The sequence below is a fragment of the Lactuca virosa genome, chromosome 1 (genome assembly GCF_052849685.1).
Source record: "Lactuca virosa cultivar CGN04683 chromosome 1, Lactuca_virosa_CGN04683_v6, whole genome shotgun sequence".
NCBI classification, from domain to species: domain Eukaryota; kingdom Viridiplantae; phylum Streptophyta; class Magnoliopsida; order Asterales; family Asteraceae; genus Lactuca; species Lactuca virosa.
The window spans coordinates 231,012,643-231,156,821 of NC_136426.1; positions in this window are offsets into that span (position 1 = coordinate 231,012,643).

Genomic DNA, 144,179 nt, shown 5'->3' on the forward strand with positions numbered 1-144,179 from the left:
GAAAGGTGATAGTTTACGCATCCAGACAATTGAAGACGCATGAAGTAAATTACACCACCCATGATCTCGAGCTAGGAGCTATGGTCTTTGCCCTAAAGATTTGGAGGCACTACCTCTACGGTACAAAGTGCACCATCTTCACGGATCAAAAAAGTCTCCAGCACATTCTGAACCAAAAGGAGTTGAACATGAGGCAGCGAAGGTGGGTTGAGCTGCTAAATGATTACGAATGCGAGATCAAGTACCACCTATGCAAGGCTAACGTGGTAGTCGATGCCCTGAGCAGGAAAGAATAATCAGGTCGCCGGGTGAAGACATTATCGATAACCATCCACTCCCACCTAACATCACAGATCAAGGGAGCCCAATCAGAGGCAATAAAGCCAGAGAATGCCGCACATGACACACTGCATGGGATGGATAAAAACCTTGAAACCAAAGAGGACAGAGCTTACTACTTCATGAATAGAATCTGGGTCCCAAAATTTAGGGGACTCAGAGAGTTAATCATGAACGAGGCTCATAAAATGCGATATTCCATTCATCCAGGTTCGGATAAAATGTACATGGTCATTAAGCAACATTATTGGTGGCCAAATATGAAGGCAGAGATCGCCACTTATGTGGGAAAGTGTCTCATTTGCGCCAAAGTGAAAATGGAGTATCAGAAGCCCTCGGGGTTATTACAATAGCCAGTGATACCCGAGTGAAAATGGGAAAGGATTACCATGGACTTCATAACCAAATTACCTAAGACAGCGGACGAATTGGATGCTATCTGGGTGATTGTCGATAGGTTAACCAAATCCGCCCATTTCCTGCCAACAAAAGAATCGTACAAGATGGAAAGATTAACATGAATCTATCTAAAAGAGATCGTGAGACTTCATGGAGTGCCAGTATCTATTATCTCGGATCAGGATAGTATATTTACTTCACGATTTTGGCAATCGCTCTAGAAGGCAATGGGAACACAAGTAGACATGAGCACTGCTTACCACCCTCAAACTGATGCCCAGAACAAACAAACCATCCAGACCCTTGAAGACATGCTCCGAGCCTGTGTGATCGATTTTGGCAAATCATGGGATACCCACTTTCCCTTTATTGAATTCTTGTATAATAACAACCATCACACGAGTATAAGGGTTACTCCTTTCGAGGCTTTGTATGGTCGCAAATGCAGATCGCCTCTCTGCTGGGCTGAGGTAGGTGACACCCAGCTGGTTAAAGGGCAATCACCAAGCAACACACTTACAGGACCAGAGTGATGGGTTTTGAGCATTCTAACACTTCCTAAGTGTACATGCAACCCTAATAACCTTGGATCTATGTTTGTCTAATTATCATGCAAAGTTGAATTCCAAGGTTATATTCCTATCTAGCATACATGGGGAACATTTTTAACTTGAATGAAAGATAGAATAACTTACCTTGTTGTTGATTATGATCCTTGAAACCTTGTGAGCCTAGCACCCCAAGTGTGATGCCTCAAATGCTTCACACAACACCAAATGCAAAGGAGTAAACTTTGAGAGAATCTTACACTTGCAAAATCGGCTCTACCCTTCTTGTTTCTTAGTGTCGCCGATTTTGGGGAGAACACCTTGGTTTATATAGTGTGTTGCATTAGGTAAACCCTAATGTAACATGACTCTTCATTTCATGATCCATGGGTTAACTCCATGGAGCATCCATGGAGCATCCTATGGGTGGAACCCAACTTGATAATCCATGGAGCCTCTTAGCCCACTATATAAGATATGGAAGATTTACATAATCTACCCATATATTTAATTAGTTATCTTTTGATCACTTAATTAATTCTAAATTAATTCTTGATCAAACTAATTAAATAATATTATTAATATATTAGAACTTATAATATATTAATAAACCATAAGTGTTATTTCTCTCATTTTAGTTTATCCAATTGCGTGGTGCCATGCAACCCAAATGGACCATGTCGGGTCGGGTCAAGTACATACCAGGAATAGTTATGGACTTAGACACCTTATCCAACAGTCTCCCACTTGGATAAGTCTAATAACTATAACTGCAATACTTCAGGAACCGATTGGCAATCGTAGCTCTTTCAAGGTCTCTCGGAACTGAGAAGATGATGATACGCCATTTAAGACAAGTGATCATATAATCCTCTGTTCTAGATATCAGCCGGACAAATACATGGAACAATGTCTTACTTATTGTCCAGCAGTTTGTTTCCCGATTTCCGATTTGTTTGACAAAGAACTTAATTGAACACATCAACTTAGTTCTGACCGGGCCCGGTACATAGGTCAAAACAAAATCATCGAGGGGCCCAGATATCAGCTTCTAATCCAAGAAGGAACAGATAAACTTCGACTCATATGTTTGTTCTACTACTCATTGAATTATACATAAGAGCACATTTTATAACATCGAGTTACCAATGCGTTTTCGTACAATAAATGCATAATCAACTCATAAGTAACAAATCATATCTCTAGGTTTGAAGACTTATATGATATTACCGTCTCACGATCACTCGAGATAAATTCCATGAAGTGATTCCAGTGAGCGTGGGTTGAGTCCAATGCTCAGAACTTATGAGCACTCATGAGTGTTGTAGCCATGTCCAACAACTTAGACTTCTGCAACCAATCATGACAGTCTTGATTCATACCTACTTCTGACATATGACCGACTGTGGAGGTTCGAATAATATGATATACCAAACATAATTATTCTGGAAGTCAAAACATGCAAAAGAAATATAGTAAACGATCGACAAGAGATAGCAACAGTTTACTCATAAATAAAACACCTTTTATTCATCATCTAATGTCAATTACACTTTACAAATTTCAAGGTTATCTAACTACTAAATCTAATATCATCCTTCAGCCCTATGCTCCGAGCATGCTGGAGATGCTTAACCCGAGTAAGTCCCTTCGTGAGGGGATCTGCTGGATTCTCATCCGATGATATCCTCTTTGCCACGAGGAGTCCTTCTTCTATTCGATGTCTGATGAAATGGTATTTTCTGTCGATGTGTCTGGATCTCCAATGATCCCTTGGTTCCTTGGCTAAGGCAACTACACTTTCACTATCACAGAAAATTTCCATTGGCTCTTTAATAGCTGGTACAACTCCAAGGTCTCCAATGAAGTTCTTCAGCCATATCGCCTCCTTTGCTGCCTCGCTAGCTGCTATATACTCTGATTCGCAAGTTGAATCAGCCACTGTCTCTTTCTTGGAACTCTTCCAAGAAATTGCTCCTCCGTTTAAGGTGAAGACCCAGCCTGACTGAGAGCGGAAATTATCCCTAACAGTCTGAAAGCTAGCATCACTATACCCTACAACTCTCAAGTCTTCACTCCCACCGAGGGTAAGGACCCAGTCCTTAGTCCTCCGTAGGTACTTGAGGATATTCTTTACCGCAGTCCAGTGTGCCTTGCCAGGGTTCCCCTGATACCTGCTAACCATGCTCAAAGCAAAGGCTACATCAGGTCGAGTACACGTCATAGCATACATGATCGATCCTACAGCCGAAGCATAAGGTATTCGACTCATTTCTGCTATCTCAGCCTCAGTACTAGGGCTTTGTGTCTTACTTAATCTGGCGTTACTCTGGATGGGTAACTCTCCTTTCTTGGAGTCCTGCATGCCGAATCTCTTCAGCACCTTATCCAAGTAGGTACTCTGACTAAGTCCAATTAGTCTTTTACTCCGGTCTCTCAAGATCCTTATCCCCAGAATATAGGCAGCTTCTCCTAGGTCTTTCATAGAGAAACACTTCCCAAGCCAGGACTTAACTTCCTGCAGAGTTGGGATGTCATTTCCTATGAGTAGTATGTCATCCACATACAATACCAAAAAGCTAACTATACTCCCACTAGCCTTGACATATACACAAGATTCATCTTCACTCCTAGAGAAGCCAAATTCTTTGACTTTCTTATCAAAGCAAAGATTCCATCTGCGAGGTGCTTGCTTTAACCCATAAATGGATTTATCAAGCTTACACACTCTATTAGGGTACTCTATATTGACAAAACCCCCTGGCTGACTCATGTAAACATCCTCAGCCAACTTTCCATTAAGGAAAGCGGTTTTGACATCCATTTGCCATATTTCATAGTCATGAAATGCAGCTATGGCAATAGAACCCTAATAGACTTAATCTTGGCCACTGGAGAAAAGGTCTCATCATAATCAACTCCCAGAGTTTGTGAGAAACCCTTTGCAACCAGTCGTGCCTTATAAGTGTGTACATTACCATCCATGTCGGTCTTCTTCTTGAAGATCCATTTGCACCCTACAGTCTTACGACCTGGTACATTCTCAACCAAGTTCCAAACTTGATTGTCATACATGGACTGTATCTCGCTGTCCATTGCCTCTTTCCACTTGGCTGACTCAGGGCCTGCCATGGCTTCCGCGTAACTATTAGGTTCATCCAGACCTATCAGTGTCTCATCACTGATAAGTGTATCACCTTCCGCAGTAATACGGAATCCATAGTAATGCTCAGGTGCATTCCTAACCCTTGTGGAACGCCTCAGAGGTACAGACTTGTCAATTGGCTCAACAGGAGTTTCCTCCTCAAGTTGAGTGCTACTGTTTGAAGTTCCTACACCACTTGACTCTTGAATTTATTCAAGGTCAACTTGCCTCCCACTGTCTCCTTGGCTTATGAACTCTCTCTCTCGAAAGAAAGCCCTCCTAGATACAAAGACCACATTCTCACTAGGTCTGTAGAAGAGGTAACCAAAGGATTTCTGTGGGTAGCCGATGAAAATACACCTCTCACTTCGAGGTTCGAGCTTATCATGAGTCTCGCGTCTCACGAAAGCCTCGCAACCCCAAATCTTAATGTGGTCTAGTTTGGGTACTTTACCAGTCCACATCTCATGAGGAGTTTTGGCAACTTTCTTTGTGGGAAATAGATTAAGGATATAGGCGGCAGTCTCTAAGGAATACCCCCAAAATGAGATTGGTAGCGAAGCTCGACTCATCATGGAACGAACCATATCCAACAAGGTTCGATTACGCCTCTCAGCTACACCATTCAACTGCGGTGTCCTGGGAGGTGTCAATTGTGAGACAATCCCACATTCCCTAAGATAGTCGAGGAACTCTGAACTAAGATACTCACAACCTCGATCGGATCGAAGCATCTTAATGTTCCTACCCAGTTGATTCTCGACTTCCTGTTTAAACTCTTTAAACCTCTCAAAAGTCTCTGACTTATGCTTGATTAAGTAGACATATCCATATCTACTGTAATCATCAGTAAAAGTCAAATAATAACTATTAGCATCCCTTGTGGCATGTTTGAAGGGACCACACACATCCGTGTGTATAAGATCCAACAAACCTTCACCCCTCTCACAAGAACCTGTGAAGGGTGACTTTGTCATTTTTCCAAGTAAGCATGATTCGCAACTATCATCTGACTTTAGGTCAAATGACTCCAATACTCCATCCTTTTGGAGTTGGCCTATGCATTTCTTGCTTATATGTCCAAGACGACAATGCCATAATGATGCTTTATCCAAGTTATTATCATTAACAGAATCAATACACAATATATTATTTCCTAAGTTATCAACCACAGATACAGTTTCATACACACCATCACAAGGTAATGCTTTAAAATAAAGAACATTATTAAAGAAAGCATTAATCGAACCAACTTCATTATCAAATGAAAAGGTGAAACCTTGTTTATACAATGCATGAAAGGAAAAAATATTTCTTGCCATTTCTGGCGAATAACAACATTTATTCAAATCTAAACTAAACCCACTACTTAGCAATAAAGTATAAACTCCAATCTTGGTGACAGGTAAAGCTTTCCTATTCCCCATGATTAAGTTTATTCTTCCATGCTCCACATTCTCACTTCTTATTAGTCCCTGCAAATCAGAACAGATATGAATACCACAACCAGTATCAAGGACCCAAGAGTTAAAATGGGATGAGTTATTAGATAAGATAGTGTAAATACCTGCATGGTTGGGTTTAACTTTCCCATCCTTCACATCTTGCTGGTACTTTGGGTAGTTCCGCTTCCAATGTGACTTTTCATGGCAATAGAAGCATCCAGCCTCTTTAGGGTCAGAAGAAGGAGTGACGAAACCTTTCTTGGTTCCACTTGAAGAAGAGCCATCAAGGGTCCTAGCCTTGGTACCCTTCGAAGAGCTCTTCCTCTTCTTCCCTCGACCTTTCCCGATTGCCAAAACCGGGGCGGAGTTTGGAGTAGGAGTGTTAACAACCGACTTACCCTTAAGACCTGTTTCTACGGTCTTGAGGAGTCCCTGAAGTTTGCTGAGTGTGACCTCTTCCTTATTCATGTGATATGTCATGCAGAATTGATCATAGCACGATGGTAAGGAGTGCAAAATGATATCTATTGCAAGCTCATCAGGGAAGTTCACATTAAGCTTCAGCAACCGATCCACATACCTTTGCATTTTCTGCATGTGGCTCGTGACGGATTCCCCGTCCTTCATCATGGTTGTTATGATAGAGCATATGATTTCATACCTCCCTTGTCGTGCACTTTGATGGTATCTTTCCATCAGATATTGGTGCATTTCAAAAGGGTAGAAGTCTTCATAGGACTTTTAGAGTTCCGCTGTCATGGTGGCCAACATGATGCATGCCACTTTTGTAGCATCCCTTTCATGTGCCCGGAAGTCAGCGATCTCCTGGGGAGTTGCAGTGGTCTCATCAATCTCCTTAAGCTCCTTGTTAAAGACATATTCTTTGTCCTCGTAGCGGGTAATCATCCTGATGTTTCTGATCCATTCATTGAAGTTGGATCCATCAAAAGTGACTTTCCCACACAAGTTCATAAGGGTAAAGGAGCCATTAGGATTAGAGCCAGAAGCAGCATTGTTTGAAGACATCTGAAAGAAGATAACAAGATTAGTTTAGATATTAAGAGAGTCCTTAATAAAAGACCCAAATGTAATATTAAGGCTAGGATCCAATCACAATATATTATAACTTAGAAGAGGTATACCGTAATCCAAGCTATAACATATTTGAAAGGTAGGTGAATGACGATTCACCAATTTCCACCATAAAAAACGAAATATAGATATTAGGTTTTTAATTGGTTCTTAGAAATTCCTAGATTCTTTTGAGATTCAATGAACTTTTCAAAGGCATGTTTCAATCTCGAGTGTGCCCTCTAAGTTTTGTGACTGGGATACCGAGGATCACAAAACGAGGTGTGAAGTAACTATGCAAATCACTTGATACACTCAATGTTTATTACTCAATCGATGTGCCGGTTAACCACACGAGCTCCACCGACCTATAATAAACTTTAAGTCACCCTTTACCTACCTTGTTAAGTCCAAGTTAGTGTGCCGGTTAACCACACGAGCTCCACTAACGACTTAAACAAAGTGTAAAGTGTAATTTCATGGATTAGCACCTTATTCACATTTTCCTAAAGTAACTAAGATTGGGAATTTAATAAAAGCATTTAGTTACTTTATAATATTCATCATACTTTTAATGAGAATTTATAAGTCCTTGTCCTACCCGTTCGGCTAACAACCCTCCACCGATCAAGGAAGCGGTGGGTGAGAGTGGACACCCATTAAGTTGCCATTTTATAGGCAACAACCTTATACCCCCCTTATAGACCGGCTTCGTGAATGAGGCGTACTAGCGGTAAGACGACTTGATCTTATACATATATATATATATATATTAGTAACTTATAATATTATAAAGTATAAGGGTTGAATTTTAACTTTTAAAATTCTAAGGGTTGGAACTAAAGTTTTAATCAAGACTTTACTTGTTCCAAAACTTGAGGGCAAGTTTTGTAAACTTCCAAAACTTTTCATTTCTTATAACTTATGAATTAATTGAGTAATAAAAATGAAGACTGTTTATTTTTATAACTCTTGTGTTCTTTTAATGGCTTTAATAAAAGTGAGACTTTTGGTTTTCCATAACTTGATAACAAGTTATGGACTCCATTAAAACACATTATGATCATGAATTAAACTACCATGAAGGTTACAAACAATTCCTATGATCATCTAATCTTCATAAGTTCAAGAACATGAATATGAACACTTTCAAGAATAAAAAATTACACTTAAAAAAACTTGTAATTTTGATAATTGCCATTGTAAATGGATTAGCATAAACATTACACCATCTAAAACAAGTTTTAAAACACCAAAACAGTTTAGGGTAATGTTTCTACTCCATTTCCAGCAACAAATGTCGAAATTCTGAAAAATTGCAGCCTCTACTCGTCGAGTGCAAGAACAGACTCGACGAGTAACTTGCACAAAAAAAACAACAAAAAAACCTGGCTCTGATACCACTGATGGGTTTTGAGCATTCTAACACTTCCTAAGTGTACATGCAACCCTAATAACCTTGGATCTATGTTTGTCTAATTATCATGCAAAGTTGAATTCCAAGGTTATATTCCTATCTAGCATACATGGGGAACATTTTTAACTTGAATGAAAGATAGAATAACTTACCTTGTTGTTGATTATGATCCTTGAAACCTTGTGAGCCTCGCACCCCAAGTGTGATGCCTCAAATGCTTCACACAACACCAAATGCAAAGGAGTAAACTTTGAGAGAATCTTACACTTGCAAAATCGGCTCTAGCCCTCTTGTTTCTTAGTGTCGCCGATTTTGGGGAGAACACCTTGGTTTATATAGTGTGTTGCATTAGGTAAACCCTAATGTAACATGACTCTTCATTTCATGATCCATGGGTTAACTCCATGGAGCATCCATGGAGCATCCTATGGGTGGAACCCAACTTGATAATCCATGGAGCCTCTTAGCCCACTATATAAGATATGGAAGATTTACATAATCTACCCATATATTTAATTAGTTATCTTTTGATCACTTAATTAATTCTAAATTAATTCTTGATCAAACTAATTAAATAATATTATTAATATATTAGAACTTATAATATATTAATAAACCATAAGTGTTATTTCTCTCATTTTAGTTTATCCAATTGCATGGTGCCATGCAACCCAAATGGACCATGTCGGGTCGGGTCAAGTACATACCAGGAATAGTTATGGACTTAGACACCTTATCCAACACAGAGATCATTCGAGAAACGACTGAGAAGATAATCCAAATCTAAGCCTGACTCCAAGCATCGCGAGACATACAAAAGAGTTATGCTGACAAACGACGAAAGCCTCTGGAATTCCAAATCGGAGATCGGGTACTATTAAAGGTCTCTCCTTGGAAAGGGATGATCCGTTTTGGGAAACGGGGAAAACTAAATCTGCGATACATCAGACCATTCAAGATTCTTGCCCGAATTGGTCCGGTAGCATATAAGCTGCAGCTACCTGCGGAGCTCAGCAAAGTACACCACGTATTCCACGTCTCAAATTTGAAAAAGTGCTTATCAGATGAAACCCTCATCATTCCTCTGGAAGAGATCAAAATAAATGAGAATCTCCTGTTCTTCGAAGAAGCAGTTGAGATAATGGACAGATAAGTGAAGCGTACGAAGCAGAGTCGCATTCCGATTGTGAAGGTTCGATGGAACGCTAAGTGTGGACCGGAATTGAGATGGGAACACGAAGACCAGATGAAACAGAAGTACCCTCACTTATTCTCTCGTTCATAGTTCTATCTTTCAAAATAATTTCGGGACAAAATTCCCTCTAACGGGGGGATGATGTCACAACTGGCATTTTTGGCTAGGAAATTTTGTATTCATGTAATCAACTCTTGTATAACTTGTAATCTAAGTTGATGTCATGTACTATGCTTATTCAAAATCAACCACTTGAATAAAAACTCATGAGTGAAGTTCAAAACCAAATTCAATGCACCTCATATACTCAACTATAGGTTTAAAACCTTAATATCCCAGTTCAAACTCATAATGGACCATGATCCCCTTATTGGGCCTAATGGGCCAATAAACTCCTAACTTGGTCAGTATGGGCTAATAATCCTTATATGGGCCCTAGTTAGACACATATTCATTAAATAATAGCATTTTGGGCCATAAAACTTCTCATGGGCCTTATTGGGCCTAAAATGTCCCACTTCATTCTCATAGGCCTTTATGGGTCATGAACAAATCTCTTGAACAATGTTGGGCCGTAAACCCAAATTTCTTTACCAAGTTGGGCCGTAAACCTCATTCCTTCACCACCTTTGGGCCGTAAACCCATAAGAAGGGCCCAATGGGCCGAAAACCTTCATATTGGGCCTAAAATTTAGAATATGTTCCATATAGGCCCAAACACTTCTCCTCATTTCCTTACTCCTCATTCACGGCCCACACACAAAAAAACAAGAAAAAGATGGGATTAATTAGGGTGTGACACCTCAACATTGCAAGATGGATCTCCATGCAAAAACACAACATATATCTAGGATTGTCTGATGTATCCATGCAACCATCACATCTCACTTCTCTCTTCTCTTCCTCTTCTTCTTATTCACGGCCAAAGCCACCTCCCACCACCTCTCTTCATCCAAACTTCTTCAAACATTCTCCTTCTTTAGCATAAGAATTCCTCCATTCTTTTTCAAAGAAAAACATGAGGAGGTGTGGATTTACAACAAGTTCTCACCAAAGTTCATCACTTTTGGGTAAGTTACTTCACCATTAAGTTGAATAAATCCATTTTATTTCTAGATCTTCCTCAAAACATCACAAATCTCGTGTTATTACTCCTAGAGACATCATATTTTCGATGATCCTTTCAAGAAGCTTCTAGGGCCGAGATCTCATCCATCCTTCACCCAAAAAGCAAAATCTTCAATGAAAAGTGAGTTCATACCCCCTATTTTCGGTTTTTACTATGTTTTGGGGGAGAATACAAGTTGTTTTGTGTAGATCTATGTGTGTATGCATGATTTTGTGTGTTTTTCATGATATATGTGTGATTATGTGTTATAAACTCCATGAACTTGAAGATCTACTAAAATATGATGATATCTGTAGAACATAACACTCATTTCAACTTATTATGCAATGAAAAGGTTTAAAAATACATCAAAGTTACTTATAACTAAGAAATTTGCATAAGAGGGCCAAAAATGACAAAATAGCCAAAAATGAGGTATTTTTATGTAACTCACAGTTTTAAGGACCAAAAAGAATGTATTTTGATAAATATAAATCTTTATGGTATTTGTGATCTTAAAAAGGGCTAGGAGTGTAAAAGTTCATAAATGGGCTTCTTTTGGGCTTTTACGAATTTTTGGGCCAAGTTTGTAAATTTTTGGACTTTTGTGGGCCTAAATGTCATCTTCAACAAAGTTGTGCCAAAAATATAAATTTTTATAAGAGTAACAAAAAAATGTGAGTTTATTTAAACTTGGGACAAACGATGAATTTATTTATAAATGGGCCGAAAATGCACATTTTCATGAAACCCAGCCAAAAGTAATATTTTTTACAAAAGTGGGTTAAAAATATTATTTCTACTTAAAACTAGTATTAAATGCAAATTTTGTCCTTAAAGGACCTAAATTGTCATTTTTACCAAAAATGTGCCACAATTGTAAATTTTCGGTTTTTAGGACAAAAAATGACCTTTTGCAAAAAGGTGAGCTTTTATGTCACTTTCGTAAACAACATAGCTTAAATAACCAACGTACCAAACCACAGATTGATTTCGGTATTCACGTCCTTATTAGGCCTGCCAATAATATACATGTTAAATGGGCCTTAGTTGTCCTTTTACATGTATATTGGGTCGGGATATATATTCTCATTCCTTTTGAGCCTGAAAATAATTTACATGCTTAGTGGGCCTTAGTTGTCCACTTACATGTTTATTGGGCCTGGAATATACCTTATATGTTTTTCTTTTTCGCGTAAATTCGATTAAGGATCTAGTGAGACGTGTTGGTTGACACCTATTGAGTGTACAATCGTAGCCTATAGTTATAACCAGAGTGTCCTGAAGGGAGGGCGGGAGATTGTGTATAGATCTATACGGGGGTGACATCCCACACCTGAGCTGTTCGCTACAGTTAGACTAGGCCAGTCTAGGGTGACAAAAACCTTACCTTATTCCGTCGGCGTCCGAAAAAAAACCATGACAGGCGAAATTGTCATTATCTAGTATGGTTATAGCGACTCGCTTAGAGGAATTAACATTATAAAATTTACGGGAAACCATATTTTTTATGATAACACGGTAACATTTTCGCACTGGTACTCAACAAGTGGTGTTGAGTTTCGAGCATTCTCATAAACAGGCAACATCGGGTTGTCTGGGGTCATTCTCTTTATATTCTCGCAAACAATAACACACATGCATTAATACAAGATGGGACACAAACATTTCAAACTGGTTTTCAGAAAATATCGGATTTTCTGGTATTTACAAAGCGATACAAAACATTTTACTCAAACATGCTTATGAACTCACCAACATTTTTATGTTGACCTTTTTAAATTAACTTGTATTCTCAGGAAATCGTTGAGCAGGTTGGTCAGCAAGATTACATGGATATTTTGTTATGTTTTGTTTTCATCATACTTGAATACTTTGGCATGTAATATTGAAATACAAAATTTGATGTAAACCAATGACAGTTGTAATATTACATGTGTGATGATGATGATGATGTTATGTTTCAATTATATACTCTGTGACGATACTACAAGGAGGAAGTCACCCAAGCCCTCGGACGTTTCCGCCGTCTGGTTCGGGGGTGTGACAAAAATTATACCATCGGATTTTGCAATGAAAATAGATGAAACAGTCTGATGAGAGATGTTTCAGACAGATGTGGTGTGTACACTTGACTTTTCTCGAGTGGGACTGACCACTTTCCTTTGTTCTACATGATTTGAAGGATTTGAAAGTCTCTTAAGGATCTTAGTAGGAGTGAAAGAGTTTTGACTACGGTTTGAGGAAAGTGAATTTCGAGATACACTCTTTTTGGAGTTCTCTAGGAATCTGGAATTTTGTCTTAATTGAGCTTCCTTTTTAAAAGCAGTTTTGGCTTCTTGTTTAGGACTAATAACATATTTTCGGTTCAAAAAAGGTTTCTTTCTTTGGTCAAATGTTAACTTGGAAGTTTGACCATTTGAAGGATTGCAAACTTTGACTTGTTGGGTACCAAGGTTGTGGTGGAGATTACTAAAGAGTTTGATTCACAAGAATCAGAGGAGACATGACTTGTGGTTTCACAGTTATCATCTAAGGGTGCCCATGCAAACTCAGAAGTAACATGTTCAGTTGTCACTAGACGAATTTCCTCAACAACACAATTGTTAGGAGGATTGTGTTTTGTAACATGGTCTATACAATTTGAAACACTATGGTGAAATTTTGTGGTCCGATTCAGGTCCAGGTTTGTCAGAGGCGGAAGTAGCGTGGAATCAGGACACTTGACAACTATGGGCTTAAACTCAGGAATTAAAGAAGCAAACTGTTCAGAAGTCTCAGGAAGGGGTGATAAAGGAGAAACAGGAGTATCTGAATGTTTACGATTTGGAACATCTCCCATAAAAGTCAGGTTTTGTAACTCCTTCAAGCGACTAACTATTGGTTTTGGAAATTCACTTCCGAGACCAGGAGATTTAGACCAAGGATGATGAAAATTATGTGTCATCCTTTTATTTGCTTCCAGCAAGTCAATAGAATTATGAAAAGCATCAATTTTGGCATTAAGACGTTATTATCTGAAATCAAAACATTTGTTTCTGAATTAGTGATTTCACATTTGTCTTTGAGAATGATACATTCATTTGGATACATTACAAGTTCACGCTCTAAAGACTCTATTTTTAATTTCTTATCCTAGAAACGTAACCTAAGACGACTCAATTCACAGTCATTCTTCTCACTGGCTTCTATGGCAGATTCATAGGCTCTAAAGATGGTGTTCATATATGTATGGATCTGGGTCAGATAAGATTCACAAAGACTCATATCAAAATTATTATCAGTAATCATAGTTGTCATCTGCTGAACAATGCTTCGACCTGGTGGATCGCTGGTGGCCATGTAGCAGTAGTTTGGTTCAGCAACATTTTTTACATCTTAATCTTCTGAACCTGAGGACCAATAGCCTTCAGCACACTCAATGGTTTGTCTTGCCATCGAACACATGTTTCTTCCATCAATCATATCATCATGATCTCCGGATAACCAATATCCTTCCACATCTGTAGACACAGTTGTGACAAATGCCTTCTCACTTTCAGCCAATTCTTGTGCTTTTCGGGCATAGTTAGCCGAATCTTTGATTTTTGGTTTTTGCGGAATATCAACCAAAAAATCTTTTGCAAAATGATTTGCATGTCCACACTTATGACACACAATTTTGGATTTGTGTGTTTCCGGAATCTGCTGAGGTTCAGGAGTGGAATTGGGTTTAGAGATGTTAGGTTTATAGGCCGATGGGTTTTTGTAGGTGGTTTGTTGTTGCGGAGCAGGGTATGATTGAGGATTGTTTTGATGTGGAACGTGAAAGCGATTGTGATAAGGTTTATAAGAAGGATTAAATGGACGTTTGTATTTCATAGAGAGTAATGCGAACTCCTACTGAAAACATAGTTTGGAGTCCATGGCTTCGGAATCGAGAGCACCATCATAGTTTTGAGTGGATATAATAGGTAAGGAGGATTGAACAGGTGGAACAACGGGTTTAATAAGGTCCGAGATAGATGGGTTCGGAACAGATGGGTCAAAAGAACTGACCAGAGCAAGAGGGCCTCCGGAGAGTTCTCTTAACGTCTGAGCAACGTTTGATTCATGACCTTGCAGTTCATCAAATAGTTGGTAGAGCTTCAACTTCTTCAGAGATCCATTGCTTTGAAGACAGGACTTCACATTTCCCCATCCTTTACCAAGGCTATTTATGAACTTGAGATTGTACTCCGAAGGAGTTCGGACAATCCCATGAGCAGACATATTGTTGACTACAATTCGGTATCGGTTGGAGGCTGAGGCAACTGATTCACCAGGAGTTGTTGTAAATGTGTCAAACTCGTTTACAACAGATGTCAGATGCTTGTCTTTCATATTTTCAGAACCTTCGATCAAGTCTTGAAGAGTTTCCCAAATCTCTTTGGCAGATTTACATAGCTTGATGTGTTCAAAGAGAGATGGTGGAACACCAATTACCATTTCAGAGAATGCCACTTGATCGGCATGTAGCTTCTCAATGTCGTCAGTAGTGAGAGGAGCTGGGCGTTGTTCATCTTGACCCATGAGTTGAGCAGCAGCATCTCTAACTGTTGTTCTAACTGGAACATGAGGACCTTCTTTGACGGATTTCCAGATAGCTTCACCTTTCTCTTTAGCCAGTAAAAATCTTTCCATTCTAACTTTCCAATGATCATATTCTTTCAAATAAGTAGCAGTGGGGCACGAGTAGGGCAACCCAGGGTATTTTCTTTTTGCATTGAATACATTTGTTGAGGATTAGAAGCAGCCACTGAAGTTAAGATATCTTTAAGCAAAAGTGCTATATAGAAGAACTTTTATCCTGAACACAAAAATGGTTGAAATACCAAGGTAGTTTTAAACCAACTATAATCTGATCTTATGGATTAAAAGGACAACCACTCAAGCTCTAATACCAAGTGTGAAAACAAGGATGATCTAATGCGCAGGGACAAGGTTTGAAAACTCAATCCTTGAATGAACACTTAAGATCAATGTCTGCTTATTAAAAGGTATTCCAGTCAAGTCTGGTAAAACCAGTCAAGTCTGAGTTAATTCATTCAACAAAGTGTTCAAGACATAAATGAAGAGAGAAGATAATGATCAAGGTAAAGATAATAAATGAAGAACAAGAAGAATGTTTGAGAGAATAACTAGAAAGATGAAGTAACTAGAATATTGCTATATTTGAGTGAATGATCTGTAGTTTGATTTAACATTGAAAACTCCTATAAATAGAAGAACAAGGTATATGGTACCAACTGATTACATACATAGGACTGGATAAAAGAGTTACATCTGACACTCTGAATATCCATGTTTAACAAAAGAAACTAAGTCCTCTGAAATGTTAAATCAAGCTAAACGAAAATAATAATAAATGCACAAAGACAAAACATTGATTCGGATAGACAAACATTCCAGACATATAGTCCATTTCGGAATGCCTTCACTGATCTTCTCATCCGGAGCATATTTTCAAGCCCGGACTCTAAAGTAATTCCGGAGCACATCTTCAATTCCGGACACCAACTAATTCATTTTGGAATTCTGACTGACTTCGGATTGGGATTGCTAGAGGTTCAATTTCAAGTTCCAACAATAAGTGCGTATTCCTCCTTTCTGAGTTCGCAATCAGAGGGATCAGACTCTGAACCTTCTTCTTCTACAACTTTCTTGCCTTTTTCTCCAGGGCCAACGAACCCATACGAGAAACTATCTTTGCTTCCTTTGCCACATCATCCTCGTGGTACCTAAGAATCCCTACTAGCTTTGCCAAGGTGTAACTTTTAAACTATTCGTGTGCTTTAACAGTTGACACCACTGTTTTCCATTATGACTTCAAGCCGTTCATGAACGTGACCTTTTGTTCAATCAGTTCACGTCCTATCTTATGTCTTACCATCCTGCTCAATAGATGGTTGCATCGGTTGAATTTTTGGTCCAGTTTTTCCTCAAGCTTCTGGACAAAGGCTCCAAATTCTGACAGAAGTAGTGTCTGAATAGAATGCTCAAGATCAGCATCACTCGAGTAGAGTTCTTTCAGCATGCCCCATATATCTTTCGTTGTATCGCAGGAACTCAGCAGACGAAATGTGTCTGGAGGCAAAGTAAACCTAATAATGATCATTGCCTTGACATTACTGATTAAGTTTTCTCTTTCGTCCTATCGAACGTCTCTTACTTGGAGAAGAAGATTGTTGTAGTTAGCTTGAGTTTTAATAAGTCTTCTTCTACCTGTATGTTCGAACGTCTGCATAGTCATCGCTTGCCACATCAAAGAACCATTATCTTCAATACCTTGGACATAATGTTCAATATACAACGCCTAAACTTCATAGTCTTGAAGGAAGAGAATGGGGATCCTAGTAGTGGATTGTAAGTCCCCAAATCTGGAACCAACTAGTGATCAAAGACAAGAACAAGCTAAAATCAAAGAGAATAACAAGGAGTAGAAGCAAAAATGAACCAAATTGCACACGTTTATATTCAACCGTAAACGTCACGTACAATGGAACACACACATACAACCGTTAACTGTTCTGACGAGACTGATATATATATATATATATATATATATATATATATATATATATATATATATATATATATATATATATATATATATATATATATATATATATATATATATATATATATATATATATATGGAACAGTGAACCGTAAACAGTTCACGGCCGCAAACAACCTTGCAGCCACAAACACCAACTGAATCGTAAACACCTTGTTTACGGTTCACCCAACCGTAAACACCCTAAATACCCATACAAAACTAATAAGACCTATACAGATGGATGCCTAGCCCAAACCAACAAAATATGACCTAACAGTCTCCCCCTTGGATTGAGGCTAGCATGAGTTCAATCCTTTTCTATGACCAACACGTCTGACCTTCCCATCGCCCCTAGCCACATCTTCTTCTCATTGATTTCTGCGATCATGCTAGTAAATTCTTTAGCAGCAGTCTCAAAAATATCTTGCTTGCATATGATATGATGTTGAGCCAAAGTGTTTATGTCCTGATTACCAAATTGTACCAAATCCCTTTTGTCAACTATACGATAAACACCATCTGGGAATTTGATGACAGCAGAAGCTGTGGCTTCATTAAAAACCTAGTATTCCATTTTGCGCAGCGATCCATCACATAAATTCTTAACAATAGGAATCTCTGCCATCTGCTTAGTAGGGGGCCACATAACATTGTTGAAGCTCTTGTTGGTCTTAGGATCTAAAACATCTTTGGCTCTTTTCAAGAAGCAATAGACAGTTTTCATCCCATTAAATTTCCTCTTAATTTGATTCTCCAAGAAGAGTTTGAAATCAGTTCCACGAGGATCATTGGCTGGGTTGGAGAATGGAGTTTCAGAAAGCTCAGTGAGGTCCACCTTTGTCAAAGATGAAAAATCATTCTTGTGGTTGTAGTACTCCACGTTACCGCTCTTTCGCTTCACCAGCCAACAATTTAATCTGTCATGAAAACCTAACATAACAATTCCTGATTGATCACCATATTTATCTCTGAACCGCTTCTTTCCGATATCAGTCACAGTCAGTTGGGGCTGGTGTCCACGAACATTTTTATCTGAGTTTTTCATGAAGAGCCACCTCCCATTCTTTTGTGAAGATACCTGATTCTGAGCTAGTTTGAGAGTCACTCTTGGATTGGCTTAAGCATGTTCATTCTCAAAACGGTCCACAATTGTTGTGGTTCTGACTGGTGAAGGAATAACAAAAGGATCTTGTTGAGATGTATTGGCCGGGGAACTTTGAGAAGTCTCTACTGCACTTGGTTCTTCGACAATTGTTTTGAATTTGTCGTCAAATTCTGCTATCATTTTGTTCTTCAGGCCGAAGTAACCAGCGCTCAAAGCTCCAAGGTTGAGCTGCAAGTCAGAGATCAGTTTTCATTTTTGAGAATTTTCTTCTTCAAGCCCAGAAACTCAAATGTCGAGATTTCCAATCAAAACATCTTTTTCAATGAGTCTTTGATTTAGAACACCTATCTCTTCCTTGAGCTCAGAAATTGATGGGTCCACTCCCCTTGAACTTCCTACACCAATAGATATCCCTTTGCCTCGGGGTGAAGGGTCTGAATCTTGTTGGGTCAAAAACCTTGCAAGCCTCTCGGAGGCAGCGTCATGCGCAGGTTGTGGTGGAGGGGAACCCCCAGGATCTGAAGAGCTCCCGACTTCACAATAAGATCGAACAAGACTTGGACCATCTTTCATAACTTGACTTTCTTCTAGGGTCAGTTCGGTTGGTGCAGCAGTAGAAATGGATTGTTGGATTTGCGGAGCTTGTTCCCTGATCAGCACTCCCAGCCTCGGATCAGATTTTCTCCTTTTGATTGGAGGCTGGGAGGCTAGTGTCAAAATAAGATCACATTCAGATGGCAAAAGAGGCTGGAGTAGCAACTGAAAGGGGAGTAATCCTTCTGGTTGAATCCAAATTCGTTGAAGTGTCGACTATTTGATCAGAAGTTGGAGGCGTCACTTTGACAACATTAGTAACTCCCTCTGTCTCCGTTGCAGGTTGTACAACATCATGGACATTATCAAAGAACGTATTAAGTTCCTCAGCACTTAGCCTGAAATCATTATTCTGCTCGAAGTCGAAGTTTAAGTTGTCATCATCAAGTCCAAGCATACCACCCCCCAGATTCATCACATCTTCATCCTTATCATCATCACTCACATCATCATCATCCACCTACACATCAGTCATTTGTACATGTTCCTCGGCAACAATATCAACCGGAGAAACTTGGTCTTCTTCGCGTTCAGAAGCTGTAATCACATCATCTTCATTATCTTCATGGTCAGAAAGAGTGACATTATCTGAGGAATTTTCTGACTCGGATGCTTCATTGATCTCTGCAAACTGCCTAAATTTGTGCAGAAGTTACTTTCCTTGAAACACAAACTTTCCCTTGCGATTTTGCTTCATAAGACCAAAAGTGTTCACCCCCAGAGATTAAAAATCCAGAGTCTCACCACTTCTTTCCAAGTCTTGATATTTTATGTCAAAGATCATTTGGAGAAATCTTGGATACATCAAGAACTTATCATTCATCTTTCCTTCTAAATTGCTCTTCATTTCGTTCAATACAAATCTTCAAAAGTTGAATTCAAGATCCATAGCAAGAGCAGCAATAGCACCAGTATTCAGTAAGGAAATCTCATCAACACCAGATTTCCTCCCGGAGATACAAATCACGAATGAGTGAGCAAGGAAACGCCAGTATGGTGGCAACAGCTTCTTTATTGTGGGTGGGAATACTCTTTCATAACCCATCTTTCCAATAATCTCCTCAGTCTGTTCCATAGATATTTCAGTTTGAAACCCTGGCTGATCCTTGATTTGAAGCACTTCGCGAATCATTTGTTAAGATATTAGAATCTTTATTCTGTGGATGACTGATTCAACTGTGTCTTCACCATCTTCTCTTTTCTGCACAGAGGCTTTGTTCCAGAATTGCTTTATCAAGACTTGACAGATGATAGGATTTGTCCTGTAGGCATGTGCAAGACAGCATCTCTTGAGTCCATGAACCATGGACTTGAATTCTTGGCGTGTTGCTGGAGGATCAATCAAGAAAGCAGCTATGTTGTGGTTGTCAGAAAAGTTTAAGTCTACCATTTGATCTGCACCAAGCAAGCCAAGTGAGAAAACTAATAATTTAATCAATTAAAATTAAGTTTTCTCATTTATCAATTGTCACACCCCGTTAACGCGGAAACACGAAGGCTGACAGGCTAAGGTCTCGTAAGACAAGGTACATAGGATTACCAACCATAATCATTGAGAATTTTAAGTTTACATCATGTTCGAAGCAAAATTACATTTTAGTTCCCTAGTACAAAGTCTAATACATAACAAAAGAAACATCAGGTGCAAATTCTTGTTGATGTCTAATTTAGATCACTGACCGTTCCCTGAAAAGCATGCAAAAACGAGGGTCAACTATAAAATAGTTGGTGAGTTCACAGGTTTATATAGGTACATCATTTCAGTAAGAAAATATAGATTTGTTCACAAAAGTTCAAGCTCAAAATGAGTGTTGAATGCCAAAGCACTCCGTTCACAACCAAGCCTAACGACCGTTCTTGCCCCATTCCATCATGTCCATGGTTTCCATGATGTCAGTTCACAGCAATATGCACTCACGGTTCTGAGTGTGTGGGGGCCGTCTACCCCAAATAGCGCTGTCCATAAGACCGTCGGCTCGAAATACGAGTTAATAGGTTGTAGTTCGGTTCTCGGGGACTTAACATACAAAGTTCATAACAAATTCATATCACAAAGTTCATATCAAGAGTTCATCGTATAAAGTTCATAGCACAAGTTCATAACAGAAAGTTCATAAAAGAGTATCGTTCCAAGTTCATCAAGTTCATAAAACAATATCGTTCCAAGTTCATTAAGTTCATAAAACCATACCGTTCCAAGTTCATTAAGTTTATAAAACAAGATCATTCCAAGTTCATTAAGTTCATAAAACAAGATCATTCCAAGTTCATTAATATAGTACGGATAGCTCATAAAACAGTAGCATGCTTTCCACCCCAAAACATGAAAACAGTAAAAAGGGGGCTGTGAATACTCACTAGGGAGAGTTTGCGGTTTGAGCTTCGCGGTTCGGTGTTGTAGAGATCGATTTCTACTAGTGCCCTATGGAACAAATAGTTTCCAGGGAGATACAATTCACTAATCCATTATCTAATAACTAGCTATCCAACTAGTGGTGTCGTAAAAGTGCCCAAAGTGTGTACGATTCATTATCGGTATTATCGAATTCAAGGTGCCTTGTGTTCAAAAATCTATAAAGGCATGAAATTAACTCCAAAAATTGTAAAACTTTACATTCTGGTTCTAACAGAGGGTATTAGTGTCCAGATATTTTATAGACATTTTTGAAGGTCATTTGTTATTTATTTGCAATTTGAGTCTAAATAATAAGAAAAATTCAAAGTAAATAGTAAACAGTTGCAAAAATTCACAAATTAATTTCCACATGTTCTAATAATGTTTCTAAAGCTGGGAAAAATATTGGTTTGTGGATTTGATTTATAAAACCCAGTTTTGTAAATTCATGCTCTAATACAATTATTATTTTGAATAAAATACCAAACAGTGACCAAATTGTATGAAAATTGAGGTGGCATCCTTACTTAGTACAGAAATCAGTTATTTAATTTTTCAAATTTTTATCTCATTTGTAAGTATTTATTTTTAGTTTTTGACCATTAAATTCTTATTTTTGTAGAAAAATAAAGAATTTGTTCTAGCACTTTGGGTTTCACAGAACATCACTTGAAGATATTAACTTATATAAAACAATTTTCCTGAAAATTATTTCGGAACGAAATGGGGGCATTCAACCCCAACAAGTTTAGAAATGTTGCACCAACTAGGGCATGAGTTCCAAATGTAGCTGGAAGTTCAACAATTTTTGTAGAAAATTCTATAATGTTTTTGTTCATGATATTTTATGTATTCTGAGGTAATTGTGTTGAGTTACTAAAATAATTTTATCCAGCTTTATTTTTCGGTTTAAGGCCTTTGATCATGTAATGAAATACTAGTGATCACAGAAAACGTGCTGATGGTGCAACTGTTTTGTAAAAATTGCTTAAAATCGAAATCTTAATGTTGTACACTAAGACTAATTGGGTGCGAAACTTAACTCAAAGTACTATGTCTCAGAAAACGAATCTCATGATTTCGTTGAGAAATGTGTGAGTTATGACCTTTTAAAGTCGAGTAAACAAATCTGACAGAATGTTGAAGGCTAAAACTCATGAAAACATAGTTCAAATTCCTATTTTACCGAATGATATGGGTTTATTTTGCATAGATTGAAATATAAAAACATTATATTAAAGATATTTTGTAGAAATACTTGTTTCTAACCATTTGACCTTACATGCAACCAAGCTAGATGAGACTAAACTTTTGAAAAATTGGTTTTTGGTGTTAGATAAGGCTTGCATGTGCTCACCTTTGCTCTTGCCTTTGGTTTGATCATGGATCATCACCATTTACAGAACATGCAACTTGTTTTTGGTGGTGATCTACAAACATCAAGATCAAACAAAGGTTATTTCCAAGAACATGCCTTTGAAATCGGAAATTAGAAGGAGAAAGTGACTAGAACTTGTAAATTTTGTTATGGATCTTCAAGAGATGTATGATAAACACTTACCCTTTGATATGAAGCTTCAAGAACACCCAAAAAAGTGCTGAAAATTCCTGGTTGAGGGCCTGATTTTTAGAGAGAGAAAGTGAGGTTTCTAGAGAGAAGGAAGAGAGAAATTGAGATTCTGTCTCTCTGGATAGACCATTTCTCTCGTCATCTCTTTGGGTCTATACGTCATTAAAATCGGCCATAAACCTCCAGAAATGTTGCTTAACATCTGAAAAATGAATTGGAAAAATCTCTCCCACAGAAAACGCTTCTAAGGTCGGTTTTGCCCTCTCACATTGTCATGTAAAATCTGACCTCGGGATTTTGCATAAATGAGTAATAATGAGTGAGAGAGAGAGAGAGAGAAGGAATGGAAGAGTCTATGAACGAATTTTGGGAGGAGAGAAGGGATTAGAGGCTTGTTCAAAAGTGGTAAACTTTATAAATATGGCCCCATTTCAAATTTTATAAAAATTATCTTTAGTTTTTATAAAAGTTCTAGATATATTATATAAACTTCCAAGAGTTTATTTCTTGGTTTTCATTCAAGTACGTTTTTTTGAAATAATTTCATAGACTTGCATTTTAATTTATAATTGTAGGAATTAATTATTTTGTGATTTAAATTTCTAAAAAAAAATCAAATATATAGTTCATGTAAACGGAATAAGGGTTCATAGCATACCCTTGAGTTGTGATCTACCGAACATAGTTTTGTGTTTAGACTTAAGGTTGAACTTTGGCACTTTACCACATACTTGGTTCATTCACATGTAAATGTGATTGTTCCACACAAGCTAATGTACACTAATTGTTCCGAAGGATCTATTAGGTCGCGAACCTAGTTCAACTTGTAACTCTAAAGAAAAGTTAAGTGCACACAATGAAATGACAAGGTTCTAGATGAGTCCTAACCTGAGATTTGACGGTTGTCACAGTCTCCCCCAGTTGTGGGAATTTCGTCCCGAAATTCAACTGGCGGTACCATTGGTTCATACGTAGAACATAGTTGAGGATATTTGTTCTTCATGAAATCCTCACGTTCCCATGTAACTCATGTATGTGCTTAGAATTCCAATGAACTTTCACAATTGGGATTCTAATTTGTTTAAGTTGCTTAACTTCTCGATTGATGATTTCTATGGGTTCATCCATGAATTTTAGGCGATTATTAATTTGGAGGTCCCCGAGTAGTACGTTCATGGATTCCTCCGCCAAGCACTTTTTGAGGTTCGACACATGGAATATGTCGTGTATCCCACTAAGTTCTTCTGGTATCTTGAGCTTATATATTAATGGGTCGATCATTTCAATAATCTGGAAGGGTCCTACATAGCGAGGAATTAGTTTTCCTCTTTTTCCAAGCGTACAATTCTTTTCCCTGGCGGTACTTTTAAGAGTACCTTATCTCCCAGTTGAAATACCAAGGGTTTCTATGCTTGTCAACATAGCTCTTCTTACGATCACAAACACATTCCAGTCTATCATGTATTATCATGATTTTATTGGTGGTTTCTTGAACTATATCAAGCCTCATTAATTGGTATCGCCAATTTCCAGCCAACAAGGTGGTGATCCACACTTAAGCCCATACAATGCTTCGTAGGGGAGCACATTTAACACTGACGTGATAGTTGTTGTTATAGGAAAACTCAAATAACCGTAATTGGGTGTTCCAACTACCTCCTAAACCAATCATATGGGCTTGGAGCATGTTTTCCAAAGTGTGGATAGTTCATTCGCTTCTCCACATCTGAGGATGGTAGGTAGTACATATGTTTAATCGTGTACAAAGGCTTTCTAAAGTGACTACCATATTTGTGACACAAGGAGACTCCCTATCCAAAATAATGGAAATAGGTACTCCATGACGTACTATGATCTCATCTATGTAAATCTAGGAAAGATTTTCCATTCGGTAATATTCTTAAATGGGAAGGAAGTGTGTAGATTATGCCAATAGATCCACCTCTATCCAAATCGGATCGTTTCCTTTAGCAGTCCTTGTCAAACTCCATTAAAATAAAGTATATCTACCATCCTGGTGGTTTGAATACCTCATATGAATCGCAAAAGGATCGGCACCATCTGGACCAACAAGCACTTAGAGTCCTAAAATAATTAATGGGGAAGGATGTGAATACATCCTTGCCAGTATGGAGAAAAGCCACAATTTTATATGAGCATTGTCCAAAATGCTTGAAACATCCTCTACTGGAAACATGGTGCACTTGATTCGTTGGCTATGAAACATGAATGTGAAAGGATAGCTTTGTGACGATTCGTGAGAATAAACACAACTCATTTACCTCAAGACTGGCATGTGTTGCCATTGGGCTAGAAAATGTAGTCTTGTTATTGCCACTATTATCATTTACTTGATAGTTTGTCCAGTACTGAGGCAATAGTTAGCAGCTCCATTAGGGTTGGATAGCTAAATATTTACAGCATTCAAGATTGGATCCTTGATAAGGACATGTATAGATAGAGTTCCAAGGGAAACATCCAAGTCGAGAGGAGATGTTTAATGAACAATGGGAAAGACATCTTATGTTGGAGCTCTAACGATGACCAAAGCTTCTAATGTAAGAGTACGAAAGAGGTGAATGTTGCAAACAATTCTCATGATGATGCTCTTATTTACTATAGTAATGTCTCAATAGAATTGTAATTAATAGGAAATGGGGTGTCGTTTCCTTCTAGTCATTCCGTTAGTTCCATAAAGAATCCAAAGAACTACAATGTGATAGTTTGAGTAGCACACAATATGAGCTAAGGTATCATTCTCATTGGGGATGCGGTCCCCAAAGCATCCTTTGGTACAAATTTAGAACTTGCAGGAAGTCAAGTTCTTTCCAGTCCTTAAGAGAGTGTCGATAAAGGTATACGAACTTGACGGTGAGGGTCACCAAGCTATTTATGGTGGTTAGCCATGAAAAGAAACATAAAGAAATTTAGTGTTTTCTAGAGATCATAAACAAGGTACGCTCTATATGGAGGAAAATTCTAGTTCTAAAGTATGTGATAATGACGAAGTTGATCATAATGGATGGAGTAATAATACCTTACAACATAGAGAGAATGAGTCGTAATAGGTTGATAAGGATGCAAGAACATCAATGGAAGTAAAAACCTATAGTTTGACATGAACGATGCTAGAAATTTCATAAGGAAGTTAATTAAGTTGCTCTTAAAATCGAAAAGTGAGTATCTTGAAAATAACCCAAGGTATGATACTATGTTTTGCTTGCCACAAGGAAAATTACATCGAGGGAAAGAAATAACAGGCTTGGGTTAAAAAGTTAAATGTACAATGTCCAAAAATTCGTGTTCATCGATCAAAATTTAAACTTGACTTATAAAGATACTCCGAAAATGAGATAACATACACTTCACATGTCAATTAAAATTAGTTAAGATCATAGTGGTGGTAATTCTATGAAAAAAAAATATCAAAGTTTTTAATTTTTTTTTCTAGTTTTGGAAACTTTCATGATCTATAATAGGAAAAGCGGCATAAATGACTGAAATAAGAGATGTTTTGACCCTATGGAATGTTCAGGGCCTGAATTTGAGCTTCCCAATCAAATGACTGAGCTACCACCGCCAAATTTGCAGTCTCGTTGTTCGCAACAGCTCCCCTGTTATTTCCAACCGACACCATTGTTCTTTCATGATTTAACCTTCTATCAGGCTTCGGACAATCACGAGCAAAGTGACCTGGCTCGTGATAGATAAAGCACCTCAACTTTCCTTTGTTGAATCCAACCTTCTTCTCTGCATTCATCCCCCAATTATTCTTTCCAGTTTTCTTTACAAATTGCTTGGCCCTAAACACTGCCATGGCAATCTGCCAGGTAATATCCATTTCCTCAACGTCTTTAGGGTGAATCTGTTCAAGATCAGCAAACGAAATATGAGGAGGTTATTCGCCAGCCACAAAGGCATTGTAGCAATTCACCAAGCCAGAGGCTAGGGCCATATTCTCTTCGGCTTCTTTGGGAGCAAAGGTGGTAACAGGAGTTTTTGAGGAAGAAGTTGCATTTGGATAAGGCATGGATGGTGGAACAACATGGGATGGTGGTTGTTGAACAGCAAAAGCTTGATTTTTTGGAGTGGTAAAGGATGAAAAGGCATTGTTTGAAGAAATCCCAAGACTTGCAGTAGAATAGGAGTTCACATGGTTGATTTCTCTTTGCTTGTCATCAAGATCACAGGCTTTATTGATTGCCATTGTTTCTGCAAGACTGAGTCGGTTGAGATCCTTTCTCTTCTTGATAACGGAGACATTCATGTCCCATGATTTTGGGAGAGAGTTAAGCAGTTTCTTGTTAAACACCCTAAATACCCATACAAAGACTAATCAGACCTATACAGATGGATGCCTAGCCCAAACCAACAAAATATGACCTAACAGATGTGTAAACTAGAAATGAGATTAGGGTGTAATAAAGATCAAGAACCAACGTCAACAATCGATCAAAACGATGAAAACGTCTAGAATAGATCCTATAAAAGCGGATAAACCCTAATAACACTTCAACAGAAGAGTTGCATATGATTTACACAATCTCCTGCTCTGACACCAATTGTTAGAATACAATATTGTAGATCGATAGAATCTAAAGAGGTATATGAATCAAGACAAGAACACAATGATCGAATATGTGCTGAATGATTAAAATTCACTGCCTTAGAAGATCTCGGCAAAGAACTTCTACTGTAAAGGAAGTTTATGGTTGGGTTCCTTCGATACTAATCAAGGTGCATGCATGCATTATAAATAGTTTAACCCTAGCACATTAATATCGGGAGGACAGGCCCAACCCATTACAAAAGATTAATTAAAATGATACAATACAATTATTGACACAACACAAAATAACCCAACAGGATCTTGATATGAACCTGTTTAGGGCTGCCACTCTTCCTATTAGTCTTTGAATATCTTTTGTCGAGGACGGTGATCTTAGATCGAGGATGACCTTGATTTTCTCTGGGCTTGCTTCAATTCCCCTTTTGGTCACCATGTATCCAAGGAACTTACATGATTTCATTCCAAAGTAAACTTATTAACGAGTAGTGGTTCACCATCAATTCATTTAATATGGTACAAGACATAAATGGTAAGAAGATAATAGCATAAGAGATGGTTAACAAATTAATAGTTAAAAAGAGGAATATACAGCTTTTTTAAGAGGACCTGTGCGTATCCTTTTTCAGGAGAATTATAAAACTCATGCTAGAAAATCTTTTGGTTGAAAAGCTCATGAACCTGTTTCCTTTCTTCGAGATATCTCCCCTTAAACATTTTCCACAAATGAATACACAAGCAAGATTAAATACACCAACATAAAGCACAATTCACAACAAACCAAGAGAGAATATGCCTTTAACCTTTTAATTATTGCAAATAGATTCCAAGCTTCATGTTCTCCCAGAACAAGAGAAGCACAAGACCTAGTCTTTGTAACCAACAAGTTAATGGAATCTAATCTGTGTAACCATCAAGTTGACAAGATCAACACGAGGGCACTCGAGGTTTTAGCATATTATGAGTCAGTAGATGAAAGTAAGACTCATTGTATTGATGGTGGCTTTTTGTATCCATAACCATGAGTGGAGGAGAAATAGGGTATTGTCAACATGAAGAAGACATGATGACAACATTCTCCTTCACAACTAGAGCATCCAGAACATTCTACACGACGCCAACTCTTTCTAACTCCAGAAAGAAGAGATGTAGATCAACTGTAGATAAAAAATTAATAGACATGAAAGAAGGAATAGAGAAAAAATTAAGCACTTATAAACATTAGATACAAAAATTAAGGAAGATATGAAAACATATTTGTTGAAAGCAAGATAAATAAAGTACTTACTTTTTGTGTTTTTTTGATTAAGAAAGAAAATAAAAGCGAAGTTTTTCAATCCAAGTTAAAAGAAAAGCTAGTCATTGAAAGCATGTCGAGATCATCAATCAATTTATTCAGGGTCTTCTCATCCAATACCTTAGTGAAAATGTCATCCAATTGATCAGTGGATGGAATGTAGAACAATTCCAGTTTGCCCTTTTGAACTATGTCCCTGATGAAGTGATGATGAATGTTGATGTTCTTGGTCTTAGAATGTTGCACTGGGTTTTGTATCATTTGAATGGCACTGGTGAGAAGTTGAAACCATAGTATAAGAGATGATTCTGAATCCAATGAATTTGAGTGCAACATCTTCCAGCAGCTACATATTCAACTTCAGCAGTAGAACAAGCCACCGATGTTTGCTTCATTCTGGACCAACTCACCAGTCTATTTCCCGACATTTGAGCTCCTCTTGAAGTACTTTTTTGATCAATGCCACATCTGTGACAACCGTCAAATTTCGGTCAATTCAAAGTCAACAAGTCAAACCGGTCAACTCCAATAACCCTTGTATGCTAGGGTTTACGTTATGTAATCACTATACAATTCGCTATTTTAATGAGAAATCCTCATTTGGAAAGTTCATGTGTTTGATTTTCCTTAGCCTTAACAGTGCTAAACAACGAACCAAAGCGATAAAACACTATTGCACAATCATCGGGATTGTGTACGACACTAAAACACGGTTTAATGGGGTTTACGAACCTTGCGTTGTGAAGCCGGACACTCAAATTAATCACAAACGAAACCTCTCTAAATCGTTTTCACTCTATCTCTTTCTAATTGAAATCTCTCCCAAATCTCTCCCAAATCTCTCTCAAAAGTTACTTTAACTTTTTGTAATCATTTGGGTCATCTCGACCCTTAACCGGGTCAAAAATCGCTTGAAACGGGATAAAAACGAGTAAAATAGCTTTAAGGATCCGAAACCAAAGCTTCTGGTCCGAAGCTGTGTCCGATGTCCGAGGTCCGAAGGACCAGTGTCCGAAGCGAAGCAGTGTCCGAAGTCCCGTGTCCGAAGCGAGGTCCGTCCGAAGTCGTGTCCGTCCGAAGCGAGGTCCGTTCGAAGTCTCGCAGGGTCCGAAGTCCAGGCCCTTTTTACCGGTTTTTCGACTACGACTTCGTTTTAACTCCGTTTTTCATTATTTTAACGTGTGATTTTCACCCAAAACTTTATTTTATAAACTAAGGCCCCAAAATATATAAATCTCCAGGGTTTTTATAAAATATATTAAAAGAATTGGTGATTGATCTAATTATTGAGGGAATATTTGCTTTTCCTTAATTTATGGCAAAAGCAACCCACTACCACCTCACTCTATGACCAGCCACTCTTTCCCACTACCCCTTGTCTCCTTAGTGGACCTTTACAGCCAATCTCCAGCTCTTCCCACGTTCTAAGAGCTGGAGGATTGATCCTCTCTCCTCATTCTCCATAAAACTCTTTCATTCTACACTTAGCAACCAAGAACACTCTCCAAAATTCTCTCATCTTTTCTCTCAACTTCAAGAACTTCAAGGCTTTCTCCAGGGATTTCTTGCTTCAATTAGTAAGTATCTTCATCATTCACATAATTATTAAACTCCATTCTACTCAAAACATTGATATCTTACACAAGTTCCATCTTATTCGGTGTTAGATTTTCGAATCATCAAGACATCTTCTTAGTGTTCTTGAGTTGAACACTTCCTTTCTCTCACTTTCATCTACTGAAACCACATAAGGTGAGTTCATACCCATACATTTACATGTTTTTCTTAAGTTTTAAGGGGAGAATACAAGTAAAATCATCAAGAACACAATTAAACTTTTTCTAACAGATTACATCAGAAAAGATGGACGTTAACCACGGACTGTTTTGGTCAACTTAAATATTTTAGTTTTCAAAACTGTTTCAGGTGCAAGTAGTTCAAACTCTTAGCTTTAAAATGGGTACTTGCACATCTCCAAATGATTTTTCTACAATTAATGGTGATTTTTACAAAACTGCCTGTCATTTCAGAGGCAAACCCGGACCAGTCTGTGATGATGAACATTTTCACCTCTGTTAGAGATCACTAAAAATCATGATAAAATTTACGAACAAACTAGACTCATATTCCAAACTCTCAAAATTTGCGGATTTGGATTTAGAGCTGTGATGATTTTTCTATAAATTTTCTAAGAACGGTAACAGAAACTGTTTTTAACGAAAAGTTGCTGTTAATTTCATTTCACCTTGTAACATGTTGAGCAAGGTGTATATCTTTATGTGACTATATGTTACTGCAATATATGACATTTTATCTTAATATTTAGACACACATCAGTTTACAAATGGATTTGGTCATATAAAATATAAAGAATAACAAGTGATTATAATCAAAGTAAAATCGATACATTCAAACATTAAATAAACTATTTTGAATATAGTTTGCATACATTACCACGTACTACCCTTGGTTGATAAACTATAATAGGTATAGTTTATGATACATTACATAACACATACATTTTAAAAAGGGTACATTTATACAAAGGATATTTTCATTAAGCAAGGTACGGCCATACGGTACCAAGTTTTCATAACACGAAATTCCGTTAATGACTTTGTGAGACAATTACTTCAAAGTACCATTAAGTCCTGTATTGTAACCAAAGTCTCCTTGAGGGAGAGCGTGATAATTGTGTATAGATCTATATTGGGTTTGACAAACCCACACCTAAACTGCATGCAACAGTTAGACCGATAGGTCTGGGGTGACAAATGTCATAACATTTCCGACGCCTGAAGAACGTCGTTTTAGGCAACCTTGGTCATAGTATGGTTATAATAAACTCACATAAAGTATTAACAAACATTGGAATTTACGGGGACTTCATTAAAATTTAACGAGTTTATGTCAATTTAAATTTTGCATTGTTTTACTATAAATATGACAAATTACTTGTACCTTTCGGTCTTTGGGTTTTAAGACTACATTTACACATTAAGGAAAATATTGGATTTTTCTAACACAAATACTACTTTTACAAACGAAAAGCTTATGAACTCACCAACCTTTGTGTTGACATTTTTTTAAAACAACTTGTATTCTCAGGAAATCATTAAACAGGTAATCAAGTGCTTTTGAGGATGGGACGCTAAGGCGTCTACTATTTCATATTTTATCAATATATTGTAATTGATTCGTAAACATGTAATTCATACAATGATGTAATTTTTTTCAATTATATATATGTTGGTTGTGTTTGCTTGAATTACTATTACAATTGCTGTTATGATACTATACATGAAGTCCTCCACCCCCGGACGTTTCCGCCATCCTTGGTTTGGGGGTGTGACAGATTGGTATCAGAGCGCAGTTTATAGTGAATTAAGTATATCAAACCACACAAGATATACAAACTATAAACACAATTGGGACTAATAGTCTCTGATTTGTGCATTTTTCAAATAAATATACCTTTAGAAAATAAATGATTCTTTTTATTAAAAAGTATAAATACATGCATACATGCTCACATAGTGTCATAACTAGAAGAACATAAAATAAAAGAAGAGGAGTTGTACATTATGGGTATGCCTTGGTATATGTAAATCAAGTCTGGGAAGGATATAGCCTGATCAACTATATCTGTCCGGGAATTGACTTGCATATACCGGGGGATGGTCAGGATGGACAACAAATCTAACAAACTCGTCTTACCGCTAGTACGCCTCATTCACGAAGCCGGTCTATAAGGGGGGTATAAGGTTGTTGCCTGTAAAATGGCAATTTAATGGGTGTCCACTCTCACCCACCGCTTCCTTGATCGGTGGAGGGTCGTTAGCCGAACGGGTAAGACAAGGACTTATAAATTCTCATTAAAAGTATGATGAATATTATAAAGTAACTAAATGCTTTAAGAACTCGAAACTAAACATTTACAAATACTATAGGAGTATTTTGTGTTACTATAATAAAAATATTTTATACTTTCATTTTACCTCATAACCCAATGTATTGGGTCAATAAAAAGTATAAAATCGTATGTATCGTAAACATACCGGAAAACAACGTAATAATATACTTTATGTATAAAAGATTTCTCTCCCTATAAATACACTTTTACTAAAAGTACATTGGTTTACGACTTATGACAGAACCATGCCGCCAAGAAGAAGACCAAGACCTTCCAGCAACACAGCAACACCTCCTCCGCCGCCGCCTCCACAGTTTGATCCCGCGATGTTCCAGGCTGCAGTAACAGCAGCCGTAGCAGCCGCAATGTCACATATAGGGACCAACGGAGCTGGTGGTTCGGGATCGGGAGCTACACACTCTATCCACGGAGACAGTACGTGGCGTGCAAAAGAGTGTTCATACAAGGACTTCACAAATGGTAAACCCGACAACTTCAATGGAAGCGGGGGAGTCATCACGTTGATGCAATGGTTTGAAAAGACCGAAGTAGTCTTTCAGGTGTGCTCCTGCCCCGAAGCGAGCAAAGTTAAGTTCGCAACCTTAACCTTCACCGGCCGGGCCCTTACTTGGTGGAACTGCCGGGTTAAGTCACTTACTCTCGAAGTGGCTAGCTCCATAACCTGGGCAGAACTAAAAACGTTGATGATGAAGGAGTACTGCCCGAGAGGTGAAATTCAAAAGCTGGAACAAGAACTCTGGAACCTCAGGATGACGGGCTCTGACCTTGAAACCTACACCACCCGATTCAATGAATTGGCTCTCCTCTGCCCAACCATGGTTACCCCGGAGGAGAAAAAGGTGGAGCGATACCTTTGGGGACTGTCTCTCCACGTGCAAAGTAGTGTCCTGGCTTCAAGGCCAACTACTTTTGACAGTGCCAGGGAGCTGGCACAACAACTTGTTGACCACCGAGCTGGTCATAATACTACAACCACCACCACTGATAAATCAAAAGGGGGAAACAACAAAAGGAAGTTTTGGAACGAAAAGAAGAGCCAACCAGCACAGGACCCCGCTAAGAAGCAACAAATTGTTGCTGTCCATGCTGCCACTAATGCTGCCACTACTACTACCACTCCAGCACCACCGAAGTCATATGCGGGAAAACTACCTAAGTGCAACAAGTGCAACTTTCACCACAATGGTGCTTGTAGGGAGATGCACTGTAACAACTGCGACAGGAAGGGGCACACTGCTCGTTTCTGTAAAGCGCCGGCTCAACCAATCAACCAAGTCGCCAGTACGGGGGCAACCCGGACCTGCTACAACTGTGGAGACGCAGGTCACTTCAAAAGAGACTGCCCCAAAGCACAAGCCCCTAATGCTGGTGGAGTAGGAAGAGTCCTGGCAATAGGACATGGGGAAGCAGTCGAGGATCCCACGGTGGTTACCGGTACGTTTCTCCTCAATAACTCTTATGCATGCGTACTATTCGATAGTGGAGCGGATAGGAGTTTCGTGAGCCACCAATATAAACATTTACTTGAACAAAATCCCCAATCACTAAAGGATACTTATGTAGTAGAAATGGCAAATGGTAAAATAGAACGCACTAGCGATATATACTCAGAATGTACTCTCACTCTAGACAACCATACATTTAAAATTGACCTGATGCCAGTCACCATAAAAAGTTTCGACGTAATCATCGGGATGGATTGGTTAGTTCCTCACCGTGCCGACATTCTATGTTACGAAAGGGCCGTTCGCCTCAATCTACCAAATGACGAAACCCTTCTTATCTATGGTGACAAACCTAGTGCGAATTTACAAATCGTCTCATGCATCAAAGCCCAAAAGTATCTCCGGAAGGAGTACCACGCCTTCTTAGCCCATGTAGTAGACAAGAAACGAGACGTGAAAGACATCAAGGACATCCCCGAAGTGTGTAACTTCCCGGATGTGTTCCCAGAGGATCTTCCTGGTGTACCACTCGCACGACAAGTCGATTTCAGAATTGACTTAATACCCGGAGCTACCCCCGTAGCCAGAGCTCCATACCGCCTCGCACCATCAGAAATGCAGGAGTTGTCCAGTCAGTTGACCGAGCTTTTGAACAAAGGGTTCATCAGACCAAGCTTCTCACCTTGGGGAGCACCAGTCCTTTTTGTAAAGAAGAAGGACGGATCCTTTCGCATGTGCATCGACTATCGGGAACTAAACAAGCTCACCATCAAAAACCGATATCCTCTGCCCCGAATCGACGACCTTTTCGACCAACTCCAAGGAGCAAATTTCTTCTCAAAGATCGACCAAAGGTCAGGCTACCATCAGCTACGAGTTCAAGAAGAAGATATTCCCAAAACTGCATTCAGAACTCGCTATGGGCACTACGAGTTTGTGGTGATGTCCTTCGGTTTAACAAACGCACCTGCGGTATTCATGGACCTAATGAATAGAGTGTGTCGACCCTACCTAGACAAGTTTGTAATCGTATTCATCGACGATATCTTGATCTACTCGCGAAGCGAAGAAGAGCATCGCCTACATCTACGCCAAGTGCTAGAGACGCTAAGAGCGGAGAAGCTTTATGCTAAGTTCTCTAAGTGTGAATTCTGGATTAGAGAAGTGGATTTCCTTGGACATGTGGTAAGTGAGAAAGGCATACATGTGGACCCCTCCAAGATCAAGGCAATCGAGAATTGGTCAGCACCCAAGACGCCAACCGAAATTCGACAATTCCTTGGGCTTGCTGGCTACTACCGAAGATTTATACAAAACTTCTCCAAGATTGCGAAACCACTCACCACCTTGACGCAGAAAGGTGTGATATTCAAGTGGGAAAATAAACAAGAAACTGCTTTCCAAACGTTAAAACAAGCCCTATGCAGCGCACCGATCTTGTCTCTCCCAGAGGGAACCGAGGACTTCATAGTGTACTGTGATGCTTCGAATCAAGGCCTCGGATGTGTGCTCATGCAGAGAGGGAAGGTTATCGCGTATGCATCAAGACAGCTTAAGACGCACGAGGTTAATTATACTACGCACGACCTGGAATTAGGAGCAGTGGTATTCGCTTTGAAGATCTGGAGACACTACCTCTACGGCACGAAATGCACTATCTTCACTGATCACAAAAGTCTTCAGCATATCCTCAATCAGAAAGAGCTCAACATGCGACAGAGGAGATGGGTGGAGTTGCTGAATGACTACGAGTGCGAAATTCGTTATCATCCGGGCAAGGCCAATGTAGTGGCCGATGCTCTAAGCAGGAAGGAGTACTCGGGCCGCCGAGTAAAATCCTTAACAATGACAATCCATTCCCACCTGACCATACAAATCAAGGAAGCTCAACTGGAAGCTTTGAAACCAGAAAAGGTGGCAGGAGAGACATTAAGGGGAATGGATAAAAACTTAGAAGTCAAGGATGATGGAGCACGTTATATCATGAACCGGATTTGGACACCGAAGTTCGGTGGACTCCGAGATGTCGTCATGAATGAAGCACACAAGACTCGATACTCCATCCATCCCGGGTCGGGTAAGATGTATCTGGACCTCAAGAAATTATACTGGTGGCCGAACATGAAAGCTGAGATTGCTACCTATGTGAGCAAGTGCCTGACTTGCGCTAAGGTCAAAACAGAATACCAGAAACCATCCGGGCTATTACAACAGCCGGATATACCTGAGTGGAAGTGGGAACGAATAACCATGGACTTCATAACCAAGCTGCCTAAGGCATCAGGCGGGCTTGACACAATATGGGTAATTGTAGACAGATTGACCAAATCAGCACACTTCCTACCAATAAAAGAAACCGACAAGATGGAGAAGCTGACTAGAACGTACATCAGAGAGATTGTACGACTCCATGGTGTGCCGATATCCATTATCTCTGATAGAGATAGTAGATTTACCTCACGGTTTTGGCAGTCTCTACAAAAATCATTGGGAACTAGGCTTGACATGAGTACGGCCTACCACCCACAAACCGACGGACAGAGCGAGCGAACCATTCAAACGTTGGAAGACATGTTAAGAGCTTGTGTGATAGACTTCGGTAAAGCATGGGATACCCATCTACCGCTTATCGAATTGTCCTACAATAACAGCTATCATACTAGCATCAAAGTCGCTCCATTCGAAGCTCTTTACGGTCGTAAATGCAGATCACCCCTGTGTTGGGCTGAGGTGGGGGATTCACAGCTAGCTAGAGGGCAAGCCTCTAATAGCACTCTCACCGGTCCAGAAATCATCCGCGAAACCACCGAAAAGATCGTACAAATCCGAGCACGACTTAAAGCCTCAAGAGACCGACAGAAAAGCTACGCAGACAAGCGGAGGAAACCCTTGGAATTCCAGGTGGGAGACCGAGTCCTTTTGAAAGTCTCACCCTGGAAAGGCTTGATACGCTTCGGAAAGCGTGGGAAGCTAAATCCAAGATACATAGGGCCTTTTGAGATTCTCGCTAGAATCGGCCCCGTAGCTTACAAACTCAATCTACCCCGCGAACTTAGTAATGTGCATCCTACCTTCCACGTCTCGAACTTGAAAAAGTGCCTATCCGATGAGACTCTCATTATTCCACTCGAGGAAATCGAGATCAATGAGAGCCTCAACTTCGTGGAAGAACCTGTGGAGATCATGGACCGGGAAATCAAACGAACGAAACAAAGTCGTATTCCCATCGTAAAGGTACGTTGGAACGCTAAACGAGGACCCGAATTCACCTGGGAACGCGAGGATCAGATGAAACAAAAGTATCCACATCTCTTTCCAAACTCTTGAAATCCCAGTCAAAATGAAAATTTCGGGACGAAATTCCTTCTAACGGGGGGATGATGTGACAACCGTCAAATTTCGGTCAATTCAAAGTCAACAAGTCAAACCGGTCAACTCCAATAACCCTTGTATGCTAGGGTTTACGTTATGTAATCACTATACAATTCGCTATTTTAATGAGAAATCCTCATTTGGAAAGTTCATGTGTTTGATTTTCCTTAGCCTTAACAGTGCTAAACAACGAACCAAAGCGATAAAACACTATTGCACAATCATCGGGATTGTGTACGACACTAAAACACGGTTTAATGGGGTTTACGAACCTTGCGTTGTGAAGCCGGACACTCAAATTAATCACAAACGAAACCTCTCTAAATCGTTTTCACTCTATCTCTTTCTAATTGAAATCTCTCCCAAATCTCTCCCAAATCTCTCTCAAAAGTTACTTTAACTTTTTGTAATCATTTGGGTCATCTCGACCCTTAACCGGGTCAAAAATCGCTTGAAACGGGATAAAAACGAGTAAAATAGCTTTAAGGATCCGAAACCAAAGCTTCTGGTCCGAAGCTGTGTCCGATGTCCGAGGTCCGAAGGACCAGTGTCCGAAGCGAAGCAGTGTCCGAAGTCCCGTGTCCGAAGCGAGGTCCGTCCGAAGTCGTGTCCGTCCGAAGCGAGGTCCGTCCGAAGTCTCGCAGGGTCCGAAGTCCAGGCCCTTTTTACCGGTTTTTCGACTACGACTTCGTTTTAACTCCGTTTTTCATTATTTTAACGTGGGATTTTCACCCAAAACTTTATTTTATAAACTAAGGCCCCAAAATATATAAATCTCCAGGGTTTTTATAAAATATATTAAAAGAATTGGTGATTGATCTAATTATTGAGGGAATATTTGCTTTTCCTTAATTTATGGCAAAAGCAACCCACTACCACCTCACTCTATGACCAGCCACTCTTTCCCACTACCCCTTGTCTCCTTAGTGGACCTTTACAGCCAATCTCCAGCTCTTCCCACGTTCTAAGAGCTGGAGGATTGATCCTCTCTCCTCATTCTCCATAAAACTCTTTCATTCTACACTTAGCAACCAAGAACACTCTCCAAAATTCTCTCATCTTTTCTCTCAACTTCAAGAACTTCAAGGCTTTCTCCAGGGATTTCTTGCTTCAATTAGTAAGTATCTTCATCATTCACATAATTATTAAACTCCATTCTACTCAAAACATTGATATCTTACACAAGTTCCATCTTATTCGGTGTTAGATTTTCGAATCATCAAGACATCTTCTTAGTGTTCTTGAGTTGAACACTTCCTTTCTCTCACTTTCATCTACTGAAACCACATAAGGTGAGTTCATACCCATACATTTACATGTTTTTCTTAAGTTTTAAGGGGAGAATACAAGTAAAATCATCAAGAACACAATTAAACTTTTTCTAACAGATTACATCAGAAAAGATGGACGTTAACCACGGACTGTTTTGGTCAACTTAAATATTTTAGTTTTCAAAACTGTTTCAGGTGCAAGTAGTTCAAACTCTTAGCTTTAAAATGGCTACTTGCACATCTCCAAATGATTTTTCTACAATTAATGGTGATTTTTACAAAACTGTCTGTCATTTCAGAGGCAAACCCGGACCAGTCTGTGATGATGAACATTTTCACCTCTGTTAGAGATCACTAAAAATCATGATAAAATTTACGAACAAACTAGACTCATATTCCAAACTCTCAAAATTTGCGGATTTGGATTTAGAGCTGTGATGATTTTTCTATAAATTTTCTAAGAACGGTAACAGAAACTGTTTTTAACTAAAAGTTGCTGTTAATTTCATTTCACCTTGTAACATGTTGAGCAAGGTGTATATCTTTATGTGACTATATGTTACTGCAATATATGACATTTTATCTTAATATTTAGACACACATCAGTTTACAAATGGATTTGGTCATATAAAATATAAAGAATAACAAGTGATTATAATCAAAGTAAAATCGATACATTCAAACATTAAATAAACTATTTTGAATATAGTTTGCATACATTACCACGTACTACCCTTGGTTGATAAACTATAATAGGTATAGTTTATGATACATTACATAACACATACATTTTAAAAAGGGTACATTTATACAAATGATATTTTCATTAAGCAAGGTACGGCCATACGGTACCAAGTTTTCATAACACGAAATTCCGTTAATGACTTTGTGAGACAATTACTTCAAAGTACCATTAAGTCTTGTATTGTAACCAGAGTCTCCTTGAGGGAGAGCGTGATACTTGTGTATAGATCTATATTGGGTTTGACAAACCCACACCTAAACTGCATGCAACAGTTAGACCGATAGGTCTGGGGTGACAAATGTCATAACATTTCCGACGCCTGAAGAACGTCGTTTTAGGCAACCTTGGTCATAGTATGGTTATAATAAACTCACATAAAGTATTAACAAACATTGGAATTTACGGGGACTTCATTAAAATTTAACGAGTTTATGTCAATTTAAATTTTGCATTGTTTTACTATAAATATGACAAATTACTTGTACCTTTCGGTCTTTGGGTTTTAAGACTACATTTACACATTAAGGAAAATATTGGATTTTTCTAACACAAATACTACTTTTACAAACGAAAAGCTTATGAACTCACCAACCTTTGTGTTGACATTTTTTTAAAACAACTTGTATTCTCAGGAAATCATTAAACAGGTAATCAAGTGCTTTTGAGGATGGGACGCTAAGGCGTCTACTATTTCATATTTTATCAATATATTGTAATTGATTCGTAAACATGTAATTCATACAATGATGTAATTTTTTTCAATTATATATATGTTGGTTGTGTTTGCTTGAATTACTATTACAATTGCTGTTATGATACTATACATGAAGTCCTCCACCCCCGGACGTTTCCGCCATCCTTGGTTTGGGGGTGTGACAACATCCACCAGGATCTGAGTTAGTGTATCCCACCAACTTGAACTCAGAATTGTGAGGATACCATAACCCAAGATTCTGTGTATGTTTCAAATAATGAAAGATCCTTTTCACAGCGATAAGATAAGATTCCCTATGATAGGCTTAACATCGAGCACACAAGGTGGAAACATAATATTAGGGCGACTGGAAAATAACATAGAACAGTGATCCAATCATTCCTCAATACACAGTTGCATTCACATCAGCGCTAGTTGGCTCAACGGAGATAAACGATGATGAAGACAATGGTGTCTTCGTTGGTGTTCTATCAGAGAAACCAAACTTCTTCAATATGTCTGCAATCTATTTAGCTTGACAGAAAAAGATTCCATCAGTGACTTGTTTGAGAAGCAAAACTAAAAAGAAAGTTAGTTCACCTATCTTGCTCATTTTAAATTTCTTGGCCATAACCTCAACGAACTCATAACTCAGCTTCTTATCAGTGGATCCGAAAATGATGTCATCAACATACACTTGAGTAAGGATGATTTGAGATTCTGAATGTTTGATGAACAAGTCTTGTCAATTTTTCCTTGTTTGTATCCACTCTCTCCAGAAGATAACTAGCCAATGTGTCATAACATGGCCTGGGTGCCTGCTTCAAACCATAGACAACTTTATCAAGAGGATATACATGATTGGGAAATTCTTCACTTTCAAACCCTAGAGGCTGTTTTAGAAAAACTTATTCTTGAAGATCCCCATGTAAAAAGGTAGACTTTACATCCATTTGATACAATTTAAAGTTCTTGAATGCAGAAAAGGTAAGGTATAGACGGATTGCTTCTAGTCTAGCTATAGGGGCAAAGCTTTTGTCATAGTCCAAACCTTCGAGCTGACAAAATAATTGAGCCACAATCCTTTCCTTGTTTCTAATAAAAATTCCATCTTAATCCATCTTGTTCCTGAATATCCAGCGAGTAACAATAATCGGTTTTCCTTGAGGCTTGGTAACTCACACGCGATGACATTCAAACTCATTCAGCTCGTCTTGCATAGCTTTGATCCAGTCAGCTTCCTAGAGCGCATCAACAACTTTCTTTGCTTTGATCATTGATACAAAATTCACAAACATGCACAAGTTACTGTTACTCTGCTGCGAGTGAGAATCATAGAATTCACATCTCCAATGATTTGAGATTTAGGATGATCTCAAAGAATTCTAAGATTAGTACTTTCATTCTTATTATTCAAGTCTAAATCTTCCTGATTTAAGGAGCTGGATGGCTTACCTTCTTCAGATACGACAACCTGATGTTCAAAGTCAGAATGAGAATTGACAGTTTGATCCATATTAGGAACAACACACTTAGTGACATTTAGCAATATCTCATGAATAGGGTTTGATGGACTGAAAGTGAGCTCACTTAGAATGTAAGAATGATGATCATTCTGATCATGGATCATTCCCAGAAACACTCTTTCATCGTCTTTAGCTTCGAAATTTGAGTGTTGATCTCTTTGATTCAAAATTTAGCAGACACATCCAAACACGTAAATGTCGAAAATGTCAGGTTTTCTCCCCTAATCAGCTCATAGGCAGTTTTCCCATGCGCTTTACAATTATAGAACGATTTGAGTTTAACAAGATGTGTTGACAGCTTTATCCCAAAAGGATAGACGAAGACCAACTTCAACAACCATAGTTTACCGAACTTCAACGAGAGTTTGATTTCGTCCTTCGGCAATGCCTTTTTGTTGGGGGGTTCCAACAGCAGAGAAATTTTCAGAAATTCCTGAATTTGAGCAAAAATCTTCTAGGGAGGAATTTCTGAATTCAGTGACATGATCACTACGTCATTGCCTGACTTTATGGTCGTAAATAATTACGCATTGCTTGATGAGTGATATGATTTCATCATCATAATGACTTTTCTATCTCAAAAAGATCACACATGTAAATCTTGAATATTCATCTACGATGACAAGGGTAAACTTCTTCCTATATCTCAACTTAATTGGTACCGGTCCAAACAGGTCTATTTGGAGAAGATGAAAGGGCTTGGTGATGGAGGAACATGAATTTGGCTTGGTGGATGACTTAGCTTTATTTCTTTTTTCGCACGTTGAACATTATTTATCTTTAACAAACTGCATCTTAGGAATTCCTCGCACAAACAGAATCGCATAAATTTAATATGTTATTTAAGTTCAAGTGAGATTGTGCCACAACTAAATCAGGTGAGATTGAGCACGAGAGAAGAAGCAGCGTCGTGAATTAATTTATTACGATATCATGCATAAATATTATTAGGATACGACTAGTTTCACATATTTCAACCCGAGGATCATTCGTTAGCACTTCACGACTCAACCGATAACACACATTCGAGGTGAGTTCATACCCTACATTTTCACTATGTTTCCATGTTTTTAGGGGGGGGATACAAGTGATGGGTTTCGAGCACTACATCAATCCTATGGTGTACATGCAAACCCTAATAGCTTTGGATCTAGTTTGTCTAATGAACATGCAATTGATAATCTAAAGCCATAAACCCTAGATCTAATAAACTATAACTGAAATTAGGGTTTAGATCTTACCTTTGGTTGTTATATAGCAATAACAATCAATCCTTGGCTTCAGAAAGCTTAGTGCCTCAAGTGTTGCACCTCTAATGGAGTCACAAACACCACTAAGCAATTTGGATGAAGAGGGAGTAGAGAGGAGGCACCAAAAACGTCTGGAAACCCTAAAGGAACTCTTCTCCACGTTTTTGGGGCATAGGGGTCCTTTATATACATGTAGGCTATTAGGGTTTTCATTTAGGAAACCCTAATTTGACTGCTTAGGCCTTAAGCAGTCCAATGGACCATTCCAGAAGGCCCTTGGACGATTTCTTTATGGACCTCCATATAGAATTCGTCCATTGCCATCTAATGGATCCTAAGCCCAACTTTGTAACTATCTTATAATTACAATATCAGTCCCCTTAATTTAATTAATCTCTTTTAGCCACAAAATTAATTCTTAATTAATTCTTGACTAATATTAGTTAAATAATATGATTTCTCCTTTAATATATTATTCTCATAATATATTAATAAATCATAATTAAACCTTTCTCTCCTTAATTCATCCCACATATTGCTATGGTGAAGGCAACCCAAAAGGACCATGTTGATAATCGGGTCAAGTACATACCAAAATAGTTATGGACTTAGACACTAATCCAACAGTCTCCCACTTGGATAAGTCTAATAACTATTTTGCTTAACTTCAGAACCTGATCAGCAATCGTAGCTTTCAAAAGCCGCTGTCAACTTTGATCTTATCAGATACGCGTGTCCTTTAGATAAGGGATCATATATTCCTCCATTCTCAAGATATCGTATAGACACAAGACATGAATTTGATCATTCTCTCTATACTGTTTCCTGACTTCCGATTTATGGCGACTAACAACAGACTACAATTGAACACATCAACTTAGTCCCGGCTTGGCCAAGCGCTTAGGTGTCATCACTAAATCATCGAGGGGCCCACATATATCGCTTTTATCCCACTTTGGGTAAAAGGAATGGATAAACTTCGACTCAAATGCTCGCTTGCATTTACTGATCAAATCACACACAACAATAAGTTTTATAACACCAAGTTACTGGTGCATTTTCTTATTATCAATGCGCAACCGACCAACAAATAACAACTCACACGTCTCGGTTTCAAGAATATACAATGTTATCGTCTCATAATTACTCATGATAAAAAAAACATGAAGTGATTCAAGTGAGCGTGGGTTTGATCCAATACTCTAATCTTATTAAAGCACTCATGAACTCTGCAACAAACTTGTGCTATGTCTAAACACTTAGACAATCTACAGACAGATTCATGACAGTCTTCCTTCATACCTACTTCCAACGTATGACCGACTGTGGAGGTTCGAATAACCCAGTTATTCTGGAAGTCAAAACATGCAAAATGAAACACAACAATAATACTTAATCCTATATGGCCCCAAAACTTTTGAGCGTAAATAAAACACTTTTATTTAAACACCATATTGATTACTCATTATTCATTGCTTACTGTTGCAGAAAATCAACTTATTTCTTGAATTACAACAATAATTGTCCCATGCTCCAAGCATGCACACTATGTTTCCTATGGTCCATGCTTTGTGAAATAGATCAATTGAAAACTTTTCTAATGATGCTCATTTCACAATTCCTAATCCTCATCGTTAGTGTAAGAACACAAGGTTCTTGCCACTACTAGAATATGTTGGATTCTAACATTTTATGCAACGATCCTTTCGCAAAGTCATAGCACAAAAGTCACCAGGACTTGGCTAATGAAATTACAAGGTCTCTATCAGAAATTGTTACAAACAATTCTATAGATGTGATGTCTCTCACTCAAAGTACATTCCTTTGAACATCCTTTTGCATAAAATTTTCTAATCTAGACATAAATTCTCAATTTCCAACTCCCAATATGGAAACATTTCCATATTTTCCATATGACAACTCATTCTAAATAGAATCTTATCTATTCATAATAATGTCGATATGGTCCATCCAATACTATACTTCCAACTACTCACAAGCAACAAATCCTTGGCGAACCTTAGATCGTCCTTTGATAGTTGTTTAATTATTTTAGTCAAATCCAGTTCTAGTCCCTTTTCCTTCTTAATGCCGTAGGCATTTCGAAAAGTTTAGAATGGTCAAACATTATAGCATATGCAATCGATCCTATACCCGAAGCGTATGGGACACGATTCATAATGTCTTACATAAAGACGTGATACTTTACCAGTCTTTTGCTATAATATTTCTAATTGACATGTTCTCATAATTTTGATTGTGAAAGGGATGCCGTAATCATAACCAAATATTGAGAATGCAATTATTCTTTCCATATATAGAATTTCCTCATGTTGAACCATTCCAACACAACATTCATATATATTTGACTAAATTTGATTAAAAAATTCCACAATCTAAGCCTTTAGATTTGGAATGAAGTATAATATTCTCTCCCTTAATTATAGCAAAACAACTTTTCAACCCCTACAACTTTGCAAAGTGAATCTTTGTTTTTCTATAATTAATATTGCTAACTTGCAATACATGAAATAATAATCATGCTCCCACTAACACGATGATTATTACCATACAAGCATAACACTTATGCTCCCACTAGCTTTGACATATATTTAGAAAACATCTGAACTTCCAGAAAACAATGCTTATTGAATTCCTAAAGTTCATATTTCTAAATACCTGATGCTTTGATAAGCCTTTATCTAAGCTTCTTAAACTCATACACCTTTGTCTTAGAAAGCTCACATGTGTGTCTAAACAACTTTAGAGCTTATGTTATTAAGTCCAAAATGTTTAGACTAATTGCCAAATCTCACAATTCGAACTATGAAGAGGGATGCTGTAATCATAATCGAATTTGAGAATACAATTTTCATAATTGCTATCTTCTTAAAATCTCTCTTAGTGAAAGCATTTCCTCACAATCATTTTCACGAAGGAGGGAAACCTTATGTCACTTAGACTTTATGGTGTATGTGTTCCTATCCATGTGAATTTGCCAAAACGAAGGTTTGCGACAAATCCAAAAACATATGGACTGAACTTTCTCAATCTTGATTTCTTGCCTCATAGTAACACGAGTGCCCACCATGTCTTCCAAGTAGTTTAGCAACTCACCCTTACATATCAATGTACCTTCCATTGATCAAGGTGTTTGCCATTATGCATACAAATGAGAACTCATAGAACTCAGATGCATAATTAACTTAACTGGAATGGCGCAGAAAACAAAATTATGTCATCCACGATAGGTTACAAACCTCATATCGTGCGCTAGTGATGATCAATTAGGTTTATACTTGATTTATTCTTGAAACTTTTCAAGACCATTAAGACTCCCACTGAATCCTTGACATATAAGGTTCTCTTGTCAAGAAACATTTCTTGACAAACAAATATTCAAGAGTTAGTGTAGCTTCTTATCAAGCTTAACACTTCACCCACTTGGTCTTAGTTGGTCTTTGACTTATCCAAGACATCACAACTTACCAATTTCAAATGTTCAAGAATATGAAAACTTTTCCAAATTCCACATTTGATGAGTGTCATAAACCTACTAAAGACGTGTCACTCAATTCGCAATCTTGGAGTATGACTCTAAGATTCGATATTGGAACGAAGTATGATTGACTTCTTGATTTAACCATTTCCACAATTCCCGATTCCTCTTCTTAGACATACAAATGTATTAAGACTCACTTAGAGGATCAATTGAGATATGGTTCTTAATCATTAAGATTTATCATAAAACACAATAAAAGGTACTCTCCCTTCTTCTTAGAATGGAGAAACTGTTATCTTTCTGCCTTCTTGATTCTTCTTATTCGTTCTGCCATTAATTGAAACCTTTTCAATCAACTCAGAATTACACTTAATCTTATAAGTATAATCATATTTACTAAACTTTAGTAAATCATGAAGAATATCTTTATCACTTTTGTGGTGGGCTTGATCAACGCACAACCCAGTGTACTCGATCTCCTAGTCCTTCATTTGACACTTTATCAAAGAATTAGTCTAATTTCCAAATATGAAGTCTCTCATTCATCACGCAACCAAGTTGTATGATTACAAGTTTCTGTCCAATTGAAACTTGGGCGGTGAGAAACTCTCCCTATTTGGTAAATTCTTGACATTTCCACAAATAGCAAAACAAGAATCATATCCAATTTAACATTGCTATATTTAGAAATACACAAACATCCATCTTCACACATGCCATTGTAAGGATAAATAAATAAATAAAACTCAAAATTTATTTTATTGCGGAAAAACTTGACCTTACAATGCAATTCAACTGAAAACTATGCTATTACATATTTCTTAGCAATCTATCTTAACTCCAAAGTAGCAGCTCAAAAATCTGATCTTTAAGTAATGCGATCGAAATCCATTTCTTCACGATCATATTCAGCTCACTTCTTTCCTTAAGCTTCCTCTCTTTTCTTCGATTCTTCAAAACATCAAAATGTAATCTTATCACATCATGTATTAAGAATCTAGAATAGGAACTTAAAAGAGTTAGATGGTGGATTTCACCTGAAGTAGAGCCATACGTCTTGACTCTCCCATCTCTTAGATCTCTCAGGTAAATAGGGCAGCTTCGTCTCCAATGCCCCTTCTCTTGGCAATAAAAGCAAATGGACTCCTTTGTAATGGCACAAGGAACTATCTCAGAATTTACCTTTTCTGGATCTCCAATGTCACAATTTTCAATGTCCATTGAAGTTTGGGAGTTTGATTCACCAGACAAATTTGCTTGACCAGCTCCCCAAATCATTGCTGATTCAGCAGCTATAAGCAAATAGGTGAGATCAACGAGGGTCACGTCGTGTTCCATCATATAGTACTCTCTTACGAACTCACTATATGATTCTGGAAGTGACTGAAGAACCCAGTCAACAGCCAACTCACCTGAGATATCGACACCCATCATCCTTAACCTATCAATGTGTGACTTTATCTTTAAGACGTGTGCACACACAAGTTTCCCATCTTCGTTTTTACTTGCCAAAAGGGCTTGAGTTAGCTTGAACTTTTCAAGCCTTCGAACTTGTGGGTCAGGGAGAATAAATGGAGGAGGTGGAGGAAGTGAAGCATGATCTCTGGTTCCTCGATCATATCGTGGAATATCATCTCCATATGGAAAACTTGTTCCATGGGATTTGGGAAGACCATTGTTAGATTCAGACATCTACAAAACGGGAGAAATTCAAGTCAAGTTGATTAGAATCCTTGATGAAACACCCAAATGAAACATCAAGGCTAGGATCCAACACAATACTCTACAACCTAGAAGAGGGATGCCGTAATCTAGTTGTTGAATATTTGAAGGTAGGTAAATGACGATTTACCAATTTCCACCATGAAAAACGAAAAAGAAATTTAAGTTTTAAATGAATTGAAACTCCTAGATCTTTTGAGATTCATTGAACTTTTCAATGGAGTGTTTAATCTCGATAATGCCCTTCAGGTTTGCGACTGGGATGCCGAGGATCACAAACAAGGTGTGAATAACCGTGCGAATCACGTGGTGCACCCAATTCTAGTATCACCTAATCAATGTGCCGGTTAGCCACACACGCTCCATTGATCTACGATAAACATCGAGCCACCCTTCGCCACCAATGTCAATCCCAAATTAGTGTGCCGGTTAACCACACACGCTCCACTAACGTTTGACAAGGGTACGAAGTGTAATTCCATGGATTAGCATACAATTTTACATTTTGCCTAAAGTAACTAGGATTTGGGAATTTGTAAAAGCATGTAGTTACTTTGTACTTCATTATACTTATAATGGAAGGTTTCGTCCTATCCTACCCGTTCGGCTAACGACCCTCCACTAGTCAAGAGTGCGGTGGGTAAGAGTGGATACCCATTCAATCGCCATTTTATAGGCAATTTCCTTAAACACCCCTTATAGACCAGCTTCGTGAATGAGGCCTACTAACGGTAAGACTGACTCTTTATTCATATATATATATATATATATATATATATATATATATATATATATATATATATATATATATATATATAATATTAGACTTTTAATGTTACATATATATAGTATAGGGTGTATTTTACACTTTTAAAATACTAGGTGGTTCAATTTAATAAATTATACTTTTAATTTAATCAAATGTAAACCAAAACTTTATGGAATTATTAAATCTCTTTTAATTATACACTTTAATTAATTAACAAAACCATAAGGGTGTAATTTGAACTTTTTCAAAATACGAGGGTTTTAGAATTTAACATTTCAAAATTAAACTTTTAATCAACTTTTAAATTCCAAAACTTGAGGGCAAGTTTTGAAACTTTTCAAAACATTTGAGATTAGAATTTAAATATTTCAAAATTAACTTTTAATCAAAAAATTTAAATTCTAAAACTTGAGGGCAAGTTTTGAAACTTTTCAAAACATTTGGGTTTAACTATTCAAATTTCAAAAACAAAACTTTTAAGTTCAAATTTAAACTATAATTTAAACTAAAGGGGAAAATTGAAACTTTTTCACAAGATAATTCAAATCTAAATTACAAATAATCAATCTTTATCTAATAAAACAAAGGATTATCTAAATTTTGACAATTATCTGCTATTTTGGCCAGGATAATCACCATATATACATAAAATTCGGATTTTATTGATAAAAACTGTTTTGGTAATTATCCCACAGCAAAATAGGCAAGAAAATCGCAAAAACAGGCTGCCAGATCCATGGACTCGCCGAGTCGGCCTAACCCGCCGAGTTCATCCACTGACTCGCCGAGTCAGTAAGGCAGAGGGCAAAAAAAACTTCGTTTTTCATGCAAAAATCAATCAATCAAGCATCAAATTCACTAAAAAACAGCCCTAGGCTCTGATACCACTGATGGGTTTCGAGCACTACATCAATCCTATGGTGTACATGCAAACCCTAATAGCTTTGGATCTAGTTTGTCTAATGAACATGCAATTGATAATCCAAAGCCATAAACCCTAGATCTAATAAACTATAACTGAAATTAGGGTTTAGATCTTACCTTTGGTTGTTATATAGCAATAACAATCAATCCTTGGCTTCAGAAAGGTTAGTGCCTCAAGTGTTGCACCTCTAATGGAGTCACAAACACCACTAAACAATTTGGATGAAGAGGGAGGAGAGAGGAGGCACCAAAAACGGCTGGAAACCCTAAAGGAACTCTTCTCCACGTTTTTGGGGCATAGGGGTCCTTTATATACATGTAGGCTATTAGGGTTTTCAACTAGGAAACCCTAATTTGACTGCTTAGGCCTTAAGCAGTCCAATGGACCATTCCAGAAGGCCCTTGGCCGATTTCTTTATGGACCTCCATATAGAATTCGTCCATTGCCATCTAATGGATCCTAAGCCCAACTTTGTAACTATCTTATAATTACAATATCAGTCCCCTTAATTTAATTAATCTCTTTTAGCCACAAAATTAATTCTTAATTAATTCTTGACTAATATTAATTAAACAATATGATTTCTCCTTTAATATATTATTCTCATAATATATTATTAAATCATAATTAAACCTTTCTCTCCTTAATTCATCCCACATATTGCTATGGTGAAGGCAACCCAAAAGGACCATCCTCATAATCGGGTCAAGTGCATACCAAAATAATTATGGACTTAGACACTAATCCAAGAACAAGTACTATACAATTAAATTTTGTGTTAACATGCAAATGATTTCAAACGATTTAGAACCATGTCAAGCTATTTCAACAGATTCAAAGTATTTTAAAACTATTTCAAATTACTTCAACTATTGTATACCTTTGTTTTCCAAAGTACATGTTTATATATATATATATATATATATATATATATATATATATATATAGGTACAAAATTCGTTAGGTAAAACTTTAACCCCTTTTGTAACATGTCGAGCAAAAGGGTATTTTCACAAACCTTTTAATATCGCTTTATACACACTGTTAAATTGCAAGGGTTTTCAATTCTTTACAGAACATACACATAAACTATAATAGGTATAGTTTGGGAAGCACTACACTATTGTACTAAATTCAAAAACATTATACAGAAACAAGTATATAAACTATGATAGGTATGGTTTATGGAACACTACTCTATCTCACTATTTCAAAGATACACTATTTCGCTAGTTCAATGATACACTACTAAAAATATTTATTTAAGTATAATTATTTTGTAAGGAAAGTACATTACTAAAGGGAATGCTTACATTTTTTAAGTACAAAAGAAAATTAGTACACTATATATAAACTAGATAATACAGGGTTGTGAGGCACTACATCGTTGTACCCATTAGGGTACAGGTTAAAGTCCTATAAATTATAACCAGACTCTCCTCGAGGGAGAGCGTGAATTTGTGTATAGATCTATATGGGACTGACAATCCCGCGCCCTGACTGTTAGCTACAGTGGGAACTGAAGTTCTAGGGTGACATATGTCATCTCATTCTGAATCATAAAGAACACCGGGCAAGCCACTAGTCATTTTAGCATGGTTATAAGAAACTCACAATAATATCAACGAAAACGTTAGTTTACGGGAAATGCATAGCTTCAAATGGTTTTATTTTAATAATAGAGCTACACTACACTACTTTTCTAGCACCATGAACTTACATTTTAGAAAGGACTTTTAATGCTAATTCTATGACTCATTAGTTTATACATTAGGGTTATATACAAATAATATCTGATAGGCAGTAGAATGTGTGAAGTCCGCTTTACTTCCTGTTCCTTGTTTCGTTGTGGGCTTAGAGCATAATCACACAGTCCACTACCTATTCGACTTTGGTTATATATTTATATGTATTCCCTAAGTAATCTTAGGAGGAAACAGGTATGGTTCAAGTCACTATATACAAGAACAGTACACTATTTTCTAACACAGAACATATATTTCTGGGGAAGACATATATCTATATAGTTTTATTTAATAATAAAATTGCAAGTATACTATTTCAAAGTACATTAATATGCATACATTTGGGTCTTAAGGCCTACAGGCTACATCTCATTTTACTAAGGAAATAGTGGATTTTCTGGAGGAACACACTAAGGTTTTTAAGGAACAAAGTAAATACTTTCTAAATCAAATGCTTATGAACTCACCAAGTTAAATGTTGATACACTTTCAAAATCACTTGTATTCTCAGAAAACTAGTAGACAGGTACACGCACAGGTTTCGAGAAGACGAAGCATAGTAGCTTCAAGTATTTGTTTTGTTATTTACTTTTGGAGTCAATCATATGTGATTCGAATACAATGTTAAACACTATATTATTAATACAATGGTTGTTCTTGCTTTGATTACTATTATACAATTGTTGTGATACTGTACAAGACGTCCTCCGCCCCCGAATGTTTTCGCCGTCCCGGTTTTGGGGTGTGACAAATTGATATCAAAGCATTGTTTATAGTGAACTAAGTATATCAACCCATAAAAGATATACAACTATAAACACAATGGGATAAAAACACTCTGACTAAGAATTATACTTTTAAAATATAACAGTATTTTTATAAAAGTATACATACATGCATATATTTATACTAGAACAAGTATCACAAGAAGAACAATACAAAAGTATTTTGATGTTAGACACTGCAATTAAACCTAGATAGTTATGTAATCATATCTGGGATAAATATAGCCTGATCAACTATATTTATTTGAGATACGACCAGCATGTGTTTAGGAGTGAGGGTGGTGTCGCAACAAGTATAAAACTTACCAACTCTACATACAAAGGAACAATAGAACCAAACATAAAGTTTAAATTACTATAGGAGTATTTTATGAAACTATACAATAACAACAAGTCTAAAAACTTATCAACTTCGTATACCCAGAAGCTCTAGAATCAAATATACAATTAAAATAAAATAGGAGTATTTTAGGCACTATAAATAACTTATGTGAAAACTAAAAGACCCCTACTGGTAGGCCTATAATTGCGGAGTGTATACCCCCACGGTTGTGTATAATGGAGATTTTATAGACTTAAAATTTGTGATCTTCGCTCTACTATCTATTCCTTGTTTAGTTGTGGTCTTAGAGTAGGATCACTTATTCGAAGGTCTATTCGATCTTGGTTATATACAACTTGTATACACTGCGTGATTATAGGAGGATCCGGTCAGGATCATCCCATAAAAATAGAAATGTTTTATTTATCTCATAGATTCTTTAGACACTCCCATTCTCACATGAACAACGTAGATAGATGTAGCAACTCCACTACAATAGTCAGCAGAGGAGTCGAGGACGAACAGAAGGGGTTCATGAAGCGAATTCCGAGAAGGGATCAGCTACAGAGAAAGGTGCTAGAGAGATCATCAATGAACCTTACCCTATCAGGAGAACACATACGAGGCTCGTTCGGACATTTGCGTTTAGAACCTCCATCATGAAGTGATGAAGATCATTGATAAAACCCGAAGCATGACAGAGCAAGGATTCAACACACTTACAGAGAAGAAGAACACCATAGGAAGGTCCGGACACAACAAGTCCCTCCAGCTTAAACTAGAGCAATCATAGCAAGGACAGAGAGCAGAGGAGACCACTCGCGAGACATGCAACGTGGCAGAGCACCTTATGCGTCACTCTAGTAATTAATAAACTAACATAATCCAGTGAGTTAGTGATTACACTACTCACACTATGTGTTAGGCTTATCTCGTCTTTCATAACAACTAATAACAATACGCCAAGTCACAAAAATTCATTCAAGGGTAGTCACTAATAAAAATTCATAAGTCTATTGTACATAGACCTCTGTTATGAATGGCTTTCAAAACACTATAAAAGTTGGAACATGACACACTCGGAACTAAGACAACTTAGTTTAAATAACACTCGACTTATAGCCACTACTAAAGACTTACCACCGTTTAATCTTTTAAACCTTATGGTAGAAAGATGCTTCCCCGTAGACTTATAGGGTACGATCATACCAGCACTAATACACCGAATCCCATCAGAACTCCATAGTTAAGCGTGCTTGGGCGAGGGTAGTACTAGGATGGGTGAACTTAGCACTTGTACAATACCAACTTCTACTCACTGCCATAAATACATCTCACGAATGTTGGAAGAAACATTATGATTAGTTCAAAGAAACGTAAAAATTTATATGTATACATAAATAGATAGAATACAACTAGCAATGACCATTGTTACTTACGTACTCGTTTCTCGCCATGCAACAGAATCATGCATTCACATGGAACTAACCATCCAACCGGTGAAACCCCGATTCTCTAGATAGACTCCACCACTTTTCAAGTCGCGGTCACATCCGCCGAGACAGTCGTCATGGCACAACTTAATGCTAACAATGCCAGCGGAGGCGGAAACGGTGCCGGAAATTCTAATCATAGTGAAAACCAAGGGCACCAACAAGTTTCTGCCGACAAGGACACCACTGACCACAAACCTAAGAGCAAGAAACGAAAATTCTAGAAAAAGAAAGGGAGCAGTTCGACTCAAGGTCCTCCCAAGAGACAACAGCCTGTGGCAGTCCCTATAGCCACAACCTCTGCCACTCCAGCACCAACCAGTCGAAATGTTGGAACACTTCTGAAGTGTGACAAGTGTAACTTCCATCACAAGGGAGTCTGTCGGGAGATGCATTGAAAGAATTACAACAGGAAGGGCACACTGCCTGCTTCTGTAGGACTCTGGCCCGACACATCGCTTCAACCACCAATGCCGGAGTAAGTTCAGTATGTCGTCTATGAGGTGAAACATGATATTTCAAGAGAGACTGTCCAACAGAGAGGAATGACGGGGGGAGTTAGAGGATTTTAACAACAGGAACTGAAGAAGCAACGGGGAACCCTACTGGGATTTTAGGTATGTTTTCAAATAACCATAATTAAATATCAAATTTTCTTAAAACTAGTGCCAATTAAATCATAATCATAAATTACTCCCTCATCCGGGCAAAACACGTCACTCATATAAAAATTAAGGATCCTTGTAGGTGAGCTATGATGGCTTAGTGTAAACGTTAGGATCATATATAATTAAGATTCCATTGGCTTAGAGTGTGTGATTCCACCAATTTCCTGTTCCTTGTTTGGTGGTGGAATTAGGGCAAAGTCAATCAGTCGACTGTCTTCTCAGCCTTAATTATATATGACTTGTAGACACCAAGCGATTATAGAGGGACATGATAGGGATCATATTATGAAATTTTGTCACTAATTATCAGGGCACTCTTACTGATAGTAATTGCTTAATGCGATACAAAATGTTCGCAGTAATAATAACAAGAATAAATTGAAAGTACTAGAACATACACATAGAATATACTATCGCTCTAACAAACACTTTTTCCAAATCAACTTAACACATGTTTAATAAGAAGTTCTGACGTCGTCATTCGACATGGATTGGCCTAATCCTCACCATACCAACTTCATGTACTACGAAAAGACCCTTCGCCTTAACCGACCGACTAACGGAACCCTTTCCAATTCATAACGACAAACTCGACACAAACCTCCGCATCGTCTCTCGCTTTAAAACTCAGAAGTAGCCATGCGAGGGGTACCACGCCTTCCTAACTCACTCCGTACAAAAGAAACTTGAAGCGAAAAACACCAAGGATGTTCCGGAAGTTCGTAACCTTCCTAAAAGTATTCCCAACAGACCTCCCAGGAATACCACTCGTACAACAAGTCAAATTCAAGAATACAGACTAAGGACCCATACAGCTAGCCTATCACTACTAAGTGTATACATTTAGGATGGTATATAATTAAGATTCTACGGACTTGGTATGTGTGATTCCGCCCTACATCATGTTCCTTGTCTGGTTGTGGACTTGGAGCAGAGCCACCCATCTGACCGTCTTTTCAATCTTAATTTTATACGACTTGTATACACGAGGTGATGATAGATGAACCAAGTATGAGTCATACCATGAACATCAGGGAAAAGCTGCCTAAGACTATGAGTGGACATGTTACTACTCGAGTGAACGTAGACAAGTAAACCAAACCCACACTCTCTCCCGTCTTAAGTACAATTTACCATCCCTAAACAAACATACAGATTAAACGAAACAAAGTCACATACTTATAGTGAAGATTCATGGGAACACCAAGCGAGGACCTAAATGCACATGGAAACGAGTATATCAAATGGAACCGAAGTACCCACCCCCTTCCCTAGTTCAAAGCATAACCACTCTAGAACGAATTTCAGGATGAAATTCCCTCTTAGGGGGGATAATATGACAACCGGAAAATTTTAGATCCAACAATGGTCTAAGCCCTAACCAAGTACAAGTGAAACCACCTTGCAATCCTTATTGCATTGTATCATCTATTCTGTCTCTCTAGATAGACCATCTCTCTCGTCATCTCTTTGGGTCTATACGTCATTAAAATCGGCCACAAAACTCCAGAAATGTTGTTTAACATCTAAAAAATGAATTGGAAAAATCTCTCCCACAGAAAATGCCTCTAAGGTCGGTTTTGCCCTCTCACATTGACATGCAAAATCTGACCTCGGGATTTTGCATAAATGAGTAATAGTGAGAGAGAGAGAGAGAGAGAAGGAATGGAAGAGCCTATGAATGAATTTTGGGAGGAGAGAAGGGATTAGAGGCTTGTTCAAAAGTGGTAAACTTTATAAATATGGCCCCATTTCAAATTTTATAAAAATTATCTTTAGTTTTTATAAAAGTTCTAGATATATTATATAAACTTCCAAGAGTTTATTTCTTGGTTTTCATTCAAGTACTTTTTTTTAAATAAATTCATAGACTTGCATTTTAATTTATAATTGTAGGAATTAATTATTTTGTGATTTAAATTTTCTAAAAAAAATCAAATATATAGTTCATGTAAACGGAATAAGGGTTCATAGCATACCCTTGAGTTGTGATCTACCGAACATAGTTTTGTGTTTAGACTTTAGGTTGAACTTTGGCACTTTACCACATAGTTGGTTCATTCACATGTAAATGTGATTGTTCCACACAAGCTAATGTACACTAATTGTTCTAAAGGATCTATTAGGTCGCGAACCTAGTTCAACTTGTAACTCTAAAGAAAAGTTAAGTGCACACAATGAAATGACAAGGCTTTAGATGAGTCCTAACCTGAGATTTGACGGTTGTCACAGTCTCCCCCAGTTGTGGGAATTTCATCCCGAAATTCAACTGGCGGTACCATTGGTTCATACGTAGAACATAGTTGAGGATATTTGTTCTTCATGAAATCCTCACGTTCCCATGTAACTCATGTATGTGCTTAGAATTCCAATGAACTTTCACAATTGGGATTCTAATTTGTTTAAGTTGCTTAACTTCTCGATTGATGATTTCTATGGGTTCATCCATGAATTTTAGGCGATTATTAATTTGGAGGTCCTCGAGTGGTACGTTCATGGATTCCTCTGCCAAGCACTTTTTGAGGTTCGACACATGGAATATGTCGTGTATCGCACTAAGTTCTTCTGGTATCTTGAGCTTATATATTAATGGGTCGATCATTTCAATAATCTGGAAGGGTCCTACATAGCGAGGAATTAGTTTTCCTCTTTTTCCAAGCGTATAATTCTTTTCCCTGGCAGTACTTTTAAGAGTACCTTATCTCCCAGTTGAAATACCAAGGGTTTTTATGCTTGTCAACATAGCTCTTCTTACGATCACAAACACATTCCAGTCTATCATGTATTATCATGATTTTATTGGTGGTTTCTTGAACTATATCAAGCCTCATTAATTGGTATCGCCAATTTCCAGCCAACAAGGTGGTGATCCACACTTAAGCCCATACACTGCTTTGTAGGGGAGCACATTTAACACTGACGTGACAGTTGTTGTTATAGGAAAACTCAAATAACCGTAATTGGGTGTTCCAACTACCTCCTAAACCAATCATATGGGCTTGGAGCATGTTTTCCAAAGTGTGGATAGTTCATTCGCTTCTCCACACATGAGGATGGTAGGTAGTACTTATGTTTAATCATGTACAAAGGCTTTCTAAAGTGACTACCATATTTGTGACACAAGGAGACTCCCTATCCAAAATAATGGAAATAGGTTCTCCATGACGTACTATGATCTCATCTTTGTAAATCCAGGCAAGATTTTCCATTCGGTAATATTCTTGAATGGGAAGGAAGTGTGCAGATTATGCCAATAGATCCACCTCTATCCAAATCGGATCGTTTCCTTTAGCAGTCCTTGTCAAACTCCATTAAAATAAAGTATATCTACCATCCTGGTGGTTTGAATACCTCATATGAATCGCAAAAGGATCGGCACCATCTGGACCAACAAGCACTTAGAGTCCTAAAATAATTAATGGGGAAGGATGTGAATACATCCTTGCCAGTATGGAGAAAACCCACAATTTTATATGAGCATTGTCCAAAATGCTTGAAACATCCTCTACTGGAAACATGGTGCACTTGATTCGTTGGCTATGAAACATGAATGTGAAAGGATAGCTCTGTGACGATTCGTGAGAATAAACACAACTCAGTTACCTCAAGACTGGCATGTGTTGCCATTGGGCTAGAAAATGTAGTCTTGTTATTGCCACTATTATTATTTACTTAATAGTTTGTCCAGTACTAAGGCAATAGTTAGCAGCTCCATTAGGGTTGGATAGCTAAATATTTACAACATTCAAGATTGGATCCTTGATAAGGACATGTATAGATAGAGTTCCAAGGGAAACATCCAAGTCGAGAGGAGATGTTTACTGAACAATGGGAAAGACATCTTATGTTGGAGCTCTAACGATGACCAAAGCTTCTAATGTAAGAGTACGAAAGAGGTGAATGTTGCAAACAATTCTCATGATGATGCTCTTATTTACTATAGTAATGTCTCAATAGAATTGTAATTAATAGGAAATGGGGTGTCGTTTCCTTCTAGTCATTCCGTTAGTTCCATAAAGAATCCAAAGAGCTACAATGGGATAGTTTGAGTAGCACACAATATGAGCTAAGGTATCATTCTCATTGGGGATGCGGTCCCCAAAGCATCCTTTGGTACAAATTTAGAACTTGCAGGAAGTCAAGTTCTTTCCAGTCCTTAAGCGAGTGTCGATAAAGGTATACGAACTTGACGATGAGGGTTACCAAGCTATTTATGGTGGTTAGCCATGAAAAGAAACATAAAGAAATTTAGTGTTTTCTAGAGATCATAAACAAGGTACGCTCTATATGGAGGAAAATTCTAGTTCTAAAGTACGTGATAATGACGAAGTTGATCATAATGGATGGAGTAATAATACCTTACAACATAGAGAGAATGAGTCATAATAGGTTGATAAGGATGCAAGAACATCAATGGAAGTAAAAACCTATAGTTTGACATGAACGATGCTAGAAATTTCATAAGGAAGTTAATTAAGTTGCTCTTAAAATCGGAAAGTGAGTATCTTGAAAATAACCCAAGGTATGATACTATGTTTTGCTTGCCACAAGGAAAATTACATCGAGGGAAAGAAATAACAGGCTTGGGTTAAAAAGTTAAATGTACAATGTCCAAAAATTCGTGTTCATCGATCAAAATATAAACTTGACTTATAAAGATACTCCGAAAAAGAGATAACATACACTTCACATGTCAATTAAAATTAGTTAAGATCATAGTGGTGGTAATTCTATGAAAAAAAAATATCAAAGTTTTTAATTTTTTTTTCTAGTTTTGGAAACTTTCATGATCTATAATAGGAAAAGTGGCATAAATGACTGAAATAAGAGATGTTTTGAAATCGACATCCTGGTAATGTAATATAAATATATTATGAATGAAAGGTTCTGAAATGACATGCTCAAACTCAAGAAAATACTTAAATGAGATAATTGTCAAAAGTGTCAAAGATGATTATTATGCCCTTACGAAGCATACATCAATACTGAAATGGAAATCCAATGCTAATGGAATGAGCCAGAATGAAGTCAGAGATACAGTTTCAAATAGTGAGTACACACTAGCAGTGCCTGAAGTCTTATTTATATCAATTGGAGGAGTCAAGTGATTCACTCGATTCTGCAATCTTCCAATGAGCTATACTGCCTTTGCAAGCTACTCATTGCCTTTGCCTCATGTTTAAGCATCCTCGCTCTAGGATATGTTGAAGGCCTTTGTGGTCAATATAAATAGTGCATATGGTTTAATATAAGTATTGTCTCTATATTTTAAGGGCGAATACTAACATTCCTAACTCTAGGTCGTGTGCGGTATAGTTCTACTCATGCACCATCGATTGCCTTAAAGTGTACGTAATAATCTCGTCCTTTTGCATCAAGGCGCAATCCTAGAATTGGTGCGATGTGTCACATTATTTTGTAGCTCTGTCCACGCCCTTTGGTAGAATCGGGGATGACATGTTGCACAACTTGTGTTCTACCAATTTGGACACATCTTCTTATTGTTTTTACCAAAAGAACTTCCAAACTTTTGGGTCACTGCATTTAGGGGTTGAGCGATCGTAGTGAAGTACGAGGGATTTTATTATTGGTCAAACAGATCATTGATTTGGAGAAGAGAGTATCAGTGTTTGATCGTCAACTTATTCCATTCTTTATAATCATTGTACATTCGATCGATCCATCTTTCTCTTTAACGGATAGCGCCAGTGCATCCCATCATGAAGAATTTAGACGAATGAAACCTTTTTCAAGGGGTTTCTAGAGTTGATCAGATAGCTCTTGTATTTCGGAAGGGTGCTAAGCGGTACGACGCTTTAGTTATAGATGTTTGCCCATAAATTAGGTCAATTCTTAATTCGACCTATCTAGGCACGGAAAGTCTAGATAAATCCTTTGTAATTATTTTTGGGTCGAAGGCAAGATATCGAACATGTTGCTTTCTGGGTCTACATGTTGGGAATTAACAGCTTCGAAAAATACTTCTCTAGATTGGTTGAGGAGAAGGACCTAAGGATTTCTATGAAAATATTAGGAATGGGCATAGAGAGAAATATAGCTGATGGTATTCTAAAACTCGCTTGAAAGATGTAGGTCTGAAAATTCCTAAGAAGTTCTTATGGATAGGAGCAATCCCAGACATATGCATTTGAGAAGTCACTTAAGGCTTTCAAAGAATCAATCTCTAAAGAGAGAGAACGACCTAGGCCCTTTTCAAATTATTAGTTGATAACATAATGTATACGACAACATGCACTAGGCCAAACATTCCTATACATTAGGAGTAGCGAGTCACTTTATGTATAATCCAAGGAGACAACATTGGGATGGTGTCAATTAGGTGCCATTGTTCCTGAAGGGTATTTCTAAGCTTGATTAGAATAACATATCATAGTGGCCACACATGCTATAATTATGGTCGTATATGTGTCAAGTGAGGTTCAGACACGTCCCTGAAATGGGATAAGATGACTATGCCATGGTGGTACCTTCCATCGTGAAATAGTTCTCCATAATGATGTCCGAGAGGTAATATCTCCTTCGGATATTGAATTATATCGTAATGGGTCGATTTTCCTCCACATTACACCCTTTAAACTGAAACAATGTTGGAAGGGATCTGACCTTAGGGGTTGAGGTAAGAGCTCGGGGAAATAAGAGATTTGCTTGAATGTAGTTTGAAAATACTTTATATTTAGCTCTTGTAATTCACAAGGCATTTTCATCTTATGCATTACGTTATATCCCACATATCTCAATGGGTTCCTAAATTTAGGAGATACATATTGTTATACTAGCTGCACACTACAAGAGAATTGGAGTTCCGTCCTTATAGCATCCTAGGAGACTAGTGATATAACATGGCCCGTCGGCAAGGTATGCGGTGTAAGACGATGAAGATGTCGACCTAAGGAGTCGATGAAACAGTTGAATGGTGCATAGGTCTCCTAGGTAGGTTACTGACTACTAACCTCCTCTCCGGATCCGATCCCAAAGTGGGATTCTTTTTCCGGCTCAATACTGGATTAATTTTCTAATAGGCATCAGATAATGTATCCTAACGTGTCGTCTGATCCGGGAGCATGAGACGTAGAGTTCGACCTCATTAGGGTGTCCATAAGAAATCCTTGTGTTTATAAGCATCTTATCAGCCTAATGTAACTTGATAGCTATGTACACTAAGGGTTTCTATTTTTGTTAAGTGTCTAAGAAGATCCTAGGTTATTCATACCACTTACTATAACCAATTCCGGTCTTGCACTTGCTCTTCCATAATTATACATAGGTGATCAGGCTATGTATAATTATGGTCCAGTAGTGCACTACCCGATTTAGTTATACTAGATGGTATGATTATTTACTCGTTGGTTATAGTTTAGGATTTCCCAAGGGAAAGGGAAAACCGGTATTCTCTATAACCTTCGGCTCTGATACCAAATCTGTCACACCCCGTTAACGCGGAAACACGAAGGGTGATAGGCTAAGGTCTCATAAGACAAGGTACATAGGATTACCAACCATAATCATTGAGAATTTTAAGTTTACATCATGTTCGAAGCAAAATTACATTTTAGTTCCCTAGTACAAAGTCTAATACATAACAAAAGAAACATCAGGTGCAAATTCTTGTTGATGTCTAATTTAGATCACTGACCGTTCCCTGAAAATCATGCAAAAACGAGGGTGAACTATAAAAGAGTTGGTGAGTTCACAGGTTTATATAGGTAAATCATTTCAGTAAGAAAATATAGATTTGTTCACAAAAGTTCAAACTCAAAATGAGTGTTGAATGCCAAAGTACTCCGTTCACAACCAAGCCTAACGACCGTTCTTGCCCCCATTCCATCATGTCCATGGTTTCCATGATGTCAGTTCACGGAAATATGCACTCACGGTTCTGAGTGAGGGGGGGGGGGGGGGCTGTCTATCCCAAATAGCGTTATCCATAAGACCGTCGGCTCGAAATACGAGTTAATAGGTTGTAGTTCGGTTCTCGGGGACTTAACATATAAAGTTCATAACAAATTCATATCACAAAGTTCATATCAAGAGTTCATCGTATAAAGTTCATAGCACAAGTTCATAACAGAAAGTTCATAAAAGAGTATCGTTCCAAGTTCATCAAGTTCATAAAACAATATCGTTCCAAGTTCATTAAGTTCATAAAACCATATTGTTCCAAGTTCATTAAGTTCATAAAACAAGATCATTTCAAGTTCATTAAGTTCATAAAACAAGATCATTCCAAGTTCATTAAGTTCATAAAACAAGATCACTCCAAGTTCATTAATATAGTACGGATAGCTCATAAAACAGTAGCATGCTTTCCACCCCAAAACATGAAAACAGTAAAAAGGGGGCTGTGAATACTCACTAGGGAGAGTTTGTGGTTCGAGCTTCGCGGTTCGGTGTTGTAGAGATCGATTTCTACTAGTGCCCTATGGAACAAATAGTTTCCAGTGAGATACAATTCACTAATCCATTATCTAATAACTACCTATCCAACTAGTGGTGTCGTAAAAGTGCCCAAAGTGTGTACGATTCATTATCGGTATTATCGAATTCATGGTACCTTGTGTTCAAAAATCTATAAAGGCATGAAAATGAACTCCAAAAATTGTAAAACTTTACATTCTGGTTCTAACAGAGGGTATTAGTGTCCAGATATTTTATAGACATTTTTGAAGGTCATTTTTATTTATTTGCAATTTGAGTCTAAATAATAAGAACAATTTAAAGTAAATAGTAAACAGTTGCAAAAATTCACAAATTAATTTCCACATGTTCTAATAATGTTTCTAAAGTTGGGAAAAATATTGGTTTGTGCATTTGAGTTATAAGACCCAGTTTTGTAAATTCATGCTCTAATTCAATGAAAACTTTGGATAAAATACCAAACAGTGACCAAATTGTATGAAAATTTAGGTGACGTCCTTACTTAGTACATAAATCAGTTATTTAAATTTTTTAGATTTTTATCTCATTTGTAAGTATTTATTTTTAATTTTTGACCATTAAATCCTTATTTTTGTAGAAAAATAAAGAATTTGTTCTAGCACTTTGGGTTTCACAGAACATCACTTGAAGATATTAACTTACATAAAAAAATTTCTGAAAATTATTTCGGAACTAAATGGGGGCATTCAACCCCAACAAATTTAGAAATGTTGCACCAACTAGGGCATGAGTTCCAAATGTAACTGGAAGTTCAACAATTTTTGTAGAAAATTCTATAACGTTTTTGTTCATGATATTTTATGTACTCTGAGGTAATTGTGTTGAGTTACTAAAATAATTTTATCCAGATTTAGTTTTCGGTTTAAGGCCTTTGATCATGTAATGAAATACTAGTGATCACATAAACAGTGCTGATGGTGCAACTGTTTTGTAAAAATTGCTTAAAATCGAAATCTTAATGTTTTACACTAAGACTAATTGGGTTCGAAAGTTAACTCAAATTACTATGTCTCAGAAAAAGAATCTCATGATTTCGTTGAGAAATGAGTGAGTTATGACCTTTTAAAGTCGAGTAAACAAATCTGACAGAATGTTGAAGGCTAAAACTCATGAAAACATAGTTCAAATTCCTATTTTACCGAATGATATGGGTTTATTTTGCATAGATTGAAATATAAAAACATTATATTAAAGATATTCTGTAGAAATACTTGTTTCTAACCATTTGACCTTACATGCAACCAAGCTAGATGAGACTAAACTTTTGAAAAATTGGTTTTTGGTGTTAGATAAGGCTTGCATGTGCTCACCTTTGCTCTTGACTTTGGTTTGATCATGGATCATCACCATTTACAGAACATGCCACTTTTTTTTGGTGGTGATCTACAAACATCAAGATCAAACAAAGGGTATTTCCAAGAACATGCCTTTGAAATCGAAAATTAGAAGGAGAAAGTGAGTAGAACTTGTAAAATTTGTTATGGATCTTCAAGAGATGTATGATAAGCACTTACCCTTTGATATGAAGCTTCAAGAACACCCAAAAAAGTGCTGAAAATTCGTGGTTGAGGGGCTGATTTTTAGAGAGAGAAAGTGAGGTTTCTAGAGCGAAGGAAGAGAGAAATTGAGATTCTGTCTCTCTGGATAGACCATCTCTCTCGTCATCTCTTTGGGTCCATACGTCATTAAAATCGGCCATAAAACTCCAAAAATGTTGTTTAACATCAGAAAAATGAATTGGAAATATCTCTCCCACAGAAAATGCCTCTAAGATCGGTTTTGCCCTCTCACATTGACATGCAAAATCTGACCTCGGGATTTTGCATAAATGAGTAATAATGAGTGAGAGAGAGAGAGAGAGAGAAGGAATGGAAGAGCCTATGAACGAATTTTGGGAGGAGAGAAGGGATTAGAGGCTTGTTCAAAAGTGGTAAACTTTATAAATATGGCCCCATTTCAAATTTTATAAAAATTATCTTTAGTTTTTATAAAAGTTCTAGATATATTATATAAACTTCCAAGAGTTTATTTCTTGGTTTTCATTCAAGTACTTTTTTTTTTGAAATAAATTCATAGACTTGAATTTTAATTTATAATTGTAGGAATTAATTATTTTGTGATTTAAATTTTCTAAAAAAATCAAATACATAGTTCATGTAAACGGAATAAGGGTTCATAATATAAGTACGTAGGATTAGACAATCCTTGAATTGTACTTTTGATTCATAAATAAAATTATGAATTGCATGAACATTGTCTCAAATTTGTAATTAGTTATTATTATGATTTAATTTTGTTCATATTTGCTTAGAATACTTAACCTTGTTAAGCATTTGATTGTTCCAATATGGAAATTTTGGGTTGATAACATACCCTTGAGTTGTGATCTACCGAACATAGTTTTGTGTTTAGACTTAAGGTTGAACTTTGGCACTTTACCACATAGTTGGTTCATTCACATGTAAATGTGATTGTTCCACACAAGCTAATGTACACTAATTGTTCCGAATGATCTATTAGGTCGCGAACCTAGTTCAACTTGTAACTCTAAAGAAAAGTTAAGTGCACACAATGAAGTGACAAGGTTCTAGATGAGTCCTAACCTGAGATTTGACGGTTGTCACGTCAATCAATTAGGCTTCATTTTAATTTAACTTGGATGAAAAAAATAGTTTATGGCCAAAAACATGTTTACAGCCGTAAACGGATTTACGGCCGTAAACGGTGTACAGCCGTAAACGGAGTTGCAACCGTAAACGGTTCAATAGCCGTGAACGGTCCAACAACCGTAAATGGTTCATCAGCCGCAAACGCTTCATATGACGAAGAACAGATTGGCTTCCGAAACCTGCAAAACGCAACCAAATCAAATAAAAATAGTTGTGTGGGGTTTGCCTTTGATGTACCTTCAAGATTCACGGTTCAATTTCAGATAATAACAGTGATTAGATGGTGAATCGGTGAAGAGTATGAAGAACAGTTGGGATTAAAGTTTTAAGACAACATTAATTTGTTTTTCAGTACCTCCACCTTCATGAATAGATCTGGTCAATCGCCGATATTGTGGTCCACTTAAACACTAAAGATTGTGACGAATTTGGACATGCTACAAGTGACAAGACTTTTGACCCTATGGAATGTTCAGGGCCTGAATTTGATCTTCCCAATCAAATGACTGAGCTACCACCACCAAATTTGCAGTCTCGTTGTTCGCAACAGCTCCCCTGTTATTTCCAACCGACACCATTGTTCTTTCATGATTTACCCTTCTATCAGGCTTCGGACAATCACGAGCAAAGTGACCTGGCTCGTGACAGATAAAGCACCTCAACTTTCCTTTGTTGAATCCAACCTTCTTCTCTACATTCATCCCCCAATTATTCTTTCCAGTTTTCTTTGCAAATTGCTTGGCCCTAAATACTGCCATGGCAATCTGCCAGGTAATATCCATTTCCTCAACGTCTTCAGGGTGAATCTGTTCAAGATCAGCAAACGAAATATGAGGAGGTTATTCGCCAGCCACAAAGGCATTGTAGCAATTCACCAAGCCAGAGGCTAGGGCCATATTCTCTTCGGCTTCTTTGGGAGCAAAGGTGGTAACAAGAGTTTTTGAGGAAGAAGTTGCATTTGGATAAGGCATGTGTCACAACTGGCATTTTTGCTAAGAAATTCTACTCTCATGTAACCATTCACCTAGTATAGAAGCTTGTACTCTAAGTGAATACTATACTCTATTCTCGTTCAAATACATCCCATATGTTCAAATAAGGGTTGGAAACCCTAGAAACCCCAGCTCAAGTTCATTATGGACTAGGATTCTTTAATTGGGCTCTAAATGAACCCACATTCATAAAACTTAACATTTTGGGCCATAATGAGCTCAAAATGGATTAGTTTACCCTAATGGGCCTTATTGGACCATAACAACTCCAATTAACCCTAATGGACCTAAAACCCATTCATTTTACCATTTTGGGCCGTGAAAACTATAATCAAGGCCCAATGGGCCGAAAATCTCATTGTTTATACCCATTTGGGCCATAAACTGCCAAATGGACCCATAAAAATCGAAAAATCCTAATGGGCCCATGTAGTTTAAGCCCAACATAAAAACAAAAAAAAAAGGATGGAATAATGTGATGAAGACACCTCATCTTTAACTAGAGGTTCTCCATGTGAAATACATTACATACTTCCATGAATAGGTCCTAAACCCACCATATAATGACCATTCTTCTCACTCTATTTCTTCCTTCTTACTCTCGGCCACTTCTCCCTCTCCACCCATATTCACAATTTCCTCTCCAACACAAATTCTCCCAACAACTCAAGGATTCTCTCTTCTTCTTCTTCTTCAAAAATTTGTGGGCTTGTAAGAGTGTTTTTCAAGAAGTTCTCTTCAAGCTTTCATAACTTGGTAAGTACTCTTGTTAATCTTAAAGATTATCACATCTTTCAAGCTAAAACTCTTGTTTACATCCTTTGATTGTGTTAAAAACTCTTAGATCCACCACCATTTCGAGATTATCTCAAAGAACTCAAGTTAGGTTCAAAGATTCTTCTTCTTCTTCATCTACATCTCAAAAACCCCCAAGGTGAGTTCATACCCCCTATTTTCGATTTTTACTTTGTTTTGGGGGAGAATACAAGTTGATTTGTGTAGATCTATGTGTATATGCATGACTATGTGTGTTTTCCATGAATTATTTGGTGATTATGTGTTGATTATTTCATTAACCTAAAAATATGTTAAGAACTTGAAGTTTATCACTTGGATCTCCATAAGAACTTTTAGAAAAGTATGTTTTATCACATATATTACATATAAACTAGTAGATCTGGGATTTATACACTTTAAATAGCAAAAATGAGTGTTGTGTTCTAAAATCTATAAATTAAACTCATAAAACAGCCCTTGACAGAAACGTTTTGGTCCAATCTCGGACTATTTTGAACCCCTTAATGATAATATTTTTCAAAACTGTTTTACATGGATAAAGTTCAGATTTATACCTTTAAAATGACTACTCTCACGTTTTCATACGATTTTTCTACAATTTTTGGCGAATTTTACAAAACTGCCTATCATATTTGAAATATTTTCGGACCAGCCTGTGAAGGTGAGCAATTTCACACTTGTTAGAAGCCATTAAAAATTTTGATAAAAATTGTGAACAAAGTAGACAAAATTTCCAAACTTCCATAATTTACGGATCCAAATTTCAACTTACGGTGATTTTTGTACAAATTTTCCAAAAACTAGATCGGAAAAGCCCAAAACCAGAAAAATGTGTATTTTCACAAAAATCAAGCCAAAAATGATATTTTTGACAAAAATGGGTTTTAAAATGTTATTTTTACCACCAACTAGTCATCAACACAAGTTTTGAACAAAATGGAGATTTAAGTGTTATTCTTACAAAAATTGGGCCTTAATTGTAAATTTTTGGCTTATTGGGCCAAGAACGTCATTTTTACAAAAAGTGGGCTTTTATGTTATCATAGTGAATACTTGAACCAAACCAACGATAAACTAACAAACGGATTAATTTGAACATTTTCTAGGTTATTGGGCCTTAGTGGCCCATTTTTATGTGTGAGAGGTCCGATATACTATTTATATGTTTATTGGGCCTCATTGACCCATTAACATATGCGAACGGACCTTGGATACTATTTGTGTGCTATTTGGGCCTGTAAATGCCTTACATGTGAAATGGGCCTTAGTTGTCCTTTCACATATATTTCGGGCCCATGTTATATAATCTCATTGGGCCTTGAAATGATTTCATGTTTAGCGATGCCTTAGTGGTTCACTTACATGGATCATTGGGCCTAGAATGAGTTTATACCTTTTTCTTCGCGTAAATTCGATTAAGGATCTAGTGAGTTTTTGTCGGTTGGCACCTATTAAGTGTACGATCGTAGCCTGTAGTTATAACCAGAGTCTCTTGAAGGGAGAGCGGGGATTTGTGTATAGATCTATACGGGGGTGACACCCCACACCTGAGCTGTTCGCTACAGTTAGACTAGGCCAGTCTAGGGTGACAAAAACTTTATTCTATTCCGGCGGCGTCCCAAAGACGCAAAGACAGGCAAAATTGTCATTATTTAGTATGGTTATGACGGCTCACTTAGAGGAATTAACGTTATGAAGTTTACGGAAGACCATTCTCTTTTCTCTTGGATTACTCGGAAACATACTCTTACTAGTACTCAACCTCGGGGGTTGGTATGGCAACTTTCTCTTTTACAGACAACATCGGGTTGTCTGGGAATATTCTCTTTACATTCTCTCTACATTCTCTTTACCCTTTTAGTCAAATAAACAAAAACATACATGCATTAATACAAGGTCTGACACAAACATACTAAACAGTTTGTAGAAAATATCGGATTTTCTGGTGGTTTCAAAGTTATACAAATCATTTTCACAAACATGCTTATGAACTCACCAACATTATATGTTGACCCTTTTCAAAATAACTTGTATTCTCAGGAAACCGTTGAAGCAGGATGAACGAAACAAACTAATGGATATTGTGTTATATTTTGTTTCATCATACTCTTACTATTTTGGCATGTAATATTCAAATACAATACTCGATGTAAACAACGAATGTTGTTATATTACATGTGTGATGATGATGATGTTATGTTTCAATTATATTCACTGTAATGATATTTCAAGATGAAGTCACGCACAAGCCCCCGGACGTTTCCGCCGTCTGGTTTGGGGGTGTGACAGCATGGATGGTGGAACAGCATGGGATGGTGGTTGTTGAACAGCAAAAGCTTGATTTTGTGGAGTGGTAAAGGATGAAAAGGCATTGTTTGAAGAAATCCCAAGACTTGCAGTAGAATAGGAGTTCACATGGTTGATTTCTCTTTGCTTGTCATCAAGATTACAGGCTTTAATGATTGCCATTGTTTCTGCAAGACTGGGTCGGTTGAGATCCTTTCTCTTCTTGATAACAGAGACATTCATGTCCCATGATTTTGGGAGAGAGTTAAGTAGTTTCTTGTTAATCTCTGTTTTTGGCACTGAAATTCCAGCAGAACTCATCTCAGTGGTTAGGGTAATAAATCGCTGCAATTGAGCCTCCAATGATTCTCCTAGACTATGATTAAACTTTTAAATTTCTGTCTGAGCATGTCTTGACAGCTTTGATTCATGTCTTCATTTACCTCATAAACTTCAATTAATGCTTCCCACAAAGCTTTGGCTTAGTCGTACTCACAGAATCCTTGTGCAATTTCAGGAGATAAGGCCATCGTCAGTGTTGCAAGAGCTTTCTCTTGTTCATCGATTTTCTCGAAATCCTCATTTGTTTAATTTGCAAAGTCTTTGTCGATAATGGTTCCATTTTCAAGAGTGGTAGTGATTCTAACTGGACCATTCAGAATGTTGCGCCATATTTTGAATCCTTCATTTTGATGTATTTCTCCATTTTGTACTTCCATTCAGGAAATCCTTCAGCTGACAAAAGACGTGGGATTCTTGTGGTAGTTCCCATGATCGCATCCAACTCCAGATGAGATGTCATGTTTTATGATTCCATTTTTTTAAAAAATTTCTTAATTGACTGAAAATAAAACTTGTAAAGAAAACACAATCGAAAAGAGGTTTACAACCGAGAACATGGTTTACAGCTCAAGGAAGGTTTACGACCGAAAAAGGTTTACGGCCATACACAAGTTTGCAGCCGAAAACGATTCACGGTCAAAGCAGTTTAACGTCAATGAATGGTTTACAGTTAATCAATAAGGTTTACAGTCGAACACAGTTTACAGTCGTAAACACAAGAAGCTTTTACAGCCAAAGACAAATTTACAGCCGTAAACAGATGAACCTTTTACAGCCGAAAACACCCAGAAATTGATGAAAACAGCTGATTTCGAGCAGATCTTCGATTCCTTTGGCCTTGAATTCTCGATCAACAGCAGAAAATCAGTAACAAAGCTTGAACAGTCACGAAAATGAAGAACACTCCAACCGTAAACGCAGCTTGAACAGTTTTGACACTAGTATGACTCTGATACCAATTGTAGGTCCCTAAATCTGGAACCAACAAGTGATCAAACATAAGAACAAGCTAAAATCAAAGAGAATAAGAAGGAGTAGAAGCAAGAATGAACCAAATTGCACACGTTTATATTCAGCCGTAAACGTCAAGTATAATGGAACACACACATACAATCGTTAACTGTTTTGACAAGACTGACACACACACACACACACATATATATATATATATATATATATATATATATATATATATATATATATATATATATATATATATATATATATATATGGAACAGTGAACCGTAAACAGTTCACGGCCGCAAACAACCTTGCAGCCGCAAACACCAACTGAACCGTAAACACCTTATTCACGGTTCACCCAACCGTAAACACCCTAAATACCCATACAAAGACTAATAAGACCTATACAGATGGATGCCTAGCCCAAACCAACAAAATATGACCTAACAGATGTGTAAACTAGAAACGAGATTAGGGTGTAATAAAGATCAAGAACCAACGTCAACAATCGATCAAAACGATGAAGACGTCTAGAATAGATCCTATAAAAGCGGATAAACCCTAATAACAGTTCAACAGAAGAGTTGCATATGATTTACACAATCTCCTGCTCTGACACCAATCGTTAGAATAAAATATTGTAGATCGATAGAATCTAAAGAGGTATATGAATCAAGACAAGAACACAATGATCGAATATGTGCTGAATGATTAAAATTCACTGCCTTAGAAGATCTCTGCAAAGAACTTCTACTGTAAAGGAAGTTTAGGGTTGGGTTCATTCGATACTAATCAAGGTGCATGCATGCATTATAAATAGTTTAACCCTAGCACATTAATATCGGGAGGACAGGCCCAACCCATTACAAAAGATTAATTAATATGATACAATACAATCATTGACACAACACAAAATAACCCAACGGGATCTTGAGATGAACCTGTTTAGGGCTGCCACTCTTCCTATTAGTCTTTGAATATCTTTTGTCGAGGACGGTGATCTTAGATCGAGGATGACCTTGATTTTCTCTGGGCTTGCTTCAATTCCCCTTTTGGTCACCATGTATCTAAGGAACTTACATGATTTCATTCCAAAGTAAACTTATTAACGAGAAGTGGTTCACCATCAATTCATTTAATATGGTACAAGACATAAATGGTAAGAAGATAATAGCATAAGAGATGGTTAACAAATTAATAGTTAAAAAGAGGAATATACAGCTTTTTTAAGAGGACCTGTGCGTATCCTTTTTCAGGAGAATTATAAAACTCATGCTAGAAAATCTTTTGGTTGAAAAGCTCATGAACCTGTTTCCTTTCTTCGAGATATCTCCCCTTAAACATTTTCCACAAATGAATACACAAGCAAGATTAAATACACCAACATAAAGCACAATTCACAACAAACCAAGAGAGAATATGCCTTTAACCTTTTAATTATTGCAAATAGATTCCAAGCTTCATATTCTCCCAGAACAAGAGAAGCACAAGAACTAGTCTTTGTAACCAACAATTTAATGGAATCTAATCTGTGTAACCATCGAGTTGACAAGATCAACACGAGGGCACTCGAGGTTTTAGCATATTATGAGTCAGTAGATGAAAGTAAGACTCATTGTATTGATGGTGGCTTTTTGTATCCACAACCATGAGTGGAGGAGAAATAGGGTATTGTCAACATGAAGAAGACATGATGACAACATTCTCCTTAACAACTAGAGCATCCAGAACATTCTACACGACGCCAACTCTTTCTAACTCCAGAAAGAAGAGATGCAGATCAACTGTAGATAAAAAATTAATAGACATGAAAGAAGGAATAGAGAAAAAATTAAGCACTTATAAACATTAGATACAAAAATTAAGGAAGATATGAAAACATATTTGTTGAAAGCAAGATAAATAAAGTACTTACTTTTTGTGTTTTTTTAATTAAGAAAGAAAATAAAAGCGAAGTTTTTCAATCCAAGTTAAAAGAAAAGCTAGTCATTGAAAGCATGTCGAGATCATCAATCAATTTATTCAGGGTCTTCTCATCCAATACCTTAGTGAAAATGTCATCCAATTGATCAGTGGATGGAATGTAGAACAATTCCAGTTTGCCCTTTTGAACTATGTCCCTGATGAAGTGATGATGAATGTTGATGTTCTTGGTCTTAGAATGTTGCACTGGGTTTTGTATCATTTGAATGGCACTGGTGAGAAGTTGAAACCATAGTCTAAGAGATGATTCTGAATCCAATGAATTTGAATGCAACATCTTCCAGCAGCTACATATTCAACTTCAGCAGTAGAACAAGCCACCGATGTCTGCTTCATTCTGGACCAACTCACCAGTCTATTTCCCGACATTTGAGCTCCTCTTGAAGTACTTTTTTGATCAATGCCACATCCACCAGGATCCGAGTTAGTGTATCCCACCAGCTTGAACTCAGAATCGTGAGGATACCATAACCCAAGATTCTGTGTATGTTTCAAATAATGAAAGATCCTTTTTACAGCGATAAGATAAGATTCCCTATGATAGGCTTAACATCGAGAACACAAGGTGGAAACATAATATTAGGGCGACTGGAAAATAACATAGAACAGTGATCCAATCATTCCTCAATACACAGTTGCATTCACACCAGTGCTAGTTGGCTCAACGGAGATAAACGATGATGAAGACAATGGTGTCTTCGTTGGTGTTCTATCAGAGAAACCAAACTTCTTCAATATGTCTGCAATCTATTTAGCTTGACAGAAAAAGATTCCATCAGTTACTTGTTTGAGAAGCAAAACTAAAAAGAAAGTTAGTTAACCTATCTTGCTCATTTTAAATTTCTTGGCCATAACCTCAACAAACTCATAACTCAGCTTCTTATCAGTGGATCCGAAAATGATGTCATCAACATACACTTGAGTAAGGATGATTTGAGATTCTGAATGTTTAATGAACAAGTGTTGTCAATTTTTCCTTGTTTGTATCCACTCTCTCCAGAAGATAACTAGCCAATGTGTCATAACATGGCCTGGGTGCCTGCTTCAAACCATAGACAACTTTATCAAGACGATATACATGATTGGCAAATTCTTCACTTTCAAATCCTAGAGGCTGTTTTAGAAAAACTTATTCTTGAAGATCCCCATGTAAAAAGGTAGACTTTACATCCATTTGATACAATTTAAAGTTCTTGAATGCAGAAAAGGTAAGGTATAGACGGATTGCTTCTAGTCTAGCTATAGGGGCAAAGCTTTTGTCATAGTCCAAACCTTCGAGCTGACAAAATAATTGAGCCACAAGTCTTTCCTTATTTCTAATAAAAATTCCATCTTCATCCATCTTGTTCCTGAATATCCAGCGAGTAACAATAATCGGTTTTCCTTGAGGCTTGGTAACTCACACGCGATGACATTCAAACTCATTTGGCTCGTCTTGCATAGCTTTGATCCAGTCAGCTTCCTAGAGCGCATCAACAACTTTCTTTGCTTTGATCATTGAGACAAAATTCACAAACATGCACAAGTTACTGTTGACTCTGCTGCGAGTGAGAATTGTAGAATTCACATCTCCAATGATTTGAGATTTAGGATGATCTCAAAGAATTCTAAGATTAGTACTTTCATTCTTATTATTCAGGTCTAAATCTTCCTGATTTAAGGAGCTGGATGGCTCACCTTCTTCAGATACGACAACCTGATGTTCAAAGTCAGAATGAGAATTGACAGTTTGATCCATATTAGGAACAACACACTTAGTGACATTTAGCAATATCTCATGAATAGGGCTTGATGGAATGAAAGTGAGCTCACTTGGAATGTAAGAATGATGATCATTCTAATCATGGATCATTCCCAGAAACACTCTTTCATCGGCTTTAGCTTCGAAATTTGAGTGTTGATCTCTTTGATTCAAAATTTAGCAGACACATCCAAACACGTGAATGTCGAAAATGTCAGGTTTTCTCCCCTTAAGCAGCTCATAGGCAGTTTTCCCATCCGCTTTACAATTATAGAACGATTTTGAGTTTAACAAGATGTGTTGACAGCTTTAGCGCAAAAGGGTAGACGAAGACCAACTTCAACAACCATAGTTTACCCAACTTCAACGAGAGTTTGATTTCGTGCTTCGACAATGCCTTTTTGTTGGGGGGTTCCAACAGCAGAGAAATTTTCAGAAATTCCTGAATTTGAGCAAAAATCTTCTAGGGAGAAATTTCTGAATTCAGTGACATGATCACTACGTCATTGCCTGACTTTATGGTCGTAAATAATTACGCATTGCTTGATGAGTGATATGATTTCATCATCATAATGACTTTTCTATCTCAAAAAGATCACACATGTAAATCTTGAATATTCATCTACGATGACAAGGGTAAACTTCTTCCCATATCTCAACTTAATTGGTACCGGTCCAAACAGGTCTATATGGAGAAGATGAAAGGGCTTGGTGATAGAGGAACATGAATTTGGCTTGGTGGATGACTTAGCTTTATTTCTCTTTTCACACGTTGAACATTATTTATCTTTAACAAACTGCATCTTAGGAATTCCTCGCACAAACAGAATCGCATAAATTTAATATGTTATTGAAGTTCAAGTGAGAGTGTGCCACAACTAAATTAGGTGAGATTGAGCACGAGAGAAGAAGCAGCGTCGTGCATTAAATTATTACGATATCGTGCATAAATATTATTAGGATACCACTACTTTCAGGTATTTCAACCCGAGGATTATTCGTTAGCACTTCACGACTCAACCGATAACACACATTCGAGGTGAGTTCATACCCCTACATTTTGACTATGTTTCCATGTTTTTAGGGGGGGATACAAGTGATGGGTTTCGAGCACTACATCAATCCTATGGTGTACATGCAAACCCTAATAGCTTTGGATCTAGTTTGTCTAATGAACATGCAATTGATAATCCAAAGCCATAAACCCTAGATCTAATAAACTATAACTGAAATTAGGGTTTAGATCTTACCTTTGGTTGTTATATAGCAATAACAATCAATCCTTGGCTTCAGAAAGCTTAGTGCCTCAAGTGTTGCACCTCTAATGGAGTCACAAACACCACTAAGCAATTTGGATGAAGAGGGAGGAGAGAGGAGGCACCAAAAACGGCTGGAAACCCTAAAGGAACTCTTGTCCACGTTTTTGGGGCATAGGGGTCCTTTATATACATGTAGGCTATTAGGGTTTTCAACTAGGAAACCCTAATTTGACTGCTTAGGCCTTAAGCAGTCCAATGGACCATTCCAGAAGGCCCTTGGACGATTTCTTTATGGACCTCCATATAAAATTCATCCATTGCCATCTAATGGATCCTAAGCCCAACTTTGTAACTATCTTATAATTACAATATCAGTCCCCTTAATTTAATTAATCTCTTTTAGCCACAAAATTAATTCTTAATTAATTCTTGACTAATATTAATTAAACAATATGATTTCTCCTTTAATATATTATTCTCATAACATATTAATAAATCATAATTAAACCTTTCTCTCCTTAATTCATCCCACATATTGCTATGGTGAAGGCAACCCAAAAGGACCATGCTCATAATCGGGTCAAGTACATACCAAAATAGTTATGGACTTAGACACTAATCCAACAGTCTCCCACTTGGATATGTCTAATAACTATTTTTCTTAACTTCAGAACCTGATCAGCAATCGTAGCTTTCAAAAGCCGTTGTCAACTCTGATCTTATCAGATATGCGTTTCCTTTAGATAAGGGATCATATATTCCTCCATTCTCAAGATATCGTATAGACACAAGACATGAATTTGATCATTCTCTCTATACTGTTTCCCGACTTCCGATTTATGACGACAGACAACAGACTACAATTGAACACATCAACTTAGTCCCGGCTTGGCCAAGCGCTTAGGTGTCATCACTAAATCATCGAGGGGCCCACGGATATCGCTTTTATCCCACTTTGGGTAAAAGGAATTGAGAAACTTCGACTCAAATGCTCGCTTGCATTTACTGATCGAATCACACACAACAATAAGTTTTATAACACTAAGTTACTGGTGCATTTTCTTATTATCAATGCGCAACCGACCAACAAATAACAACTCACACGTCTCGGTTTCAAGAATATACAATGTTATCGTCTCACAATTACTCATGATAAAAAAAACATGAAGTGATTCAAGTGAGCGTGGGTTTGATCCAATAATCTAATCTTATTAAAGCACTCATGAACTCTGCAAAAAACTTGTGCTATGTCTAAACACTTAGACAATCTACAGACAGATTCATGACAGTCTTCCTTCATACCTACTTCCAACGTATGACCGACTGTGGAGGTTCGAATAACCTAGTTATTCTGGAAGTCAAAACATGCAAAATGAAACACAACAATAATACTTAATCCTATATGGCCTCAAAACTTTTGAGCGTAAATAAAACACTTTTATTTAAACACCATATTGATTACTCATTATTCATTGTTTACTGTTTCAGAAAATCAACTTATTTCTTGAATTACAACAATAATTGTCCCTTGCTCCAAGCATGCACACTATGTTTCCTATGGTCCATGCTTTGTGAAATAGATCAATTGAAAACTTTTCTAATGATGCTCATTTCACAATTCCTAATCCTCATCGTTAGTGTAAGAACACAAGGTTCTTGCCACTACTAGAATACGTTAGATTCTAACATTTTATGCAACGATCCTTTCGCAAAGTCATAGCACCAAAGTCACCAGGACTTGGCTAATGAAATTACAAGGTCTCTATCAGAAATTGTTACAAACAATTCTATAGATGTGATGTCTCTCACTCAAAGTACATTCCTTTGAACATCCTTTTGCATAAAATTTTCTAATCTAGACATAAATTCTCAATTTCCAACTCCCAATATGGAAACATTTCCATATTTGCCATATGACAACTCATTCTAAATAGAATCTTATCTATTCATAATAATGTCGATATGGTCCATCCAATACTATACTTCCAACTACTCACAAGCAACAAATCCTTGGCGAACCTTAGATCGTCCTTTGATAGTTGTTTAATTATTTTAGTCAAATCCAGTTCTAGTCCCTTTTCCCTCTTAATGCCGTAGGCATTTGGAAAAGTTTAGAATGGTCAAACATTATAGCATATGCAATCGATCCTATACCCGAAGCGTATGGGACACGATTCATAATGTCTTACATAAAGACGTGATACTTTACCAGTCTTTTGCTATAATATTTCTAATTGTCATGTTCTCACAATTTTGATTATGAAAGGGATGCCGTAATCATAACCAAATATTGAGAATGCAATTATTCTTTCCATATATAGAATTTCCTCATGTTGAACCATTCCAACACAACATTCATATATATTTGACTAAATTTGATTAAAAAATTCCACAATCTAAGCCTTTAGATTTGAAATGAAGTATAATATTCTCTCCCTTAATTATAGCAAAACAACTTTTCAACCCCTACAACTTTGCAAAGTGAATCTTTGTTTTTCTATAATTAATATTGCTAACTTGCAATACATGAAATAATAATCATGCTCCCACTAACACGATGATTATTACCATACAAGCATAACACTTATGCTCCCACTAGCTTTGACATATATTTAGAAAACATCTGAACTTCCAGAAAACAATGCTTATTGAATTCCTAAAGTTCATATTTCTAAATACCTGATGCTTTGATAAGCCTTTATCTAAGCTTCTTAAACTCATACACCTTTGTCTTAGAAAGCTCACATGTGTGTCTAAACAACTTTAGAGCTTATGTTACTAAGTCCCAAATGTTCAGACTAATTGCCAAATCTCACAATTCGAACTATGAAGAGGGATGCCGTAATCATAATCGAATTTGAGAATACAATTTTCATAATTGCTATCTTCTTAAAATCTCTCTTAGTGAAAGCATTTCCTCACAATCATTTTCACGAAGGAGGGAAACCTTATGTCACTTAGACTTTATGGTGTATGTGTTCCTATCCATGTGAATTTGCCAAAACGAAGGTTTGCGACAAATCCAAAAACATATGGACTGAACTTTCTCAATCTTGATTTCTTGCCTCATAGTAACACGAGTGCCCACCATGTCTTCCAAGTAGTTTAGCAACTCACCCTTACATATCAATGTACCTTCCATTGATCAAGGTGTTTGCCATTATGCATACAAATGAGAACTCATAGAACTCAGATGCATAATTAACTTAACTGGAATGGCGCAGAAAACAAAATTATGTCATCCACGATAGGTTACAAACCTCATGTCGTGCGCTAGTGATGATCAATTAGGTTTATACTTGATTTATTCTTGAAACTTTTCAAGACCATTAAGACTCCCACTGAATCCTTGACATATAAGGTTCTCTTGTCAAGAAACATTTCTTGACAAACAAATATTCAAGAGTTAGTGTAGCTTCTTATCAAGCTTAACACTTCACCCACTTGGTCTTAGTTGGTCTTTGACTTATCCAAGACATCACAACTTACCAATTTCAAATGTGCAAGAATATGAAAACTTTTCCAAATTCCACATTTGATGAGTGTCATAAACCTACTAAAGACGTGTCACTCAATTCGCAATCTTGGAGTATGACTCTAAGATTCGATATTGGAACGAAGTATGATTGACTTCTTGATTTAACCATTTCCACAATTCCCGATTCCTCTTCTTAGACATACAAATGTACTAAGTCTCACTTAGAGGATCAATTGAGATATGGTTCTTAATCATTAAGATTTATCATAAAACACAATAAAAGGTACTCTCCCTTCTTCTTAGAATGGAGAAACTTTTATCTTTCTGCCTTCTTGATTCTTCTTATTCGTTCTGCCATTAATTGAAACCTTTTCAATCAACTCAGAATTACACTTAATCTTATAAGTATAATCATATTTACTAAACTTTAGTAAATCATGAAGAATATCTTTATCACTTTTATGGTGGGCTTGATCAACGCACAACCCAGTGTACTCGATCTCCTAGTCCTTCACTTGACACTTTATCAAAGAATTAGTCTAATTTCCAAATATGAAGTCTCTCATTCATCACGCAACCAAGTTGTATGATTCCAAGTTTCTGTGTAATTGAAACTTAGGCGGTGAGAAACTCTCCCTATTTGGTAAATTCTTGACATTTCCACAAATAGCAAAATAAGAATCATATCCAATTTAACATTGCTATATTTAGAAATACACAAACATCCATCTTCACACATGCCATTGTAAGGATAAATAAATAAATAAAACTCAAAATTTATTTTATTGCGGAAAAACTTGACCTTACAATGCAATTCAACTGAAAACTATGATATTACATATTTCTTAGCAATCTATCTTAACTCCAAAGTAGCAGCTCAAAAATCCGATCTTTAAGCAATGCGATCGAAATCCATTTCTTCACGATCATATTCAGCTCACTTCTTTCCTTAAGCTTCCTCTCTTTTCTTCGATTCTTCAAAACATCAAAATGTAATCTTATCACATCATGTATTAAGAATCTAGAATAGGAACTTAAAAGAGTTAGATGGTGGATTTCAACTGAAGTAGAGCCATACGTCTTGACTCTCCCATCTCTTAGATCTCTCAGGTAAATAGGGCAGCTTCGTCTCCAATGCCCCTTCTCTTGGCAATAAAAGCAAATGGACTCCTTTAGAATGGCACAAGGAACTATCTCAGAATTTACCTTTTCTGGATCTCCAATGTCACCATTTTCAATGTCCATTGAAGTTTGGGAGTTTGATTCACCAGACAAATTTGCTTGACCAGCTCCCCAAATCATTGCTGATTCAGCAGCTATAAGCAAATAGGTGAGATCAACGAGGGTCACGTCGTGTTCCATCATATAGTACTCTCTTACGAACTCACTATATGATTCTGGAAGTGACTGAAGAACCCAGTCAACAGCCAACTCACCTGAGATATCGACACCCATCATCCTTAACCTATCAATGTGTGACTTTATCTTTAAGACGTGTGCACACACAAGTTTCCCATCTTCGTTTTTACTTGCCAAAAGGGCTTGAGTTAGCTTGAACTTTTCAAGCCTTCGAACTTGTGGGTCAGGGAGAATAATTGGAGGAGGTGGAGGAAGTGAAGCATGATCTCTGGTTCCTCGATCATATCGTGGAATATCATCTCCATATGGAAAACTTGTTCCATGGGATTTGGGAAGACCATTGTTAGATTCAGACATCTACAAAACGGGAGAAATTCAAGTCAAGTTGATTAGAATCCTTGATGAAACACCCAAATGAAACATCAAGGCTAGGATCCAACACAATACTCTACAACCTAGAAGAGGGATGCCGTAATCTAGTTGCTGAATATTTGAAGGTAGGTAAATGACGATTTACCAATTTCCACCATGAAAAACGAAAAAGAAATTTAAGTTTTAAATGAATTGAAACTCCTAGATCTTTTGAGATTCATTGAACTTTTCAATGGAGTGTTTAATCTCGATAATGCCCTTCAGGTTTGCGACTGGGATGCCGAGGATCACAAACAAGGTGTGAATAACCGTGCGAATCACGTGGTGCACCCAATTCTAGTATCACCTAATCAATGTGCCGGTTAGCCACACACGCTCCATTGATCTACGATAAACATCGAGCCACCCTTCGCCACCAATGTCAATCCCAAATTAGTGTGCCGGTTAACCACACACGCTCCACTAACGTTTGACAAGGGTACGAAGTGTAATTCCATGGATTAGCATACAATTTTACATTTTGCCTAAAGTAACTAGGATTTGGGAATTTGTAAAAGCATGTAGTTACTTTGTACTTCATTATACTTATAATGGAAGGTTTCATTCTATCCTACCCGTTCGGCTAACGACCCTCCACTAGTCAAGAGTGCGGTGGGTAAGAGTGAATACCCATTCAATCGCCATTTTATAGGCAATTTCCTTAAACACCCCTTATAGACCAGCTTCGTGAATGAGGCCTACTAACGGTAAGACTGACTCTTTATTCATATATATATAATATTAGAGTTTTAATGTTACATATATATATATATATATATATATATATATATATATATATATATATATATATATAGTATAGGGTGTATTTTACACTTTTAAAATACTAGGTGGTTCAATTTAATAAATTATACTTTTAATTTAATCAAATGTAAACCAAAACTTTATGGAATTATTAAATCTCTTTTAATTATACACTTTAATTAATTAACAAAACCATAAGGGTGTAATTTGAACTTTTTCAAAATACGAGGGTTTTAGAATTTAACATTTCAAAATTAAACTTTTAATCAACTTTTAAATTCCAAAACTTGAGGGCAAGTTTTGAAACTTTTCAAAACATTTGAGATTAGAATTTAAATATTTCAAAATTAAATTTTAATCAAAAAATTTAAATTCCAAAACTTGAGGGCAAGTTTTGAAACTTTTCAAAACATTTGGGTTTAACTATTCAAATTTCAAAAACAAAACTTTTAAGTTCAAATTTAAACTATAATTTAAACTAAAGGGGAAAATTGAAACTTTTTCACAAGATAATTCAAATCTAAATTACAAATAATCAATCTTTATCTAATAAAACAAAGGATTATCTAAATTTTGACAATTATCTTCTATTTTGGCCAGGATAATCACGATATACACATAAAATTCGGATTTTATTGATAAAAACTGTTTTGGTAATTATCCCACAGCAAAATAGGCAAGAAAATCGCAAAAACAGGCTGCCAAATCCATGGACTCGCCGAGTCAGGGACTGGACTCGCCGAGTCGGCCTGACCCGCCGAGTTCATCCACTGACTCGCCGAGTCAGTAAGGCAGAGGGCAAAAAAACTTCGTTTTTCATGCAAAAATCAATCAATCAAGCATCAAATTCACTAACAAACAGCCCTAGGCTCTGATGCCACTGATGGGTTTCGAGCACTACATCAATCCTATGGTGTACATGCAAACCCTAATAGCTTTGGATCTAGTTTGTCTAATGAACATGTAATTGATAATCCAAAGCCATAAACCCTAGATCTAATAAACTATAACTGAAATTAGGGTTTAGATCTTACCTTTGGTTGTTATATAGCAATAACAATCAATCCTTGGCTTCAGAAAGGTTAGTGCCTCAAGTGTTGCACCTCTAATGGAGTCACAAACACCACTAAGCAATTTGGATGAAGAGGGAGGAGAGAGGAGGCACCAAAAATGGCTGGAAACCCTAAAGGAACTCTTGTCCACGTTTTTGGGGCATAGGGGTCCTTTTTATACATGTAGGCTATTAGGGTTTTCAACTAGGAAACCCTAATTTGACTGCTTAGGCCTTAAGCAGTCCAATGACCATTCCAGAAGGCCCTTGGATGATTTCTTTATAGACCTCCATATAGAATTTGTCCATTGCCATCTAATGGATCCTAAGACCAACTTTGTAACTATCTTATAATTACAATATCAGTCCCCTTAATTTAAGTAATCTCTTTTAGCCAAAAAATTAATTCTTAATTAATTCTTGACTAATATTAATTAAACAATATGATTTCTCCTTTAATATATTATTCTCATAATATATTATTAAATCATAATTAAACCTTTCTCTCCTTAATTCATCCCACATATTGCTATGGTGAAGGCAACCCAAAAGGACCATGCTCATAATCGGGTCAAGTACATACCAAAATAATTATGGACTTAGACACTAATCCAACAACAAGTACTATACAATTAAATTTTGTGTTAACATGAAAATGATTTCAAACGATTTAGAACCATGTCAAGCTATTTCAACTGATTCAAAGTATTTTAAAACTATTTCAAATTACTTCAACTATTTTATACCTTTGTTTTCCAAAGTACATGTCTATATATATATATATATATATATATATATATATATATATATATATATATATATATATGGGTATAAAATTCGTTAGGTAAAACTTTAACCCCTTTTGTAACATGTCGAGCAAAAGGGTATTTTCACAAACCTTTTAATATCGCTTTATACACACTGTTAAATTGCAATGGTTTTCAATTCTTTACAGAACATACACATAAACTATAATAGGTATAGTTTGGGAAGCACTACATTATTGTAATAAATTCAAGAACATTATACAGAAACAAGTATATAAACTATGATAGGTATGGTTTATGGAACACTACTTTATCTCACTATTTCAAAGATACACTATTTCGCTAGTTCAATGATTCACTACTAAAAATATTTATTTAAGTATAATTATTTTGTAAGGAAAGTACATTACTAAAGGGAATGCTTACATTTTTGAAGTACAAAAGAAAATTAATACACTATACATAAACTAGATAATACAGGGTTGTGAGGCACTACATCGTTGTACCCATTAGGGTACAGGTTAAACTCCTATAAGTTGTAACCAAACTCTCCTCGAGGGAGAGCGTGAATTTGTGTATAGATCTATATGGGACTGACAATCCCGCGCCCTGACTGTTAGCTACAGTTGGAACAGAAGTTCTAGGGTGACAAATGTCATCTCATTCCGAAGCATAAAGAACACCGGGCAAGCCACTAGTCATTTTAGCATGGTTATAAGAAACTCACAATAATATCAACGAAAACGTTAGTTTACGGGAAATGCATAGCTTCAAATGGTTTTATTTTAATAATAGAGTTACACTACACTAATTTTCTAGCACCATGAACTTACATTTTAGAAAGGACTTTTAATGCTAATTCTATGACTCATTAGTTTATACATTAGGGTTATATACAAATAATATCTGATAGGCAGTAGAATGTGTGAAGTCCGCTTTACTTCATGTTCCTTATTTCGTTGTGGGCTTAGAGCAGAATCACACAGTCCACTACCTATTCGACTTTGGTTATATATGACTTGTATACCCTAAGTAATCATAGGAGGAAACAGGTATGGTTCAAGTCTCTATATACAAGAACAGTACACTATTTTCTAACACAGAACATATATTTTTGGGGAAGACATATATCTATATAGTTTTATTTAATAATAAAATTGCAAGTATACTATTTCAAAGTGCATTAATATGCATACATTTGGGTCTTAAGGCCTACAGGCTACATCTCATTTTACTAAGGAAATATTGGATTTTTTGGAGGAACACACTAAGGTTTTTAAGGAACAAAGTAAATACTTTCTAAATCAAATGCTTATGAACTCACCAAGTTAAATGTTGATACACTTTCAAAATCAATTGTATTCTTAGAAAACTAGTAGACATGTACACGCACAGGTTTCGAGAAGACGAAGCATAGTAGCTTCAAGTCTTTGTTTTGTTATTTACTTTTGGAGTCAATCATATGTGATTCGAATACAATGTTAAACACTATATTATTAATACAATGGTTGTTCTTGCTTTGATTAGTATTATACAATTGTTGTGATACTATACATGACGTCCTCCGCCCCCGAATGTTTTCGCCGTCCCGGTTTGGGGGTGTGACAAATTGGTATCAAAGCATTGTTTATAGTGAACTAAGTATATCAACCCATAAAAGATATACAACTATAAACACAATGGGATAAAAACACTCTGACTAAGAATTATACTTTTAAAATATAAAAGTATTTTTATAAAAGTATACATACATGCATATATTTATAGTAGAACAAGTATCACAAGAAGAACAATACAAAAGTATTTTGATGTTAGACACTGCAGTTAAACCTAGATAGTTATGTAATCATATCTGGGATAAATATAGCCTGATCAGCTATATTTATTTGAGATACGACCAACATGTGTTTAGGAGTGAGGGTGGTGTCGCAACAAGTATAAAACTTACCAACTCTACATACAAAGGAACAATAGAACCAAACATAAAGTTTAAATTACTATAGGAGTATTTTATGAAACTATACAATAACAACAAGTCTAAAAACTTATCAACTTCGTATACCCAGAAGCTCTAGAATCAAACATACAATTAAAATACAATAGGAGTATTTTAGGCACTATAAATAACTTATGTGAAAACTAAAAGACCCCTACTGGTAGGCCTATAATTACGGAGTGTATACCCCCACGGTTGTGTATAATGGAGATTTTATAGACTTAAAATTTGTGATCTTCGCACTACTATCTATTCCTTGTTCAGTTGTGGTCTTAGAGTAGGATCACTTATTCGAAGGTCTATTCGATCTTGGTTATATACAACTTGTATACACTGCGTGATTATAGGAGGACCCGGTCAGGATCATCCCATAAAAATAGAAATGTTTTATTTATCTCATAGATTCTTTAGACACTCCCATTCTCACATGAACAACGTAGATAGATGTAGCAACTCCACTACAACAGTCAGCAGAGGAGTCAAGGACGAACAGAAGGGGTTCATGAAGCGAATTTCGAGAAGGGATCAACTACAGAGAAAGGCGCTAGAGAGATCATCAATGAACCTTACCCTATCAGGAGAACACATACGAGGCTCATTCGGACATTTGGGTTCAGAACCTCCATCATGAAGTGATGAAGATCATTGATAAAACCCGAAGCATGACAGAGCAAGGATTCAACACACCTACGGAGAACAAGAACACCAAAGGAAGGTCCGAACACAACAAGTCCCTACAGCTTAAACTAGGGCAATCATAGCAAGGACAGAGAGCAGAGGAGACCACTCGTGAGACATGCAACGTGGCAGAGCACCTTATGCGTCACTCTAGTAATTAATAAACTAACATAATCCGGTGAGTTAGTGATTACACTACTCACACTATGTGTTAGGCTTATCTCGTCTTTCATAACAACTAATAACAATACGCCAAGTCACAAAAATTCATTCAAGGGTAGTCACTAATAAAAATTCATAAGTCTATTGTACATAGACCTCTGTTATGAATGGCTTTCAAAACACTATAAAAGTTGGAACATGACACACTCGGAACTAAGACAACTTAGTTTAAATAACACTCGACTTATAGCCACTACTAAAGACTTACCACCGTTTAATATTTTAAACCTTATGGTAGAAAGATGCTTCCCCGTAGACTTATAGGGTACGATCATACCAGCACTAATACACCGAATCCCATCAGAACTCCGTAGTTAAGCGTGCTTGGGAGAGGGTAGTACTAGGATGGGTGAACTTAGCACTTGTACAATACCAACTTCTACTCACTGCCATAAATACATCTCACGAATGTTGGAAGAAACATTATGATTAGTTCAAAGAAACATAAAAATTTATATGTATACATAAATAGATGGAATACAACTAGCAATGACCATTGTTACTTACGTACTCGTTTCTCGCCATGCAACATAATCATGCATTCACATGGAAGTAACCATCCAACCGGTGAAACCCCGATTCTCTAGATAGACTCCACCACTTTTCAAGTCGCGGTCACAGCCGCCGCGACAGTCGTCATGGCACAACTCGATGCTAACAATGCCAGCGGAGGCGGAAACGGTGCCGGAAATTCTAATCGTAGTGAAAACCAAGGGCACCAACAAGTGTCTGCCGACAAGGAAACCACTGACCACAAACCTAAGAGCAAGAAACGAAAATTCTGGAAAAAGAAAGGCAGCAGTTCGACTCAAGGTCCTCCCAAGAGACAACAGTCTGTGGCAGTCCCTATAGCCACAACCTCTGCCACTCCAGCACCAACCAGTCGAAATGCTAGAACACTTCTGAAGTGTGACAAGTGTAACTTCCATCACAAGGGAGTCTGTCGGGAGATGCATTGAAAGAATTGCAACAGGAAGGGCACATTGCCCGCTTCTGTAGGACTCTGGCCCGACACATCGCTTCAACCACCAATGCCGGAGTAAGTTCAGTATGTCGTCTATGAGGTGAAACATGATATTTCAAGAGAGACTGTCCAACAGAAAGGAATGACGGGGGGAGTTAGAGGACTTGGAGCGAAAAACACCAAGGATGTTCCGGAAGTTCGTAACCTTCCTAAAAGTATTCCCAGCAGACCTCCCAGGAATACCACTCGTACAACAAGTCAAATTCAAGAATACAGACTAAGGACCCATACAGCTAGCCTATCACTACTAAGTGTATACATTTAGGGTTGTATATAATTAAGATTCTACGGACTTGGTATGTGTGATTCCGCCCTACATCCTGTTCCTTGTCTGGTTGTGGACTTGGAGCAGAGCCACCCATCTGACCGCCTTTTCAATCTTAATTTTATACGACTTGTATACATGAGGTGATGATAGATGAACCAAGTATGAGTCCTACCATGAACTTCAGGGAAAAGGTGCCTAAGACTATGAGTGGACATGTTACTACTCGAGTGAACGTAGACAAGTAAACCAAACCCACACTCTCTCCCGTCTTAAGTACAATTTACCATCCCTAAACAAACATACAGATTAAACGAAACAAAGTCACACACTTATAGTGAATATTCACGGGAACACCAAGCGAGGACCTAAATGCACATGGAAACGAGTATATCAAATGGAACCGAAGTACCCACCTCCTTCCCTAGTTTAAAGCATAACCACTCTAGAACGAATTTCAGGATGAAATTCCCTCTTAGGGGGGATAATGTGACAACCGGAAAATTTTAGATCCAACAATGGTCTAAACCCTAACCAAGTACAAGTGAAACCACCTTGCAATCCTTATTGCATTGTATCATCTATAGCCTTGAAGGCTTGTCTTTAAAATAATAACTAAGTGTAGTTTGAAACCTAGGTTGATTTAACATAATATAAGTCAACATAAGTCAAAGGATTAAAGTTTAAACCAAGGAATAAGACCCCACATTGGAGTTTTCGGCCAAGAATTCAAGAAACAATGAGTTTTCGGTTCAAAGAATCCAATAACCTTGAGTTTTCGGCCAAGGAATCTAATCAAAGGTAGTTTTCGGTTGTGAAATGGATTCAAAAGATGGTTTAAGGTTTGCTAAGGAACGAAATCACAAACCATTTGGCCGAAATCCCAAAGCCTTGGCCCATTAAGGCCGTAAACACTACCATATATATATACATATTTAGCCGTAAACCCAATTCATTTCTCACATTTTAGGCCGCAAACACCTCACTTTTGCTCTCAAGTGTCATCCGTAAACCCCATAAATTCATAGGATTCTTGGACATATGTTCTTATTTTCACCAAGAACACCAAGAACACCAAGAATAACCTTCATATCTTCAAGTTTTTACCCAAGAACACCAAGAACACCCAAGACTACCTTCAAATAATTCCTAGAATTTTTGTGAGTATTTGTTACATAATTTAGTGTTGTCTAACACTTTAAATTATTATTAAATTATTTCATTAATTTAAATATGATATCGTGCATACATATTATTAGGATACGGCCATTTCACGTATTCTAACCCGAGGATCATTCGTTAGCACTTCACGACTCAACCGATAACACACATTCGAGGTGAGTTCATACCCATACGTTTTCACTATTTTTCCATGTTTTTAGGGGGGGGGGAGTACAAGTACAATACGATTAAATTTTGTGTTAACATGCAAATGATTTCAAACGATTTCGAACCATGTCAAGCTATTTCAACTGATTCAAACTATTTTAAAACTATTTCAAATTACTTCAATTATTTTATACCTTTGTTTTCCAAAGTACATGTTTATATGTTTATATATATATATATATATATATATATATATATATATATATATATATATATATATATATATATATATATATATATATATATATGGGTATACAAACCTTTTTGTAACATGTCAAGCAAAATGGTATTTTAACAAACCTTTTAATATCGCTTTATACACACTGTTAAATTGCAAGGTTTTTCAATTCATTACAAAACATACACATAAACTATAATAGGTATAGTTTGGGAAGCACTACACTATTGTACAAAATTCAAGAACACTATACAGAAACAAATATATAAATTATAATAGGTGTGGTTTATGGAACACTACTCTATCTCACTATTTTAAGGATACACTATTTCGCTAGTTCATTGATACACTACTAAAAATATTTATTTAAGTATAATTATTTTGTAAGGCAAGTACATTACCAAAGGGAATGCTTACATTTTTCAAGTACAAAAGAACATTAGTTCACTATATGTAAACTAGTTAATACAGTTGTGAGGCACTACTTTGTTGTACCCATCAGGGTACAGGTTAAAGTCCTATAAATTATAACCAGAGTCTCCACGAGGGAGAGCATGAATTTGTGTATAGATCTATACGGGACCAAAAATCCCGCGCCCTGACTGTTAGCTAGAGTTCAAACGGATGTTCTGGGGGTGACAAATGTCATCTCATTCCGACGCTTGAAGAACGTCGTGTAGACTATTAGTCATTTTAGCATGGTTATAAGTAACTCACAATAGTATCAACTAAAACGTTAGTTTACAGGAAATACACAGCTTCAATTGGTTTTATTTTAATAATAGAGCTACACTACACTAATTTTCTTACACTATGAACTTACATTTTAGAAAGGACTTTTAATGCTAATTCTATGACTCCTTAGTTTACACATTAGGGTTATATACAAATAATATCCGATAGACAGTAGAATGTGTGAAGTCTGCTTTACTTCTTGTTCCTTGTTTGGTTGTTGGCTTAGAGCAGAATCACACAGTCTACTACCTATTCGATTTTGGTTATATATGACTTGTATACCCTAAGTAATCATAGGAGGAAACAGGTATGGGTCAAGTCACTATATACAAGAACAGTACACTATTTTCTAACACAAAACATATATTTCTGGGGAAAACATATATCTATATAGTTTTATTTAATAATAAAACTACTAGTATACTATTTCAAATTACATTAATATGCATACATTTGGGTCTTAAGGCCTAAAGGCTACATCTCATTTTACTAAGGAAATATTGGATTTTCTGGAGGAACACACTAAGGTTTTCAAGGAACAAAGTAAATACTTTCTAAATCAAATGCTTATGAACTCACCATCTTAAATGTTGATACACTTTCAAATCACTTGTATTCTCAGGAAACTAGTAGACAGGTACACGCACAGGTTTTGACAAGATGGAGCATAGTAGCTTCAAGTCTTTGTTTTGTTATTTACTTTTGGAGTCAATCATATGTGATTCTAATACAATGTAAGTGTTGGGTTTTGAGCATTCTAACACTCCTATGGTGTACATGCAACCCTATAAACCTTGGATCTATGTTTTCTCTATTATACATGCAAATATTAACTATTCCAAGGTTTCATCCTAACTAGCATATTATGAAGCATCTATACTACAAAGTTCTAGTTAGATGACATACCTTTTGATGTAGCTTGATGTCTTCAAGCTTTAAGAGCTTAGCCCCAATAGTGTGGAAGCCTCAAATGGAATCACAAATCACCAAAACACCTTGGAAAAACTTGAAAGAATATGTATGCACACTAAAATCGGCCCACTCTTATTTTCACACACTTGTGCCAATTTTGTGAGCCAAGGACCCCTTTATATATTATGGAGGATTAGGGTTACATCCATGTAAACCCTAATACCCATGACCTTTCATTTACATAGGATCCATGGGTTAAAAGCTCCATGGACCATCCATGAAAGCTTAGCCCAACCTAAATGAACTTGGCCCATTCCATATATATAAGAGTCCATATTTAATTAGTTCTTCTTGATCACTTAATTAATTCTAAATTAATTCTTGATCAATACTAATTAAATAATATGATTCCATATTAATATATTAGAACTTATAATATATTAATATAAATCATAAATATACTATTCTCAAAAGACTATCCATATAAATTGTGTCGGTGAAGTGCAACCCAAATGGACCATGCCGGGTCGGGTCAAATACATACCAAATATAGTTATGGACTTAGACATTAATCCAACAGTCTCCCACTTGGATAAGTCTAAAACTATTATTGAGTATGACTTCAAAACCTAACTGGCAATCGTAGCTCTTAAAGCCGTTGTCGAACTCTAACCTTGTCAATGACTTGTCTATTAGATAAGGGATCATATATTCCTCCATTCTAGATATCATATGGACTGAGACATGGATTATAATCATTCTCTCTGTCCATTTGTTGTTTCCCGATTTTCGATTTATGATGACTGACTGATTGAACAAATCAAATCAGTCCTGGCTTGGCCAAGCACTCACATGTGTCATCGCTAAATCATCGAGGGGCCCACAGATATCGCTTTTATCCCGAAGGTAAAAGGAATGGATAAACTTCGACTCATATGGCTTGTTCTACTACTTGTTGAATCATACACAAAGGCACGTTTTATAACATCGAGTTACCAAATGCGTTTTCGAGCAATCAATGTATAACCAACTCATAGTAACAACTCATATCTCTAGGTTTGAAGAATATATGATATTATCGTCTCATGATCACTCGTGATAAAATCCATGAAGTGATTCAAATGAGCGCGGGTTGAATCCAATACTCAGAACTTATGAGCACTTATGAGTGTTGTAGCACCACTTTGTCCACCAACTTGGACCTCTACAAACCAACCCATGACAGTCTTGATTCATATCTACTTCCAACATATGACCGACTGTGGATGGTTTGAATAACTTAATCATTCAGGAAGAGCGACTTAGTTATTCTGGAAGTCAAAACATGCAAAGTGAAACACAAGAATAAATGAATCAAATATGACATCAAACCCTATGAATATAAATAAACACTTTTATTTATCACCATACTGATTACTCATTATTCATTGTTTCGGTTTTATCAACTTTATACTTGAATTAAAAACACTAGTTGTCCCATGCTCCAAGCATGTACACTATGTTTTTCTTAAACAATAGCTTTGCCATACACCAAGTATGCACTCTATGTTTGTCTATGATCCTTACTTTGTGAAATAAACCAATTGAACATAATTTCAATGATTCTAATTTCACACTCCCAAATCCTTATCGAAAAATGTGAGAATTTCAAATTCCTATCATTTATCGAAATCTGTTTAGATTTTAAACTTATATGCACTGACCCTCCTATAATGAATATGTACAAAGTCATAAAGACTTGTCAACAGTCATTATAAGGTATTCCAATGGAGATCAACTCCATGGAAACTAAGTCTCCTATTCAAAGTACATTGCTTTAGACATGCTTCTTGCATTAAGTTTTCTAATCTTACACAGATAACTTCCACCTATGGAGACAACTCGATATTCTCATTTTGACTATCACTTCTGAATAAGAGATGCCTCTTTTCAGAATATGTCAATATGGTCCTTCCAAAATTAGCACTATACTTCCAACTGTCCCTGAGCAACCAATCTTTGGTAAACCTCAGATTGTCCTCGACAATTGCTTAATCATTTTAGTCATATCCAATTATAGACCTTTTCCCTTCTTAATGCCTCTGGGCATTTGGAAAAATTTAGAAATGACAAATATTATAGCACATGCAATCGATCCTGTACCCAAAGCAAATGGTACACGATTCATGATGTCTCACATAAAGACATGATTCTAGACCAGTCTTTTGCTACAATATTTTTATTTGCCATGTTTTCAAAATTTGACTATGAAGAGGGATGTCGTAATCATAATCGAATTTTGAGAACGCAATATATAGAATTTCCTTAAGTTGAACCAATCCAACATGAAATTCATATATATATATATATATATATATATATATATATATATATATATATATATATATATATATATATATATATATATATATATTCTTGACTAAAGATGATTAAGGTCTCAATCTAAGCCTTTAAAACTGAAATGAAGTATATCCTCTCCCTTAATTATAGCAAAACAACTTTTTCAATCCCTATAGCCTCACGAATTGAAACTTTTGTTTTCTATAATTAACATTGCTAACTTGCAACACTAACAATAATTATCATGCTCCCACTAACATGATGATTATTAGCATAACACTTATGCTCCCACTAGCTTTGACATGTACTCAGAAATCAGCTGGACTTCTAGAAATTAATACTTTATTGACTTTCTTACCAAAGTTCAGATTTCTGATACGAGATGCTTTGATAAAACTTTATCAAAATCATACACCTTTCCTTAGATAGCATGCATGTGTGTCTAAACAATTTCAGAACTATGAAAAGGGATGCCGTAATCATAGTCTCAATTGTTTAGACCTTTTGCCATCTGCTTCAAATCTACTTGGTGGAAGTGTTCCCTCACCATCATTTTCATGAATCGGAGAGAAACCTTATGACCCTTAGATTTTATGGTGTATGTGTTCTTATCCATGTGAATCGTCAAAACCATAGTCACAAGACAAGGATAATGATAAATCCAAACTCATATGGACTGAACTTATGCAATCTTAACTTCTTGCCACCTGGCAGTACAGGGCCTGCCATTGCTTCCAAGTTGTTATGCAACCAATTGAGAACTTTCAGAACTCCTATGCAATGCCAACTTTAACTGGAATGGGCACAGAATATGTCAACACGATAGGTTATAAACCTCAAGTCGTGTGCTAGTGAAGAACCTCAGGTTTTATTCTTGATTAGTTCTTGAAATTCTTTTTAGGATCTTTAAGACTCCCACTATCCTCTTGACATATAAGACTATCTTGCCAAATATTCAAGAGATAGTGAGGATTCTTTATCAAGACAAACACTTCACACAATTGGCCTTAGTTGGACTTTGTTTTATCCAAAACATCACAACTTACCAATTTCAAATGTACAAGAGTAGGACACTTTTACTCTTACATTTGACAAGTGTTTTAAACCTTTCTTTAAGATATGTCACTCAAGTTACAATCTTGGAGTATGACTCTAAGAATTGTTTTGGAACGAAGTATGACTCATCTTCCTGATATAACCATTTCAACAATTCATGTCTCCTCTGGTGGTCGAATTAGGGCAGAGTCACTCAGTCGACTTTCTTCTCAGCCTTAATTATATATGACTTGTAGACAGCAAGCGATTATAGAGGGACATGATAGGGATCATATTATGAAATTTTGTCACTAATTATCAGGGCACTCTTACTGATAGTAATTGCTTAATGCGGTACAAAATGTTCGCAGTAATAATAAAAAGAATAAATTGAAAGTACTAGAACATACACATAAAATATACTATCGCTCTAACAAACACTTTTTCCAAATCAACTTAACACATGTTTAATAATAAGTTCTGACGTCGTCATTCGACATGGATTGGCCTAATCCTCACCATACCAACTTCATGTACTACGAAAAGACCCTTCGTCTTAACCGACCGACTAACGGAACCCTTTCTAATTCATAACGACAAACTCGACACAAACCTCCGCATCGTCTCTCGCTTTAAAACTCAGAAGTAGCCATGCGAGGGGTACCACGCCTTCCTAACTCACTCCGTACAAAAGAAACTTGAAGCGAAAAACACCAAGGATGTTCCGAAAGTTCGTAACCTTCCTAAAAGTATTCCCAACAGACCTCCCAGGAATACCACTCGTACAACAAGTCAAATTCAAGAATACAGACTAAGGACCCATACAGCTAGCCTATCACTACTAAGTGTATACATTTAGGGTGGTATATAATTAAGATTCTATGGACTTGGTATGTGTGATTCCGCCCTACATCCTGTTCCTTGTCTGGTTGTGGACTTGGAGCAGAGCCACCCATCTGACCGCCTTTTCAATCTTAATTTTATACGACTTGTATACATGAGGTGATGATAGATGAACCAAGTATGAGTCCTACCATGAACTTCAAGGAAAAGGTGCCTAAGACTATGAGTGGACATGTTACTACTCGGGTGAACGTAGACAAGTAAACCAAACCCACACTCTCTCCCGTCTTAAGTACAATTTACCATCCCTAAACAAACATACAGATTAAACGAAAAAAAGTCACATACTTATAGTGAATATTCATGGGAACACCAAGCGAGGACCTAAATGCACATGGAAACGAGTATATCAAATGGAACCGAAGTACCCACCTCCTTCCCTAGTTCAAAGCATAACCACTCTAGAACGAATTTTAGGATGAAATTCCCTCTTAGGGGGGATAATGTGACAACCGGAAAATTTTAGATCCAACAATGGTCTAAACCCTAACCAAGTACAAGTGAAACCACCTTGCAATCCTTATTGCATTGTATCATCTATAGCCTTGAAGGCTTGTCTTTAAACTAATAACTAAGTGTAGTTTGAAACCTAGGTTGATTTAACATAATATAAGTCAACATAAGTCAAAGGATTAAAGTTTAAACCAAGGAATAACACCCCACATTGGAGTTTTCGGCCAAGAATTCAAGAAACAATGAGTTTTCGGTTCAAAGAATCCAATAACCTTGAGTTTTCGGCCAAGGAATCTAATCAAAGGTAGTTTTCGGTTGTGAAATGGATTCAAAAGATGGTTTAAGGTTTGCTAAGGACCGAAATCACAAACCATTTGGCCGAAATCCCAAAGCCTTGGCCCATTAAGGCCGTAAACACTACCATATATATATACATATTTAGCCGTAAACCCAATTCATTTCTCACATTTTAGGCCGCAAACACCTCACTTTTGCTCTCAAGTGTCATCCGTAAACCCCATAAATTCATAGGACTCTTGGCCATATGTTCTTATTTTCACCAAGAACACCAAGAACACCAAGAATAACCTTCATATCTTCAAGTTTTTACCCAAGAACACCAAGAACACCCAAGACTACCTTCAAATAATTCCTAGAATTTTTGTGAGTATTTGTTACATAACTTAGTGTTGTCTAACACTTTAAATTATTATTAAATTATTTCATTAATTTAAATACGATATCGTGCATAAATATTATTAGGATACGGCTATTTCACGTATTCTAACCCGAGGATCATTCGTTAGCACTTCACGACTCAACCGATAACACACATTCGAGGTGAGTTCATACCCATACGTTTTCACTATTTTTCCATGTTTTTAGGGGGGGAGTACAAGTACAATACGATTAAATTTTGTGTTAACATGCAAATGATTTCAAACGATTTCGAACCATGTCAAGCTATTTCAACTGATTCAAACTATTTTAAAACTATTTCAAATTACTTCAATTATTTTATACCTTTGTTTTCCAAAGTACATGTTTATATGTTTATATATATATATATATATATATATATATATATATATATATATATAATTCGTTAGATAAAACTTTAACCCATTTTGTAACATGTCAAGCAAAATGGTATTTTCACAAACCTTTTAATATCGCTTTATACACACTGTTAAATTGCAAGGGTTTTCAATTTATTACAAAACATACACATAAACTATAATAGGTATAGTTTGGGAAGCACTACACTATTGTACAAAATTCAAGAACACTATACAGAAACAAATATATAAATTATAATAGGTGTGGTTTATGGAACACTACTCTATCTCACTATTTTAAGGATACACTATTTCGCTAGTTCATTGATACACTACTAAAAATATTTATTTAAGTATAATTATTTTGTAAGGCAAGTACATTACCAAAGGGAATGCTTACATTTTTCAAGTACAAAAGAACATTAGTTCACTATATGTAAACTAGTTAATACAGTTGTGAGGCACTACTTTGTTGTACCCATCAGGGTACAGGTTAAAGTCCTATAAATTATAACCAGAGTCTCCACGAGGGAGAGCATGAATTTGTGTATAGATCTATACGGGACCAAAAATCCCGCGCCCTGACTGTTAGCTAGAGTTCGAACGGAAGTTCTGGGGGTGACAAATGTCATCTCATTCCGACGCTTGAAGAACGTCGTGTAGACTATTAGTCATTTTAGCATGGTTATAAGTAACTCACAATAGTATCAACTAAAACGTTAGTTTATAGGAAATACACAGCTTCAATTGGTTTTATTTTAATAATAGAGCTACACTACACTAATTTTCTTACACTATGAACTTACATTTTAGAAAGGACTTTTAATGCTAATTCTATGACTCCTTAGTTTACACATTAGGGTTATATACAAATAATATCCGATAGACAGTAGAATGTGTGAAGTCTGCTTTACTTCTTGTTCCTTGTTTGGTTGTTGGCTTAGAGCAGAATCACAAAGTCTACTACCTATTCGATTTTGGTTATATATGACTTGTATACCCTAAGTAATCATAGGAGGAAACAGGTATGGGTCAAGTCACTATATACAAGAACAGTACACTATTTTCTAACACAAAACATATATTTCTGGGGAAAACATATATCTATATAGTTTTATTTAATAATAAAACTACTAGTATACTATTTCAAATTACATTAATATGCATACATTTGGGTCTTAAGGCCTAAAGGCTACATCTCATTTTACTAAGGAAATATTGGATTTTCTGGAGGAACACACTAAGGTTTTCAAGGAACAAAGTAAATACTTTCTAAATCAAATGCTTATGAACTCACCATCTTAAATGTTGATACACTTTCAAATCACTTGTATTCTCAGGAAACTAGTAGACAGGTACACGCACAGGTTTTGATAAGATGGAGCATAGTAGCTTCAAGTCTTTGTTTTGTTATTTACTTTTAGAGTCAATCATATGTGATTCTAATACAATGTAAATATTGGGTTTTGAGCATTCTAACACTCCTATGGTGTACATGCAATCCTATAAACCTTGGATCTATGTTTTCTCTATTATACATGCAAATATTAACTATTCCAAGGTTTCATCCTAACTAGCATATTATGAAGCACCTATACTACAAAGTTCTAGTTAGATGACATACCTTTTGATGTAGCTTGATGTCTTCAAGCTTTAAGAGCTTAGCCCCAATAGTGTGGAAGCCTCAAATGGAATCACAAATCAGCAAAACACCTTGGAAGAACTTGAGAGAATATGTATGCACACTAAAATCGGCCCACTCTTATTTTCACACACTTGTGCCAATTTTGTGAGCCAAGGACCCCTTTATATATTATGGAGGATTAGGGTTACATCCATGTAAACCCTAATACCTATGACCTTTCATTTACATAGGATCCATGGGTTAAAAGCTCCATGGACCATCCATGAAAGCTTAGCCCAACCTAAATGAACTTGGCCCATTCCATATATATAAGAGTCCATATTTAATTAGTTCTTCTTGATCACTTAATTAATTGTAAATTAATTTTTGATCAATACTAATTAAATAATATGATTCCATATTAATATATTAGAACTTATAATATATTAATATAAATCATAAATATACTATTCTCAAAAGACTATCCATATAAATTGTGCCGGTGAAGTGCAACCCAAATGGACCATGCTGGGTCGGGTCAAGTACATACCAAATATAGTTATGGACTTAGACATTAATCCAACAGTCTCCCACTTTGATAAGTCTAAAACTATTATTGAGTATGACTTCAAAACCTAACTGGCAATCGTAGCTCTTAAAGCCGCTGTCGAACTCTGACCTTGTCAATGACTTGTCCATTAGATAAGGGATCATATATTCCTCCATTCTAGATATCATATGGACTGAGACATGGATTATAATCATTCTCTCTGTCCATTTGTTGTTTCCCGATTTTCGATTTATGATGACTGACTGATTGAACAAATCAAATCAGTCCTGGCTTGGCCAAGCACTCACATGTGTCATCGCTAAATCATCGAGGGGCCCACAGACATCGCTTTTATCCCGAAGGTAAAAGGAATGGATAAACTTCGACTCATATGGCTTGTTCTACTACTTGTTGAATCATACACAAAGGCACGTTTTATAACATCGAGTTACCAAATGCGTTTTCGTGCAATCAATGTATAACCAACTCATAGTAACAACTCATATCTCTAGGTTTGAAGAATATAAGATATTATCGTCTCATGATCACTCGTGATAAAATCCATGAAGTGATTCAAATGAGCGCGGGTTGAATCCAATACTCAGAACTTATGAGCACTTATGAGTGTTGTAGCACCACTTTGTCCACCAACTTGGACCTCTACAAACCAACCCATGACAGTCTTGATTCATATCTACTTCCAACATATGACCGACTGTGGATGGTTTGAATAACTTAATCATTCAGGAAGAGCGACTTAGTTATTCTGGAAGTCAAAACATGCAAAGTGAAACACAAGAATAAATGAATTAAATACGGTATCAAACCCTATGAATATAAATAAACACTTTATTTATCACCATACTGATTACTCATTATTCATTGTTTCGGTTTTATCAACTTTATACTTGAATTAAAAACACTAGTTGTCCCATGCTCCAAGCATGTACACTATGTTTTTCTTAAACAATAGCTTTGCCATACACCAAGTATGCACTCTATGTTTGTCTATGATCCTTACTTTGTGAAATAAACCAATTGAACATAATTTCAATGATTCTAATTTCACACTCCCAAATCCTTATCGAAAAATGTGAGAATTTCAAATTCCTATCATTTATCGAAATCTGTTTAGATTTTAAACTTATATGCACTGACCCTCCTATAATGAATATGTACAAAGTCATAAAGACTTGTCAACAGTCATTATAAGGTATTCCAATGGAGATCAACTCCATGGAAACTAAGTCTCGTATTCAAAGTACATTGCTTTGGACATGCTTCTTGCATTAAGTTTTCTAATCTTACACAGATAACTTCCACCTATAGAGACAACTCCATATTCTCATTTTGACTATCACTTCTGAATAAGAGATGCCTCTTTTCAGAATATGTCAATATGGTCCTTCCAAAATTAGCACTATACTTCCAACTGTCCCTGAGCAACCAATCTTTGGTAAACCTCAGATTGTCCTCGACAATTGCTTAATCATTTTAGTCATATCCAATTCTAGACCTTTTCCCTTCTTAATGCCTCTGCACATTTGGAAAAATTTAGAAATGACAAATATTATAGCACATGCAATCGATCCTGTACCTAAAGCAAATGGTACACGATTCATGATGTCTCACATAAAGACATGATTCTAGACCAGTCTTTTGCTACAATATTTTTATTTGCCATGTTTTCAAAATTTAACTATGAAGAGGGATGTTGTAATCATAATCGAATTTTGAGAACGCAATATATAGAATTTCCTTAAGTTGAACCAATCCAACATGAAATGCATATATATATTCTTGACTAAAGATGATTAAGGTCTCAATCTAAGCCTTTAGAACTGAAATGAAGTATATCATCTCCCTTAATTATAGCAAAACAACTTTTTCAATCCCTGCAACCTCACGAATTGAAACTTTTGTTTTCTATAATTAACATTGCTAACTTGCAACACTAACAATAATTATCATGCTCCCACTAACATGATGATTATTAGCATAACACTTATGCTCCCACTAGCTTTGACATGTACTCAGAAATCAGTTGGACATCTTGAAATCAATACTTTATTGACTTTCTTACCAAAGTTCAGATTTCTGATACGAGATGCTTTGATAAAACTTTATCAAAATCATACACCTTTCCTTAGATAGCATGCATGTGTGTCTAAACAATTTCAGAACTATGAAAAGGGATGCCGTAATCATAGTCTCAATTGTTTAGACCTTTTGCCATCTGCTTCAAATCTACTTGGTGGAAGTGTTTCCTCACCATCATTTTCATGAATCGGAGAGAAACCTTATGACCCTTAGATTTTATGGTGTATGTGTTCTTATCCATGTGAATCGTCAAAACCATAGTCACAAGACAAGGATAATGACAAATCCAAACTCATATGGACTGAACTTACGTAATCTTAACTTCTTGCCACCTGGCAGTACAGGGCCTGCCATTGCTTCCAAGTTGTTATGCAACCAATTGAGAACTTTCAGAACTCCTATGCAAAGCCAACTTTAACTGGAATGGGAACAGAATATGTCAACACGATAGGTTATAAACCTCAAGTCGTGTGCTAGTGAAGAACCTCAGGTTTTATTTTTGATTAGTTCTTGAAATTCTTTTTAGGATCTTTAAGACTCCCACTGTCCTCTTGACATATAAGACTATCTTGCCAAATATTCAAGAGATAGTGCGGATTCTTTATCAAGACAAACACTTCACACAATTGGCCTTAGTTGGTCTTTGTTTTATCCAAAACATCACAACTTACCAATTTCAAATGTACAAGAGTAGGACACTTTTCCTCTTACATTTTACAAGTGTTTTAAACCTTTCTTTAAGATATGTCACTCAAGTTACAATCTTGGAGTATGACTCTAAGAATTGTTTTGGAACGAAGTATGACGTATCTTCCTGATCTAACCATTTCAACAATTCATGACTCCTCTTCTTAGTCATAAGAATGCACTAAGATGACCTTTAGAGGACTAATTGTGATATGATTTCTAAATCATTAAGATGATCACAAACATGATACTAAAGTACTCTCCCATCTTTTCATATTTGAGAAAGTTTTATCTTTCTGCCTAATTTGATTCTTCCCATTCGTTCTGCCATACATTGAGACTTTTCCAATGTTTCAGAATTATACTTAAGCTTGTAAGTATAACCATATTTACTAAACTTTAGTAAATCAAATAGTCTTAACGAGCTTTGTGGTGGACATGACCAGTGCACAAGAATGTGTACTCGATCCCTTTAGTCCTTCACTTCACTCACACATCCATGTGAACAAGTAATTAGTCTTGATTTTCCAATGCTTGAAAGTTCTCATTCATCATACTATTCAACTTGCATGATTCCAAGTTTCGGTCCAATTGAAACTTGGGTGATGAGGAACTTTCCTGATTTGGTAAATTTAGACACTACTACAAATGAAAGAATCAAATCTATTTTCCAATATTGCTGTCAGTGGAATCATATAAGCAACAATTTTCCACAAATGCCATTGTAACGATACTTCAAATAAATAAAATTAAACAATTTTCTTTTATTTTAAAACTTTGCGGAAAAACTTATCCTTACAATCCACATGGAAAATTGTTGTTATCTATTCCTTAGCAATATATCATAACTTCTTAAGCAACTGCTCAAAATTTTGATGCGATCGAAATCCACCTTCGCGATCAGAATCAGCATATACTTCCTTTAAGATTTCTCTCTATCAACATGTGACCCAGTCACATCATGTAATGAGGATCTCAGAATAGAACTTAACAGAGTTAGATAATGGGCTCTACCTGATGTAGAGTCAAACTTATTGACTTTAACATCCTTAGGTAAATTTGGCAGCTTTGCAATCAACGCCCTTTCCTTTGGCAAAATTAAACATATGGACCCTTTGGTAATGGGACTATCTCAGACTTAGCCTTTCTCTTTACCATTTGGTCAACCGGGTTGACTATGGCCAATCCCTTTCCATTGGGAAGAGAATGCTTTTTCTGGATTTCCAGTGTCACCATTGTCACTGTCCATAAAGTTTTTGGGAAGTTGATCTTCTAATCAAATTTGCTTTACTATCGTTCCAAATCATTGTTGATTCAGCAGCACCAAGCAAATAGATATGATCATTAAGGTTCATGTCATAGTCTGTTTCATAGTAGTCCCAAAGGAACTCACTATGTGACTTAGAAAGTGATTGAACATCCAACTTTCTCAAGACTTTGACACCCAACTCTCCCTGCTTGTCAATATGTGACTTCATCTCTAAGATGTGATCACACATAGACCTTGCTTGCCATTAGGGCTTGAGTGACCTTGAACTTGTGGGTTAGGGAGAATAATTGGAGGAGGTGGAGGAAGAGAAGTATGACTTCCATGAGCCAAACTCGGGAAGTCATATTCATTAGGAAAGCTTGGTTTGGGAAGATCATTGTTGTCTAAACCAGACATCAACAATGGGAGAAATTCATGTAAAGTTGATTTAAGTCCTTAATATAACACCCAATATGATATATTAAGGCTAGGACCCAACAAACTATTTTATAACTTGGAAGAGGGATGCCGTAATCCAAGCTATAAAATATTTGAAGGTAGGTGAATGACGATTCACCAATTTCCACCAAGATAAACGAAATGTATTATTAGGTTTTAATTGGTTTTGAAACTCCTAGATTCTTTTGAGATTCATTGAACTTTTCAATGGCATGTTTCAATCTCGAGTGTGCCCTTCAGGTTTTGTGACTGGGATGCCAAGGATCACAAAACAAGGTGTGAAGTAACCATGCAAATATACTTGGTACCCTTAATATTTACCCCTCAATCGATGTGCCGATTAACCACACACGCTCCAACGATACTATGATAAACATTAAGTTACCCTTTGCTTACCTTGTTAAGTCCAGGTTAGTGTGCCGGTTAACCACACACGCTCCACTAACAGCTTAAACAAAGTGCAAAGTGTAATTTCATGGATTAGCACCTTATTCACATTTTCCCAAGTAACTAAGATTGGGAATTTATAAGTGTTTAGTTACTTAGTATTTATCATTATACTTATAATGAAGGGAGAATTATAGTCCTTGTCCTACCTATTCGGCTAACGACCCTCCACCAGTCAAGGAAGCGCTGGGTGAGAGTGGACACCCATTAAACTGCCATTTTATAGGCAGTAACCTTATACCCCCCTTATAGACCGACTTCGTGAATGAGGCCTACTAATGGTAAGACGACTTGCTCTTATACATATAATATATTAAACTTTTAATATTATAATAGTATAAGGGTGTATTTTAGACATTTAAAATACTTGGTGGTTTAATCTATTAATTAAACTATACTCTTAATTTAATTAAATTTAAACCATGTCATTATGGAATTATTAATTCTCTTTTAATTAAACACTTTAATTATCTATTAATAAAGTCCATAAGAGTTAATTGAATTATTCAATAAAAACATCATAATTCCAATTATTAAATTCAAAATTAAAACCATTTAATTAATTGTTTAAGTTATGAACCCAAGAGTTTTAGAATTCAATTCTTTTTTTTTATTTTTTTATCATAAAAAACTTTTTCCAAATTCCAAAACTTGAGGGCAAGTTTTGTAACTCTTGAAAACTTTTGGATTCCATAACTTATGGAGTTAAATACTTGTTTTATGATGAAACTTTTCATGTTCCATAACTTAAGAACAAGTTATGGAATTCTTTAAAACATTAAGACCAAGTTTTGTAACTCCATAAAAAACTTTGAATCATTTTTTTTAAAAACCTTTTCATATCCATAACTTATGGAGGTTTCAAAAAACTCTTTAGATCAAACTTTTAAAACTAATAAAATAATCATATCATTTTACCTTTTACTAAATTTGACCTAATTCAACTCATATAGCAAATGATTCAAATTTTACAAATAATTAGTTTTTCACAAAAAAAAGTAATTATCTTAAAATTTGACAAACGTCATGTTTTTTTTCCTTTTATTTCAACTTGAAAATAAAACATTTGCATCAATATAACAGAAAACAACCCATGGCTCTGATACCACTGTTGGGTTTTGAGCATTCTAACACTCCTATGGTGTACATGCAACCCTATAAACCTTGGATCTATGTTTTCTCTATTATACATGCAAATATTAACTATTCCAAGGTTTCATCCTAACTAGCATATTATGAAGCACCTATACTACAAAGTTCTAGTTAGATGACATACCTTTTGATGTAGCTTGATGTCTTCAAGCTTTAAGAGCTTAGCCCCAATAGTGTGGAAGCCTCAAATGGAATCACAAATCACCAAAACACCTTGGAAGAACTTGAGAGAATATGTATGCACACTAAAATCGGCCCACTCTTATTTTCACACACTTGTGCCAATTTTGTGAGCCAAGGACCCCTGTATATATTATGGAGGATTAGGGTTACATCCATGTAAACCCTAATACCCATGACCTTTCATTTACATAGGATCCATGGGTTAAAAGCTCCATGGACCATCCATAAAAGCTTAGCCCAACCTAAATGAACTTGGCCCATTCCATATATATAAGAGTCCATATTTAATTAGTTCTTCTTGATCACTTAATTAATTCTTGATCAATACTAATTAAATAATATGATTCCATATTAATATATTAGAACTTATAATATATTAATATAAATCATAAATATACTATTCTCAAAAGACTATCCATATAAATTGTGCCGGTGAAGTGCAACCCAAATGGACCATGCCGGGTCGGGTCAAGTACATACCAAATATAGTTATGGACTTAGACATTAATCCAACAGTAAATACTATATTATTAATACAATGGTTGTTGTTTCTTTGATTACTATTATACAATTGTTGTGATACTGAACATGACATCCTCCGCCCCCGAACGTTTCCGCCGTTCCGGTTTGGGGGTGTGACATGGTTAGGTTGAGGCAGTCCTGCTTTGTGCTGAAGGCCAACAGACCTAGTGCATTACGGATAGACTGAAGGCCAGTGGAGCGTACCAGTCAGGCCGAAGGCCCGGAGAACGTTCCAGATAGGCTGAAGACCCGGTGTGGCGTGCCAATCATGTTGTAGGTTCTGTGAGTGTACCATCTAGACTGCAGGCCGGTGGGGTGTTCCAGTCAGACTGAAGGCTCTGTATGCATACTGTTTATTGTTATTATGCTGGTTTTGTGTTGTGTTGGTATTTTTGTGTTTTAAGTACTATAACACTCCTATGGCGCACATACAACCCTAATAGCTTTGGATCTAAGTTTTCTCTAGTTATACTTGCAACAAAATTTCCAAAGCTTGAAACCTACAACTAGCATAAAATTTGACATATGAATCATAAAAGTAAGATAGAACATTACCTCTTAATTGTAGCTTGTGAGAATTGGTCTTTCAAGAGCCTAACACCTCAAGTGTGATGCCTCAAATATCTTATAACAAACCAAGAACAAGAGGAGGAATTTTACAGAGAAGTAAGGAGACATAAAATCGGTTATAGTTCTCTTAGACTCATAGGGGTCGATTTTAGCAAGCTAGGGATCATATTTATAGTTTGGAATCCTTAAGGTTTAAACTTTTAAACCTTAATTCACTTGGGCTTTTAATCCAGTAACTTATTAGCCTTATGGACTAACTCTTCATGGATCCTCATAAATATTTAGTCCATTTCTAATCAACATGGATCATTAGCCCAAACTATAAATATTACTGATTTACCTAATCAGTCCCTGTAAATTTAATTAGTCTCTTTTGATCACTAAATTAATTCTTGATCAATACTAATTAAATAATATTATTTCTCAATTAATATATTATACTTATAATATATTAATAAATCACAAATAACCTCTTTCTCAAATATCCATCTTATAAAATTGTTCCAAAGTGTTATAACCCAAATGGACTATGTTGTATCGGGTCAAGTACATACCAATTATAGTTATGGGATTAGACACATAATCCAACAGGTATTTTGGGGGAACTCACTAAGATTTGGGCTTACAATTTTGGGTTATGTTTCACGTACTTCAGATGATCGCGGGAAGGCAAAGACGTGATAATGCACCTCCTCGTGTTTTGTTACTATGATTTTGGGAAAAATCTTATAGCAAACATGTTTTGAGAACTATTTTGTAAACAATGATGGTTTGCGGAATTGTTTGAAAAGTTTAAAATTTTTATGAATTTTATGGATGTTACAATAAACATTATTTTATGAAAATAATATTTTACCAACTTATTAGGAGTTATTGTTTCTAGGAAATAATAGTAATAATAGAGAACAAAAATATTAGAAGTAATTCATATGGTATGAATTTATAAGTTGTGTAAAAATGTTTAGTCAATTTGAGTAATCACATACTTGGACATATAACTATCTAGTTAAAGTAAATGGAATGGAAAACCATCTAGTTTTGACTTCTCCAAGTCAAAACCATTGGCCCCTCTAAAAGGATGGGTTTGTTAACTTGTTTGACTGGTCTTGCACCAATTCCTTCTTACGACTTACTTGTACACTTAATGAAAGCATGGTCCTTCTTATATGAGTTTTGAGATGAAAGAAAGGGTCATAAGCAAAAATAAGTTAGTTTTTCATATGTATTTCTCTCTTCTTTTCTCTGTATGACCGGGAGCTATATGTTCCCTCTCCCATCTCCATGTTCTTGCAATTGGTGCTAGATTTAAGGTCTTAGTTGCTTCTCTTATGACGGTATATTTGGTATATACTTTTAAGGCTTCAGAAAAACTAATATACATGTTAAGACTACCATGTTTTGGTGGTGTATTCTTGTTCAGTGCATACTTGTAGGGAGCTTCTTACCACACTTCATCAACTTCCAATCTCCGATGAGAATCAAAGTCTTCAAACGTTGTAAACTTTTCCCTTCTATTGTTGAGTTAATCTTTCCTAGCTTTGCAAAATGATCATTGGTAGGTAAAATAAATTTACTTTATTCGAACATGAAATTGCTTCAATTGCTAAACTCATAGTTTTGACTTTTGACTGTTTATTCTAGACTCCTTTTGAATAAAAACCAACAATTTGTATCATAGCCATTTTTGCAAGCTTGGCTAGATTATATATATATATATATATATATATATATATATATATATATATATATATATATATATATTGATAGTTCCATTTTATTTACTTCTTTTTATAATTTATTTTAGCATATTTCATTCATAATTTAGCTAATCATCATGCATATTTTCCTTTTTGTTATTTTACGAATATTTCGGGTACTTTCTAGTTTTGTGAGCATAATTGCAAATTTCAAGGAGACTAGCGGAGCGAGAATGTTCGGGAGCTTTGGGAAGCAATTTAGCATGGATGACAACAAGGATTGTGGGCTTGATAACTAGTTGAGATGATGCATGGAGTGGGCTAGTGACCATGGAGCATTGAAGAAGATGGGCTTATGCTTAAAAGAAATGGTTGAACATTTGTGCATTTGGGATTAAAATGATCGGGCGAATACACGAGCTTAATGATGGGAAGAAATGTGGGCCAGTGGGCTAATGCTTTGACGACCCACATCTCAAAAGAGCCCACATCAGGCACCACCTACGGAGCAACATGTGGGCCGCGCACAGGCCTGCAGGGGCATTTCTGGGAATTTATGTTTTGTGCTATATGTGGAAGGTTGGTGTGAAACTTTTTCAAACTTCTACACATCTAATTTTTGAGCAATTATCTAGAGATTTTGAAGGACTTTGAAGGCCAAGAACACTTGAAGAACATCTCCATTTTACTCTTGAATCTGGCTACATGTTTGGTGTAATCTACTTTTATTTTGTTTTTTTTTAGTTTAGCCATTCTAGGATAAACTATTATTGGTTGACTTTGGTGAAATTGCTTGAATGTTTGGTTGAATATTGAAGAACTCGATGAACTTGTTCTTAGATCTTTATGAAAGTGTTTTACATCTTAACTTCTTCTTGCTACTTATATGTCTTTATTCACGAGTTTAGATGTTTATGTAGTGATTAGTTGGATAATTTCTTGATTAAGTAATGGATCTTCAAATTAGCAAGCAACAAATTGTTCTTGTGTTATTTTTCCCTTCACACAATCATAAATACATTTTCTCTAACATGGTAGTGAAAGCATTTGACTCCTCTTCGATTTAGTGACTTTTTGGTGCTTAATGCTAGTTAATTTTCACTAATTACATGTTTAATGGAAATTGTAACTTTAACTAAGGAAATATGTTATGAGTTTCTCTAGTTATTTCAATAAATAAGAAAAGTCTACGTAATCTTAAGCTGCTTGGATTATTAAAGCCAAATTAGAGATTTATGACAAGTATTGCACCTTGAATTCTAATGATGTATTTACCAAATGTTCAATTGATGAAGCACCTTTGTTGTTGTTGAATTGTGTTTTTAAATCTTTGTTTAACTCTAATTTTCTTTTAAATATCTCAAAAGACCAAAAACCCCCAATTTTATTTTTATTTTAATTTCACAAGTATTTGTATAACAAGATTTTCATATAGTTTCTAGTTGAACCCATCTCCGTGGATACGATCCCTTTACCACTATACATTATTTTAGTGTACAAGATTTAGGGTTATTTATTTTGTTGGCCTTGACAACCACAAAATTTTGGCGTCGTTGTCGGGGATTGGTTTATTTTTAATCAATTTGTTTCTCTATGCCTAGATCTGATCATGCAGGTACTTTAGTCTACAATCGATAATTTGAAAAATAAGCAAGGCGTTTGGCAAATGAAAGGAGAATAGAAAATGGTAAAACTTCTAACCCTAACGTGGACCCGGAGGTTGAAACCGCTTCTTCTAGTGACATCGAAACCCAAGTAGACCTCGATTCTAGCCCTGGCCCTTGCCAAGAGATTCCCGAAACACCACCCCTAAAATAAAATCCACCCATCATAAACGAGAAGTCAATAGCGGATGGAGAAGAAGCTCCTAAGAGAAACTTGAGACAAATTTTGGAAATTAATGCCACACAAACTCCAACTGGTATCAATTACCCCGTTTTGGAAGGAGGCTCGAAATTGAAGTCACGCTTAGTTTATCACCTTCCAACTTTTCATGGACTTGAAAATAAAGACCCTCATAAGCACTTGAAGATATTCCACATTATTTGCACTAGCATGAAGCCACAAGGGTCAACCGATGACCAAATCAAACTAAGGGCATTCCCCTTCTCATTGGTCGATAAAGCAAAAGATTGGATATTTCATCTTCCACCGGGGCCAATCAACTCATGGACCGACATGGCAAGAGCTTTCCTTGATAAGTTATATCCTGCCTCAAGTGTCTCTAGTCTTAGAAGTGAGATTTGCGGTATCCTTTAAGGTAAAAATGAGACTTTCCATGATTATTCGGAGAGGTTCAATAGCTTGTGTTTGAGTTACCCACAACACCAAATACCAGAACAACTTCTCATCCAACACTTCTATGAAGGTTTATTGATAATGGAGATAACACTTGTTGATGCTTCTAGTGGTGGAGATATATTTAGTAAAACTCCTCAACAAACAAGACAAATCTTCAACACCATAGCCGCCAATTCTCAACACTTTGGCCCTCGACAAGACATGAAGAGAGACATGTAAAGTCACACCTTATGATTTGATGAGTCAAACACTACACGTCGACCACCATCGGCAGCGTCAGTGCCAGTGCCAGTGTCAGCGCCAACACCAGATCTTATTAGCATCAGCGTGAAGTCCATGATCTTGGTGATCATTATATATTAGGAACATATCATTTGTATATTAGGAAGCTATATTGTGTATATATAGAATAGATGTCTGATCTGTAATCTTAGTGATTAGGAGTAGACCTTTACATAAATTAGTTTATTTAGATTATATACAATCCCTTGATTGCAAGGATTCACTAGAATAGATTAGTATACATAATCAACATTTGGGCGAAAACCTAATGTAATGTCTTGGTGACCGTCTTTGTGATGTATTCACTAGAAAGCATCTTTGTGATTAATCTTGTTCATTTTTCATTTTTTATTGCTTGTTCTTTATTGTTTATACTTGAATGTATCCGATCGATACAATCCTTCAATTGGTACCAGAGCAGGTTTTCTGATACATTCAAGTTATCTGAGCAATTTAGAACATTTGTTCTAAGATCTTTTCATAGAAGGTCTAAAACTAATTTTCAGAAACCAAGAAAATCAAAAAGAGAAGAAGAAACTTTTGTTATACTATCATCAATCAGATATGATGGCTATTACAAAGATGCAGAAGAAAGATTACAGAAGCTACAATACTTATTCATCTCTGTGGAGAGTAATGGTTGATGTAATATGAGTTGAAGGATCAAATACTATTTCTCAAATGAGAAAACAATTTACAGATGGAAAGATAAATGAAGATACTTTTGTTCCTCCTCTGTCTTGCTTTCCAGAAGATCCATATTCTTATGTCAAAGGCATCAAGGCTGAACCATATCTGAAAAAACGAAGTTATCAGTCAAAAACAACAATACCTAGAAGTTCTTTGCAGGAAACTTCTAGAAAGTAAAAAGAGGATAGCAGATTTAGAAGAAAAGGCTTCATAAAATTCGTCACCACAAAACCCTAGTTCACAATTTGATGTGAAGGCAACCAAAGAAGCTAAAGAGGTGCACAGGAACCAGAAGCCCACAGAAAAAAAAGAAGAGTGTTTAGATACTAAAACATGGTGTTCATCCTTCTACTATTAAGAGATATCCCTAGGTAAGTATCTTTGAACTAATCACAATTTGTGTAAAGTTTTTTTAATATCTTTTATTTGATTTCCTCTTTTAGTTTTGTGTATAGTTTTTTTTATCTTTGAAATCATTGTGTGCTAGTTTGAAGTTAAAAACGAAAAGTTAAAAAAAATTGTATGGAGCTTGTTGGTCTATGATTACACCTGTTGTCAAGGGCATTTTGAAAAAATGTGCAGAATAAGAAGGAAAGTAAAGAGCCATTAAAATATTTTGTATATAGTAAAATTACAAGGTGCTATCAAAAGAAAATTGTGAATGTTGTGCATCACAAATGAAGCTGACATGGGCATTTTGGTTGAAGTTGATAAGACATTCATGCTGATGTGCTTTCTGTTTGGATTCAGCTGATTTTCTCAACTCAAGTACACACTGGCTTCAAGTTCTTGTTGTCTCATACTAATGTACTCACTGATAAGATTCACGCTGGCTGTTGTCAACACTCAGTGTCTCCTTCCAACAGCCTCAAGAATGTCTTAATTCAGTTTTTAGTCATCTGTTTGTCTCAAATACTCTGCTTCATGATTTTCATCCATTAGTCTTTCACACTGCAATTCAAGCTGATCAAAAGTTGACACTGATGATCTCTAATCATTCACGTTGATTGATTTTCGTTGAATCTCATGCGTCTCCCACAAAGTTCCATCTGGCTTCACATAATTCCACTAGCTTCATCCTTATCAACGTCTTTTCAGAAAAGCAAGAGTTTTTGTGTGTTCCGTGCTAAGGGGCAGTTTGGTCATTATACTACAGGTATTGATGAATATGTTCAGGGGCAATTTGGTAACTTCACTACAAGTCTGAGAGTCAATAACCTGTTCTGCAAAAGTCACGCGATTGTTACCACCAATGTTCAACAAGCATAGCTTCAGTGTCATCTTCACACTATGATCTCTAATAATTCACGCTGAGCCCTTTGTTTTCTTAAGAACCTTATTCTTATTGTTCATTTTGAGCTGCATAGTATGGATGGAATTTTTTTTTATCTCATATGTCGTATCTTTTGAGAATGCAAAATAGAGGCTCCCATAAGGGTATTTTGTCCGGCCAACATAAGAAAAATAAACGAGGTGAGAAGGATGCAATGGCATGAACATTATTTTAAAGGGATGGCTAAATATTTTCGGTTTATGAATTGATTTTGTTGATAAACTATTTGACAAAATTTCAATGCTTTGCCAACATGTTCCGGTTCACAATGTTTGTGGCTGATTGAGATCCTCCTCTATTTCCTACCATAGATTTTGCTCAACAAATTAAAGAAGGAAAAATGGACTGATGGTTTCTCATGATCAAGAAAAGTTCTTGTTTTCCATTACTTTACTGTTCTCAATTTTGTAAAACTACGAAATCTAAAAGTATACTTCGATGATTCATCTTCTTCTACCTTCATTGTCGAGAAGGATGTAGGGAACGAAGATATTCTTCAAACAGAAATTGATGAGCGAAGTCTCTGGTATGGAGTCAATCTCGTTGAGATGAACAACATTAAGGAGCCAATTCTTTTGGGAGAGAAAAGCTATGGGACCCACACCAGTGAACAATTATGAAAAAAGGACAAGAAAAGCAAGGGTATTTTTGGTCAATGTTATCACAAAGGTTCGAGGAGTGTGATTCCTTGCTTGGACATAAATAGTCTATTCTCTCTCAGGAGTCAGGAGTCAGGACACAACTAAAGGTGGGTGCATTAATAGTTGAAGAAAGTCGCTGTGTGGGTTATGATAAAGATAAAGTTGTCACCAAACAAAAGGAAACAAAAGGGAAGGTCAATCTCTATGGTTTGGTGTTCTAACTCCTATTAAAGCTGCAATAGAGGTACAAACTCTCGTCAAGACTCATTCCAGCGTGGTCTGTCCTCATAATGGTTTATTTTACTCTTTTTTGCATTATGATTCATTATGGGCTGTTAGGTTGGAGGGAGTGGTGTCACTGAAACCGCACTCCATCTTATACCATGTAGATGTCAACTCATATTTTTTTTTTTTTATCATTTTATCAATTTGAAACCACAAGGTGGGAGTGGAAAAACAGTTAGGAGAGAGAAAAGAAAAGAAAAAGAAAGAAAAATCATTGGTTGAGAGATGAGAGAAAGAGCAATTAAAAGAGGAGAAAGAGAAATGGAAGTGCACCCGTGGAAGGCCGCAGTGTGGCCTAGACCGCACCTAGGGGGCGGTGTGCGAGATGATGTGGCGGGTGGAGTGCGGCCCAGACCGCACCCACTCCCTCTGGTCTTAAGGGATTGTATGGTCTTTTATGATGTTTTTACATTTCAAACTCAAAAGAAATCAAAAACATAGGATACAAAATCAAAAGAACAAAAGAAAGTTGGCATGGGTCTAACAAGGGCATTATCGGTATTTCTGGATTCTGCACTAATTGTTAGGTGGGTTGTTTAAATAAAAAAAATTAAGCAAACTGAAATAGATCAAGTGGGCTAGACTATAATCCTTCTTTGTTATTCGTCAAGAAACAGGAAGTCTCATGGGTCCATCGAGAACTGAAGCAAAGTAGCTATATGTGATAGTCAAGGGTATTATCGTCCAATTTGTGTCAAACAATAACAAGATTACAACAAGCTGTTATGCAGTCACTCACGTACAACATTATAGAAAGGGGTAAAAGATAGGAAATCAACATACTAAAGAGAATTTTATTAGTTCAAGGGCTTTAAGGGCATTTTAGACATTTTAGAGTAATTAGCTATTATGTCAGATAGTATAAGAAGAGGGTAGCGGCCAGGGAGTGAGGTATCTATCTTTTATGTGAAAATTGGAATTCATTCCTATTAGGAGATTGGCTATCTCGAAAAAGCTAAACTATCTTCATTCTTGTAATCATTTGGTATTATCGAGTGTTTTTCAATCAGTATTAGAGTCTTTGATTGTTTATGTGTTATTGAATCGGTTCTTAGAATCCAGTTCATAACAAAATGGTATCAGAGCGGAGCAGTCATCTGGGATTAGGGCTGGAGATAAAGGAGAGAAGGAGGCTGGAAGAGCTCAACTCAAGAGGGTTGGGTTGCTAGAGACAGAATTAGGGCATTTGTACAAGCGAATGGAGAATCAAGGGCACCTGATCCAACATAACGCTTACACCATAGCCTTTCTTCAGCTGAAGATGGACCAGAAGTTTGAAGAGGTTTTGATGGCAATAGCGAAGAGTCTCTTAGAAGAAGCAAATGGAAAGAAATCAGTGGGAGAAGAGCATAGTAGTGACCCTGATTTTTCGCTGGTGGAGACAACGAAAGGGACAAACCCTATCGGTAGGGGATCCAGTGGAGGTTCAAAAAATGGAACAGGAGGTGGTTCTGGCGGCGGAGGCGGCGGCCATACTACCGGAGGTGAATGCAGAGGAGGGATCAACCGGAGATTTCACAAACGTGAGATGCTCTTGTTTGATGAAACTAACACAGAGGAGTGGATTTTTAAAATGGAAAGGTCATTATGTTCATATGAAGATGGAGAAACGATGGAAGCTACTGTGAGGTCTCTAGAGGGCAACGCCTTACTTTTCTTTGAATGAGAGCATCGGAGGCGACCCATACGAGATTGGGAGGAGTTGAACGGCCTTATTCGTCGTCAATTTCGGTCTTCAAAGGTTGCAGCAGAATGACAGTTTAGCGCGGTTTCCCAGGTGGAGACACTGTCGGAGTATCGGAGTAGCATGCGTCCGGGGGTAACGGCTCCATTAGATGATGGACGGGAAGAAGTGCTTTTAGGTTTTCGTAAAAATGTACTCGGAATGCACAATTGAGCCGAAATTAGAACCTTGGACTCACATAAACCAGATCAGAAAATGGATTCAGAAAAAGGTAACAATTCCAACCCAAGCCCTGTCATGACTAAATCAGTTAAGGGTGTAGAAAACTCAAGTCCACTAGAGATTAAAGCAACGATACCCAAATTAATCACAATCGGTGATTGCTCCACCGTCTCTTACGCAAGCACCACCTTCTTTGATCCTCAATTCAACCTCAAACAGGGAGTTTTCGCTCCAATCACACATTTCATCATCAACTCGACCGGTGTTCAATTTCACCGTTTCACCCAAGATCAATCATATGGCGATAGATATCGTACATGATTTTGAAATTAAGACTCTTCAATAAGAAGTGGGGCATCATGAGATAAATGATCCTTCAGAAACTTATAAAGACGAGACATATCCTGGTGCCAACGGCGAATGGAGGGATTTGCCTGAGATAGAGCTGTCAACGCTTCCTTCTATTATTACGGTTGTGGTGGACAGTAGCATTACGAATCAGTTATATGTGATAGAGCTCATTCTAGATGATCAACAATATTTCCGGAAGCTGAGGGATTTGTTTAGAGTATGTGAAGATTTGGAGATTTATGATGACCTTCACATAATATACAAAACTGTCAAACAGATCATCCTCAGTAGTCCATAGATCCTTGAGAAAATATTTTATGATGAACTAATAATGGACATTGTTGGATGTCTTGAATATGACCCTGATGTCCCACACATCTGCCATCGCAACTCACTTAAAGCACATGTATTTAACGATGCAATACCAATTAAGAATTCCATAGATTCATCAAAGATGCATCAAGCATATAGAGTCAGTTACCTAAAGGATGTTGTTTTACGTAGAGTATTGGATGAGGTGACAATTGCAAGCTTGAATTCCATAATCCACTCAAACAATATAATGGTTGTGACTATGTTGAAAGATGATACCAACTTTATGAATGAGTTGTTTACGAGGAATCTTGTATCTGAAGGCATATTTGAAGTGATTGGTGATAGGATTCTTCACCAGAAAGAATCTGATATACAGGAGCAGCCATTTATGATTGATTCAATAATAGATGAAAATGTTTCTTTGATTATTGACCCTTTGGCTTTTTAATGGAAGCGGTTAAGAATGAATTTATAAAGACCGAACTTGTTGATAATATGGAGTTGCCGCCAGCTCTAATTGAGAAGCTTAAGGAGGACATTAAACTGAAGACGATGAAAGTTGAGGTATATGATAGTGATTGCTTACAGGTGGGGTACCTCAAGTATGCAGGTAATCTAACCAAAAAAAGTGTGAAGTGGGAGAAGTGTTTAGGCATGAGCATAATTATGTTACCCTATGTGGTGTGGCTGATTTGCTTGACCAACATATCAAGAAGCGTGAGATCAGGAAGGGTAGAATGGGTGTTCGGGTTGTCGAGAATGATGTTTTGGAGTTTGAACATTTTGACATATTGGGGGTGCTGCATACTGATGTGATGGAGGTGCCAGGGGTTGAGAGCAAACCATCCAAGCTTGTAAAAGCTGGAGAGGCAGTAACCAAGGTTGTTCTACACGCTACTACTGAAGTTATTATGAGGCAGTATCCAAGATTGGGTGTTTATTTTCTTGGTTAATCGTCTCTTACATGTCTCTCGTCCATGGAAGCATGCTTGCCGTATGCATCAAGTCTCATGTTCTACTAAAACATCGAGCATAACCCAGTGGCTTGCCTTGATTGCGTAGTTATCAACGTAAGAGATACTTGTCTGGTCCGTAAATGACAAAGGGTTATTCATGTACTTGACCTCCTAGACTGAGGTATGACATGGTACCATTAAACGAATTAATGGTGGATCTTTGATTCTATACTACAACTAACTCTATGATGCAAGGATTAAATCACTTCTTGCTGATGGGTTATCACTGTTAATAATTCACGTTGATTTCATGTCGGCATGATTGAGACAACCAACTTCTTTCCCACAAGTCTTCTTTATAAGAACTTGATGATTCACTATGTAAAACCATACAATGATAAAAGTTCGAAAGTCTGTGCCGATGGTTAGACTATGTAACGTAGTTTATCACACACATTAACCAATTCTTGCGCTATTATTCTTATTAAAAGCTTTATGATTCAGTGTCAAACGCCAGACACTGATGAGAACTTGAAAAATCTATGACGATGGGTACATTCCATATCAAAATGTATTACACACATCATTCCACTCTCGCCCTTTACTCTTCTAATAAAAGAATTTAATGATTCAGCGTATAAAACCATGAACTGATGAGACTTCACAATTATGTGCAAATGATCTACTATTGCAACAACACAATATTGTGATACGTCTATCCTATCATTTAACTTTATTTGATATTTTCTTTTTATTTCAGGTTACTTGTTCTCTTCTTTAAAAAAATCCAAAAAGCAGGCAGTGATTATTGATGCTGATGAAACCTCACAACACTATGTTAGTGAATGATAGTTCAAACCCATACTATCAAGAAAAATCATAATCTCACTTGATTGTTAGCTGCATTCTTGATCCACTGATGGAGTAAATCAGATATTATGATTGCTTCCGCTAGTACCATATTGATGCTGTAAAAAAGGGTGAGAAATGTTTAGTTCTACTATGTTGTCACTTGATGATTCATACAATAGCATACACTCTTGAAAGAAGAAGGTTATTTACCTAAAGGGGAGTAGATCTCATATGTTGTTTATCTGAGGGGGAACATATATCAACATTCTATCATCTATCATTCGGTTTTAACTCATGATACGCTGATTGTTTCCACTGCTCTTACTGCCTCTATTGCTGATAACCAAAATGGGGAAAAGTCATACACCTTCTTAAGGGGAGATAGTTTCAAAAACACAAGAAAGAAAGTTATTATTCTCAGGGGGAGCACAAGCTGAAGAATTTATTGAAGATTAGTTTTGACATCATCAGATAGGGGAGATTGTAAGGTCACACTTTATGATCTGATAAGTCAAACACTACACACTAATCACCAGCGCCAACGCCAACGTTAGCATCAGGGCCAACACCAGTGCCAACACTAGATCTTATCAGCATCAGTGTGAAGTCTATGATCTTGGTGATCATTATATATTAGGATGATAACTTTAATATATTAGGAAGTTATACTGTATATATATATATATATATATATATATATATATATATATATATATATATATATATATATATATATATAATAGAAGTCTGATCCGTAATCTTAGTGATTAAGATCAGACATTTACATAGATTAGTTTATATTTAGATTAGATACAATCTCTTGATTGAAGGGATTCACTAGAATAGATTGGTAATCAACATTAGGGTGAAAACATTATTTCTTAGTGAAAGCATCTTTGTGATTAATCTTGTTCTTTGTTCTTTGTTTATTGCTTGTTATTTATTATTTATACTTGAGTGTATCCCATCAATACAATCCTTCAAGACACACATCACAAGGTCAATGAAGTGGTGACATCAAGCTTAGAGGCACAACTTAAAGATTTGACATCCATTGTTCAAAAGTTAGCCATGGGAGGTACTCCACAAGTGATGGTATGTGGAATTTATGCAACAATGGGACATCCCACAAATATGTGTCCTATTCTTTAAGAATATGTGTAACATGTAAATGTCACAGTAGAATTTCAAAGCTACCACAACAAGCCATCCAGTTATGAAAATGTTTACAATTCAAGTTAGAAACGTAATCCCAATATGAGTTACAAACCAAGACCATTGCCTCAAAATGCATTGGTTAGACCTTCCTGCCCACCACAAAAACCCTATTACCATCATCCACAAACTCATTATCAATCCAAACCACACCCTTCACGTCATCACCAACAACCTCCTCAATCCCAACCTATTAGCTATGGAATGTCTGTTGAATATATTGTCAAGTCTCTTGCCACTAGCATCCAACAATTCCAAAAAGTGACAAGAACTAGTATCTCCAACCTTGAAGCACAAATCGGTGACATAGTTAGATCCTTGAGCTAGTTTGATTCCGTGGAAAATTACCTTCTCAAACCGAAAAGAACCCACATGTCATTGTGGTGGCCTTGAGAAGTGGTAAACAAACCAGATAGAGTAGCTCAAAGAAGAAGTCAAGGTAATATGATGAAGAAATAGAGGTCACTCCCATTAAAGATCATGTTGTCAAGAATGATGCACAACCCGGTGCTCCAAAGATGACTACCCCTCTAGTCACTCCAATAGCCACTCAACAACCATTTCCATCTCGACTTGCAACTTCAAAGAAGAATGAGAAAAGAGAAAGAAATATTGGACACCTTTAGAAAGGTGGAGGTAAACATTCCTTTGATTGATTCAATCGAGAAAATTTCTAGATATGCAAAAAATTTAAAGAGCATTTCACAAATAAATGAAAATTGAAAAGGAAGGAAAAGATTTCAATGAATGAAAATGCATCCGCGTTTTTACAAAGAAAACTCCCACTTAAATTTAAAGACCCCAGAATGTTTATGATTACTTGCAAAATAGTGGATGTTACTTTTAGTAGTCCCATGCTTGATCCTGGTGCTTCTATTATTGTCATTCCCTATTTGGTATACGAATTGCTAAATGTTGGTCCTTTAAAAGAAACGGGTGTCATAAATTCACTTGCGGATAAATCAAGTGTTTTTCCTAGGGGTGTCTTAGAAGATGTTTTGGTGCAAGTGAATCAATTGGTCGACCCTGAAAATTTCTATTTGATTGATTTAGAGGAACAAGTTTCCTCTAAATCAGATCTAATCTTGCTTGGAATACCGTTTTTGAAAACGGATAAGTTGAAAATTGATGTGCATGCAGGTAATTTAACTATGAAATTTGATGGTGAAACAATAAACTTTAATATTTATGATGCTATGAGATATCCTAGTAATGTACCATCTTTGTATTTTATTGATGTTGTTGAACGACTAACCCAAGTATTGTTTGAGTTAACAAATGGTGACATGCTAGAGATGATCTTGAGCAAAGGGTTTGATTGTGAAAAGCTTTCCAAGAAGTTGGTATTGTATTCTTTGGATCCGAATGTCGAATGGTTGGTAAATAATTTGGAGGTGAAGAAATCCAGAAGGGTTGATGTCAAGAAAGTTGAGTTGCCTCTAACTCACACAAAGTTACCACCTTCTATTGTTTAACCACCAAAATTGAAAGGCTTACCTCAACACTTGAAGTATGTATATATGGGAAAGAATGAAACTTTTTCGGTTATCATATCTAGTCACCTAACTGAGTTTGAAGAAGAGCAACTTCTCAAGGTGTTGAAGGAACACAAAGAAGCTATTGGTTAGATGATTGTGGATATCAAAGGATTGAGTCCGTCCACTTGTATGCATAAAATTTTGTTGGAGAATGAGTGCAAGAAAAGTTGGGATGCAAAAAGAAGAATGAATCCATCGATGATGGAAGTTGTGAAGAAAGAGATCAAGAAGATTCTTGATGTGGGGATGATCTATCTACTCTCAGATAGCAAGTGGGTGAGCCCGGTGCAAGTGGTACCAAAGAAGATGAGAATCACAGTGGTTGGGAACAACAAAGGTATTAAGGTCCTCATCTATGTGCAAAACGGGTGGAGAGTATGTATTGACTACCGAAAGCTTAATAAAAGCATGAGAAAAGACCATTTACCATTAACTTCCATTGATCAAATGTTAGAATGTTGGCCGGAAAATCTCATTCTTGTTGTCTAGACGGGTATTCCTGTTTTCACCAAATCCCGGTGGCACCGAAATTCCAAGAAAATACAAACTTTACATGTCCATTTGGCACTTTTGCATACCGGACAATGCTATTTGGATTGTGTAATGCCCTGGCTACTTTCCAATGTTGTATGGTTAGCATTTTCTCAGAATATGTCGAAAACATAATTAAATTTTTTATGGATGATTTTACGTTATACGGAAACTCTTTTCAAGAGTGTTTGATCAACCTCACAAAGATTTTGAAAATATACATTGAAAAAAATTTGGTTTTAAATTTTAAAAAATGTCACTTTATGATGAGTCAAGGTCTCATTCTAGGCCACATTGTTTCAAAGAAAGGAATTGAGGTAGATAAAATTTTAAAAAATGTCACTTTATTAAAAGCTTACCTTACATGACATGTGTTTGGGAAGTTCGTTCTTTTTTAAGTCATGCAGGTTTCTACCGAAGGTTCATCAATGAATTTACAAAGATAAAATGACCAATGTTCCAACTCTTGCAAAATGAAGTTGATTTCGAGTTCAATGAGGAATGCGAAGTGGCTTTTGACAAGCTGAAAGTGTTTCTCACATCCGCCCCCATCATACAAGCACCAAATTGGGATCTCCCTTTTGAGATCATGTGTGATGCAATCAACTATGTTATAGGCATCCTTTTAGGTCAAAAGAATGGAAAAAGCTCACATGTGATCTACTATGCATTAAGGACACTAGAAAATGCTCAAAGCAACTATTCTACCATGAAAAAGGAGCTATTGGACATATTGCTCTCTTTGGAGAAGTTTAGGCAATATCTACTTTGTACCAAAGTCATAGTGTACTCGGATCATGCGGATCTCAAGTACTTGATGATAAAGAAAAATTTGAAGCCAAGACTCATCCGATGGATCTTATTATTGCAAGGGTTTAATTTGGACATTCGGGGACAATAGCGGATGCGAAAAACTTGTGGCCGACCATCTAAGCAGAATCATTTCAAATGAAACTCTTCTCCCATTACGGGATGAGTTTCCGAATGAACATCTCTTTTCCCTTACTCAATCTATTACTTGGTATGCAAAAACATTTAAGTTTTTGGTCACACAAGGTATCCCGTAACATTCATACATGCTCAAAAAGATAAATTGAAAAGTGATACAAAATACTATGTGTGGGATGAACGTTATTTGTGAAACATTGTCCCGATCAAATCATTAGGAAATATGTACCCCAACAAGAGCATCAATCCATTTTGCAATTTTTTCATAAATTTGCTTGTGAGGGACACTTTGGACCTAATCAAACTTTGAGAAAAATTTCTTGAATGTGGTTTATTTTGCCCAACCATGGCACACAATTACTATTTATTTTTAAAAGTTATGAATGGTGCCAAAGGACAGGGAATATTTCTCAAAGGAATTAAATTCCACAAAATCCAATCCTTGTTTGTGAAGTTTTTGATGTATGGGGGATTGATTTTATGGGTCTATTTCCCGTTTAGTTTGGCAATGTTTACATATTACTCGTGGTTGACTATGTTTCTAAATGGGTTGAGGTCAAAGCCACAAGATCGGGTGATGCCAAAACGGTTATTGAATTTTAAAAGTCTAATGTATTTGAGATATTTGGTGTCCTAGGGCCTTTATTAGTGATAGAGGAACACATTTTTGCAACAAGATGATGGATGCTTTATTAATGAAGTACAATGTGACCCATCGTGTCTCCACCGCCTATCACTCATAAACGAATGGTCAAGCGGAGGTTTGGAATTGGGAAGTCAAGTCCATCCTTGAGAAAACGGTGAATCCAACGAGAAAGGATTGGAGTTTAAGGCTTGATGATGCCTTATGGGCCTACCGAACCGCTTACAAGACCCTAATAAGCATGTCCCCATTTGGATTGGTCTTTGGTAAGCCATGTCACCTCCTCATGGAATTAGAGCACCATGCATTTTAGGCGGTCAAACAATGAAATTTCAAAATTAATGAAGTAGGAAAACATAGGAAACTTCAACTTCAAATGTTGGAAGAATTGAGAAACGACTCCTATGAAAACTCAAGAATTTACAAAGAGAAAATGAATCCTTTCCATGACAAGTCCATCACCCGGAAGCATTTTGAACCGTGACACATGGTCTTACTTCACCATTCACAATTGAAGTTATTTTCGGGCACGTTAAGATCAAGATGGATTAGGCCTTTTGTTATGATCAAGACCTTTGACCATGGAGCGATGGAGATTCAAAGTGAAGAAGCTGGAAAAAATTTCAAATTCAATGGGCACCATTTGAAGCCATTCTATGAAGGTTTCAATGCAAATGCCTTGGACATCATTCGTTTGGATGTACCGATGTGTTAAATCAAATCTTGGAGGATGTCTCGCCAAAGACGTTAAAGAGGGGTATTTTCTAAAAGCATTGTGCTTTTTGTGTTTCTAAATTCGAATAAAGAAGTTTTGAAGATGTTTTGGTGTTTCTAAGGAGTTTTCATTGAATAAATCATCTTTTCCATGTGTTAAACCCTTTAAATGCAAGCCAAAAGTATGAGAACCTCGAAGAAAAAAAGAATCGGAAACTGCAGTCAGCATGCACCTGCGTGCCCATGCGCGCCCCCCTTACGCAGCCATGTCGCACGACCCACATCCTGGTATGCAGCCAGCATGCATGGGTAGGTCTGATCGATGAAGATTGACTTGAATTTGGATTGCTCTCGATAAATCGTGTGCGGCTGCGTGCCCCATCTGCACGACTCGCATATGTTGGACGAAAAAAATCCTCATTTTGTTGACTGATCTTTAACCAACTTTGACTAGGCTTCAAGTGAGTTTACTTGTGTTGACTTCGTTGACCATATGGATCAAAATGCAGCTTCTTCTTCTTCTCCCTTAGACTCTCAACGTGTTCTTCCTTTCCACTTATCTTTTCTCTTAAGAACATAACCCACCATATTCAAACTCACGAGAAAAATCAAGATTCTCGTTGATCCGTCGGTCGGAATTCGATGAAACTTGCGCCAATCTCTTACTTTTTTTGAGCTCTACCAACCCCACCTACATAATATTCCGATCTGTACCCAGAATAGGGAGCATGTCCACCACTATTTTGTGTCTTTACGATCATTTTCCAGCCAACTCCGACCACTTCTCGCGATTCAGACACCACCAAAATGTTTCTTTTTTTGAGCTCTACACATCCAACCGAAAAAAAATTGAAAAATCTCACCGAAAAATTCGCCAAAATTTTTGAACCGCCGCCGGGTTTTGTGAAGAATTAAGTCGGAAACTTCGTGTTATTGAAAGAGTTTTTCATTTTGGCACCTATAAACAACCATTAAGAAAGGGGTGCAAGTGAGCGGATTTCGGGCTCAAGCTTCAACTTTTACGACAAAAATCGAAACGGGTATACTCTTTCCTTGGTTTTATTTACATTGCATGTGTTAATATGACAATTAAAAACAAATATGCTTTGAAATTTTCCTAGGATTGTTAGTTAAGTGCCCAAATTGTTTAAAAGCTTGATTTGAAAGTGATAAATTTGGTTGATATTGCTTGGAAATTTGTTTGAAATTTTTTTTAAACTTTCGTTGGAACTCGTTGAAATTAACTAGGTTTTTTTGCAAAATTTTATTTGGAATTGTCAGATGGGATTGATTGTTGTTGTTTGAAATTGTATTAAATTGTCAAGCGTATGGTGAAATTATTTGTTGGAATAGTTTGTGTTCGGTCTAAATATTGTCATATTATTATTTGAGAGTGGTGAGAAGATGGATTACCGTGTGGATTAGGTTTGCTTTTGCAGGTCTTCAAGAATGGTTTGGACTCAGTCGCGGATAAGCACCAATGGATCGACCGTTGATCCGAATCCAAAAAAGAATGTTGTCAGTACATCACGCAAAACGAACGAGAAGCGAAAGAAAGGTGGAGACGAGGGAGGTGATCCTTTTATCACAAACACAATATTAAAAAAATATTGTTCCAACCTTCGGGGACTTATAACCTGACCCACAAAGTTCTACCACGAGGAATCAATGAGGAAACTTAGTGTACATGACGGTGTGACAACTTTGTTCCGCATAATCAGTTGGCGTGATTTTCTTATTCTATGTGACAAAACCTACGAAGATCCAACGATGGAATTCTTATCCCCCTTCACCAGAGATGATGAGGCAGAGGTCCTTGCCTTCCAGTTGCAGGGTCAAATCATTGGCTCTCATAGAGATAGCTGGATTCTATTATGGGAGTCGACCGATGAATCACCACACATAGTTTCCAGTACCTCGACTTCTTGTGCTCTCCTAATGCACACTTTTGGTCACAAATCACTGGGCTCGACTCGTTCAATCTGATCTGATATAGGGCCAAGCACGTAGTTCATCCTTGTTGGCGAATTGCGCACCAGATTCTCTCAACAAGAATCTTCTGTCACCTCGAGCCCGGTCAACTAAATAGATGAGATCTCTTCTTCCTACACCCCATGTCACACAACGGAGACCCCGATTTATCCACATTCTTCCTCGATAAATGTGATTTCATCTGTAATCATGCCTCAGGAGAAACCTATATCAGGGGGCTTATTATTATTATAGGTCGAGCCGTCGGCCAAGACTTCCCCGTCCCCAAATACATGTCCGTTGACCACCACCAGCCTAAGTTCCTACTTGATTGTGACGCTTTAGAGAGAATGAAGATGTTGGAAGATCGGGGCAATGACACATACAGTTGGATCGATGGCGACAAGCATGCGGTTTACATCCTCGCAAGCTGCATTGGTGATTCATTCCTTCCGGGTGAACCCCAGACTTGGATCCCTCCACAACAGTTAACTCCAGCGAGTGTACTGCCCGACTCTAAGAATGAAGAGCAAGAGGCAGAAGATGATAATGAGATACCCGAGGCGGCAAACCATTTTGACCGCCACCCACAGATGTAGCAGCCTATATATCAGGACCACTTTCAGTTCCCTGCATAGTAGTTTGTTCAGCCACAATATTAGCCACAACAGCATGGGTACACGATATTTCAACATATTTCCCCTACATTCTTCTACCAGTTCGCCATTATGATCTATATTGTCCAACACATAGACACTCAGACTAATGAGAACACTCGTGCCATTCAGGATATGGCAACCTGAGTTGGTAGGTTGGAGCAATCCTCTCCCTCCACTTCTTGTCAAGTCCAGGACATGTGGGATTTCTACTGCCATCAAGGAAATTTCCCTCCACCCGATCCTCCGATTTAGGTCATTTGTGTCCTTACTTAAGGTTTGAGGACAATGCTTGTTCTTAAGCTTGGGGTGGGGTATTCCCTTTTACTTTTTACTTTTTCATGCATTTTTAGTTAGGTTGCGCAACATATTAGTCTTTAGCTAATTTTCATTCATTTTCTTATTTATAAAACTTCATAAAGATTTTATTTTTTTGTTTTCCACTTTTTATTTTAGCATAACATTTAGTTTAGGTTCATTCTCATGCACTTCTGTTAGCTGTTTTCTTCTCACCCCCTTGGATGTTATGGAATAGGGTCATAGTTATTGTATCATTATTGGTCTGGGGTCTTGTTTGTTATCTCACACATCAAATCGTGACCACTAGGCTGCAGTTTAGGACTTCATACTTGGAATCAGCTATTGGAGCATAAATGGGTAAGTGATCATTCTTAGGGCAATTTTCATGAAGAATTATGAATGCAATACTAATACATGTAGGATATACTATAACAATGGTGCTTGTCCCCGAGTAGAATCCATATATGGTCTCTTTATATCACCATATTTTTTGCGGTTTTCTTAGGTTTAGTGAGTCTTTTAGTCTACATTTACACATTTTCATTATATGTTGAAAATCAAAAGTTTGAAAAGGAGCCTACAACTTGATACTCCAGACATCGGTCATTTTCACACTTAGACCATTCAGATTACAATATTTCGGTTCCACCTACATACTTTTGGAACCAAATCTCGAGTCGAAAAGATTTTTGATTAACAAAAAAAAAAATCAAAAAATTTACAAATCAGAAAAGAGAAGCTCAAGTAAGCGGTTTTATCCTGCAATTATTTTTGACGGGTGACCGGTTCAATTATTAAACAAGTTTCTTACATTTTCATCGCCCATCGATTAATATTCATGTAGATAGGTAGGTTTTATTGTATCGAGTTGTATTTTCTGCAAATTTTTGATGTTAGGGAGTCTGTCGAGTCAGATACTACGAGAGGTTCAGGCCAACACTAAGTGAAATGATTGCTACAATAGTGTCGAGCGATGAAACCCAATCACACATGAGAGCATCTGTCAGATGTAAGATCATACAACTTTTGTGATAAAAGTGTTACAATCATGGTCGTAAATCGATTATGAAAAGACTTTGGGGCTTTGAGAAATTAAAGTTTAGGCCTTATTGAAGGTTGACAAGTTTGGCTGTGACATCAAAACTATTGAGTCGTGAGTGGGAACCAAGGGTGAACTTGGGAGGGATAGGTGTCAAACAGTTTGCAAGGATTATGGTTTTAAGTTCGACTTGTGTTAAGCCAAATTTAACAATAGGTTTGTAGAGCTCTTCAATACCTTTATGTTGGTATAAAGAACGCCGAAGTTGGAGTTGGAACGAATAAGTTATGGCCGTTTGAAGGTTAGATGGGAATGAGGAATTAGCAGTACGCTGGACATACATGGGGAGTATGCATGGCATAGTTCATTAAATGAATAGTGGGACTTTACCCAGTATGTTAAGCGTACATAAATTACAGTGGGCGTAATTACATAGGATGCATACCCTAATTTTTAGGGTTTGAGCCATATTTAAGCAACTTAACTTTTGGAAACTCTCTCTATACTCAGCCTCCATCTCTCCAAAGCATCATCTCAAAACCCTAGCCCCATTTATGAAGATTTTGAGCCTCTTGAGTGTTTTAGATGTCTTTGGTACATCATGAAGAAGAAGAAGACCACCATTGAATCTTGGTGAAGCTCAAGCTCTTGGATCTTGAACTTATTTGTCATTTCTCAACCTCAGAAGGTATAAAGCTTGAATCTTGACCACTAATTTCGCTAGATCTAGAATTGGCATATGTTTTGGTGATGTCCTGGTCCCATGGATTGGATCTTGCGAGTATAAGTTACTTCAGATCCTTTTAACATCATTTCTGGTCATTTTGAGGCTATCAAGTCATAAAAATCGAATCTTAGGGGTTGTAGTTCACCCATCCTTGAGTTGTTGATCTTTTTATGAAGTTATGGACCTAGGGTTTTGTTTTGGGCTCGATTAAGCAATAAAAATGGTTAAAGTTTTCAAATTTATCAGTTAAGACCTTTTTAGGTGTTAGATATGAGTATTGCACGAGTTGTCTTAAAGGATTAACCACTCAAAGTGGAGATTGGACATCAGCGAGTTATGTTGGGCGTACCATCTTGGTACGCAACATGTAACCGAATTGCCTCGAATTCTCTTTATATTGAAGCTACGTTCATGGTTAGGTGTCTCAAGTATGGGAAGGGTAAAATGGTCTTTTACCCTTGGAATGATAGAATATAATCTGGACCCTTGTTTAGGGATAATTGCCTTAATTGGTAATCAAGGTCATTTCGGTTATGATTACTGTGAGGAGCATTGATATATACAGCTCGTATGTATGTGATTAATTAGCATCAGATTGAGGTGAGTCATCTCACTATAAATGCCTGTGTGGTAGTATATACGTGCTGACCAGCTAGGTCTTATTTTTTGTTACTATGATATGTGTTACTGTATGTACTAAGACTTTGGGTAGTCTACAGGGTTGCTGATAACCTACCAGGCATGCAGTTGGCCCACTGAGACTTCGGGTAGTCTCCAGTGCTGCCAATTACCCATGGGACGTGTTGTTTGCCCATTGAGACTTCGGTTAGTCTCCAGAGTTGCTGATAACACATAGCTGTTATATGTGTTGTGTTGTATGTGGTATTTTGGGGAACTCACTAAGCTTTGTGCTTACTATTTGTGGTTTAAATGATTTCAGAAGGAAGGGAATGGCTCGATTTGATCGCATCCATGGGAGATTTGTGCACATGATAACTTTTGACGATACTCTGATAAATGTTTTGTGTTAAATGGTCTCATCTAAGATGTTCGTAGTTGTAACTTGAATAAACACTAAATTTTTTAATTGAAAATTTTGGTTGAATGATCTTATCTAAGAGCTCCATCTGACCCCATCCACCTACTTTCTTTCTACTATTGAGGTTTTCTATTGTATGTATATTCCATTGGGGGTTGTGATTGACCTTACCTCCTTACTCACCCAAATGTGCCTTGACCTTATACTTTCTTTTAGCATATTTCATTCATAATTTTGCTAATCATCGTGCATATTTTCCTTTTTGTTATTTTATGACTATTTTGGATACTTTGTAGTTTTGTGAGCATAATTGCAGATTTCATGAGACTAGCAGAGTGGGGAACCTTTGAGAAGCAATTTGACATGGAGGATAACAAGGATTGTAGGCTAGATAAGTAGTGGAGATGATGTATAGAGTTAGCTACTAACCAATGAGCATTGAAGAAGATGGGCTTATGCTTAAAAGAAAATGGTGGAACATTTGTGCATTTGGGATTAAAATGACCGGGTGAGTACACGAGCTTTGGATAATTAGTAGAAGAAACATTTGGCATAAACTGAATGAAACTTGTAGATTTGTGGGCAACTAGCTGATGGGAAGCGATCTAGTCTAGTGTGCTAAAGCTTTGAAGGCCCAAATATCAAACGAACCCACATCCGACACCACCCATGCATCTTATCCGCGGAGCAGCATGCGGGCCATGCATAGGCATGTAGGGGCATTTCCAAAAATTCATATTTTGTGTTATATGGGGAAGGTTGGTGTGCAAATTTTTCACACTTCTACACATCTGATTTTGGAGCAATTCTCTGGAGATTTTGAAGGACTTTGAAGGCCAAGAACACTTGAAGAACATCTCCTTTTTACCCTTGAATATTGCTACATGCTTGGTACAATCTACTTTTATTTTGTTTTCTTGAGTTTAGCCATACTAGGAAAAACTAATATTGGTGGACTTTGGTGTAATTGCTTGAATGTTTGGTTGAGTATTAAAGAATGCCATGAACTTTTTCTTAGATCTTATGAAAGTGTTTTACATCTTAACTTCTTATTGCTATGTATATGTATTTGTGCATGAGTTTAGATGTTTATGTAGTTATTAGTTTGCTAATTTCTTAATTAAGTGATAGATCTTCAAATTAGCAAGAAACAAATTTATTGTGTTAGTTTTCACTTCACAAAATCATAAAAATTTATTGTGTTGGTTCCTAATTCTAGTTAATTTTTTCTAATTACACGCTTAATGAAAATTTTGACTTTAACTAAGGAAATATGTTATGAGGTTCTCTAGCTATTTGTATAACTAAGATAAGTCTATGTAATATCAAGCTTATTGGATTACTATAGCCAAATTAGAGATTTATGACATGCATTGCACCTTGGATTCTAGTGATGTATTACCAAGTGTTCAAGTGATGACATCTTAAGTCAACCATCTTTCTCTCATTGATTTTACATCAAACATTTGCTTCTGTTGAATTTTGTTTTTAAATCATATTTTAACTCTCTCTCTCTCTCTCTCTCTCTATATATATATATATATATATATATATATATATATATATATATATATATGATGCGCATAAACTATTCATGGACCTCTTGTGTTTGTGTTTTGTGTTGCATTATTAAAGTGGTTGTAATATTTATTTATTCATATGGTATGTAATAATGGAATATATAGTTTTCATTTTGTTTATTTTTGTAAGTAATATATTAGTTTTAGAAATAGTTTTCATTTTGTTTAACTTTGACCGTTGACCGTGAACTTTTTAACATGGTTGACTTGCGGTAAAATTTTTAGTTTTAATTGGCAGACTAAGGATTGGCCTTCTGTGATTCATTAGGTGGTGTGTAGTATCAGCTTTTTTCCTTGGTGAACTTCTCATTAGCAAGGTTAGTATTCTCACTATACTATGTAGAATGCTAGATTATCTTTGTGACTCTTGCATGTATGTTGGGCGAGGCCCGTTATGAATGTCGGGCGGCGCCCATTATGTATGTTGGGCAGGGTTTATTATGTACGTTGGGTTGGACCCGTTATGTATATTGGGTGGGGCATGAATTGGTATGTGGTATTTTGGGGATCTCACTCAAGTCTGTGCTTATGGTTTAAAGTTCTATGGTTTCAGGTACTTCAAATAGCAATGGAAAGGAGCATGCATGACTGTATTGCATCCACCAATGGTTTTTTTGCACCTTATGATTTTGGGATTGCTCTGTTGGTTTTATTGAAACTTTAAACTCATATTTTGGATTTCCTGACATATGGTGTTATGGAATGGGTTTTAGTACTTTAAAAATGAATTTTTTTCTTACTATTTTTGGGAAGTTACAACTTCCTATCATAGCCACAGTTTGAGGGATTTAGGCTAGCACAGGGTGTTGTGGGACTCACAATGAGGGATTATAAAACCTTTTTACAAGAAACTTTTTTCAAAAAGGTTTTTTCTTAAAAGAAAAGGGAGCGATGCAGGTAATCAACCGTGGATCAAGTAAGTGTTCCTAGAATACCTATACGTTAATGTTAAGTATGTTATTATATGAATTTCATGCTAGAAGTTAGGATAGCGATATGTTCTGGTTGCATGCTAGGATGCCTAATTAGGAGAGATGCTTTTATGTATGTTATGTGTTTAGGTGCTTAGGGTTTATGTTTATAATGAAATATTATTTGATGAAAGTACTATTGTGGTACATAGTTCATATTAAATAGCTATAAAATATTTGCTTCAACCTAACTTCCTGATCTTGTTTGATGAAGGCCTTAGGATAAAGACAAGTATTCGAACATCTATTTTGTCTAAAGTATGTATGACCTGTATTCATGAGGAAATTTTTTGGCATTAGCAGAGACCTTTTCGGTACATATGGGAGTGGAATATTAGGGGAAGCTAAGGACATGTTTTTATGCTCTAATATGTGTGGGGTCCAATGTGTGTGTGTGTGTGACTAAAAGGAAGTGACTTAGGATATTTAGGATGATTCTTGAGGAAAGTATAGATAGGTGTGGAAGGTAATATGGGCCCATACTAATAAAAACGTAGGATCCATACTCGAATCAAGGAAATTCACAGAGATCATAAGGAGCTTGTAGTATGAATGGTTCCATGAGTATATTTTGATCTTTTATTTAATTTTTCAGGATCGTGATGAGGCGAAATGGAGGTGGTTCTGGTTTTGGTTTTGGCTTTGGCTCTTAGTTGAAGGATGCTGAGTTGCTTGAGTTAATTGCCGCTCAGGTTTTAAGATTCCTTCTAGAGGATAAGCCTGGCCTGTTTAGTACTGTCAAGGAGGGGTTGACCGAGATGATGGATGAGCATATGCGGACTCTCCGGTTGGATCTGGGAGTTGGTCAGTTTGGGGCACACACTCTTAATTTTTCAGATTTTCATGCTTGTGGAGATCCCGAGTTCTTCGGAAAGAGGGAACCTATTGGCAGCATGTGTTAGATTACAGATCTGGAGTGTGCTTTTCGAACTAGCTTCTACCATGAAGGGTTGAAAACTACATTTGTTGCTTGTTTGATGAGAGATGGAGCTAGTGACCGGTGGGGAGAGGTGGGTCACACTCTTAGAGCAGAGGCCATTGAGGGGTTGACCTAGCCTGATTTTGTCACTAGGTTCAGGGTGGAGTTTGTGCCTGCTATTGAGGTTCAAGAATTGGCTAGAGAGTTTCCGGATCTCTAGCAAATGACGGAGACTGTGGCAGAGATCACTTCCAAATTTAGAGAGAGGGCTTTGTTGGTTCTGTAATATCATTTGAATGAGGATATGAGGAAGACGTAGTATGACGACATGCTGAGGGTGGATATCAAGGAGTTCGTTAGTATATCCAATTATCAAACCTTGGAAAAGATGAATGACAGAGTCCTGGAGGGGGAGATTGAGTTGTACCTTCAGAAGAAGCGGAAGGCACTCAGGTTCAAATTACAGTTGTCTCTACGAAGAAGTCCAAGAATTTTGATTCACGATCTAGAGGTCATTCAGGACATGACCATTGTGGTAGGTGTGGGAGATCGCATGAGGGGCCTTTTCGTGCGAGGGGAGGTGGCTCCTTCAAGTGAGTTCATACACGAGATATCATAAGAGACTGCAATCACGGGGTACTAACATGTTTCCACTGCAACCAGGTAGGCTATAAGAAGGCCAATTATCCGAGCTTATCTAGGGAGTGGTGAGGGCACCTGTTCCTCCCACCCTGAGGATTAATAATGACCATTAGGTCAAGGCGGAGGCTCTTTTAGTGAAGATCCAATCAATTTAGTAGACTGATGAGGAGGCCAGAGAAATATCGAATGTGGTTACCGGTATGTCTTCTATTTACTTATTTTTTATTTTCGTGATTATGCTTTTGTTTGTTTTCAATGTGATTAGAAATGTTCCAATTCAACAGTATGCTTGTTCTTGTCCTTTTCATTCGGGAGCTACTCGATCATTTGTGTCTCTTTCCATTATCAATAAGTTTGATGTTGTTTCAGGAGCTCTGGATTTCCCTTTAGAAGTAGATATCATCGATGATTGCACTATGAGTTCTTCGAGGGTTCATTGAGATTGTGTGATGGAGATGTTCTAAGTGTGGTTTCTTCTTGATCTCATTCATATTTCTTTGAGGGGAAAGGATTATTGTTGGCATGGATTGGTTGAGCTGGTTTGGGGCTATGATGAGTCGTGGAATCAAGTATTAATCAAAGTCAGAGTTAAATGAATGCAGATTGAACAAAAACTATGTAAATAAGATCTGGTTTCTGCTCATTTATGCTTTCAACTTTTACAGAGAAAATAGACAGGTTTTGTAAAGGACTCTTATCTAACTCTAGTAAAGTTCCATATTTATAGGAACAGTGAAAGCATACAAAAAATACTAAGGCATTGACAATTAAGCTTCGTACGAAATACACCTTAGTAAATAAACTTAACAAAACATACGAAGGGTAAAACAAACTTCGACATATTACAATATAATTCGACCCTAACAGTCTCCCCCTTTGTAATAATGTCGACCTTCGTTAGTTCAAGAGTATATGTATAGCATACAGCATAACCCTTCGAATCTCAGTATACCATGAGATTATTTTCTTTAGTTCCTTCTTATCTCCTTCGTTATTCTTCTTGCAGCTATTCATACGAACAATGAAATTCGTATATTGGGATGTTGTATATCTTTCCACTTCGGAAGCTTGAAACAAGAATCTTTTTGCCTTCCTATTTTTATCTTTCCCAGCAAATACCATAACAAATGGCTTTATACATATTTCTCCGTCAGCATACTTCTTCAACTCACGTTGAGTTAAAGGAAGTTCCATTGGCACTTTTACAGTCAATCCCTTTGTTGTAGCTAACTCAACATCAGTAAGTGCTAAACACTCATAATAGTTGTCAATGAAAATCTTGATGTGAGCCAACCCAAGTCGAAAAACTTCAGGATCAGTTTCTCGAAGATATGAAGCATCTTTATCCTTTAGCAACAATGCAACTTGTATTAGATCATACAAGTTCATTAAAGGAAAATCAGCTACTGAAAAATCACAAACTTGCCCATTCGCCCTTGAAACAATAAAGTGAAGATTATGCATCATATTTTCGAACAACACATCTCGATTTATGCTTATCACTTTCTTTATCTTCACCAGTGACCAAATCTCCTCTGGGAGCTTTCCAAGTACAGCATGAAAGCTGATCTTCATGTAAGTGTACTCATCATCATTATCAAAATTTTCAGCTATTTTGTACTGAGCCATAATGAACATCATCTCATTGATGGGAAAATCGAATTAACTCATATCTGTGTTGAGAACAACATAGCTTTTCTTTGGCTTCTTTTCGAAAGCATACATATGGTTATATGCAACTTTCGACTCTATTGTTTCATAATTGTAATGCTTTGAAGGACCACCCTTGTTCATCCCAGGTGGATCATTGGCACGAAGACACATAATGCTTTGTACAATTCGGAGCTTTTCAACCTCAGCCTCCGCTTCAGCTTTCTTTTCTTCCTTTGATTTTTCGACCATAACCGTTTTGCCCTTGTCTTTTACAGAGAAATTATCAACCCGTTCCTTAGGCTTCGAACTGTTGCCACCTTCCCCAATCACAATTCCTTTGGAAATTGGTCTTGAAATTAGCTTCGTTGATATTGGCATTGTTGTTACAACAGTCGAAATGACAGGCTCAGCAGTTGACACAGTTGATTTTGTTATTGGAATCTTCGAAGAAACCACCTTTCCAACAACCTTTGCATCTGCATGCAAATCTTCACCACTAGCCTTCGTACCACCAACCTCCTTTTCTCCCCCTTGCACCCCTGTGAAAACAGGCGGGGCATTCGTTGGAAGAAGGCTAGAAATATGAGAAAGAGGAGCAAGTTGTTTGTGTAGAATAGCTTCAAAATGAATGAACTTTTGAGACAAAAAGTCCGGAGTGATCAACGGAGATGAAACTGATTTAACAGTTAAATCTTTGAGCTCCTTCAACATATTGAGCACTTCCACAAAGCTTTGATTTTCCGTTGTCGACAATTGAGTAAGTTGAGGACTAAAATCTTCGTACAACTTGACATATTTGGTAACAGCATCACAAATAATGTCAACTTTCTGATTAATCGAAGCATAATCCCGTTGCACAATTGATATTTCCTTTTGCATATCCTGTCGAAGCTCTTGAAGTTGCAAGTTCACATCTTCCCTCACCTTCTTGACATCTTGAACGAATAACACATGTCGTTCTTTTACCAAATGCTTGAATTCTTTCACCTCCCCTCTAAACATCGAAGTGAGAGAGTTTACCCTTAATTCATCATTCTGATCATTGTGATCAATCTTCTCCAAGAGTCGAATCTCTGAATCTCGGACCATTCCAGAGACTTTACTCACCACCTTTGCTTTGAAAGTTTTCAGCAGACTATCAACTTCCATATTAGTAACAGACGAATTACTCCCTAAATCTGCTTGAGATTGAAGAATAGAATTCAATTTCTGGTTGAGAATCTTGAATTGTTTCATTGTCATCAACATATGATCAGGGAAGTGATCTTCTTCATCATCAAACTGTAAATCGTCAAATGTACCTCCAAAACCTTCATTGTCAGTATCAGTTTCACCAACAGGTGAAATTTTAACAGGCGAATCAATTTTGGGTGAATCGGTGGATTGAGATGGAAAAAGAGTAGTAAAGGGTTAATGCAGAATGTTTTCAAAGGTTGGGGAATTGGTAGTATTCGGAATAATAAAAGGAGGTAAGGACACGAAAGTATTAGGTATTGAAGATACAGGAATACCTTGAGAAGTAGCCTCAACTTCTTTGTTCAACTCTCCCTCACCCATGTTGACATTTACATCCGTATCAGATACGTGTGTAAAAATGCTTGAAGTTCGAACCTCCTCAGTATTTGATTCAGTTAATAGAACTTCGGGTGGGATGACAATAGTTTGCTCAAGAGTAGATACAGATTGAGAAACAATTGGTTCTGGTGTGTCAGGAACTACTTCTTCTTCGGAAGACTCCTCTTGGATAACCAACTTGCGTTGTCGTTTCTTCTTCTTTGAAATGTGTTTGGCCATATCTTCAGCGCTACGTTTCTTGGACAGAGGCAAAACTGGAGCTGGAACCTCTCGAGAAATGACTCCTTGATGAGAGAGTTGTGGTTTACGAACATTAGAAGGAGAAGATTTTAACACACCATCAGAAGATTTTCGTGAACCCCTAGTCCGTTTCTTCAATCGTCAAAAAACACCAGATTTTGAAGGAATTTTCTCTGCCACTACTGTATCATCAACAGGTTCCACTGGTTTGATGACAACAGTCGAAACATTCACTTCAGCCGTCTTAGGCTTCTTTGGAGACTTCGTGGATTCATGCACAACCTTCTCAGGAGACTTCTTTGATTTGTGCACTGGCTTCTCTGGTGTAGCCTTTGCATCCTTTTTATAACGTTTAGACTTCTTGGAAGGACCAGCTTCTTCTTTTGACAATAATGTTCCAATCTCAACATCTGGATTGATAGTTTTCAAATATTCAACCAACACCGAATTCGTTGGCTGAACCCTCTTTAACATTGCATCAGGAATCTGAGCAATGTGTGTGAATACTTCCATATCATCCGAAACTTCCTTTGGGAATTGATACTTCAAAAACTCAGCCTTTTCTTCATCAGCAGGAACAACAATTCCTTCTTTTTCATAGAAATAACCAAGTATTAAGCTCCAATACCTAGCACACGAAATGCCTTGAACCACATTCGTGTTTTCGACACTCTTTTGGAATTCCTTCCATAGTTGTGTAGAATAATCGACAGAGAGATCATAGTACAATCCAGCCACCATCGCATAAACCTCCATGCGACCTTTGTCTAAGCCAACACTTCGACCTGTTAAGCACCGAAGAAAATTTCCAAACAAGAAATTCCACACAGTTGGCAGTGCTGACTTCTTGAAATCACTAATCTTCGTGAGTAGGGGTTGATGACCCATCTCATTAAACATATGAATAAGTTGTGCATAAGTGAGATCAGTAACAAGTTGAGAATTGGGAATATCCAGAATCTGACAAAAGATTTTCTTGGACAAACGAATTTTCTTGTCATTCACCAGTTGAAAAGTGATGATATCCATTGCTTTGCTATAAGTAGCAGTGGATCCTGCCTGAGAAAGCCATGAGAGAGGAACTGCGAATGAATTGAACATCGCCTTTGAAAGAACAAAACTCTTCAATGCGACAATTAGCATATTCAATTCTTCTGGATACAGAGATACATCCCCTTCCACTTGATAATTGGTGCTTTGAATCTTCATGATCGGTTGAGAAGTGATGTCTTCAGTTGTTCGAGAAGTAGAATCAACGCCAGCCATGATTAGGGTTTAGAAGCTTTGAAGAACAGAGAGAATATGGGTATTTGAGTTCTTTTGTGTGCATAAAAAGATAAAGAACCCGTAAATGCCCTTTTTTATATGTAACCCTTAATTTGAATTGAACGTGGGATAGGCATTGATTGAGGTCTGACGTGGCACCTTAAAAGTCGCATTAGTCAGCCAATAAAGTTGGCATGCGTCAAAAAATAACTGTCACATCACCTTGAAACCAGGAAACGTCACCTCACACAGTCTGTTCGTGTCACCTTAAGGAATAGTAACCGTCATCAACCTTCGGATGGAGGGTAAGCTCTTTCGTCTTTGGGTTTAGAGAGGAAGTCATTTGCTAGACTGTCGAAATCATCAGCTTGAGTTGGTAGTACTCAGAACCTCAAGGATTTCGTGTGTGCTGTGTGCCAAAGAAAAGATAAGAAACAAATTAACGAAAATTTGGATCTGTGATGTCAAAATTTTCGACACAAAAGCAGAGAAACCCCGGGCAAAGGTTACTTCATTAATTATCAAGAGAGATAATCAACTGCTTGTATATGTTCCCGTGAATTACAATCGAATACTTATAGATAAGTATCGAAGGGCTTCTTTTGTTAGGCTTATTGGGTGGTTTAAAATTTCGTTACATATCAACCTAAACATAAGGTGAGTAATTGTAACCGAAATTACTTGTTTGACCAGTGTAGTCAGTGACAAGTATGCTTTGAAATATGTTGATAGTAACTTTGAAAGCACATGAAACTCATACAGAAATCATATTCATAAAAAAAATTGTTCTGGACCCTGTTGGGTAACAAACATCGTGGTTTTCGATAGTTTGATCAAGATCATGCATAAGAAGAGAATATGATTTTGAAATATGTTGATAGTCTGCCATTTCATTCACTTCGGTTTCGTGAGTTTTCAGTTTATTGTACAAATCATTCAAAGAAGATGTGTCGAAACTTTGTTGATTTTTCACCATCATGCTAACGCTTCTCCATTCTTTACGGAGTCCCATAACAAAGGTGAGATTGAATTCCATGGAAGACCTCGTGATTCCATAACGATTGCATTTGTATATCAGCTCATTCAGCCTATCATAGTAACTTTCAATCGTTTCACCATCTATTTGCTTGAAATCCTTCAGCTCAATCAAACATTGCTTAGCTGAATTGATTTTCGTCTTCTCGCTGCCTTGAAACTTTTCTTTGAGATTATTCCATATTTCCTTTGCAGTTGTACAACTTCTGACATAGTTATACACCACCGGAGGCAATGCATCACGTAACTCCCTTATGCATCGTTTTTCAAGTTTCTTCATACGATCATTTTGATTTCCACACTCGTAGTACTGGATGAAGATCCAATTGGTTGAAGTTTCGTTGGAAGATTAACATTCCCTGAGACGCAAGTCCAAAGCTCTTCATCGATTCCATTCAAGTAATCCTGCATACGATCAGACCACTGATCATAGTATTCAGGAATGAGCATAGGAATCTTAGTTGAAGATCCTAGCCGAAGAGAGTATGAAGTCATCGAGTTGAGATTGAAGTTCGCCATTGATGTACGGAAGAAATTTTTTGAGAATTTATGAGAAATCAAAGACAATTTGAGAGCAAATTGCTGAATTGAACAAAAAAACAAAGTAGAATACTTGATTCAACAAATCTGTTGCAGAATCGAATCACAACTCAAGATCTAGAAAACTTTTTCACGTCAAAAGATGCGGAACTTGTTGAACCAGAATTTTGATTCAAAAACCTTTTGAAACAGAATGAAAATTAGATCTCAGATCATGATTCCCGCTCTGATACCAATTGACGAATCGTGGAATCAAGTATTAATCAAAGTCAGAGTTAAACGAATGCAGATTGAACAAAAACTATGTAAATAAGATCTTGTTTCTGCTCATTTATGCTTTTAACTTTTACAAAGAAAATAGACAGGTTCTGTAAAGGACTCTTATCTAACTCTAGTAAAGTTCCATATTTATAGGAACAGTGAAAGCATACAAAAAATACTATGGCATTGACAATTAAGCTTCGTACGAATACACCTTAGTAAATAAACTTAACAAAACATACGAAGGGTAAAACAAACTTCGACATATTACAATATAATTCGACCCTAACAGGCTATGATCGACTACTAGCATCAGTTAGTGCAGGTTCAAACCCCAAGTGGGGAGAAGTTATCATTCATAGTAAGCGAGCGTAGGGCGGTCTGACTATTTGTTCAGCTACAACGTCTAGGATGTACTTGCAACATGGATTTTTAGGGTTTTTGGCCTATACTAGGGATATTTGGGATGAGGAAAGGAATTCTATTGATGACGTGCTAGTTGTTTGTGACTTCTCTGATGTGTTTCCTGAGGATTTTCCAGAAGTGCTTCCTGAAAAGGAGGTGGAGTTCAGGATCGACCTAGTTTCAGGTGTGGCTCCGATAGCCAAGGCACCTTATCGTCTTGCACCTCCTAAGATGCAAGAGTTATCCATACAACATCAGGAGCTGTTGGACTAGAGGTTCATTAGGTCGAGCAGTTCTCCGTGAGGGGCTCCCATTTTGTTTGTGAAGAAGACGAACGGATCCCACCAAATTTGTATTGATTATAGGGAGATGAATAAGCTAACGGTGAATAACCATTATCCAATCCAAAGGATCGAAAATTTTTATTGATCAGCTTCATGGTGAATCATGGTTTTCCATGATTGATTTGAGATCAAGTTATCAGTTGATGAGGGTCAGGGCGAGGATATTCAGAAAATGGCCTTCAGGTCTTGTTACAGACATTATGAGTTCGTGGTAATGACATTTGGGATCACCAATACACCGACAACGTTCATGGACCTCATTAACCGAGTATGCAGGCCGATGTTCCATAGATCGGTGATTATGTTTATTGGCGATATCTTGGTTTATTCTAAGATCAAGGAGCATCTTCACAAGCTTCTTTAGACTTTAAGAAGGCAGAGACTTTATTCCAAATTCTCCAAATGTAAGTTTTGGTTGTGCGAGGTATTGTTCTTAGGCCACCTCCTCAACTAGAATGGTATTTTGGTCGACCTTCCCAAGATCGTGGCCATGATGCGGTGGGTGGTTTCAAGGTCTCCATCTAAGATTCGGAGTTTCATGGGGTAGGCGTGGTATTATCAGAGATTAATTCAGGATTTCTCCAAGATTGAAGTTCATCTTACCCGTTTGACGAAGAAGAATGTTACTTTTATATGGGGGCCTTAGCATCATGCGCCATTTGAGACATTGAGACAGAACCTGTGCAAGACTCCGATATTGACCCTTCCCAAGGGTGTGGATAATTGTGTCGTTTACTGTGATGCATGAAATTTGTGTTTTGGTGCAGTACTTATGCAAAGGGGCTATTTGATTGTATACGCTTTTAGGCACTTGAAGCCTTATGAGGCAAATTACGCTACACATGAGTAGGAGCTGGGCCAGTGGTTTTTTCCCTCAAGATTTGGTGTCACTGCTTATATGGGGTTTGGTGTACGATTTACACAGACGACAAGAGCTTAATATATTTGATGGATCAGTCGAGCCTAAACATGAGCCTGCACATGTGGCTTGATGTGCTGAAAGATTATGACTATGAGATCTTTTATCATTCAGGGAAAGCCCTAGAGCTCCTATTATAGACCTATGTTTGAGGATGATCATCACTTAACCACTATTGGATTTGAGCGCAGAAGCGCATATTGAGGGGATAAAGGAAGAGAATCGGAAAAAAAAGAGAAAATCAGGGGTCAAATTTCTACATTTTTCACTGATAGACATGGCTTGTTGAGACAGTGTGGAAAATTGTGGGTTCCTATTTCTGACGGGGTTCTGCAACCTTGGTTAGAATAAGTGCACAAGTCTAAGTTTTCGATCCATCTAGGTGCTACAAAGATGTATAGGGATTTGAGACTTAACTACTAGTGGACCTGTATGAAAAGTGAGATAGCTTGGTATGTAGAGAGGTGCTTGACTTGTCAGAAAGTCAAGGCCAAACATTAGAGACCTCATGACAATATGCAGCCGTTGGATATTCCCACGTGGAAATAGGAACAAATCACTATGGATTTCATCACAAAGTTTTCAAGGATGGCATGTGGATTTGATTCGATCTGGGTTATTATCAACATATTGACCAAGAGTGCCCACTTCATCCCGATTCAGGAGAGTTCTTTTGTCGAGAAGTTAACCGAGATCAACATCAAGGAGGTAGTAATACGAAATGGTATACCAGTTTCTGTGGTTTCCGACCGTGATGTTTTATTTTACTTCCAGATATTGGAGGAAGTTCCACAAGGAGTTGGGTACTCGGTTACATTTTAGTACTACTTACCACCCCAAGACCGATGGTCGGAGTGAGCAAAACATTCAAACTCTCGAGGATATGCTTAGGGCATGTGTTTTGGATTTCAGTGGGAGCTAGGATACCAACCTTCTTTTAGCTGAGTTCTTCGATACCAATAGCTGTCATACCAGTATTGGTATGCCTCCCTTCGAGTTGTTCTACCGGAAGAAATGATGGACTACAATTTGTTGGGGCAAGGTTGGACAGCGGGTAATGGGGAGCACTGAGGTATTACTTAATACTATGGAGTTGATCCAAAAAATGTGTGGTAGATTACGGACCGTACAAAGTAGACAGAAGAGTTATGATGACCGGCTCATTCAGATCGCAAGTTCCAGGTTGGGGATTTTGTGCTTATGAAGGTGTGACCTTGGAAGGGTGTCTCAAACTTCCAAAAGCGGGGCAAGTTTGGTCCCAGATATATCGGTCCATTCTGAGTGGCTGCTCAGGTGGGAAAGGTTGCCAACCGGTTCGATCTGCCAGTGGAGCTTAGGTAGATCCACAACAAGTTTCATGTTTTCCAGGTGTGGAAGTGCTTGGCTGATGATTCTGCAGTCGTTCTGTTGGATGATATCCAAATTGATGACCGTCTTAATTATGTTGAGTGACTGATCGTTCTTCTAGATAGGAATACGAAAACCTTGCGTAACAAGGTTGTGGCTTTGGTTAAGGTGAAGTAGTAGCACCATAAGGGTTCCAAATGGACTTGGGAACCCGAGGAGGAGATGAGGGAGCATTACCCTGAGTTGTTTGCCACAATGGATTTTGAGGACGAAATCAGATTCAAAGTGGGGGAGAATTGTAACACTCCGTTTTCAGGTACAAGTTATGTGTTTTGCAATATTGTGGTTTCGGAATTTTTCTCGTCACTACGATGTGTTAGGGTTTGTACCATGGTGTGGTGGTCATTTAATATTCATGTAGATAGGTAGGTTTTATTGTATCGAGTTGTATTTTCTGCAAATTATTGATGTTAGGCAGTCTGTTGAGTCAGATACTACGGGAGGTTCGGGCCAACACTAAGTGAACTGATTCCTACAACAGTGCCGAGCGATGAAACCCA